This window comes from Zalophus californianus, chromosome 14 (genome assembly GCF_009762305.2).
Source record: "Zalophus californianus isolate mZalCal1 chromosome 14, mZalCal1.pri.v2, whole genome shotgun sequence".
NCBI classification, from domain to species: Eukaryota; Metazoa; Chordata; class Mammalia; order Carnivora; family Otariidae; genus Zalophus; species Zalophus californianus.
Window position 1 is genome coordinate 5,316,365 of NC_045608.1, and position 140,915 is coordinate 5,457,279.

The window sequence follows — 140,915 nt, forward strand, 5'->3', positions numbered from 1 at the left end:
TCCCTTACTTCCTGGCCACTTTCTTTTCTCCATATGCTCCCTCCCATTTTCCACCTTTTTCTACTCAAGCTGCTCCCTCTTTTTAAAATACCACCACTCCCACCTTAACAAATCAAATCCTACCCAGCGTCAAGACCTAACTCAAAGGTTGCACTAACTAAGGTTCCTTGACTGTCCTGATTGGACATTATCTGCATTCTTGAAATCTCCTAGCTCTTCCTAATTTTTTTTTAAAGATTTTATTTATTTATTCGACAAAGAGAGACACAGCGAGAGAGGGAACACAAGCAGGGGGAGCGGGAGAGGGAGAAGCAGGCTTCCCGTGGAGCAGGGAGCCCAATGCGGGGCTCGATCCCAGGACCCTGGGATCGTGACCTGAGCTGAAGGCGGACGCTTAACGACCGAGCCACTCCGGCGTCCCTCTTCCTAATTTTTAAAAAAATATTTTATTTATTTATTTGTCAGAGAGAGAGCACAAGCAGGGGGAGTAGCAGGCAGAGGGAGAAGCAGACTCTCCAGCTGAGCAAGGAGCCCGCAGGACTCGATCCCAGGACCCTGGGATCATGACCTGAGCCGAAAGCAGACGCTTAACGACTGAGCCACCCAGGCACCCCTACTCTTCCTAATTTATTTTTATTTTTATTATTTTTTTAAAAAAGATTTTATTTATTTGACAGAGAGACAGTGAGAGAGGGAACACAAGCAGGGGGAGTGGGAGAGGGAGAAGCAGGGTTCCCGCGGAGCAGGGAGCCCTATGCGGGGCTCGATCCTAGGACCCTGGGATCATGACCTGAGCCTCCCAGGCGCTCCTGCTTTTCCTAATTTTGTATTAGAGTTCTTTATTCAGATGAGATAGCTCTGTTCCTTTATTTGATAATAAATAACTACACACAGTAGCAGAGATGATCAGATTGAATGGGAGAAGTTTGGGATCCTACTTATGATCAGATAGTTAGGAGAAGCTTTCTGGGAAGGGACTCTTTTTTTTTTTAAGATTTTATTTATTTATTTGACAGAGACACAGCGAGAGAGGGAACACAAGCAGGGGGAGTGGGAGAGGGAGAAGCAGGCCTCCCGCGGAGCAGGGAGCCCGATGCGGGGCTCCATGCGGGGCTCCATGCGGGGCTCCATGAGGGGCTCGATTCCAGGACCCTGGGATCATGACCCGAGCCGAAGGCAGACGCTTATCGACTGAGCCACCCACGCGCCCCTGGGAGGGGACTCTTTAAGTGGGGCCTGAAAGATGAGTGGAGGCAGCTTTGCAAAACATGGGGCAGCATACGGTAGTGCAGGAACCCTAGCAGTAGCAGGGTTTGGTGTATTTGAGCAACAGAGAGGAGACCAGCATGGCTGGAGGGCAATAAGCAAGTGCAGACAGAGAGGGGGCCGGGGTGGGGGGAGGGGGGGTGGCTTTCAACAGATACTAAATGCTTGGTCTGGAGGGGGGCCCGGACATCAGCATTTTTTAAAGATTGATTGATTGATTGATTTGATAGAGAGAGCCAGAGAGCACAAGCGGAGAGAATGGCAGAGGGAGAGGGAGAAGCAGGCTCTGCACTGAGCAGTGAGCCCGACACGGGGCTCGATCCCAGATCCCTGGGATCATGACCTGAGCCGAAGGCAGACGCTGAACCATCTGAGCCACCCAGGTGCCCCTGGGCATCAGCATTTAAAAAAAACTCTCCTAGTGGATCTTAAGTGTAGCCAGGGTTGGGAACCACTGTTTGAAAGTATTGCTATCATTCCATTGGTGAAATACTTTTTAATCAAACTGTTGTTATCAAAGAATTGTATTGAGGAAGTTCAAGTATAGTTTGAAAATAGTAAGTGACAGGCGCCTGGGTGGCTCAGTTGGTTAAGCGACTCCCTTCAGCTCAGGTCATGATCCTGGAGTCCCGGGATCGAGTCCCACATCAGGCTCCCTGCTCAGCGGGGAGTCTGCTTCTCCCTCTGACCCTCTTCCCTCTCGTGCTCTCTGTCTCTCATTCTCTCTCTCTCAAATAAATAAATAAAATCTTTAAAAAAAAAAAAGAAAATAGTAGGTGACTACCACTTATTAAGAAGTTACTATTGGGGATTCTATTTTTAGCAAATGTAGGTATCCACTTAATTAAAACTTTATCGAGCCCCTACTGTATCAGATTGTTTCCAGTAATAGAAAACCAGGGGGCCTAAACCATAGGGAAATACATTATCTTTATTATTTATTTGGTTAGTTAGTTTCACATTTTTATTTAAATTCTAGTTACTTAACATACAGTGCAATATTGGTTTCAGGGTAGAATTCAGTGATTCGTCACTTACGTACAACACCCAGTGCTCATCATAACATGTGCCCTCCTTAATGCCCATCCCCCACCCACCTCCCTCCATCAACCCTCAGTTTGTTCTCTGTCGTCAAGAGTCTTCTGGAGGGGCGCCTGGGTGGCTCAGTCGTTAAGCATCTGCCTTCTTCGGCTCAGGTCATGATCCCAGGGTCCTGGGATCGAGCCCCTCATCGGGCTCCCTGCTCCGTGGGAAGCCTGCTTCTCCCTCTCCCACTCCCCCTGCTTGTGTTCCCTCTCTCACTGTGTCTCTCTCTGTGTCTCTCTCTGTCAAATAAATAAATAAAATCTTTAAAAAAAGTCTCTTATGGTTTGCCTCCCTCTTTCTCTCTTTTTGTTTCCTTCCCATATGCTTATCTGTTTTGTTTCTTAAATTCCACCTATGAGTGAAATCGTATGGTATTTGTCTTTCTCTGACTGACTTATTTCACTTAGCACAATGTACTCTAGTTCCATCCATGCCGTTGCAAATGGCAAGATTTCATTCTTTTTGATAGCTGAGTAATATTCCATTGTATATACATACCACATCTTTTTTTTTTTTAAGATTTTAGTTATTTGAGAGAGAGTGCAAGTCGGGGGAGAAGCAGAGGGAGAGGGACAAGCAAACTCTGTGCTGAGTGCAGAGCTCAACTTGGGGCTCCATCTCACAACCCTGAGATCATGACCTGAGCCGAAATCAAGAGTTGGATGCCTCACCAACTGAGCCACTCAGGTGCCCGAGTACCACATCTTTATCAATTCATCAGTCAGTGGACATTTGGGCTCTTCCCATAGTTTGGCTATACATTACCTTTATAACAAGAGACTCAGAGCTAAGGGCTCTGGCCTCTTCTGTGTGGTCTTTTTTTGGGGGATCATCAGCAAGATGGCTGCACAGTTCCAGACATCACATACAGATCCGACAATGTCCAGAGGAAGAAAAAGTGACATCTCGTTCCTGTGACTCTTGTTAGGAGCAAAAAAAAAAAAAAAAATCTTTCCTGGAAGTCTCCACAGCAGACTTGCCATCATTGACCAGAAAAGGGCTACATGCTCATTCACTTTATTGTTGTTGAAACTGCTGAATCTATTTTTTAATTTTTTAGTTGTTCTTACTGCTTTTCTTCCTCTTATGGTTAGAATATAGGTTTTGACGGGAAACAATGATTAGGACACATTTATCTCTCAGAGATGGTTCTACTAAACAGGACATATTTACAAGCTGTCAAATGAATCTTAAAATGTGTTGAAAACTGAAGTTCTATGGAGTGGAAGGGTGAAGCCCATCAGGCTGAACTATGGCAGGGAGTGACCAATTGTAATGTAGGCAGGAGGGACCAGGGAGGTGGACCCCAGCGTCGGTGTGAGCCGGTGTGGAAGGGTTAGCATTTCCTTTAAGTCCCTATGACAATAGTCCATACTGCATGGGTGGGACTGCTTCTAAGAGGCCCCTCCCTAAGCCCCTAAGTGATGCTTACACTTCCCACAAATCTGTGCTCCTAGTCCCTTGTCACTCACACAGCCAGCCTACTGCTCTGGGGCATTCTGCCAGTGACTTCCTGCCATCTTCGATGTGGCTTTTCTCGGCTGTGACTTTCTCTGGGCTGCCTCAGAAACCCAGCTGTTTTCTTTCCTTATTATAGCTGAGTGTAGGCTGTTGCTTTTTCCCTTCCCTCCCCTTCCCTCCCCTCCCCTCCCCTCCCCTTCCCTTCCCTTCCTTTCCCTCCCTGTGAAAAGAAATCACAAAGTGAAGTCACAGTTGTGTGCTGCAGATATTAATGCTCCATGGGTGATTTCCCTCCCCTGAGAGGCCATCTCTCTCTTTGGTCCTGAACCGGCAGGCTTCTTTGGCCCTCTAGGGGTATTTTTGGCTGTCAAAACCCAAAGGTGGGGGTGAGTCAAACCCCACCTTCACTGGGGCCAGGTGTAAGGAGAAAAGAGACTTATCTTGCACTCCAATGACACTATCTAATGTCCACACACGTTGAAGATGCAGTCCCACCTACCTGAAGACAAAGCTGACATTAATTCGCAGGAAAATTAGGTTCTTGCTCTTCAAACTTCATCCAGAATAGCAGTTTGGCTTTTCCTTTGGATCGAAACACTCACAGAGGTGTTTTCTCAAAACAAGAATTGTTTGCCCCAAATGAAAAATCAGAAAAACATTGAAAACTTTAAAATAACAGCATTCCTGTGTTTCCAGACATCAAGCAAATGCCTGTTCTTTTTTTTTTATTATTAACATATAATGTATTATTTGTTTCAGGGGTACAGGTCTGTGATTCATCAGTCTTACACAATTCACAGCGCTCACCATAGCACATACCCTCCCCAATGTCTATCACCCAGCCACCCCATCCCTCCCACCCCCCTCCACTCCAGCAACCCTCAGTGTGTTTCCTAAGATTAAGAATCTTTCATGGTTTGTCTCCCTCTCTGGTTTCATCTTGTTTCATTTTCTCCTCTCTTCCCCTATGATCCTCTGTCTTGTTTCTCAAATTCCACATATCAGTGAGATCATATGGTAATTATCTTTCTCTGATTGATTTATTTCACTTAGCATAATACCCTCTAGTTCCATCCACACTGTTGCAAATGGCACGGTTTCATTTTCTGATGGCTGCATAATATTCCATTGTATATATATATACACACCACACCTTCTTTATCCATTCGTCTGTCGATGGACATCTGGGCTCTTTCCGTAGTTTGGCTACTGTGGACATTGCTGCACAAATGCATGTTCTTAAGTCATTTGCTAGCAAAGGGAATGGGGTGGCCAGTGATTGACCAAGCGTGGCTGGGATCTTCTCCTGGGGGTGAGATCGCCATCTCTAACTCGAGTGGACGTTGAGGTTCCATAAGGAGGAAGGGTAAGTTTGGCTGCTGGGTAGGCAACCAGCCACGCTTCCGAGCCCTCCTGCGTTCACTGATTCGTTACCCTAAGTACCTGATGTATTAGTTACCTATGCTGTCGAGCAAATGACCCCCTAAACGTGGCAGCTTAGTCATGTGAGATTCTGGGGGTCAGGAATTCGAGTGATGTGTAGCTAGTGGTTCTTGGGTCTCTCATGATGTTGCAGTCCTACCTGAAAGCTTGGCTGTGGCTGGAGGAGGTACTGCTGAGACGGTGCACTCAGATGACTGGCAAGATGATGCTGATGTTGGTACCTTTTAATAGGGCTGCATCAGCGACCTCCCAGCATGGCCGCTGGCTGCCCCCAGAGTGAGTCACTTGAGGAAACACACCGTGGAGGATGCAATGTCTTTTATGATCTAGCCTTGGAAGTCACACCCCTACATTTCTACAGTACCCTGTTGGTGACACAGGCCAGCCCTGCCCACTGTGGGAGGGGACGACACAGGGCATGGATCCCGGGAGGTGGGGGGCCACTGGAATCATCTTGGAGGTAGATACCATCCCCTCATCGAGTCCCTGTTCGATTCTTATTTGGCCTTGTTCAAATCAATGCAAGCAATTTCCTATCGTCTTGGTCTTTAGCATTTTGTTTTGCAGAGACATTATAAATTCCCAGCAGTCATTGCTTCTGTTTAAAAAAATCTTGTTTGATACCTAATGATTTTTAGTTGATGTATTTCATGTAGAATGTCATCAGAATTCATTTTTCTTTCTTTCCAGGGCCATATTGCCACTGAGATTCTACAGGCCCAGCTGCTGGGGTTTTCAAAGGCCTACTAAAATGCTTGAGACTGAAAAAAAGTACATTGTATCCAACATATGAAAATTACAAACTCGAATTTAAAAATTTTAGTATCTATACAACATACAAACTGACCCCCACCTCAGCTCTGATGTAGGGAATTGTATCTAATGTGGGTAACTTTTATTTTTTTTATTTTTAAAATTTTTATTTACTTATTTAAGATTTTATTTTTTAAGTAATCTCTACACCCAATGTGGGGCTCGAACTTACAACCCTGAGATCAAGAGTCTCACACTCCACCGACTGAGCCAGCTGGGTGCCCAAATGTGGGTACCTTTTAATGTAAGCTACGATATGAAATGTTTAATATTTGGTTGTGCTGTCCAAAGTAAAAATGTCTAGGGCCTACACAGGTCTTAAGAGGCCCTGTTCTTGTTTTTCTTTTATTAAAAAAATATTTGGGGGCGCCTGAGTGGCTCAGTTGGTTGGGCGACTGCCTTCGGCTCCGGTCATGATCCCAGAGTCCCGGGATCGAGTCCCGCATCGGGCTCCCTGCTCCACGGGAGTCTGCTTCTCCCTCTGACCCTCCCCCCTCTCATGCTCTCTCTCTCACTCTCTCTCATTCTCATTCTCTCAAATAAATAAATAAATCTTTAAAAAAAAACATATTTGAAAACAGATTAGACTTTTTTCCACCAAGTATATCCCTGCCACAAGAGAATCCTGAAAGTTTTGGAATAAATCATTTATGGCATCCACATGTTAAGTTTAGGCTGAAGGGAGGGGCGCCTGGGTGGCTCAGTTGGTTAAGCGACTGCCATCAGCTCAGGTCATGATCCTGGAGTCCCGGGATCGAGTCCCGCATCGCGCTCCCTGCTCAGTGAGGAGCCTGCTTCTCCCTCTGACCCTCCCCTCTCTCATGTGTTCTTGCTCTCTCAAATAAATAAATAAATCTTAAAAAAAAATTTTTAGGCTGAAGGGAAAAAAAGTAATTACTGGGCGGATCACTTCAGGCCCTGCTGTTTCCCTAGGACACTGACAGAGTCATTAGGGATGAGATGTAGTCTTTCATGGGCTCTTCATTAGTACTTCCCCAAAACAAGACAGCTCTAGAAGTGCTTAAATGACCCCTACTGGGTCTCCTAATTTGCTTGAAAAGAAAGCTGGATTAAGAACCAGGTTCTTGGGGCGCCTTTGTGGCTCAGTTGTTAAGCCTCTGCCTTCGGCTCAGGTCATGATCCTGGGGTCCTGGGATCGAGCCCCACGTTGGGCTCCCTGCTCAGCGGGGAGTCTGTTTCTCCCTCTCCCTCTGCCCCTCTCACTCATGCTCTCAAATAAATAAATAAATAAATAAAATCTTAAAAAAAAAAAAAAGAACCAGGTTCTTGTGTGAGGCATAGAACTAGCAGACAGAACCAAATATTACTTTCTGCCTTGAGACAAAGCTGTACAGATTTGAACAATTAGTAAAGTGGTGGGGTTTTATGATCAAAGGCCTTCAATGAGTAATTAATAAAGGATGCTTTTAAGAATACAAAATAAAGGACACCTGGGGGGCTCAGTCAGTTAAGCGTCTGCCTTCGCCTCGGGTCATGATCCCAGGGTCCTGGGATCATGCCCTACATCGGGCTCCCTGCTCAGCGGGAAGCCTGCTTCTCCCTCTGCCCCTCCCCCTACTTGTGCTCTCTCTCACTCTCCGTCAAATAAATAAATAAAATCTTTAAAAAAAATACAAAATAAAGAAAAATTTAAAAATTAAAATAATAAAAAAAAAAAGAATACAAAATAAATGGTAATACCTGACAGTAGTGAGCGACTAGCATCCAGCCCCACCTCCAAGGCTGGGAGGAATTGGTTTCTGTCTCATAGCAGGGTCAGGTCAGGACTTGGGGAGTCCTTGTTTCCCTATTTAAGCCATCAGCCCCTCCACTGGCTCCCGTGGAAGCACTTAACTATTTACTGTGCAGAAGAGAAGCATGGGGGGGCTCTAACCAGAGCCGAGATTACTGAAATCTTCTTGGTCTGCCAGCTAGAATCAGAATCAGACTCAACAGCAGCGCGTGAAGTGAGGAGTGTTTTTGGCTACAGGAAACAGAACAAATCGCAGAGGATTAAACAAAGGGCTGTTGATTTTCTCACTCAACAAGAAGTCTGGATGTGGGCAGCAAGGGCCTGCCCTGGGATTCTGTGAGCCTCCTTTGGCCACAGCTCCAGATATCCCATCTGTACAAAACAGGAAGGGGGAGGAGTGGACTCAGCGATATCTGCATCTTTTTTTCTTTTTAAGATTTATTTATTTATTTGAGAGAGAGAGATCATGAGTGGGGGGGAGGGCAGAGGGAGAAGCAGGGTCCCCGCTGAGCAGGGAGCCCAATGCAGGACTCGATCCCAGGACCCCGGGATCATGACCTGAGCCGAAGTCAGATACTTCACCAACTGAGCCCCCCAGGCGCCCCCATATCCGCATCTTTTTTTTTTTTAAAGATTTTATTTGGCAGAGAGATACAAAGAGAGAGCAAGTAGGCAGAGAGGCAGGCAGAGAGAGAGGGAGAAGCAGGCTCCCCGCCGAGCAGGGAGCCCGATGCGGGGCTCGATCCCAGGACCCTGGGATTATGACCCGAGCTGAAGGCAGCCGCTTAATCAACTGAGCCACCCAGGCGCCCATCTTTTATGAAGAAAATAAACGTCTTCAAGGACCTACCCTCAGGTCTCATTGATCAGAACAGGCCAGACTGGTAGTAGACCAGGGTTTCTCAAACTCAGTACTATGGATCTTTGGCCTCAGTAATTCTGTGGTGTGGGGGCCGTCCCGAGCACTGTAGGGTGCTCAGCAGCATCAGCCTCCCCTTGTGACAACCAAGAATGTCACCGGATTCCCAAAGTCCCACGCCCCTCTCCCACCCTTGAGAACCACTGGATTTGACCAATCGTGAGGCACTATTGATGCTGGCTATGTTACCGCCTTAAAAAAAAAAAAATCAAAATGAGCAAGGGAAGAAAGAATAATACGATAAGTATAATGAACCCTCCCCCTGGATTCAGTAACTTACATTTTGCTGTATTTGCCTTATCTATTTAGCTCAATCGTTTGAACGCAAATTGCAAACATGATATTTTGATCCCTAAAGAGTGATTCTTCTAGTCTTCCCTAAGAAGGGCACCCTCTTACACAACCACGATGCTATTATCATCCAGTACAATGAATAACCATAATTTTATCTATGATCCAGTCTACATTCAGATTGTTCTAATCGTCCCAAGAATGTCTGTATAGCCAATTTATTTTTTGAACCAGGATCCAATAAAGATTTATGCTGCATCTCCCTTCCGCTCCCTCCCCCTCTCCTCCCTTCCTCCCTACCACTCCCTCTCTCTCTCTCTCTCTCTGGCTGTCAAATGATCCTTTATTAAAACATTTTCCTTTCTAGTTCTTTTTTTTTTTAAGATTTATTCATTTATTTGAGAGCAAGCGTGAGGGGGGAGGGGCAGAGGGAGAGAGTCTCAAGCAGACTCCCCAATGAGCACGGAGCCTCATGTGGAACTCAATCCTAGGACCCCAAGACCATGACCTGAGCCGAAACCGAGAGTCGGATGTCCAACTGACTGAGGCACCCAGGCGCCCCTCCTTTCCAGTTCTGAAGTAGCTGGACACTCCACTGATATCATGGCGGTGGTGGCCATCAACATTGCAGCCCACAGGCTGGGCCAGTCCGTAGGGTCTCGCAATGGCTCCAGAGAGTTCTCTGGCCAAACACTAGCACTGCATCTGTCAGGTAACATTGACAATCTCACCAACAGGGATACTTCCACTGTGCCTAATGTGTTTTTTCTGCTTCTTTTTGTCTCTTGGATGTCCTTGAGGATTTTGATGACCCAGGTGGAGGCAGAAGTTACCACCTCAGTGTGGGCCTCTCTGGTTCTGGATGCTCAGTGACACCTGTCACTCTCAGACCCCTCCATCCATCAGTCTGTTGCATTGGCCATGTCGTCACCAACTTTTATTGGATGGGGGCTGCTCTTGGGGGCCGGGGAGACATGGCACCGACTTCCCTACCAGTGTACCTCAGAGATATGACTTTAGAAAAACCATCGTTAGGTGACCATGACTTAAGCCACCTCTGTACGCGTGTTGTCAGGCCAGAGGGCCTCTCCCTTTGTTGCCGAGGGCAATGCAAACTTCTCCGTTCACTCAACACTCCTTCCTCTCTCAGTCTAGGACAATGCTCTGCCTTATTTTATTTCCTAAATAGTGACATTGACTTTGGAGAAGCAGGCCCGCCGGATTCTGGATTCATCGGATTGTTTCCTCATGGATGTGCACCATTTTGAAAAATACAACACAAAGCAGAACAGATTTATTGTCTGGGATTTGCAGTCCCTTCTCCACCCACCCCTCCCTTAGTCTTTCTGGCCCAGCTCACATCTCCACCGTGTCCTTGTGTTCAGGCTGAAGAGTTTGCCTTCCTCTTCTCGAACCTCCAGCGGCGTCCATCAGCACCTACCATCGCTCAGCCTCCAAAACACAGCCAGACCCTGGTAGCTCTGCACCTCGGTCCAAGCCGCCGATTTCCCTCCTCTTAACCCCCTAGCTGGTCTCTCTGCTCCTACTGGGGCCCTGGACAAGCCACTCCTCCCAGCTGTGTGGGGCGCACAGATTTCTAGAATGATGATGGCTTGAGCCCGTGGCCCTCATTCCTCACCATTTCCAACTCTCTCTTAGGGCAAATGCAACAACCAGGAGGGGAAAGCACATGGGGTGTGAAGGGCATGAGGAAGGGGGTGAGCTCAGGGACCCCTGGAGGGTGACTGAGTCTTTCCTCGTGCTGGTTTGCCAGACCCAGTTAGATGTTGAAAACCAGAAGCCCTCCCCCACTTAAAACCGTCCAAGGACCACACGTCCCACTTAGAGCACCATGCCAGCCCTTGGCCTTGGCTCGCCTCCGCGGTCCTGTGGCCTCAAGGTTTTCTTCTGCCTCAGGCCCTTTACAGCCTCCTCTGCCTGGTCTCCCCTGACATCTCTCATCAGGGCCCAACTGCTCTTTCAGGCCTCCCTTTCCTGCCCACTGTTGGGGGCGACCCACTTCTGTCCCCTTCATAGCACGTATCAGTTTTAATTTTCTGACCAGTTGTGTTGAGGGCACTGTTGGCTCTCCGCCCCTGAAAATGAACAGCGGACACATACCCAGCACTCACTTTAACTTGACATTTCTTAACAACGCCGTGATTAAGGCTTGGTTATCTTCCAGATTTTACTGATGTGGAACGTGAGGTCACCAGGCAGCCTGGCTCCAGCACAATGCCCTTCACCACCGAGCTCGCAGAGCCCCCATTTAAGCACCATGAACACAGTGTGTGTGTGTGGGGGGGGCGGGATTCCCTTAGCTTCACTGCTCTGGCCACAGCATTCGCAGCTCAAGACCCAAAGCTTCTGAATCAGGCTCCGATTCTGAGAAGCAGCGTTTTACCTTCTTCTGGGCTGGGTGTTGAGCCTCTCCGGTGAGCCAAGGGCCCGGGAAGCACATTTAGGGGCAGCAGAACAAACAGCTTCAGGGACTTCTTAGGAGTCACTCCGTGGTGTGGAAAAATGAAAGACCACCAAGTGGTCCCAGGTTTGTAACTTGAGTCTAAAATGATGGCCACACGTGGTTACTTAAAGTTAAATTAAAATGACAGAAAATGGATTGCTCAGTTGCAGTGGTCATACTCCACTCCCCCCCCCCACACTGTGCTCAGGAGAAACATGTGGCTGGGGGCCACTGTACTGTAGGATGCAGATCTAGGATGTTCTTATCCCCTGTGCCTCACAGCTCTGCAAGCTGAAAGTCCAAGATCAAGGTGTGGCAGAGGGAGAAGCTCCTGCTGAGCAGGGAGCCCGATGTGGGGCTCCATCCCAGGACCCTGAGATCTTGACCTAAGCAGACACTTAACTGACTGAGCCACCCAGGCGCCCTGGGGGAGTCTCTTTTCCAGGGGCACTAATCCCCTCACAGTGGCTCCATCCTCAAGACCAATCACCTCCTGAAGGCCACACCTCCTAATACCATCACACTGGGGATTAGGATTTCTTTCCTTTTTTTTTTTTTAAGATTTTATTTTAGTTATTTATCAGAAAGAGAGAGTGAGAGAGGGGGAGCACAAGCAGGGGGAGTGGGAGAGGGAGAAGCAGGCTTCCCGCTGAGCGGGGAGCCCGATGTGGGGCTCGATCCCAGGACCCTGGGATCATGACCTGAGCCGAAGGCAGACGTTTAACAATTGAGCCACCCAGGCGCCCCAAAAAGATTTTATTTTTTTAAAATAATCTCTACCCCCAACATGGGGCTTGAAACCACAACCCCGAGATCAAGAGTCAGACACTCCACCTACTGAGCCAGCCACGTGCCCCAAAAGTACTTTTTTTTTTTTAATCTGTACATACAGATCCTCCTTTCTTGGTCCCAGCTGCAAAATACTCCATTGTGTAGGTTTGCACTAATATCACAGCCACTAATCACACATGGCTATTTACATCTAAATTAGTTTAAATTTAACAGAATTAGTTCCTCAGTTGTACTAGCCACATTTCAAGTGCTCAGTAGAAAGATTTGTTGGGGCTTACATCCTGGGCAGCGCAGAGACAAGTTCCATCATCACAGAAAGTTCTGCTGGTGTAGATGGGCCATAATTTAGTTAAGCAACCCCCTACTGTTGGGCATTCACGTGCCTTCCAATATTTTGCTTCTATGTAATCAGTATGACAAAGCTATTCTTACACAGAGCCCTTTGCCCACACGTGCATGCATATCTGAAAGACAAACTTTTCAAGGGAACTGCTGGGTCAAAGGGCACATGCATTTTAAATTTAGACAGGCTTTGCCAGATCCCCCTCCAAAGAGGTTATACAAATTTACACTTCTGCCAACAATAGCCAACAAAGCCTGGTCCCCGCAACCGAGCCAGCACAGGGCTTCGCAAACTTTGATCTTGGCCAGGCGAATCATGGGATCTTAGAGCAGTTTTAACTTAAGCATTATTTTAAGTTTCCTCCAACATAAGAAGGACCTCGTTCAGTATTCCACCCGACAAAATCCACTTTCAGGGTGAAAAACATCTCTTGAAGCCCTTTGTGTATCAGCTGGGGACTTTGTCCTTCAGGAGGGCGTCGGATGTTTATATTGATTGCCTCACCTTGTCATTAGGTGTTGAACTGTGTGCTAATTATTAGCTATGGTGGATGGGGAGGGAGGGAGAGGCAAAATCAGATACGGGATGCCCACAGCTATGACAAACTGTAAGGGTGCTTGGCTGTCATTTTTTTAAAAAATGTGTGATGTTTCTCATTGGAGACTTACTTATCGGGTACAGCCTTGTTCACTTACCTGAGCAAGTAAAGGGCTGTCTCCTGGTCCTTATCCTTAGGGACTGGTTGAGTGATTGGCTCTTGGGACCCAAGATTTATGCAGCCACAGTTACACAGGACCATTGACTTGGCTAAACTGTGTGACATTCCCCAGCAGAGAGCCCATGACCAAAAGCCCTCTTACGTGTTTGCAATGCCTGCGCAGGACTGTCCCCAGGACGCTCGCAGCAGCTCCAGCAGCCACAAGGGGGCGCAAGGAAGCGGCTGGACACCCCAGAAAGGGTGTGAGCAAGGCATGTCTCCCTCGCTTGCTCTCTCCCTCTCTTCCTCCCTCCTGGCATTTCCTTCTCATCCTCCTCTGCAATTTTTTTTAAAGATTTTATTTATTTATTAGAGAGCGAGCGAGAGAGAAACAGCATGAGAGGGGAGAGGGTCAGAGGGAGAAGCAGGCTCCTCGCTGAGCCGGGAGCCCGATGTGGGGCTCCATCCCAGGACTCCGGGATCATGACCTGAGCCTAAGGCAGTCGCTTAACCAACTGAGCCACCCAGGCACTCTCCTTTACAATTTTTTTAATAGACCTTATTTTTTAGAGCAGCTTCAGGTTCACAGCAAAACTGAGGGGAGGGGGATACGGAGAGTTCCCCTACACGCCTCGCCCTCCCCATGCACACAGCCTCCCCGTTATTAGCGTCCCTCACCAGCGTGGCATCCTTCCCTTCTTCAAACTGTGGTGACGTTCACATAACATAAAATGCACCGTTTTAAGGATTTTAGAGCGCACAATTCAGTGGCGTTTTGTGCGTTCGCAACATTGTGCAAGCGTCCCCTCTACCTGGCTCCAGGACATTTCATCACTCTGAAAGGAAACTTCGTACCAGCTAAGCGGTCGCCCCTCCTGTCCCTCCCCCAGCTCCTGGCAGCGCCAATTTGTGCTTTCTGTCGCTGCGGACGCACCTGTTCCAGACATTTCACGCACACGGAGTCACACACCGTGTGGCCTTCAGGGTCTGGCTCCCCTCACTCAGCATCCTCCCTTCAGGGTTCGTCCACCACGTAGCTGTGTGTGTCCTGCTTCTTCCTCTTTGTGCCTGAATCATATTCCATCATGTGGATGGACCACATTCTATGTATCCATGCATCTGGTGGGGGACATATGAGTTGTTTCTCCAATGGTTTAAAGTGGTAATTTTTTTAAAGATTTTATTTATTTATTTGAGAGAGAGAGAGAGAGAGTGCTCAAGAGTGTTGGGGGGAGGGAGGGAGAGGGAGAAGCAGACTCCCCACTGAGCAGGGACCTGAGATCATGACCTGAGCCAAAGGCAGACGCTTACCCCACTGAGCCACTCAGATGCCCCTAAAATGGTAAATTTTATGTTATGTGTATTTTTGTTCTTGTGAACAGTGCTGTGAGGAGATGCCCGTGTAAGCATCCGTTTGAGCACCTGCCTTCAATCCTCGGGAGTATATGTCTAGGAGAGGCACTGCTGGGTTGGATGGTGACCCTGTGTTGGAGCTGATAACCACCAGACTTCCCCCCCCCACTTTTATTTTTGATTTCGATGAGCAAACCTTCTCAACATAAAAGCCTTTTCAGGTCATTTCTGAAACCCCTCCACTCTCCACTGGATTCCTTTAAAAAGTATGCCTGATTCCTGGCCCTTCACAGCTTAAATAAAATTCACTGGCTTCCTCCCAGCACAGGCAAAAATAAAATTCAGTTTTCTCGCACGGCTGCTGAGGCTCTATAAGATCTGGCCCTTGCTGGTCCTTCCAACACCAACTCCCACCTCCCTCCTGCCAAGCTTTCAGGGCTTATATCCAAGTCATTTCTTCAGAGAGATCTCCAGGGCTTCTCCCACCCCTCACTCTCTTGTACATGACTTGATTTTGTTTCTTCACTATATTTATCAAATTGCCGTGTTCTTTACCATACTGAATTAGTTCAAACCTCCCAAGGACAGCACATCCTGTTCCCTCTGCCAGGAATGCTTTTCCCTGTCTTTGAGTGGCCGACTCCTCTTGTCATTCCAGGTGTAGGTTAACTGTTCGAGAGACCTTCTCTGGCCTCCCAACCAAAAGTGGCCATTGGGTCATGCCTGACTCCACCACCCTGTTTTATTTCTTTACTTTACTTTACTTAACACATTTTGCTATTTTCCTTTTTTTAAAAAAAAAAACATTTTATTCATTTATTTGAGAGAAAGAGAGAGCATGAGCAGCGTTAAGGGCAGAGGGAGAAGCAGACTCCTCGTTGAGCAGGGAGCCCGATATGGGGCTCGATCCCAGGACCCCAGGATCATGACCTGAGTCGAAGGCAGATGCTTCACCAACTGAGCCACCCAGGCGCCCCGAAGATCTTATTTTTAAGTAATCTCTGTACCCTATTTGGGGCTTGAACTTACAACCCCAAGATCAAGAGACACATGCTCCACCACCTGAGCCAGCCAGGTGCCCCAGCATTGCATTTCTTAAAAACCAGCAGAGGCATAAAGACCACATGTTTCATGATCCCATGTATATGAAATGTCCAGAATCAGCCAATCTAGAGAGATGGGAAATACATTGGTGGTTGCCAGGGGCTGGGTGGGGGGAGGAACGGCCAGTAATGTTAATGGGTCTGGGGTTTTATTTTGGGGTGATGAAAATGTTTTGGAACTTGACAGGGAGGGGGCCTGCACGTCATTGTGGGTAGACTGAATGCCGCTGCATTGTTCCCAGTACAAGGTTACTGTTCTTTCACCTCAATTAAAAAAAAAGAAAGAAGCCAGTCCCCCCAAAGCTAGACACTGTATGATTCCACTTATACAAAGTATCTAAAGTAGTCAAATTCACTGAAACAGAAAGTAGCATCCTGGTTCCCAGGGGCTGCGGGAGGGAGGAAGCTGGGGGGATGTTGTTTACTGTCACAGAGTTTTACTTTTGCAAAATGCAGAAGTTCTGGAGAGAAGATGGCAAATTTTATGTTATTATTATTTTTTTAACCCTCATCAAAATTGTTTTAAGTCTTTTCAAAAACCAAGCAGAAAAAAATATGTCATTCTATTACGATTTGTTCGAGCTGGATGCTGGGCACATGGTGTTCATGATATTATTCTCTAGACTTTCAGGATATTCCACAATCAGGAAAAAAGAATCTGAAAGTACTTCCTTGGGATACGTGGGCGAAAAACTGATCTAGAAATTTTTTTTAGCTTTTGGGCAAACTTTTAGGCTTCAAAAGCCGCAGTCGGGCTTTAATTATCTTTTAAATTATATTTCTAAAAGATGATCTTTTAATTATACTTATTAGGTATGAAAAGCCTACCTAACATATACAGACAATTAAAAGAATTCAACAGGATTGTTTAGTTACCTACCGCTGCTTCATAAACTATTCCAGACTCGGTGGTGGAAAACCACAAAGTATGAGGATTGTGTCGCCCTGGCTCTGGGGGTGACTGGGCTCAGCAAGGCGGTTCCAGGTGCAGCTCCGTCAGGTGCTTGGGTCAGAAATGGTTGGGGGAATCGAGAGGCTTCCTCACTCACTTGGGGGTTGTTGCTAGAGCACAACACAGAGCATCGTCACATGGTCTGGGCTGCAAGAGTGAGCAGCCCAGTGATGCTGAGAATCTTTTCATATAGTTGTTGGCCATTTGTATATCGTTTTTGGAGAAATTTCTATTCAAGCCCTTTGTTCATTTTTTAATTGGGTTATTTATTTATTTATTGTTTTATTTAAATTCGATTCGTTAACATAATGTATTACTGGTTTCAGAGGTAGAGGTCAGTGATTCATCAGGCTTATATAACACCCAGTGCTCATTACATCACGTGTCTTCCTTAATGCCCATCACCAAGTGACCCCATCGCCCCAGCCCTCACCCCTCCTGCAACCCTCAGTTTGTTTCCTTCTTTTTTTCCTCAGTTTGTTTCCTATGATTAAGAGCCTCTTATGGTTTTTCTCCCTTTCTGATTTTGTCATTTTTTCCCTCTCTTCCCCTATGATCCTCTGTTTTATTTCTTGAATTCCACATAGGAGTGAGATCATATGATAATTGTCTCTCTGACTTATTTCGCTTAGCATAATTACCTCTAGTTCCATCCATGTCGTTGCAAATGGCAAGATTTCGTTTTTTTGATGGCTGAGTAGTATTCCATTGTGTATATATACCACATCTTCTTTATCTATTCATCTGTTGATGGACATCTGGGCTCTTTCCATAATTTGACTACTGTGGACACTGCTGCTATAAACATCGGGGTGCAGGTGCCCCTTCGGATCACTACATTTGTATCTTTGGGGTAAATACCTAGTAGTGCAATTGCTGGGTCGTCAAGCAGCTCTATTTTCAATTTTTTAAGGAAGCTCCATACTGTTTTCCAGAGTAGCTGCACCAGCTTGCATTCCCACCAACAGTGTAGGAGGGTTCCCCTTTCTCTGCATCTGCGCCAACATCTGTCGTTTCCTGACTTGGTAATTTTAGCCATTCAAACGGGTGTGAGTTGATATCTCATTGTGGTTTTGATTTGTATTTCCCTGGTACCCTGTGATGTTGAGCATTTTTTTCATGTGTCTGTTGGCCATTTGGATGTCTTCTTTGCAGAAATGTCTGTTCATGTCTTCTGCCCATTTCCTGACTGGATTATTTGTTCTTTGGGTGTTGAGTTTGATAAGTTCTTTATAGATTTTGGATACTAGCCCTTTATCTGATATGTCATTTGCAAATATTTTCTCCCATTCTGTCGGTTGTCTTTTGGTTTTGTCGACTGTTTCCTTTGCTGTGCAAAAGCTTTTTATCTTGATGAAGTCCCAATAGTTCATTTTTGTAATTGGGTTATTTGATTTTGTTGTTGTTGCTGAGCTGTAGGAGTTTTTTGTATATTCTAGATATTAACCCCTTATCAGATATCTGACTTGCAGATATTTTCTTCCATTCTGTAGGTTGCCTTTTCACTCTGTCGACTGTGTCCTTTGATACATAATAGGCTTCGCTTTTTATGGAGAACTGTCAAAGAATTCACAGATATGTTTTAAGCCACACAAGTATGAAAGGGTTTTGGCAAAAAGTAAGTCTTGCTCTGCTTTGACTGCCCCCCACCTCCACCCCTCGGAGGCCACTTCTATTACCAGGTTCTTGTGCAGCTTTCCAAAGAGTTTCTCTGAGGCTTTTAGATGTACAGTTTCCATAGAAATTGTGCAGAGTTTGTCTTTATACAAAATGAACCGCATAGTGAGTCTTGGCTGTGGCAGGGCCCTGGGGACTTTGTGATCCACATTTATGACCTGAGGGAGTGGCAGTGGGTGATTTGGAAGGATCTTCCAGCCTCTCACTTTCCGGGGTGCCTCTCCCACCCCCACCTTTCTTCACAGGGTTTATGGAGCTTGTGTCTTGACTTGAAAGCTTGTGTCTTTCTTTCTTTCTTTCTTTCTTTCTTTCTTTCTTTCTTTCTTTCTTTCTTTCTTTCTTTCTTTCTTTCTTTCTTTCTTTCTTAGCTTTTATTTATTTATTTGAGAGAGAGAGAGCTAGAGCAGGGTTGGGGGCAGAGGGAGAGGGAGAAGCAGACTCCCCACTGAGTGGGGAGACCCACAAGGCAAGTAGGGAGCCCCATAAGGCAAGATCATGACCTGAGCCGAAGTCAGGCACCCCTTGAAAGGTGCTTTCTTAAAGGAGAAAGTGTTAGCTCCCAACAGTGTCTGAGCAGCTGCTGTTCTGCAGGAAGATAAGAGTTCCTGTTTTGTTTTATTTAAATAAGAACTCCGTTCCTATTGTCAGCTCTGTGCTGGGCCAAGCTCTGATTTCAGTTCTTTATTTTTCAGAAATTCCAGGGAACGTGAGATGTGGAAACAGGAAGAAAACAAAACTGGTGAGAGAGCAGCCAGTGGGGAAGGCGCAGCATAAGGGGAGAGCGTGGGGAGAGTTTGAGTAACCCCCCAGTTACCATGCACCCCCTTTCTGTGTTAGCATTGGAGACCCCGGCATTTCAGGGGGGCATCTGGCCATCCAGCTAGAGATGATGTTTCACAACAGAAATTATTCTCCCTCAGCTCTGGAGGCCAGAAGTGGGAAACCGAGGTGGGGACAGGGGTGCTCCCTTGGAAGCCTGTAGGAGGGAGTCCTCCTCGCCCTTCCAGCCCCTGGTGGCGCCCGTGTCCTTGGCTTGCAGACACATCATTCCCAGCTCTGCCTCCCTCTTCGTGTGGCCGGCTTCCGTTGGCGTGTCTCTGTGTCCCTCTTCTTACGAGGACATTCGCTATGGATTTAGGGCCCACCCTCGTGCAGTATAACCTCACCTGGGCACGATCACATTGGCAAAGACCCGATTCCCAAGTAACGTCACCCTCGCGGGTCCTGAGGGTAGGACTTGAACGTATCTTTTTAGGGGGACGTGATTCTGAAACACTCCAGATGGAGAGAAGTGAAAGAATTCAAGAACTATCAGAACAAAGGAGGGCGCCTGGGTGGCTCAGTTGGTTAAGCGACTGCCTTCAGCTCAGGTCAGGATCCTGAGTCCCGGGATCGAGTCCCGCATCGGGCTCCCTGCTCGGCAGGACCCTCTGCCCCTCCCCCCTCTCATGCTCCTCTCTCTCTCTCTCTCTCTCAAATAAATAAATAATCTTAAAAAAAAAAGAACAAAGGAACAGATTAGATGGGGGGGAGTGGAAGTAGAGGGACAAGGGAAAGACAACCCCCCCCGCAGCCCCAGCCCTGTGTGGCTATTACCTGACCTGCACGACAAATTGCACAGTGCCCAGGTGGCTCAGGTGTCCGGTTCCTCGGGAGCAGGTTTCCGAGGATCGTGTTTCAGGAACTTGGAGCCCACAGACACGTTGCTGAAATAAACACCTTCTGCCCTGACAACTTTTCTCCCTTGCCGGTGGAGCAGGACTGGGCCAGAGGAGCATGCAGGGAAGAGCCCTTCTCCCACGGAGCCCGTGGATTGCACTAACTCCAGTCCGGGTAGCAGCACGAGAGCCAACATGAAGCACAAGATCAGGTGAGGCCGCCCCGGGATCTCAGCCTCCTCAAGGAAAGGGTGGAATGGGGCACAGCCTGGGGCCTTTCTCAGGGAGAGGGAGCTAGAAAAGAGGTCAGTGTGGGAGTCCCTCCCTCCCATCGCAGGCATGGGTACAGCATTTGGCTGTCTGGGCTCCCTCCTCCCATGGCCTATCTTGAGTGAATATCAATCCTCTGGAAGGCATGTGAAAACACAGATCCTTGGACCTCACCTGATTCAGCAGCTCTGGGATCCAAACCACGAATTTGCATTTCTTTTTTTTTTTTTTAGAGATTTTATTTATTTATTTGAGAGAGAGAATGAGAGAGAGCATGAGAGGGGGGAAGGTCAGAGGGAGAAGCAGACTCCCCACTGAGCAGGGAGCCTGATGCGGGACTCGATCCCGGGACTCCAGGACCATGACCCGAGCCGAAGGCAGTCGCTCAACCAACTGAGCCACGCAGGCGCCCAAGAATTTGCATTTCTGTCACTTTCCCAGGTGCTGGGGCCACGGCCCGAGCTGAGCGGCTCTCCACCCACACTGTGTGCGAAGGGCGCACGGGGAGGCAGAAACGACATCAGGCGTTGTGCTGGACCCACACCAGAGAATCTCCGAGGTTGGGACCTGAGCTCGGCATGCGGTATAGCCCCCAGGATCCTGGTGGTCAGCCAGATTTGAGGTGAATAGCCCAGTTCCTCCTTGTCCATCAGATGGCAACTCAGAAAGCCTTCCCTGACTTCCCCCAGTGGGACCAGTCCTCTATTCATTCATTCATTCATTCATTCATTCCACAAGCCCTCATGCCCCTCGCATGCTGTGGGCCCTACTGTGACAAAAGGTAAGGTCTTTGTCCTCGTGCTGCTTTCATTGCCAGTGGAGGAGACAAACAGTAACAATCAGGCTAGATGATATCAGGGAGTCATGGAAATAAAACAGGACAACATGATGAGGAATGCGATGGCCAGGGGAGGCCTCTCTGGGGAGGTGACTTTGAAGCTGGACCTCGAGGGAGCTGCCGGGGGGGAGGGGCAGCTGAAAGCAGTGAGCACAGCACATGCCAAGGTCCTGCGGTGGGCACAAGCTGAGCACATCAGAAGATCCACGAGAGGCTAGGATGGCTGCAGCTCAGGGAGGGAAAGGGGGGAAAGAAGTAGGGGAGGGGAGGTGGCCCAGGGCCTTGTGGCTTTATGCCTGTGCAATGGGAAGCCAGTGCAGGGTTTAGACAGGAAGTAACTCGATACTGTTTGCTTTGAAAGAGGGCCCCTCTGCGACCTCGGTAATACACCCTCACTGGAGCAGATTTCTTTCCCTGAGAGCATTTCTCCTAAGTGTTAGTATAGACTCAGTGGTGTGAGAGTAATATCTTTGTCCCTACGGGTCTTTAACCTGTATGAGGCTGTGGCTGATGCACCCCTCATGCCCACAGGAGGCATGCTTAAACCAACAGCGCTGTGAGTGTCCGGGGGTCCCCCTTGGCACCACCCTGTCTCTGGCAACAAGCCATTTCAGCTGTTGGCCACTGTGTCTAGAATGGTGTCGGCATCCATCGCTTGCCAGATAATGTTTTTGGAAGCTGCTTCTGCCTAGGTTTCAGCCACCTCCACCACACACCTCAGTCTGGTGGCCAGAATAACTCCCTGCTCAGGAAAGCAAAGGCAACTTTGCTGTTCTACAGTTGAGTGAATTTTTAAAACAGGCAAGGGCCTTTCTCTATCTATCCTCAAGGATCCTTTGTACTGACATTGGCATGCTCCTGGCCAGCTGCACCGTGGCCATCTTCTTGCCCTGATGCTGTAGACCGTGTCCCCATGCCTCAGTGGGCCCCAGGCGGAGGAGATGGGTACTGGCTGAGGAGGGGCCCCCGACAGGAGCTGCAGTTTTCTGGGCAGGACAGAAAAGGGTACTCCAGCCGGACAAACAGCGAAACAGACAGGGACTCGCTGCAAATGAACTGTTTAGTCAAGCTGAAGCACAAAAACTTGGCTTTCATTTGAAAAGCCGGTGTGGTGTCAGGCCCACACATGGTGAGAGGTTAAGTGGTCCTCTTGAATTAAAAAGAGGAACCTGAAAACTCAGCCCAGATTTCAACAAACCAGTGATCATACACTTTAGACCTGGGAACAAAAGCCCTGAGAGAGAGAGAGAGAGAGAGAGAGAGAGAGAGAGAGAGAGAGAGAGAGAGAGAGAAAGAATGAGAGAGGAGGGAAGGAGAGAAGAAGGGAGGAGAGAAATTTGGACTGTGAGCCTTTTGTGCCCTTCCAGATACTTCCCCAAAAGCTGCTGCCATAACCATGCCACGCTCACACTCTGCATTTCAGTTCCTTGACCACACAAAGTTCGCTCTCACCTCAGGGCCTTTGCACTTGCTGTGCCCTCTGCCTGGAATGCCTTTCCCAGGTCCTCACATGGCTGGCTCTTCTTCATTCAGTGCTTAGCTCAAATACCACCTTCTCAGAGAAGCCCTACCCTCACTCTCTCTCTCCAACTGCTCCATTTTGTTTCTTTCTCAGCAGTTAGCATTATCTGAAATTATTTTGTTTGCTTATTTATGGACTTGCTTTTGTGTTTGGCCCCACCCACTGGAATGCACCTCTACAAGAGAATGGACCTCTCCCATGATCTCCAGGGCCGAGGATTGTCCCGATACATAGAAGACACTCGGTCAACATACCCTGAATGAATCAGTCAATAAAGCTGTTGAGTGTGGTTGCTGGTTGCTGGCCAGAGGGTTTCATATCTGTATTCACTGAGATGCTTTTGGCTGAAAGGACTAGAAAGCACCAACCCAAACAGTTTAGCCATGAAGACATTTATTGTTCCCACACTGGGGAAGTCCTGCGACGGGGCTGCTTTGGGGCTCTCGGTTTCAGTGGTCAAGGATAGCTATACTGAGGGCCCAGGTTCTTCCCATCCCACTTCTCCAGCATTTTCTGCAGAGCAGGATGGCTGCCTCCCACCCAGGCATCTCATCCAGATGGGATAACATCCCGAAGGAAGAGGTGCAGGAAGCGTCTCCTCCCCGAGCCCTTCTGAGACCATTTTTCTCCGAAGTCCCCCTGCACACCACCCTCCTGTCTTATTGGCCAGAATTTGGTCACGTATCCACCCCCCGCCCAAGCCAATCAGAGTGAGGCGGATGGTATTACCAAGACTGGCTTAGCATCTTCAGCATCCCTTCCTGAGGAGGGCACAGGGTCCTCCTTTTGCAGCATCTTGTGGCCTCTTGGAGGAAGGTGGGCCCTTTGCCATCAGTAGAGAAGGGGGTGGGAGAGAATGAGTTTTGGGAAGGTGGCCCATGGTGTCTATTACACACGGAATTTAGTGTTGAATTTCATTGTCACAATAATTCGGTCAGCAATTGACCCTTGAGTGGATCATTTTTTTAACACACTATTTTATTTTATTTTTTAAAAGGTTTTATTTATCTGAGCTAGAGAGCATGAGTGGGGGGGAGGGGCAGAGGCGGAGGGAGAAGCAGGCTCCCCGCCGAGCAGGGACCCCGATGGAGGGCTCGATGCAGGGCTCGATCCCAGGACCCTGAGATCATGACCTGAGCCCAAGGCAGACGCTTAACGATTGAGCCACCCAGGCGCCCTTTTCTTTAGTTATTTTATTTTATTTTAAGATTTTATTTATTTTTTAAGCAATCTCTACACACAACGTGAGGCTTGAGCTCACAACCCGGAGATCAAGAGTTGCATGCTCTGCCAACTGAGCCAGTCAGCTGCCCCTCCTTCTTTAGTTTTAAACAAGCAAAAAGAGGAATACATTTCTATTTTGAAAGATATTTATTAAAATATTTCATGTGTGTGAATGGGTGTGTGTGTGTGAGACATCTGGAATTCTGCGAACTAAATTTCCTGTAGGATACAGTATTAAAGGGTAAGTGATCCAAACGTGCTAATTCGAAGCTTATGTATATATTATTAAAATGCAACAGTAACACAGCAATCGTTTAGTACAGGGATTGGCAAGCTTTTTTCTGTAAAGAGTCAGATAAGTGGGTCTCTGTCACAACTCCTCACCTCTGCCATGGAAGCAAGAAAGCAGCTGTAAATGATATGTAGTGAATGGGCTTGGCTGTGTTCCAATAAAACTTTATTTGTGAAAACAGGCTGGGGGCCAGATTTGGCTTGTGGGCTGTAGCTTGATAACTCCTGGTTTAGAAAACTTAGGCCAATAAAAGATTTTTTTCATGGGGAATATTTCATCACTGACTCTTTTTTAGAGTGACTGCTGCATGGTGATAATAAGAAGCAGACTGAGTTTGAGTGGGTTTTATTATTGTTTTATTTTTATTTTTATTTTAAAGATTTTATTTATTTATGTGACAGAGACACAGCGAGAGAGGGAACACAAGCAGGGGGAGTGGGAGAGGGAGAAGCAGGCTTCCCACCGAGCAGGGAGCCCGATGCGGGGCTCCACCCCAGGACCCTGGGATCACGACCTGAGCCGAAGGCAGACGCTTAACGACTGAGCCGCCCAGGCGCCCCTTATTATTGTTTTAAAATTATCTAGAGGCAATGCATTGTAGGGGGCTGCGTCCGCTGTCTCAGCCTTGGTACACCTCCGACTTTCGTTTTATAGAGAGGGCATGCGGGTCTCAGCAGGGGCGCCCAGGGCTCAGAGGGGATGCCTGGGAAGCAGCGAGCCCGCATCACTGGCCTGTGTCCCCTTCCTGCCCCTCTGCATGGCGGGGTCCTCCTTCTGGGACAGACCCTGTGTGGGTGTGTGTCGCTCCGGGAAGCCAGCGGGTTGCCCCCCTCACGCCCCGTGGCACTTCTCCCTCTGGCCCAGGACGGGCCCAGGAAGGAAGAGGTCCCCCCAGAGTGGGCTTAGGCACAGTTTGGAGGCCCCCCAGCCCCTCACTTCCCTCTTCTGGAGGCTGCAGAGAACTCTCCAGGGGTCCACCAGACCTGCTTTTCCTCCCCAAGCCCTCCCCACCCATATCTTATCTGCCGCCTCCCTCCCCAGTTCTTGATCAAAGATCGACTGACTCTCTCGGGTCTGCTTCCTTATAGCTCAGCTTCCAGCCAGCCTCCTGAGAGGTTTCTCAAAGCTCTAACCACACAGCCTGCGCTTCGTGGGGGTTCCTCTTCTATCCTTGTACAGCTCAGACTTCTATCATTGTGTGGATATCAGCCCTTTGAAAGTGTGCCGTCTGTGGCCATCACCGCCATCCATCCTCCCAACGGAGACTCTGTCCCCAGGAAGCACCAGTGCCCCGGCCCCCTTCCCTGGCCCCTGGTGCCCCCATCCTGGGTCCTGTCTCTATGACCGGAGACTCCTCCAGCTGCCTCGTCTGAGTGGAATCTTGCGGTATGTGTGCCCCAATGGTTTGTGACATTGGGCTTCAGCTTTTCTTCTCCTTTCTTTTCTTTTTCCTTTCCTTTCCTTTCCTTTTCTTTCTTTTCTTTTCTTCTTTCTTTCTTTCTTTCTTTCTTTCTTTCTTTCTTTCTTTCTTTCTTTCTTTCTTTCTTTCTTTCTTCCTTCCTTCCTTCCTTCCTTCCTTCCTTCCTTCCTTCCTTCCTTCCTTCCTTCCTTCCTTCTCTCTTTCTTTCTTAGTAGGCTCCACGCCCAATGTGAAGCTTGAACTCCCAACCCCGAGATCAAGAGTCGCACGCCCCATGCCTCAGCTTTTGAAGTCTTGTCCTGGTCAGGAGCCATCGTCCTGTGTCCAGGAGGCAGCAAGCTATGGGAATAAATAGAAGCTTCCATCCTCTTGTGAGGTGGCAGAAATGGAGCAGAGTTCTTAGCTCACGGCTGCCGGCCGAGTTCTTCTGACACACTTCCACCTTTGTCCTGGAAAGTGATTTTTGTGTTGGAGGCTTAGCCCTTGTCAGAGAGGCACTATCTCGAGTATTGAGAGCCAGTGGCAAAGGTAATGTTCGGTTGCCAGCTCTTAGAGAAGGAAGGTGGCTGGAGGCTCACAAGGTATCGGATGATTCTGCAGAAAGCTGGGATTTCTTGGGGCCAGGCTGAGTGTCCAGGGAGATGACTGGGGGCTCTGGAGACCTCCATTAACAGTCGCAGTATTGTAGGGGTATTTTTGCCCATTGAAGAAAAACAGCTCCTAAGACGTCATTTGCATCAGTACCAGAAATTGGAATCTTCGGATGCCTGGGTGGCTCAGTTGGTTAAGCATATGACTTCAGCTCAGGTCATGATCTCAGGGTCCTGGGATTGACTCCCACATTGGGCTCCCTGCTCAGCAGGAAGCCTGCTTCTCCCTCTGCCTGCTGCTACCCCCTGCTTGTGCTCTCTATCTCTCTGACTAATAAATAATAAAATATTTAAAAAAAAAAAAGAAATCGGCATCTTCATTAAAATCTATCCAGGGACACTTCTGCCTCAGGGCCTTTGCATTGGGTCTTCCCTCTGCCTGGGAAGCTCTTCCTTAGAAATCTGTGTGGCTCCTTTCTGCTCTCCCTTTAAGTCTTCAATCAGATGTCACCTTCTCACGGAGGCCCTCCCAACCACCCCCTTTAAACTGCATGCCCCGTCCCCACTGGTGGCACTTACCCTGCTCTCTTATTTCCTCTGCTAAAAGCACGGATCATTTTTTTCCCCCCTCATGGCCCCTCCCTGGTCTGGATCATTCTTTAATACAGTGCTGTTCAAAAGAAATGCAATAGGAACCACATCTGCAATGAAAAAGTTTTTAGTAGCTGCATTTCCCCCCCAAAGACTTATTTATTTGAAAGAGAGAGCGCAAGCAGGAGGCAGGGCAGAGGGAGAGGGAGAGAGAATCTCAAGCTGACTCCCTGCTGAGGGGGGAGCCCCATGCGGGGCTTGATCCCAGGACCCCAAGATCATGAACTGAGCTGAAATCAAGAGCAGGCCACTCATCTGACTGAGCCACCCAGGCACCCCTGCACTTTAAAAAGAAAAAAGATTTTGGGCGCCTGGGTGGCTCAGTTGGTTAAGCGACTGCCTTCAGCTCAGGTCATGATCCTGGAGTCCCGGGATCGAGTCCCGCATCGGGCTCCCTGCTCAGCAAGGGAGTCTGCTTCTCCCTCTGACCCTCCCCCCTCTCGTGTGCTCTCTCTCTCTCTCTCATTCTCACTCTTTCAAAATAAATAAATAAATCTTTAAAGAAAAAAGATTTTATTTTTAAATAATCTCTACACCCAATGTGGGGCATGAACTCAGAACCCCAAGATGGAGAGTTGCACGCTCTACTGACTGAGCCAGCCAGGCACCCTTGCATTTTTAAAAAGTAAAAAGAAACAGGTGAAATTCATTTTTTAAAACATTTTATTTATTCATTTGATACAGAGAGAGAGAGCACAAGCAGAGGGAGTGGCAGGCAGAGGGAGGGGGAGAAGCAGGTTCCCCACTGAGCAGGGAGCCGGATGCGGGACTCGATCCCAGGGCCCCGGGATCCTGACCTGAGCCGAAGGCAGATGCTTCACCGACTGAGCCCTCCAGGCAGCCCTGAAATTAATTTTTATTTTTATTTTTATTTTTATTTTTTTAAAAGATTTTATTTATTTATTTGAGAGAGAGAGAATGAGAGACAGAGAGCACGAGAGGGAGGAGGGTCAGAGGGAGAAGCAGACTCCCCGCTGAGCAGGGAGCCCGATGCGGGACTCGATCCCGGGACTCCAGGATCGTGACCTGAGCCGAAGGCAGTCGCCCAACCAGCTGAGCCACCCAGGCGCCCTGAAATTAATTTTTAAATAGTGTATTTTATTTAACCCATCATATCTGAACGTTGTCATTTCACCATGTAATCAACATAAAGATACTGAGATCTTTTGTTCTTTCTTTCATACCAAGTCTTTGAAACCTGGCGTGTGTATGACTCAGCCCCTCTCACTTGGGATGTGCCATGTGTGGCCGGCGGATACTTGCTAGACATCACAGCTCTGACATGTCATGAGATTTACCAATGCTTAGGTTTATCGCTCATTGATCTTGCGTGCCTGCTGGAGCGTCAGCTCCGCAAGGCCAGGGAGCTTTGTCAGGTCCCCCGGCGGGTCCCTGGCATCTCGCGGGGCGCCTGGCACACAGCAGGTGCTCGGTCAACACTGGACGAATGAAACACACACTCAGATGGGAGCTTTGGCTCTGCCCTTGCCCGAGCAGCATCCAATGTGGCGGACGTGGCCATCACGACTGTCTCCTCTTCCTCCGGCTCCTTTCCTTTTCTTCCCGTGCTTTCTCTCACCTCTGTCTCCCCTCTCCTCTACTACCGCTTTCCCTTTCTCCACTTCCCCTTTTCCTCCGCAAGGAGCGTCCTTATGCATGGCCGGGCTCCGGAGGCAAGCGACTTTGGTTCAGTCCCTGCTCTCCCACTCACCCTCTGTGACTCTTGTTAATCACGGTGTTTCTTTACATGCAGGGATCTGGCTCGGCGTCCCTGAGGATAACACTGAGGCTTCCTGGGCTGGGGTGGGGCCCACAGCATGTGGCTACCTGTACAGAGCAATGATTCCATCTAACGTTGGCACCTTGCTAAGTGTGTAATCAGCATTAACTCGTTTAATCCCCATGACTACCCCCCCCCCCCCCCGCCGAGGTGGGCACAGTTGAGATCATCCCTGTTACACAGGGAGGGAGGCCAGAGCACGGAGAGTGTAAACGACTTGCCAGAGGCCACCCCAGCTAATGCAGCCTGGTTGCAAAGGCAGATTTTTTAACCACTGGGCTCCAATAGCTATGGTTCCTCAGTACCTATCGATGAAGGACCTACTGTGTGTGTGTGCCAGGCACTGTTCTAGGAGCTGGGGACACAGTCATGGGCAAAACAGACAGATTCCTGCCCCTTATGGAGCTTTTCCATTCTAGATGGAGAGCATTATGTAGTGTGCTGGGGGTGATAAGTGCCATATAGAGAAAGTGAAGCAGGGAAGGGAGATAGGGGGTATTGTGGGGTGTGGTTTGTAATTTAAAAAGAGTGGATAGGAAGGAAGTTCTCGCTGAGATGATGTTAGGGCAAGAATGTGAAGAAGGGAGGGAGGGTGAGCTCCGTGGGGGTTTGAGAGAAGAGTAAAGGGACTGGTAAGTGCAAAGGCCCTGAGGTGGGAGCAAGGTGGTGGGTTTGAGGAACACCCAGGAGGTAAAGCAGGTGGCACAGACGGGAGACAGGAACACAAGGTCAGGGGATGATGGTGACCTTGCGGGTCATGGTGAGGACTTCGGCTTTTAGTCTGAGTGAGGTGGGGGCCGGAGGAACGTTCTGATTTTTTCAATGACAGCTTTATTGACAGGTAGTTCATAGAGCATACAATGGACTCATTTAATGGGTACAAGTCACTGGATTTTAGTGTATTCACAGCGTTGTGTAAGCACAACCAGGACATTTTCATCGTCCCAAAGAGAAGCCTTGTACACCTTAGCTCCTGACTCTCCCCTTCACTCCCCTGCCCCACCCCAAGCCAGGCAACCTCTAATCTGCTTTTGGTCTCATGGATTTGCCTCTTCTGGATATTTCCTATAAATGGAATCATACACTGTGTGATCTTTTCTTTTTTAAAATTTTATTTAATTTTAGAGGGGGGATGGGCGGACAGAGAGAATCTATAAGCAGACTCCCTGCTGAGCACGGAGCCTGGCACAGGGCTCGATCCCACGACCCCCAAGATCATGTCCTGAGCCGAAATCACCACTCGGACGCTCAACCAAGTGAGCCACCCAGGTGTCCTTATGTGGTCTTTTCTAAGTGGCTTCTTTCACTCAGGGTAACGTTTTCAAAGTTCAACCACACTGTGGTATGTATCAGTACTTTTTTCCTTCTCATGCCAAATAATGTTCCATTGTGTGATAGTCCGTAATTTATTTATTACTCGATTTTATTCATCAGCTGAGGGACATTTGGGCTGTCTCCACCTTTCAGCTACTGTGCACAGGGCTGTAGTGACCCATGGTGCACGAGTTTTTGTGTGGACACAGTTTTCATTTCTCTCCGATGTGCCCCGGGCTCAGACGGCTGGGTCTCGTGTTAAGTCTGTGCTTGGCCTTTTGAGGAATGTTTTCCACAGCGGCCGCCCCATTTTACAACCCCACCGGCAGTGTCTGAGGGTTCCGGTGTCCCCATGTCTTTGTCCACACTCACCATCTGTCTTTTGATCAGGGGAGATGTCTGCGCTGAGAAGGAACGTCATCTGACTTGGTTCGCACAGGAACCCTCCGGTACCCACGTTGAAAATATCTTACTCTGATTCATCTTTCTTTTCCTTCTGCATTTTTGTTGGCTCTCCCTATCCCGGCAAGGCCTCTCTCTAAAGCATGACAAAGCCTTTTCTCCTGCTTCTTAGGCCACCCCCCCACATCCTTGCCCCCCTCCCCCCCATCGGAAGTGACTCCCCTCAGTGAGATCAGGGCTGGTCACGTGTCTCAGACAGCCTTTCATCTCTGCCTGTGTCTCTTGTCGGATGACAGCCCCAGCCTGATGCGAGGGCCCTCTTGCCACGTCCTTGAGGCTCTCTTGGGTAAGCACCACGCACATTCGGACCTTGAAGAGTTCGTAATAAATAAAAGTTACATTGGGTGAGAGGGTCAAGGCGAATGAGCCTCTTTGAGGGAGGACGGGTGTCAAGGAAGGGGGGGTGGGCATCAGGCCAGGGCAGACCCCAGGTTTTAGTTCATTGGTTAGTGCCCAAGAACTGCAAAGTCAATGGGAATAAGAGAATCCCATCGCTGATGGCTGTCGAAGACCTTGAAGAATTCAATGAACTGTGTTAATTCCTCCATGAATGACTTGATTGATTCATGCCTCGGTGAGCTAATTGATCACTTCAGGTCTTTAGTGCATATGGAACAGGTGTGAGGCATTATCCCAGGTGTTGGGGATACATCCGTTAGCAAAACCAGACCGGCTTCTTGGTCAGGAGCTGGGGGAGACAAAAGTAAAGAAACCAATAAGACAGTTTCAGATAAGATGGGGGCGATTCGGTACAGTGACTGGTGGGTTGGGGTTCCCATTTTGGATACGGAACAGTGAAGGCCTCTCCGAGGAGTGGACTTAGAGCTGGAGTCTGGAGCAGAAGTGAGTCCTGGAAGGATCTGGGGGAAGAGTGTTCTAAGCACAAGGTACAGCAAATGCAAAGGCCCTGTGGCAGGAGAAAGCTGGGGCTGTTCAAGGAATAGAAAGAAAGCCTGGGAGGCTGGGAATACAGTGAGCAAGGGGAGAGGCAGGCTGGGAGATGGGGCAGAAAGGTGGGTAAGAGCCAGGTTGAGCAGGCCTTGGGACAACACAGGACTCAGCTGTGCTCCCACGTTGTGGGAACCGATCTGAGTAAGCCCTACCACAGTTTCCCAACGCAGTTAATCCTCACGACAGCTCTTGGAGAGAGGCTCTTATTGTCCTCACCTGACAAGTGAGAAAACGGAGGCCAAGAGCGGGCCAAGCGGCTTGTCCCAGGACTCTGCCGCGGGAAACCCAGAGCACAGTTTCCCCGGACTTGTTCCCCTCTGATGCCACAGCCCTGCCCTGGCACCCCAATCTAGGTCAGGGGTTGGGCCTCTCCTGCATGCACCCCGGGCAAGGTCAGGTCTCCTGAGCGGAATAGTGCCAGGCAAGGCTCTCTGGCCAGTATGTGGTGGGTGCTCAATAAATCCGGACTCAGGCCAGGCCCTGCTGCTTTCTTCCAGGGCTGAATGAGAGTTTCCAAAGGCCTCTTTCTAAGCCTTAGCCAGGTGTTGAGGACATCGTGTCCCACTCCGTGTAAACCCCAACCAGTCCCTTGTCTTCTCAGTAGTCCGGTCTAGAGAATGAGGGGCTTGGCCTACATCGGGGCTGCAGAACTCCATGTCAGGTGCTGGGTGGGGGGGTCTACAGGGGAACACATGCCCACCTGTTGTATCTTCTGGGAGCACTTGTTACCTGCAATTATCCATCGCTCATTTGCTCACTTGCTCATCATCTGTCTCGCTCTTCATTAGAAAGCAGACACTGAGGTCTGTTCACCTCACCTTCCTGTGCCTACTTCCTTACCCATAAAATGGAGCCATTCTGCGCAAGGGCCCAGCATCTAAAAGGCTCTGCATCTGTTCATTCTGAAGTGCTTATTGTGAGCAAGCATTACCTGCCAGGCAGTGTTCTAGCTGCCCGGGGACAGGGCAGGGGCCCAGAGAGACGAAGCGTCTGCCCGCAGCATTCCAGCTGGGGGGTGGGGGGTGGTCAGAATGCAAAAGACAAATGACTGGGTAACCTACCAGGTGGTGCTCAGCGATAAGGGTGAGGGGTGGACGGGGTGAGGGGTGGACGGGGAGAGTTGGCCCTGTTTTGTTTTACACAAGGTGGCGGGGGAAGGCCTTTCTGATAAGGTGGCGGAGCAGTCATGAAGGAAGAAGCCAGGCAGATATCTGGGGGAGCAGAATGCCAGGGGGGGCGCGTGTATCAGGCACTGAGGCGGGAGTCTGCAAGGCCGGTTCCGGGGAGAGCCAGGCTAGAACAGAACGTGTGTGTGGTTGGAGACTTGGGGGATGGCAACGAGGCCCCCGGGCTGGGGATGGGGGCTCTGGTGTTTCTGATGAGTTGGGAAACTCCTACAGAGCGTGACCATGACGCTGGTCCTGACAGAGGAAGTGGGAGAGGAGGAGGGGCGGGGAGGAGGAGGGTCAGGGCGGCTGCGGGAGAGGGGGAGACGGAAGAGGAGAGGGAGCAGGTGATGGGAGGAGGAGTAGGGAAGGGGAGAAGCGAGGAGCAGGGGGGTAAGAGGAGGCAGAGGGGGCGCCCCACCGCGCTCGGCGCACGAGGATGCCCGCGCCGCCTCCCGCGGAAACGGAAGCGAGGGCGTGGGGCCCAAGACTACCCCCGTGGGGCGTGTCCTCCGGACCGTCCGATCCGCGCCCCGCCCCCGCCCCGCCCCAAACCCCGCCCCCGCCGCGCGCAGCCCCCACCCCCCGCCCCCGCCCGGCCGCTCCCGCCCGAATCCTGGTGCCCAGGGCGTCCCGGGGGCGGTCCGGGCCGGCGATGGCGCATAAAACCGCCGGCCACCTGCCCGGCCGCTCCTCCGTGCGCCGCGGTCCGGGCCCCGCCGTGCCGCTGAGGCCCGCGTCCCCAGAGTCGCCGCCTGTGTCGCCTGTGTCCCGGTCCCCGTCCCCCCGCAGGCGCGGAGCCGCGCGAGCGCCGGGCGGGAGCCAGGGCGCGCAGACATGGGCAGCCGCGCCAGAGCGCGCCGGGCGGCCGCCGTGCTGGGCTTCACTGGGCTGCTGTGCGCGGTGCTGGGAGCCGTCATGATCGTGGTGGTGCCCACGCTCATCAAGCAGCAGGTCCTCAAGGTGGGTGAGGGGCGCCGGCCGGGGCCCGCGCGCGGCTGGTGCTGGAGGGCGCCGGGCGCCGAGGAGGGCGCGCAGCCAGAGGGCGGGCCAGCCGGAGCCGGGATCGGCGCCCTGGGTCAGGGTCCCGGAGCACCCGGAGTCCAGAGCGCATCGCGAGGGGCAGCTGGCCGCCTCCGCAGTACCCTCCCCGACCCAGGCCGAGGTTGGGGGCGAAGGGGGCATCTAAGGGCTTCCCTGGAGCGGCAGGCCCAGGGTTGGGGAGGCCTGAATGAGAGACCTCACCGTCAGGAGTCTGGCGCCGAGGGTGAGCACGTTATGGTGCTACTCTCGCGCCTCTTGACTACAGCAGCCTGAGGCCGTATCTACTAAAATTAGGGCTGCACTTTGCCTGTTTCCTGTGAGCCCAGGACGACAGGAACCTTCCATTCATGTGCTTCTGTGAGACTCACATGGGTGCCCGAGCCTCGGTAGTAGGGTGCTCAGCAGAGCACTCTGCTGTCGAGAATCTCCCCGTAGAAGGCCCTTCGCTGAGGCCCAGGGCTCCGTCCTCCCCCCAACATTGCCTTCCTGATGCAGATTGGAAATGATAAGCCGCTTTCTCCTTAGATTCACGCAGAGGCAGGCACAAGCCCAAGGCTGCCCAAGCAGAGGGCTTTCCTCCAGTCGTAACCTTACGCATGATTGCCCTTTCACCGTGGAGACGAATTAGCTGGCCTCAGACCATCAGACTCTGCCCTGGGTGTCTGGACAGCCTGTTTAAATGAGCTGGAGTTAAGGAAGGTCGGAGACACTGCAGAGGGTCACACCCTTTCAGAGCTTGGAAGCCAGAGACGCACCAGCAGTGTGGGGAGGGGAAACTGAGGCTTGCCTTGCCCAGACACTGAACAAGCACTGATAAAGATGGGGATAATGTCACTTGCCCGTTGACTTCTCTTTTCCCCTTAGCCTGCTTCTTTAGGTGGGTTTCTTAAGAATGGGACTTGTCCACGTTTCATGTCTGTGCCCTGGCCCGGTACAGGATGCCTGGGAATGAATGAATCACTGGAGGAATGAAGGCTACAATCTGCTTACACCTCTCGCTGCCCCTTCTTGGGACCTGGCTGTCTTTAAACATGGTGCAACGGCTGGCTTTTCTCAAGGTCTCTGGGAGTTATATTGGCCACACTCTTTTTGTTTGTTTGTTTTCAAATCTTGTCCCAGTAAGTCCTGTAGTCTGATTCCAAGGAGGTTCTGGCTGATGGTGACCCTGAGCGCTGAATTCCTCTTGGTGGTTTTTTTTTTTTGGCCTCTGGGGATGGCAGGAAAAACTTGTGTGGGGTCACCTCAGAGCCTTCGAACTGCTTTGTTCTCTCCCACGGTGGCCGAGGGGTCACACTTTTCAGAATAGCTGTGAGAGCTTTATCTCAGTGAGAGCCCACGATGTTGTGGTTTCTGTGAGGTGTGCCTCCTGCAGACACTGTCATCCACGTGGTATAAACATGGGGCGCCATCATGACCCTGTGCAAAGAGCCTCTTGCTTTGGAGGTGTGAGGGTGGGTGGGGTTTATAGTTGAAGAATCTCAGCCCCATCATTCTTGGACCAACTTCAGGGTGGTTTCTTTTTTTTTTTTTTTTAAGATTTTATTTATTTATTAGAGAGAGAGAGAGAGAGAGAGAGCATGAGCAGGGCTAAGGAAGGAGAAGCAGACTCTCCCGCTGAGCAGGGAGCCCGATGCGGGGCTCGATCCCAGGACCTACGGATCATGACCTGAGCCGAAGGCAGACGCTTAACTGACTGAGCCACCCAGGTGCCCCCAGGGTGATTTCTTTCTGGGGATGTTGGTCAGTTCCGTGCATATCGGTTCATGCGTGGGCACCTCTTAATTCCCCACTCTGACTCCGGGCTTCCAGAGCGGAGAGTGCCGTCACCCTCAGTTGTCCTGGAGCTAGAATTTCCAGGCTTCGAGTTGAGCAAGAGCCACCTAGCATCCCCTGTGAATCTCCCAAAGATGATTGGTTTGGGTCCTAGTGGCGTGAAGGCAGGAAGGCAAGCCCGGCCCACGACAGCCGCTTCTTGGGCAGCCCAGGCTGAGCCCCGGCCAAGTCCCTTCCCGTGGAAGAAGGATGTCTGTGTTCAGGGGACCAAGTGGGTGGGACGCCAAGAGGGGGAGGGCCTGCCTGCCGGTGTTTTCTTTGGCTGCACGTGTCCATGTGCAACTTGAATGGGAAGCCTTGTGCTTTGCTTTCTATTTTTTTATGCTTTTTGGTTAACTAAAGAGTCTGCCTATAAAAGACATGAATTCTTGCTTGCAAAAAAAAAAAAAAATTCAAACGGAGGGAAAAAAGTTCCCTCCATTTTATTCCCTTCCTCAGATAATAGCACCATTGTTGGCATGTATGTATCTTTCTAGAGCTTTATCGGTGCATACATCGTGAGCACGTGTTTATACACATTACTACACATTTTTTGCATATACTGAACTATACTACGTATAAATATTCTGCAGTTTGCTTTTCAATTCACAGATAGCTCTTGAAAATGTTTCCATGTCACAACAAATAAAGAGATGATTATTTTTTTTTCACCGCTGCCTGGTATTCCTTTAAATGTCTACCCCCTTAATTATTTCCCGGTTTCTCTACTGACTGGTAATTTTCTCTGTCTCAAGCCACCGAACTGTGAGTGCCCTGGTACATACATACCCCTCCGCGTACATGTTTGTTTGTTTTTTTTTTTTTTTAAGATTTTATTTTTTTTGACAGAGAGAGACACAGCGAGAGCGGGAACACAAGCAGGGGGAGCGGGAGAGGGAGAAGCAGGCTTCCCGCTGAGCAGGGAGCCCGACGCGGGGCTCGATCCCAGGACCCTGGGACCATGACCTGAGCTGAAGGCGGACGCTTAACGACTGAGCCACCCAGGCGCCCCTCTCCGCGTACATGTTATGAATACTCGCACAGGGTAGATTTCCAGACTAGAAATATCTAGACCACAAAGCATGTTTAGTTTGAATTTTGACAGTTACCGCCAAATTGCCTTTCTGAAAATCTCTAGCACTTATACCTCTGCCAAGAGTATGAAAGTGCCACTTCCCCCACTTGTCTGCATCATTGGAGATTATGTTTTCTTATGAGCATTTTGTTGTTGTTGTTAATCTGATGGGTTTGATTTACATTTCTCAGGCTGCTGAGGGGGTTGAGTAGGGATGTGATGCATTTTGAAACCTGTGTCAGCTTCCGGAGCCCAGGGCTGCAGAGCTGGCTCTGCCCTTTGCTAGGTGGGGACCTCACGCCACTCACTTCACCTCTGAGGCAGGCTTTCTTTCTGCAGCTCTGAGACGGGTCAGATGTAGTTTGCCTGCCGGCAAGATTATAAAGTACAAAGGCGATTACATGTGTGTGCAAATACTTTGGACATGCCTCGTTTCTTGTGTGACTCTGACCACAGCCTTGAGAAATAGGTTGAGGTGGTGCTTTTGTTCCCTCCTACAAGTAAGGAAACTGAGGCATAGCAAAGGTCCGCAGCTTGCTGGGGGGAGGTTACACAGCTTGAGGCAGTGGTGGGTCAGAGCCACAATCCTGAGTCGGGGTCTACGCGGCAGTAGGGGCGTAGGAAATAAAGTGGGAGCCCTTCATCCAATGGATTTCTAGGCAAAGGTTAGAAAGAAGGGACTCAATGTGTATGTTTTAGCACAGATAGTTGGCAAAATATAGAAGTCATTGGAAAAAAGCTCAGGTCACAAAACAATAACCTGTATTTTCAATGGGCGACTATTCGTGCGCGTAAAATCAGAAAAGTGCCGGGAAGGCTACACGGAGTGACGAGCGCTCACTCTCGGGGGGGGGAGGGCGGGGATCGGGCTGTGGCCGAGGGGAACATACTTTACCTGTAATGCTGCTGCTTTTTTTGGTATGTACGTACGTACGTATGTATTTATTTACTTATTTGCGAGAGAGACAGAGCACAAGCAGGGGGAGCCGCCGAGGGAGAGGGAGAAGCAGGCTCCAGGACTCGATCGTTCTCCCCCAGGACCCAGGGATCGGGACCTGAGCCGAAGGCAGACGCTTCACCGACGGAGCCACCCAGGCGCCCCTACTTTTTTTTTTTTTTAAGCAAAGAGAATATTCATGCGTTATGTGTTTCATTAAAAATTAGTAACGAATCGGTAGCTTTCCCCAGAGAATGGCCCGTTGCCCTAGACGCACCAGCCGTGGGAGGTGCACAGTGGAGGAACCCTGTGGACTGACTGAGGTTGCTGGGAGAGGCCCAGGGAAAGAAGTGAGACTCGTTCCCTCTACTTTCCCCTAGTGGGTGGGAGTGGACAAGAGGCTGCAGCCGGAATGCGCTAAGGAGTGCGATCGTGACTTACCGTGGGCCAGGCGGTGTCAGAGCATCTTTGTGAATGCCACCTTGTTTAGTCCTGGGAGAATTCTGTGACACTTCTCATTATCGTCATCAACCATTAGGGAAACAGAAGCTTTGGAGAGTAATTTGCCCCAGGTAACCTTCCTGGGGTGTGTGTGTGTGTGTGTGTGTGTGTGTGTGTGAGAGAGAGAGCGAGCGAGAGAGAGAGAGAGAGAGAGAGAGAGAATATCCTGGAAGAGAATGCCAGGAGAATGGGGACTCTTGTATCTAACTGTCTAGAACCGAGCCTGGCACGCATGGCCCTCTATGTTTGAATGGATAAGGAATGCTCGGTCCAGGTCCCTGGCGGTACATTTCCAAGTTACCAGGTGTTTCTGGTCCAACAGGGAAGGCCCGGCGGTAGGAGGGGCCCCTGGCTGCAGCCTGGCCACAGGGAAGGGGCTCGTCTGCTGGGCCACCATGGGTTGATGGGCCTCTAAGCCTCCTCCGCACCCAGGAGGAGGGCTGAGTCCCTTCTGCTGTCTCTAAGTTGGTTTTCTGGTTGGAATCAGCCTCAGTTGCTTTATCCACTAATTTTCTCAGCTGCTGAAGTCTTCCCTAACTTGTGTTTCCATCTCAATAAATGACACCTCGATTTGCTCCCCCAAGTGTAGCGGTGAAGATCTTGGGTCATCCTTGATATGGTCTATCAGCAAGTCCTATCGGCTTTATCTTCAAAGCACATCCAGATTTCAGCCCCTTCTCAACATCATGATGGCCTTCTCCATCTACTGCTTGGACTGGTGCAGTAGTCTCATCTCTGGTCTCCATAGACAGCCAGAGGGATCCTGATAAAACACTCATCAGATCTTGTGCCCCCTCAGCTGACAACCCTTCGAGATTCCCTGTGTTACTGTTGAGTGAATATCGAGGTCCTTTCAGTGGCCTGAAGGCCCCCACAATCTGGCCCTCCTTCCCTTTCTTACATCACCATCTCTTGGCCTCCCTGCTTACCTGCCACACTATCTCCTGATGTCCTTGAGCCTGCCTAGCCTGGTCCTACCACAGAGTCTCTGGCTTGCATTCCCCTCTGTCTGGAAGGCTCACCCCCAGATATCTGTGTAGCTTGCCCGTCATGTCCCTAAAAGTAGTCTCTGTCAGGTTATATGTTTATTTGTGCGGCCTCTTTCTCCCTCCTGAGCCTGGATGTCTGCTGGGGCAGGGGCTGCATTGTCCCTCTCACTACAGTGTCCCCAAGGTCCAGAACGGCTCTTGCATTCGTGGTCGGATGTCGGAACAGACAGGTGGTCAGGGTTTTGAGGTCGGGCTGTTTCCTTACCCTCTCTCCCCCAACAAGACCCGGACTCAGACTCTGTTTTGCTCCCTCTCCCCCACCCCCCGCCCTCTCCCCCTCCCTCCCCCGCCCTCTCCCCCTCCGCCGTGCCCCCCCTCCCTTCAAGACCCCCCCAGAGAGCCTCAGGAATGTCCTGCCCTACCCCTGGGTGGCTTTGTGCCCTCTGGCAAATCTCCTTGGGCCCATCAGTTAAAAGGTGGGGGTTGATGACAGATAAACGTTAATGAGCACTTCTTATTGGCCAGACACCATTCTAAGTGTCTTACATGTATTAAGTCATATCGTTTAGCATCCAAATAGCTCCTGTTGCCTCTCTTTTACCCAGGGACCCAAAGCGCAGTGCCTTGAAGTCACTCGCCTCAGGTCACACGGCTGCCAAGGCAGGACCAGGATTTCCATCCAGGGAGCCTGCCGCCCTGCCCTCCCTGCTCTCTGGGTTTCTGAGTGGCTCGGGTTAATATTTGGCAGCAGGGCAGGCCCTTCCTGTATTCTCTGTTTGGGTTGACCTCCCCTTCTGCTTTCCCTGCATGACCAGCGGGCAGCGGGCTCCACAGGGCTTTCTCCTCATAATCACCTCCCCCAAACTGCTAGTCCAGAGCGCCTCCTGGATACGTCCCTTCCAGGGCCACCTGGCCGACCCGGGGGGTGTTCTAGAATCATAGATGCCGAGGGAAGCGGCTAAGGGCGGCCTCTCTCCAGCCTGTAGTCTCAGCAGCCTCCGGGGTGGGCCCTTGCCTCTTCCGCAGGGTCAGCTTGGCCAGCCCTGCTCCCGAAGTTCTGGGGAGCCCCGGGGTCACAGCCTGACCTCTCCTGAGCCCCAGACAGTGGTGGGGGGGGTGTCTCCTGCAGGCCTCCTGCATCTGGCCGCGTGGGGCAAGGCTGTGGAACTGATCAGCGCTGGCGGGTGGGAGGCGCTCGGTCCTGGGGGGGGGGTTGGGATCGCAGGTGCGCGCCCGCTCTGTGTTGTTTTGCTTCCTCTTTCCCGCAGGAGAACCTCCTAGTCCCCCCTGCACCCGGGAGGCCGCTTCATCTCACTCCATGGTGACAGCTGGAAACCACGGGCTATTTTTAGTGTCCCTGAGTCGCGTTTAGTTTTGTTTTCCTCTCTGGTTTCATGAGGGTGCGTGTGTGCACATGCGAATGTTGATGCGTGCACGCGTGTGCCGATTACGCACACGCCACTGGCAACACACGAACTCATGTTGGCATGTGCACATGCATGCGTGCGGCTGCGTGCCGGAGCACATGCACGCGTGTGTCGATGTGTGTTAACGGGGAGCACGGGGCCCTGTGTTGGCATACACATGGACATGTGTTGGCATGTGTGCACGTGGGTTGATCTGCACCCACATGTGGCATGGTACATGTGGTCCTCACGTGTTGGCACACATGCGTATATCTGGGGGCTCACACGCACAAGTGCTGATGTGTGCACACATGTTGGCACACACAGGCACACATGGTGTGCATGGTCACATATGTGGGCATGCGTGTGCACCCATGCTAGTGCATGCCTCTGCGTGTCGGGGTGCGTTAGTACGTGACATGCTCCATCACCATCTGGCCTTTGCTGGCCTGGCACCAGGGGTGTATTCCATGTGCCCGGCTCTTCCCGTTCCGCGAAGCGTGCCCGGTCCCTTCCTGGAATGACTAATGCTTGCCGTGCCTCTGCTCAGTGATTCAACATGATTAGCTAGAACTCGATTAAGCTCAATTACCTGGAATCACCTTGTGCCGGCCTTCCTCTAGCAGCAAATGATACGAAGTAAGTCACGCACTGGTGTCAAACACTCGGGGAAGTTTCCCGTGGACATGGCCTGGCCGCAGTGGAGACCCGGCACAGGCCCATGTGCTCCTTTGTCATCTGCGGGTCATGCTGGTTGCTGGCGCCCAGAAGGGTGATCCTGTGTCCTTGGTCGGCAGCAGAGAGGTTCCTGGCTCATCAGCCACCCCACACCCCCCAGGGCTGGTTTCCGCCATGACGTGATGCAGGCAGACTCCTGGTTCGCGAGCTGAGAGCCAGAGGACTTGGTGGAGGAGCGTTGGGCCCCTGCCCTTCTCCATGAAGAAAGATCTAGTAACTTCGACCCCATAAACACATTTACTATGCAGAGAACTCGATTGTGAGCCTCGGCCAAAAATAAGAAAACAAAAGGAGACATTCTTTTATGTACCTCATTTCCCTCCCCCTTGTCAAAGGTGACCTTGGCCTCCACTGGCCCTCGGAGTGACTGGCAGGAGCAGAAATGCAAAGAGAAGCAAAACAGCACAAAACAGTCTATTCTTGGCTTTGGAGCTTCATAGTGCTCAGCAGCTGCGATCGCAGGGCGTCCGGGGTGATTCTGATCCTGATTTGAAGCTGCTTGGTCTGCCCAGAACGTCCCAGAACCCAAGCCCGAGGCCCTGGCTGTCGGTTTCTTGCCTCCTTCTCCCTCCCCCCACCGCACCGAGTCTTCCTGTTCACCGACAGCCTCATGCTGGGGATGGGGAAGGAACAGGAGTGGCCTGACCCTTGTTTGCTTCCTGGCATTTTGGGTGAAGTTCCTTCCACCTTTTCTGGAAGCTCCTAGAAGGACTCTTGAGACATTTTAAATGTCTGTTCTCTTGGTTTTCCTCCTACCTCCCTGGCTGGCTGCTCTTTGTCTCCTGTGTTGGTGCCCCCTTATCTCCCTGACCCCTTGCCTATTGGCGAGTCCCGGGGCTCAGGCCTTGGACATCCTTTCTGGGTCACGCATTCCCTGGGTGGGCTCAGCCAGCCTCCAGCAGTAAGTGGCGTCTTTGTCCTGGCTACTCCCAAATTGATATCCCAGGCCCAGACCTTTCTCCTGAATTCCAGCTTCCGGTGTCCAGGGGCCAGCTCCGTATCTCAGTTTGGGTAGTGGAAGGCTGCTTGCACGACCCTGGCCCGTGCCCGCCTCCTCTCGCCACCCCCGGACCCCATTCCCTCTGGCCGTATTCCTGTCTCTTGCGTCCAGCTGCCCAGGCAGAAAGGCCTGGACCCGGCCTTGGTTCTCGTCTCTCTTTCTCACTTCCCACACTGGACCATCAGGATGTTTCTGGCTCCCTCTTCACAGTATATCCAGAATCCTACCGCTTCCGGCCACACCTGTGGCTACCACCCGGGTCCACGGGGCCGTCGGCTCTCACCCGGCTTCCCGAGGGCCTCCCTGCGTCCACCTTGGCTCCCTGGCTGGGTTTTCTCCACGCAGCAGCCAAAGGGGCGACCTGTGACATTTGCGGTCAGATCACCATCCTCCTCTGTTCAAAAGCCCCGCGGTGGGCCTGCCCCAGCCCCTCCTCAGAGTCAAAGCTGCATCCTGTGTTGGCTCTGGAGGCTTGCACCATCTGCCCCTCACCCCTTTCTGCCCTCCCCTTCACCTTGACCTTGCACACCAGCCTTCTGGCCGTTCCTGAGACATGCCGGCACCCTCCAGCTTAGCTCTTCCCTCTGCCTGCAACTCTTCCCCTGGTGTGCGTGACATGCTCTCCCCCCTTCTTTAGGGCTTGGTTCAGATCTCAGGTGCTCTTGGAGGCCTGCCCTGACCTCCCTTGTTTGAATTTGCCAGCCCCCTCCCCATCCCCCCTGGGCTCCGACCCCTCCTTACCCTGCTGTTTCTTCGGTAGCCCTGTCTCCCTGTGAGATACTATGTAATACACCTGTGCACTGTGTTTATTGTTTGTCGTCTCTTTCTCCCCGTGAGGATGTGGGGCCCATGAGGGCAGGGACCTTGGTTTTGTTTGTTGCTGTGTCCCAAGCACCTGGAATGATGCCTAGCACATAATCGTGGGTTCTCAAATATTTATTGAACGGATGTTTAGAAGACAAGGGTGGCTTCATGGGGAGGTTTGTGACTAGTGATGTGTTGTGGTCCTGCGCGGGGACGAGGGGCTGGCTTCCCTCCCCTGCATGGGTCCCCACTGCGGACCTCCTTCCAGCTTCCTCACCGTCCTGTGTGCTCCTGTGCCCTCTTGCTTGCCACCCTTCTGGCACTTCTCTCTGCCGCAGCCGGAATGCTCTTTAGAAAATGCAAGTTGGATCGTTTCACTACCCTGATGAAAAGCTTCTTGCATGAGGTAGGAAGCCTGCCTGCCCCCACAGCCTGTAAGTCCCTTCTTCACGGGCCCCTGCCTGCTTCCATTCTCAGAGCTCTTACCCTGTTCCAGCCCCACAGGCCTTCCTTTTCCTGCAGTGCACCGGGGTTCTTTCCGGTTCTGGCCTTTGCATGTGCTGTTCCTGCTCCGCAGAAGGCTTTTCCCCCTCTGGCTCTTATGCTTGGTTCCTCCTCTTTTATGTTTTAGTTCTAATGTGACCTCTTGAAGAAGCTACCCCCTGACCACCAACCCTCCCCCTGAACCCCACTCCTACTGTCTACCCCATCTGTGTTATAACCACCCCATTTTACTCCCTCCCAGTGACTGGGTGTGTCCCCCAGCTAGGCGTTGCTGTCTCTGGATGGACCCCTTTTCCATCCTGACATGACTTACAAAGATGTCATCAGGGCTGTCTGTAAGCGGTGGGTAAAGAAACAGTGCCTGTCCTGGCGGAGGGGGGCCAGGGGAGGCGTGGAGGCTGGTCTGGAGTCCCTTCCTTCTGCCTCATGGAGGGAGCAGGGATCCTCACAGCAGGTATGGGGCCCCAGCCGGCAGGCCGCTTGCATGGGGGAGGGGTGTGTTTCCCTTCTTGCTGCATTTAGGCCGAGGTTCAGCATTAAAGTGGAGTCGCTTATGTGCCATCTCTTGTCTCTACCAGCAGAGACTTAGTGAGGCTGGTGGGGGAGACTGCGGTCCACTCTGCCTGTGGTTTTACTCTGTAAGGGTCGTGGAGGTGACTCACCCATGTAAAATCATTTCCCTGCACCCAGTGAACCACCTGTCGCCTGGGTCCCCGTCAGCCTGGAGAGTGGTGGTGGTGGTGGTGGTGGTGGTGGTGGTGATTTTTCGTGGCCCTGCTTTTCTTCCTGTGGGTCCTGAATGCAATCTTGGAATTAAAGATTCATTTTTTAGGTATGTAGGCTTCCATATCATTCACTGGCATCTCTGTCTGGGGCTCAGAAAACAAACGGTCATCTGCACTCTGTGGGGGAGAGACTGGTTGCTTTGAAGTTCCCCGGAGGTCTCCAAAGGGAACCTTGTGGAGGGACCTTTAAGGGTAATTGGAGAATTTTCCTAGTGGCTGGGAAAAGTTGTGCTGGGAATGTTCATTGGCTCTGATTGGCTGGGCTTGTGTTACATGCTCCTCCCTGAGCCAATCACCGAACTTGAGAAATGGACTGCTGTGATTGGTCAAAGTTGGATCACATGCCCATCCCTGGAGCTCGGGAAGGAGTTTGGTTTTTCCCAAACCGCAGGGAGTTAGGTGGGTGGGGTGGTGCCCTAAATGAGAAGGAGGTGGGGTAGGGGGTAGGGGGGAATGAGGGTGTTAGCAGAAAGAGGAAAAGGTGACAGGCAGCAAAAATGGTGGAAGGGCCCTTTGCCCCAGAAGAGCTTCCCCTCTTCATCTCATTGCCTCAGTGACTGGCAATTCCAGTGTTAGAGATTATTTTGTTTGGCTTCATCAAAGATCTCTTGAGGAGGTGGTAGCTTTGAGCTAATTGTTTTTAACAGGGAAGGTTTCACAATCTCTCAGATCGTTAGATCTGGAACTTGGGTTTTCCTCAGTCCCTTTTTTAATTTTTCCTATGGGGAAAACAAAACCCAGAGGGAGCAGAGATTTACATGAGGGCCCAGAGCAAATTAGCAGTGAGTGCTGGAAGAGCAGATTGTCCCAGGTGAGTAGAGGAAGTGGAGTGCTGGGTGGAGGCCAGATGGGCCAGGGGAGCAGGGCTTGGAAGAGGCTGAACAGTTCCAAGAGCAAGTCGTTAACTAGTGTCCTCTATCCCGGTCTGCTCCACATCCTGGCAGCAGGATTGGGAGGAGGTGTTTTTTAATAAACTGGGAAAGATGTCAGAGCTGGAGTGTGCCAGAGTTCAGGCTTTGTCTGCCCCTGGTGGGAGGCTCCCCTGGGTGTGTGCTGGAGGGGAGGCGAGGGAGGGAGGGACGAGCCGGAGACCCTGTGGCCTTTATCACAGTCTGCCCAGGTACAGAGGGGAGAATTGGTCTGGAACCCTTGGAGCCAGCAGGGGTATTCTGCAGTGTGGCTCAGCACACCTGTAAGCAGGAGTCCCCGGAGGAATGACTACCAGCCTGCTGGCCCTTGCCCCAAACCTTGGGACATTTCCTTTTTAAGCTAGGACAGTGCAGAGGTGTGTGTGGAAGGGGCCTGCCTAGAGAGCCAGGCCCTCGGGGCCCCTGGGAACATCCCTGACGGAGTGCCCTGCGCGCCTACATGGTCGCCTTCCGTCTGGGAGACAGGCATGGGGCAGAGTGGGATGTCGGGAGCTGGGAGGTGGTACCGAATGAGGGGGCGCAGCGTGTCGCCGTCAAGATTAGTCGTGAGTTCTCGAATTGCCAGGGTTCTCTCCAGCCCTTGGCCAGGGTCTTGGCATCCAGGAGATTAGGTGGACCCAAGAACATGGGCTTTGGAGCCAGACAGTCCGGGTTCAAATCCTGACTCTGCCACTTGCCAGCTGTGTGCCTTTGGGCCAGCGACTTAACCACTCTGTGCCGGACTCCTCGCTCTGGAAAATGGAATGTCGTCTCTAGGGCTCTTAAAACGTGGAGGAGTTGGCATACGTAAACCACTTAGGATAACAGCTCAGCAAGTGTCATGTAAGTGTTTGCTCTTGCCATCGTCTTAGCCTTATGGACACGGGCAGATAGAAGGATTGGCCTGCCTCAGTTTCCCCTAAGCGGGACCGTACTGGGCCCCCTTTCCTGCGTCTGGCTGTTCTCACTGCATTGTCCCTCTCTTCTCTAAGTCTTCCCAGCTCACATGTGGTGGCCTCACTAGTCTGTCCGGAGGCCTGGGAGGGCTCCACCGTGTGCATGTCCCAGCCGTTCCCACGAGGGACCATTCAGCCCCGGAAAACAACTGGACAGCAACCTCTGCGTTCTTTTCCCACCTGAGGTTTCTAGTTTGAAAAATTTTAGTTTGGAGAAATTGCCAGAACCGTGTGAGGGACTGGTGGGAGCCCTGTGCTCAGCGACGCTGACTGTTTGCGAGGGGACCGGGCCAGTTTCCTTGGCAGGCTGCCCCTCGATTTGGATCTGTCCCGTTCTTTCCTCGTGAGTGCACGTTTTCTTCTAACAGATTCCCACACAAAAGCCTCCTTGTGTGAATCGGATGGGAGTAGAGCTTTTGTGGCTCAGTTGGGGTGGGTAGTCTGGACTCCCCCAGCTTGGCAGCCCCACCCGCAGCAGGCCGGGACCCCAGGGGGGGTCTGCACACACACCCCCCCCCCCCGGGACTGCAGGAGCCAGTGATTCCTTCCGTCCTTGCCCCTCTCGATCCTTCCTCCACCTGCGTCGCGTTCTCCTCGCTCTGATTCCTCGCCCTCATGCGAGGCGCCAACCAAGGCCTGTGGATCCTTCCAGCCGCCTCTGCGCGCCTGGATTCCCCCTTCCCCTCCCTGCCGGAGCAGGACTGCCTGTGGGCTAGGCTGGGCCAGACACCCGCCTCCTGCTCTGGGCTGGAGAGCCCAGGGGGGGAGGGGCGGCCCTGGGAAGCCCGAGCGGCGGGTGGGGGCTCCCCTCTGTTCTGGGGCCTCCCGCCCATCCCCCTGAGGCCTGCAGCATCAGCCTGGCCCCTTCTGGCCTCTGGGCTGGCCGTGGAGGTCATGCTGGCCCTCCTCGGCCCTGAGCCCACTGCAGCCGGAATCCCCTGGCAGCGGCCGGAGACTCTCCAGCCCCGGGACTCTCTTCAACCGCCTGTTCCCAGGCTTCCTGGATTCCACCCACTGCAGCTTCCCGCTTCCTTGTTGCAACTCCGGAGTCTTTAATTTCTCTCTGGGGTGAAATAGGATGCGCTTCAAGGGAAGTGCCTAAGACACGGCGGTGAAGTAGAGACCTCACACGAACACCTGTGTGATCACCCCCCGGAAGAAAAGCAGGACCCCGTGCTTTTGCAGGCAGAAGCCCCCGCAGAGGAGACGAGGCTCGTTCCCAGCTTGCCTGGCTTTCTGTTGCGTCCCCGATGCCCTGATGCCGAACTTTACTCGAATGCAGTCAGACTGCTGTGGTCTGAATGTCCGTTTTCCCAAAATTCATCTATTGGCAAACTGAATGCCCAGGGTGATGGTATGAGGAGGCAGGGACTTTGGGAGGGGACTGGGTCAGGAGGGTGGGGCCCTTATAAAAGCATTCGAGCCCTCTTATTTAAGATTTTATTTATTTATTTGAGAGAGAGGGAGAGACAAGCAGACTCCGTGTGGAGTGCAGAGCCCGTCATGGGGCTTGATCCCACAACCCTGAGAGATCATGAGCTGAGCTGAAATCACGAGTCGGAGGCTTAACTGACTGAGCCACCCAGGCGCCCCCCCCCCCATGAGTGCCCTTTTCAAAGAGTCCCCAGAGAGTCCCTTTTCGCCATGTGAGGACACAGCAGAAAACCTATGACGACCCAGAAGAGAGCTCTCGCCTGACCGTGCGGGCACCTTGATCTCAGACTTCCAGCCTCCAGACAGTGAGAAATAAAGGCCTATTGTTTATAAGCCGCCCTATCTTACTGATGGCATTTTGATCTCGCAGCCCTGATGGACTAGAACAGGAATTGTTCCCCGGGGTGGGGTGCTGCTTTAACCACACCTACACCTGGGGAAGCGGCTTTGCACCTGGGTCATTGGCAGAGGCTGGGAGAGTGTGGGGTGCGAGCTGGAAGGAGCCCACGTTGCCCCGAGTGGACCATTAAAATCAATCCTGGCGAGGGCTCAGAAGGAGGAGAGGGGGGCTGGCGAGAGCCCCCGTCTTCTTAGAGGACACCCTGGTGGTCGGGAGCAGGGTGTGGTGGCCCGCGGATGTGAGGACCTGCTTGGAAACTGGAGAGGCCATCCTTGAGAGAACGTGCCCGAACTGTGTTTGCAATCCGGGGTCTTGTGGCAGGTGGAGCTTGCAGGTGATGAAGTTGGACACCTGAGCCCGGGATGGAAGGTGTGGCTTGGCTTCTTCCTGTGCTCATAGTAAAATGCCAACGGAGAGAGGCGACGTACAGATTGTTCATCACGGGGAGGCAGAACTGAAACATTGGAAACCTCCCAGCCTATCCAGCAATGGAGACAACGAGGAAGCCTGTTCAGAAGAGAAGGCCAAGGGTGTGGCCGATGACCGTTTGATAAAAGGATCTGTGTGGGTGTGAGCCAGACTTCATTCACCTCTGCAGGAAGACAGCCAGTTGGAACCGAAGAGGAAGGACAGGGAAGGAGTGAGGGAAGGTGGCTGGAAATGTTCGATTTTATGGGACGGACCGTGGGGCCGTTCGGCCACCTGTGTGCTGTTCTTCACGACAAGGGCAGGACCCCAGGAATGATTCAGAGGCCATCGGGGGGATTATTTTCCAGCCCCGGGGTTTAGTGTGGTTTGCCCCGTTGGGTTTTGACCCGTTCCTCCCTCCTTTCTCCTTTTGGGAAGGGAGTGTCGAACCTGGGCCAGTCCCACTGTGGTGTTCCCGAAGCCCGTAACATTTTCGATCTCACAGGCTCCAGGCTGGGGCCTTGCTGGTACCCGATGTCGATATCTAGATGAGGCTTTGGACTGGGACTTTCGGGTTAAGGACACGTGAGAAGGGTTTAGTGGGATTAGTGTCCCTTATAAAAGAGACCCCAGGGGGTCCCCATCGAGGGCACACTGAGAAGCCTGCCACCAGAAGGAGGGCTCTCCCCCGACCCCTCCAGCACCCCTTGTAAGGAATAAATGTTTGCCGGGACTAAGCCACTCTGTCCGTGGTACTTTGTTCCAGCAGCTCAGCCCAGACGGACTGGGGGACCCACGTATTCTCTGGTCTGTTTTCGCTTCTCGTTACATTTGTGAGATCCGGCCTTGGGGTTGCAAGAAGCCACACCCGGTTTTCACGATTGTGCAGTATTCCATGAGGCCATCTGGGTGTCTCCGGTGCACGATGGCTGGGGGTGTACACGCCCACGTTCCCCGGGGGCCCACAGCCAGGGTAGGGCCGCTGGTGCCCATGTGCATCTCCAGCCCTGCCCGGACGTGTCAGGCTCATTCCCAGAGTGGTTGCGCCAGCGCTCACGCCCCTCATTAAGTTTTTTATGTAATAATTTATGGAGGTGAAATTCGCATAGTGTACAATTAGTCATTTTAAAGTGATCAATTCAGTGCCCTTTCGTGCCTTCACAGTGTGGTGCCGCTGTTGCTTCCACGGGCTGCGGGGACAGTCCTGCCCCCCACAGTGAAACCTGCTCCCCCTTAGCAGTCACTCCCCCCTCTGCCTTCCAGCCCCCGGCCCCCGCTGAGCGGCAGTCTGCTTTCCATGTCTGTGCGCCTCCTCCAGACGCTTCACACAAGTGGGGTCTTATGGTCTGTGTCCTCTTGTGTCTGGCAGCTTCCCCTCGGCACCGTTTTCGAGGTCCATCCATCCGCCTTGTGGCAGGTGTCCGCTGTGGATAGAGCTGTGGAGAGCGCGGGTGTCCGCGTGCCTCTGCGGGCCTGGGCGCACACGTGCGTGTGCAAGAGCGTGGGCACACGCGGGCACACGCGTACGATCCCGCATCGCGCTGGGACTCTGCACCCGGAACAGAGGTTCTGGATCCAGGCAGGAGGCGCTGGCTCCCCGCTCCTGGCTCTGCCTCCCGCTTGCTGTGTGACCCGCGGCAAGTTCCTCCCGTCTCTGCGCTTTGTGAGGCTCCCGTAAACGGGGACAAACCGCGCTTTCCCCGCAGGCTCCCGGTGTCAGCGGGGTGCGACCCGGTTGGGTCACCGTGGGGACGGCTCCCCCTGGCTCCGGGCTCAGGACTCCGGTCTCCTTTTCCGGAGTCGTGCGCCGCTCCTCCAGGCCTGCCCGTGTCGCCGCTTGTCCGGCGGGCTCCGGGCCTCCTGCGCCGCCCGGATCTCTTCACGGGTCGTTCGTTCCCTTTGTGCGGGTGCCGGTACCGTGGGCTCCGGCCTCCGCGCGCGGCACACGTCCCGGCCCCCCACCTTCCAGTTTTCGGGGACTTCTGGGTCGTGGCGTGCCGGGGGAGCCTCCTCACTAACCATTCCTCCCGCATCCACGCCGGCGCGGGAGACCTTCAGGCCTTCTCGAGCCTCTCTGGTGGCGATGGGTGGGGTTTTGATGTGCGTTTCTGAGTTTTGAGACATTTTTCTTTTTTCTTTTTTTTAAGATTTTATTTATTCATGAGAGACAGAGGAGGAGAGAGAGAGAGGAGAGAGAGAGAGAGAAGCGGAGGGAGAAGCAGGCTCCCAAGGAGCAGGGAGCCCGAAGCGGGACTCGATCCCAGGACCCCGGGATCATGACCTGAGCCGAAGGCAGACGCTTAACCATCTGAGCCACCCAGGCGCCCGAGACATTTTTCTTTTGTATGTCAGTGGGGGTACAGGGTCCCAGGCTCAGAGAGTTTGAGGGGCCTGCTGGGGGGTCACACAAAGTGGGGGTAGACCCCAGGCCTCGGGCTTGGTTTAATCAGAAGTCTCAGGCTCCTGATGGCGGAGGTCAGCTAAGCCTGGAGTGGCAGAGGACGTGAGGTTCTCCAGGGAAAGTTCGGAGCAGGAGGCCGGTTGTGTCCAGGACCGGGAGAGAATGTGGCTGTCCCCCCCACCCCGTTCCTGCTGTCTCAGCTTGGGCGTCCCCGCCCGCTAATAATGGGGTGCAGCTGTGCACGCGTGTACTAATTTCCCAGGTCTCTGTTCTCACGTGGCCGTCCCCTGCGTGTGTCCCCGTGGCCTCCTCTCTTCTTATGTGGGCATCTGTCATTGGATTTAGGATTAACTCATCTCCAGATCCATAATTTGATTCCCTCTACAAAGATGCTGTTTCCAAATAGGGTCACATTCCGAGGTTCCAGCTGGACAGGAATTCTGGGGGACACTATTCAACCCACCCCCACTTGGTGTGTGCCCGATCCTCAGACCTGCAGAATGCCAGGTTCAGATCCAGCTCCTAGTTCCTGGTTCTCTGGGAACTCGGTTTTCTTCTGGGAGCCACCCTGGACCTGTGCAGTGGGGCTGGTTTCCTCGGCTCACACGGCCTCAGCTGGTCCTGTTTCTCATGACAGTGGGACTGGACGTGCTCCCAGGGCCAGCGCGTGCCCAGAAAGCTCCTGCTGACATCAGAAATGAGATAAAGAAAGAAAAGCCAGGGCATGATTTTTAAAAATTGAAAGCATACAAGAAACTAGTACAAGCTCCGAAGAAGGCACAGCATGAAAAGTCACCGCTCCCTGTCCTGACGATGGGTCCCGGCTCCAGGGGGGCTGCCTGGTGACTTGGTTTACTAGTCCCTTCCTGAAAACAGTGTGTGTGTCCACAGGGATTGGTACATGCTTCCTTCCCAGGCACACACGGTGCATGCCCCGCGTGCCTTTCTCCGCCTTGGGTTTGGCACCTGGGGGTGGATCTTGGAGATCCCTGCTCTGGCACGTATGTCACCTTGGAGGGGCCCCGCCGGAGGCCCTCCCTCCACCCTATGGGCTTGGGAAACAGAACGTTGCGAAGGCAGAGCTGTGGTTCCCTAGTTCCTGCCAGAGCCTTGCAGACGTGACCCAGGAAGCCACAGGTTGGGATCCATGTTAGAAAAGGCTTCTTGCTGGAAACACCTGTGTGTCTTCCGGAACTTTCTCGGGGAGCATATTGGTTGCCTGGGACTGCCGTAGCAAACCGTCACAGACTCGGTGGTTCAAAAGCAATGGAAGTCCGCCCTGTCAGAGCTCTGGAGACCAGAAGTGTGAAATCAAGGTGTTGGCAGGGCTGCGCTCCCCGCAGAGGCTCTGGGGAAGCCTTGCTCTTCTGGTGGCTCCAGGTGGCCCTTGGCTAGAGGCCACATCCCTCCGATCTTTGCCTTCCTTTCCACATGGCCCTTCTTTGAATCTTCTCTTCTGCTATAAGGACACCCGCCTTTGGATTTGGGGCCTACCCGCGTGATCCAGGATAATCTCATTTTAAGATCCTTAACTGGATCGGCAAAGACCTTTCTTCCACACAAGGTCACTTTAAGGTTCTAGGTAGACACGTCTTTGGGGGGGCCACCGTTCCTCTCCCTACAAGAAGGATGATGCTGACAACAGCAGTGAGCAATGACTGAGTGCTTGCTGTATGCCAGGCACCAAGCCGCACGGGGAACAGCTTATTAGATCCTCACAGTGCCCCCATAGTGCGATTATGCATGTTTTTCAAGTGGAGGCACAGAGGTTCAGAGGGGTCAAGAGACTGCCAGAGGTCACACAGCTGGTGGCCGAAGGGCAGCCCGGACCAGCACCTGTGCTCTTCACTTTTGTTCCCAGGGATGTAGCCCAGATCTGGTTGGAGGGGTGTTTTGTGTGGCCCCACACAGCAATTAAAAAATTTATTTAAGTAAATGGGTAGCCAGCATTTAAAGATGGGCAGATTTATATGCAAATCTAGATTTCTAGGTGTTCATGACACAGTTCGTTGGGGTCTGTTCTTTGGTGAGCTGAGGTCTGCTCACCTCCGCAGGACGATGCTCTCCTGCTATGTGGCCGTGGGCAAGTAACACTTTTCCTGGCCTTGGCTTCCTCATCTGTAAAATGGGGACAGTCCTAGCCCTGGCCACGCAGCTGTTGCTGCGAGGGACACACAGGTTGGTAAATGGGGTGTGAGCAGGCCCCGCCTGGTGCGTATTCAGCTGTGTGTTGGCTGTGTCAGGCCGGCCCTGTCGCCATCAATTTCCAGTCTGTTTCTGGAGTAAATTCAGAGTTTGTTCACAGAGACCGTCCAGGGTCCTGGGTGATGGAAGAGTTCCCAGGGGAAATCTGGGCCGTTGGGAGCCCCTGGGGGTTCTGACGGCGCTGAAAGCCTTAAGCCCACCACAAGCATCCCGCCTCAGTTTACCCATCTGTCAGGTGAGGTGCTGTGAGCGTCTACATGGCCGAGGGCTGGGTGAGCATGGTGCTTTGGACGCTGCCTGCTCCTGGCGAGAGCCTGGGGATGGTGACGGTGGGGGCGGTGAGGCAGGCCGTGTCCTGGGCACCTGGAACAGGAGGGTGGCAGACCAGTGTGGCCCAGGGAGGTGGCAAGGAGGGGCTGTAGCGGGGGACAGGGGGGTGGGGAGGCCGTCCTTGGCGGGCAGCCTGGCCCTCACCATCCTCTCCCACAAGACGCAAGGACTGACGTCACTGACCTCCAGGCTCCCTTGTGGCAGGGAGGGGGTAAGTGTGGGGGAGCTGTCAGCAGTCATGGCGACCTGTGTCCTTGGTGGGGAGGGAAGGAAGGCCGGGCGCTGGGACAGAGTCCAGCTGAGGTTTGAGATACACTTCAACCCTGGGGGACAGTGTCGGGAGGGGCTTCTCGAACCCTCTTCATGGGTTTGGACGTACTAACAAGCAGCCTTGCATTTCTGCAGCATCTTTGACTTTTCGGGAGCTTTCACACCTGTGGTCTGGTGGACCTGCCGCGGGGGAGCCTGGGCGGGCTCCAGGAGACTGCGAGGTGGATAGAAGCAGCGCTAACAGGGGGCCCCCTCCTCCAGCCACGGGGGATGCTTTGCATTCATCATCATCTGCCTCCTTAGCCACTCCAAAGGGTTCAGGGGATTTCAGTCCCCGTGGATGGATGGGACGAGATGGGTGGAGAATCAGCTCTGTGCAGCGCTGCTGTGAACCAGCCGAGGGAGTGATGCAGACAGGGTGGGTGGGGGGAGCAAAAGGAGGCCGCGTGCTGTGAGAAGGAGGGGTGCTCATGCCCTTGGCATGTTTGCTGAGCACCTACTGTGTGCTGGGCCCTGAGCAGTGCGGGGGCTGCCGTGTAGACGGAGCTGACCGGGCTCCGCTCTCAGCTGCTGACATCGTAGCGGGAGGGACGGCCCGTGCACAAGCAAATCGAGATGCTCACAAACAGTGTCTGAAGGGAGCAAGGCGGGTGAGTTGACCTCAGGGTCTGGTGGGGTGGTTGGGCGGGCCTTTCCGAGGAGGAGTCAGGCATGGGCGCGGCTCGCCGGGCAGAGGGCACAGCACGTGCAAAGGCCTGGAGACAGGAAGTTGCTTACCAAGTGGTGGAGGAGGAAGCGGGCCAGTAGGGCTGCGGAGGGGGGAGGCAGGCTGGGGCCTTGCAGGACGTGGTGAGGGGCTTAGATTTGGTATCAGTTTGTCGGGACGCCTTTGGGTGCCAGGAATGGATTTGAGATTTCTTCTGCAGGGAGAGCCACTGGGTTGTGCCAATGGACTGTTCTTGGTGTGTGAGGGAAGGAAAGCAAGGACAGCTCTCAGACTTCTGTTTGAGGCGTGTGAGGCTGTCTTCCAAGACAAAAAGACCAGGTAGGGGGGTGATCAAGAACAGATGGACAGTGTGGCCTTAAATTTGGCCTTAAATTCCTGGTGGGACAACTCAGCAGAAGAAAAACAAAAAAACAAAAAAACAGGCCAAGGACTTTTAATAGAGACCTCTCCGGAAAAGATGCACAAATGAATGCAAATGAAAACCATGGCGATCCCACCGCACACCCGTCGGGGTGCCTACTACCCGAAACTGGAAGAATCACCAGTGTGGGCGGGGCGTGGAGAGCCTGGAGCCCTTGCGCGCTGCTGGTGGGGGTGTGGCGTGGTGCGGCGTCTGCGGAAAACCGGGCGCAGCTTCCTGGAAAACTTAAACACGAAATTACCGTGGGACACAGCAATTTTCCCTCTGGCCGTACGCCCCCAAAGAACTGAAAGCTGGGACACGAGCGGATCTGCACACCAGTATTCGTAGCTGTGTGGCCCCAGCAACTCAGGGGTCCACGGACAGAGGAGCAGGGAAAGGGAGGCCCCTCCATCCACCGGAATGTGAATCAGCTTCGAGACAAGGCCGTTCTGCCCCCTGCAGCCCCCGTGGAGGAGCTCAGAAGACATGGTGCTGAGTGAGGACAGCAGCCGGCCACGAGAGCACACACACCACAGGATTCCACTCCCGCAAGACAGCCAGAGGAGTCCTGGTCACAGAGACAGGACGTGGGATGGGGGCGCCAGGGGCCGGGGGAGGGGGCCAGGGTGCTGGGGTTTCCTGGGGACAGAGCCTCCGTTTGGGCAGATGAGAAAGTTCTGGAGACGGATGGTGACCCCGGTCGCACAGCGACGTGAATTTGCTTCATGCCACCGAAGCGTGCACGTAAAAACAGTGAAGATGGTAAATTTTATGCTATTTAAAAAAAATCATGATGGGGTTTCACCTGAGGGGGCGTTGGGTTCGGCGCTGTGGTCAGATTACAACATGCTGAGCCTCTTGCAAAAGAGCGAGCCTTTGAAGGAGGCAGCCCTGAGCTCCTGATTCCTACCAGCTCAAACCACGGTTGCCCCATTTTATGAGGCCTTGGCAGGCTCCCCGGCGCATTCTTGAACGGGGGCCAAGGCGAGCGAAAGAAGGCTCATTTAGTAATAGTTCTGGTGGCTCATTGACACTGAGGTGCCTCCTTGAGAGCGGGTCCCGGGTCCCTCCCGGCTCTCTGCACGGCCGCCGGGGCGGGAGGAGAGGACACCCTGCGGCCGAGCGGGGGGCCGGGGCGGCGAGTACAGGGGCCGGGGGACTTTGTCTGGAAAGGGACACTTCGTAAATATGTTGGGCTCTGCAGGCCAGACAGGTCCGGCGTCAGCCGCTGGGGTGCAGAGGATACACCACTGGGGGGGGTGAGGCTGTGTGCGTGACGGCGTTCTTCACGGGCACTGAAATGTGATTTTTCTGGAATTTTCACGTGTCATGAAATAGTGTCCTTCCTCCCCCAACATTAAGAAATGTACAAGCAGGGGCACCCGGGGGGCTCCGTCGGTTGGGTGTCTGACTTCGGCTCGGGTCATGATCCCAGAGTCCTGGGATTGAGCCCCCCGTTGGGCTCCCTGCTCGGCGGGGAGCCTGCTTCTCCTTCTGCCTCAGCCCCTCCCCCCGCTCATGCTCGCTCGCTCGCTCTCTCTCTCTCTCTCTCATGAATAAAAAATCGTAAAAAAAAAAAAAAGTAAAACCATTGTTAGCTTCAGGGATGAATGGAAGCAGGCATCAGGACAGAATTGGCCTGGGGGCTGCAGTTTGCTGGACCCTTCCTTGCTTGAAAACACCCCGCCTTGTTATTGGAGTGGAGTGAAGGAATCGAAGGGGTGCTTGTTCCCTGCCTGATGCGCATGGAAAAGTGGGGCCCTAGGGTGGACTGGGCCTGCCAGAAAGAGTGTGGACGGGTGGACTGCCGGATTTCATCACGGCAGTGGAATTAGGGGGTCCAGGTGAGGCCCTGATTTGAGAGGTGGAGGGTAGGATTGGGCTTGATCCGCCTGGGGACAGGGGTCTCCCCACTCATCTGTGATCCTTACTCTGCCATACCTGTGGGGAGCCTGTCCTGAGACAGAAGGTAGGGTGGTTAGAGCGCAGGATTTGGGGCCGACTGGGGTTCATGACCCTCTGCCTCTGCGGGGTTTGTACCCTTGGGCAAGTGAGTGGTTTAAATCTCATTGTGCCTTAGTTTCCTCATCTATAAAACAGAACAAATAATGGTACCTGCCTCACAGACTAATTGTCAGGATTAAATGAAAGAAAACATTGCTTCAGATGGGATGTTTTGGGCTACAAGCAACATAAAAACCTGCTTCCAGGTGGCTGGTACAATACAGATGTTTGTTATCATGCTTCATAAGAGACTGGAGATGGTAGGTATTTCCAGATTTGTTCAGCAGTTCAATAATGTCAGGGCACTGGGTCAGTGTGTGGGCGCTTTCTTAGTCTTGTCCTCATGGTCTCATGATGGCTGCCACAGTGCCAGACATCACACTGTCCCATACATCATTCACAGCCACAAGGATGAAATTTAGGGCTCTCTACCCAATACTGGAAGCAAGTCAGGGTTCTCTTAGTTAAGGGATGGGATAGAGGTGGGCTTTGGGTGAGCAGCAACACACTCTGCATGTGTGCCAAACATTCAGCACGTAGCCTGGTGCCCAGAAAATGCTGGCCATCCCCGTCGACATTAGCCTACTATGTATTGGGCGCACAGGTTCTTCACAGCTGAACATACCCAGATCAAGAAACAGCAGTGCCCAGAATCCCCTGTGCTCCCCCCTAGTCACTACCTGCCCCAGGGGTAAGCACTACCCTGACTTTTTACAGCGTAGATTGGTTTCAGCAGGGCTTGTCCTCGATCCGCATGGCATCACACAGCGGGTACTCCCGCAGGCTGGCTACTTCCGCTCAACATTGGCTGTTCCTTCTCACAGTTGTGTGAGTATACCACCGTGTGCGTGCTGGTTCACCTTCTGGTCGTTTCCAGTTCGGGGCCCCCAGGAATAAAGCTCTAGGAACATTCGTGTGCACGTCTTTGTGTGGCCATGTGTTCTCATTTCTCTCGGGCAATACCCAGGAAGGGGATTAGCAGGTTGTGGGGGGGGGAGGTGTGTGTGTTCTGCTTTGGTGGATATTGCCTGACGGCACTCCAACGTGGTTGTACTGGTTGACCGTCCTGCCAGTGGTATACGGGTGTCCGGGTGCACCCTAGCGCACGTCTGCAGATCCGTCCGATGCCCCCGAGCTCCTCCGATGGCGTATCTGAGTCATGTCAGATCGACAGATCTGCTCTCTCACTTGGCGCTCGGCTCCCGTCTCATGGACTTTCCCCCCATAAGTAGGCGCCAGCTTGGAGCATCATAGGTGCTCAGGCAGGGTTGGAATGAGTGAAGGAGGGACTGCTGTGTTCTCCTCTCGAGTGGCTGGGCTGCAGGGGCTGCGTGCAGACTCCGGCCCCTGTGAGGGCCGACAGGCGGCAGAGGTGACCGGGACAGCCTGGTGTGAAGGGACCGGGAGCCGTGGGGCCTGTGGTGGCCGAAGAGCAGGCCCGCCAGCCAGCTCGGTTCCTGAAGCCTGGGGCCGTGTGGCGATGCACATCTCCCCGGTTTTCAAAAGTTGCTGGAAATACGGCCTTTATCTTGCCATTTAAAAAATATTGTCAGGAGATTGAAATGTTTTGGAATACCGTGTGATCCCAAACTCTTCCCCTGGCCGGATCTGGCCCATGGGTGGACAGTCGGCTTCAGGGAGGCGGGGGGTCCAGACCCTCCTGGTTCTGACGCCATCCCAGGACAGGGGTTTTTGTTTTTGTTTTGGAGGGGAGGATGGTGGGAGAGGGCATTTAAGACATTTTGGGTGATTTTTAAAAACCTAGAAAACATTTCAGACATACGTACAGGTAGAACATGTCATGACTGCCATGTGCCCCTCACCTGCTTCCACAGACATCGAGTCGTGTGTCCTGAGATTTGTCTGTCCCCCCCCCAAACCGTTTCCCCTTTCCCGAGTTATTCTGAAGCATATGTTTGGCATTGTTTCCTCTGTGTCCCTCACATGGTGGTTCTCTAACTTTATCCACCAGTGAGTCCCTGGGGGGGGCTTGCTGACACACAGATGGCTGGGCCCCACCCCCGGAGTCTGAGATGGGGCCAGAGAACCAGCATGTCTAACAGGTTTGCAGGGGATGCTGATGCTGCTGGTCCAGGGACCCCACTTGGAGAACCTCTGCTTGATCAGGTACAGAGTAAATGATGACACAAAGCAGCAGAATCCGCCCCCACACCCCGACACTGCCATGATACTGTTAGCACCCCCAAACTGATTTGAGGTAGAGAGGTGAGGTTGCTCAGCTCCTTAGAAATCCCCTGGGCCATCCACCCCTTGTGCTTGGGTCCCTTTTGGGAAGTGAGGGACTGGGGCTCAGTGGTGGCCAGTCCCTGCCCAGCCAGGAACTTCCTGGGTCCTCTAGGAACCCCATGTTGCTCTGACCTCCGCTCTTCCCCATCTGTTCCCCCGGGGAACCCGCTGGCTTTTTGAGGTGGGCTTTGGCGGGACCCTCCTGGTTCTGCCGCCATCCCAGGACAGGGGAGGCTGGCCCTCCAGGGCTCCTCAACCCCCCTGATGTTCCTGGCTAGGGGTGTAGCTGGGTGAGCTCTTTTTGGGGTGTGCCTCAGTTGATGTTCTGACACCCTTGTGTCACTGTCAAGTGAGGCTGCCCTTGTGGTCGCTGAAGTCAGGAGGCAGTGGGGGGTCTGCAGCCGGAAGGCGCTTGTCATCCAGATTCCTTTGTGAGAACAAAGCCCCCCCAACCCCCAACTGCACAACTTGAAAGAAGCCGCCCAGAGTGCGTCCTGCCTTGGGTTTCTTTTAAGGCAGTTCAGGCTGCAAGTCAAGGAGGGGGTCCTACGGGGGGTGGGGGGTGGGGTGGCCCGGGCATGCTAGAGCATACGAGGCACGGGGCCTCACTTTGAGAAGACAGTGGGCCTCCCCTGGTGGGATCTGGTCCACCTTGTCTGGCCTGGGTCTTGCCTGCTGGCTGCAGACAAGAATGTTCCAGAAAGGAAGAGGCACCTGGGCGGCAAATGTCACTCTGCCCTGGTGCAGGGGTGTTGCCAGGTGTGGAGGGGGCTCCGGGGGAGGAAGCCCCACAGCTCTGAGTAGGTGTGGAAAGCAGGACATTGGTCCCCCAAAGGTGTCTACGTCCTAATTCTGGAATCTGTGAACCCGTTCGCTCACGTGGCAAAGGGGACTGGGCCGATGCCATGAGATCACGAGTCTCGAGGCCGAAGGTGCTCCTGGGTTGTCTGGGTGGACCTGTAACTTTCTCAGCCTTGTCCTCATGGTCTCGTGATGGCTGCCACAGCACCAGACATCACACTGTCCCATACATCATTCACAGCCAGCAGGAAGGAGGATACAGTGGGAGGGCCCTGTTCTTTTATTGTCACAAGGGTCCTTGGAAGAGGGAGGGAGGGACGTCAGAGAGGATGTGATGATGAGGGCAGGGTTTGGGGCGACGGGCCAGGAGCCAAGGGGCACGGTGGCTTCTGGAATCTGGAACAGGCAGGGAAGTGGATTCTCTCTGAGAGCCTCCAGAAGGAACCAGCCCTGCTGACCCTTTGATTTTAGCTCCGTTTTGGGGTGAGACCCACTTTGGATATCCGACCTTCAAGTTGCAAGAGGCTAAATTTGTGATGTTGTAGACACGTAAGTTTTTGATAACTTGTTAGAGCAGCACCAGGAAATTGACCCAATGAGTTTGCTTCCACTGATGCCAGAGAAATAAAATGACAATGAATTCTGGTTTGGGTTTAAGCAAAATATTTAAATTTAAAATAATATTGTGGGTTTTAATATATTTACTTGTGAGCATTTCAGTATTTTTTTCAACGACTTTAGTGTTTGGGAAAAACATGTATGGGCACAGTTTTACTTTTGCTTCGAGCTCTGATGTGAGCTGGTGAGGCACTGACCCACAGCCTCGTGAGGGGGTCCGATTTGCAGTGAAATAACTTTCTATTTTAGAAGAGCTTTGGACGTATTGGAGAACTGGGGAGAGAATACGGAGTTTCCACGTCCCGCACACCCCGTTTTCCCCGCTCACACCTGTCGTTAGGGTGGCCTGTTTGTTACGGTAAGTGGACGGGCAGTGACGCACTGGTGTTAAGTACGGTCCGCACTCTGTGCGGCTTTCCTTAGTTTTTACTTAATACTCTTTTTCTGCTCCGGGAGTCCACCCAGGAGACCACGTCACATCTGGTCAAAGCGTCTCCTTAGGCTCCTCAGGGCTGTGATGGTTTCTCAGACTTTCCCTGGCTTTTGGTGACCTGGATAGTTCAGGGATTTTGTGGGATGTCCCTCTGTTGGGATTTGTCTATGTTTTTCTCAGGATTAGACTGGAGTTCTGGGTTTTTGGGAGGAAGACACAGAGGCGACGTGCGCCTCTCACCACATTATGTCAACATGGTGTCGCTGTTGGGGTAGGTCCTGTCTCTAGTCTCTTTTGCACAGATGAGAAACTGAGGCGCAGGAAGTTCTGTCGGGCTCCTGCTGGGAGGTGGCGAAGGGCGGGGTGAGGAGGAGGCAGGGAGGCAGGTGTGGCCGTCGGGCTGGGGCCTCTTTGCTTGTAGGGACGGCCCCACGCCTCTCCTCTCTCTCCTGGGTCGCCGGCAGCGTCCTCGCTGGTCTCCCAGAAATCAGATTTGGGAGGACACCAGCACCTTGCTGGGCTTCTGTGGGCTGAGGCTGTGTTTACCATCTTACAAGCGCTCACCTCCGCCTTACACATTTTTTTGCTTTAATTTTTTTCTTTTTAAAAATCAGAATTTAACATCCGTATGGGGAAGTACACAGTGTCGGGTGCAGACGTCAGTGAATTTTCATGTAGGTTGCCATGCTTGCCAAGCTCATCTGAATCACCTACAGAAGACTGTCCTCCACCCTCCCTGTCAGCGCCCACGCTGGGATACAGCTGCCCCCCCACCTCTGTCACCAGAGATCAGCTTTGCCTGCTCGCCGGATCATCTCGGGATTAGAGTCCTGCGGCATGTTCTCCTAGGTGTCCAGCTACTGTTGGTTGATTCTGTGCTTGGTTCGTCGTGTCCTTGAGGGCATCCAGGGTCCACTCCTTTTCTCTGTTGGGTGGCATCCCTTTGTGTGAATGTCACCCCTGTTATCCTTTCCCTTGTCTGTGGACATGCGTGTTTCCAGTTTGGGGCTGCTGTGAGCACTCGTGGACACAGCACTTGTATGTGGATGGACATATCTTTTCATCTCTGTGGGGAAAACCCAGAAGTGGGCTTGCTCGCTCATGGGGTAAAAGTCTGTTCCACTTTAGCAGATAATGTCAAACGTTTTCCAGTGACTGTACTACCTCTTAGACTTGCACAGTGCAGTGTGTGAGTGTTCTGGTTGCTCCATTCCGGCCGGCATTGCTGTTGCCAGTGTTTTTTGTGTTAGCTATTCAGGTGTAGGCTGGAGGATCTCACTGTGAGTTTTATGGACATTTCTCTGATGACTAGGCTGCCCGGGATGGGTGGGGTGGCTCCATTAGGTAGTCCTATCTTCCTGCTCCACCATCCTTTGTTTGTGGCTTCTGTTCTCAAGGCTGCCTCATGATCCAAAGCGGCTGCTCTAGCTCCATCCATCAGGACGGCAGTCCAGGTAGCAGGGCAGGGGGATTTGTCAACAAATATATAGGAATTCCTGGCGTCGATAATGCCAGGAAGACAAAACAGCGTGATGGATAGAATGTCACTGCGGAAGGGCTATCTTGGAAAGGATGGTCTTCTTTTCCTTTTCGTTCACTGCTGTGTCCCCAGACTTAGAGCCTGACATGTAGTGGGAACTCAGTAAATATTGTTGAGGGGATGAAGAGTGTTCAGGGAAGGTCTCACTGAGAAGGTGGCTTTAGACTTAAGAAGTGAGGGGGTCACCCGTGAAGACGTGGGAGGGAAGATTGCCCCGGAGGAGCAAGCAGTCGGTGCAAAGGCCTTGTGGCAGAAGCTTGCCTGGTGGGCTCCGGAGCAGCGAGGCCAGTGTGGCTGGAGCAGTGTGAGCGAGGTGGTTGGTAAAGGGAGGGGTGATTGCAGTGGTTATAGGGAGCCTTGTAAATCACTGTCAGGGACTTGGATTTTATTCTGAGGTAAATAGGGAGCTATGGGAGGTGTTTGAGCAGGGGGATGACATGAGCTGACTCAACTTTGAAAAGTATAACTCTGTTCCTGGGGAGGGGGGGGGGAAGGGCAAGTGGGGTCCACTCAGACCAGGGGCCAGAGGAGAAGCAGGAGAACCAGTGATGAAGTTAGCGTGTAGGTCCAAGCAAGCAGTGCTGGGTGCGGCATGGTGTTGGAGAGAAGTGGACGGACTCCAGGCGTGTCTTGGAGAGAGAGCAGCCAAGACATGCTGATGGAAGGGTGTTGGGTGGGAGGGAAGTTGAGGAGTCAGGGATGGCTCAACTTCCTAACTGAAGAAACTCACCCCGTTGTCTTAGCAAACTATTCGGGTGTCCTATAAAAAGCTTTTCTTTTATTTGTCTTACCTTCAAAATCAAGAGGTTGGAACAGTCGTCAAGGGTGTGGTTGTTCCCAGGTTTCAGACTGACTCAGCCCACGCTGCGGTCCGCCCTGAGCTCACGGGCAGCCCAGGGCAGGGCGTGCTTCCGAGCCAGGGGATGCAGGAGGTAGGAAGTGCCTTGCTGGTCAATCCAGCACGGGCGGGGGCTGGTCCTGTCTCCGAACTGGGCCGTGTATGCCAAGTGGCCTCTTGGCTCCGCAGCTCGGAGGTGTGTTTCCTAGGGAGCCTGTTTCTTCTTATCACCAGGGGAGGGATTCGGTTTTGCAATTCAATGGCCAGGTCAAGTTAATGATTATTCTGTGAAGCTGTGTGGGGGAGCAGTGTGAGGATGCAGCGGGTGTGTGGGTACAGAACCCGCGGGCTGGTCTCTCCCTCGCCCTGTGACCTTGGGGAGACACTTGGCCTTTAAGCCTCGGTGTCTTTATCTGTTAAATGAGCCTTAGCAAATTCAGTGAGGTGAAGTAGGCAGAAGTGTGTTGTTACCTGAACAGCATATACAGAGATGGTTGATATGACTCGCCGGCTCCCCGCGTGTCCCCCAGCTTCTCAGGGGCAGAGGCCCCATGTTGTTCATCTTTGTGTCTTTAAATTCCTAGCGTCGCCTCTAGCACGGCGTGGGTGATTGTGCACAGGATGAGTGGGGTCCTGATTAGATCAGGCAGGCTTGTTTCAGAGAGTTCCGGAAGACTTCTTGGAGGAAGTGGCTCCTGGTGAGCGGGGTTTTGGATTTGGGTGTCAGGGGCATCCTGGGCACGGGGGCAAGGGCTGTGGGAGGCAGTGAGCTGAGCCTCCTTTCCAGAGTGGACTCGTGTGGGAGAACGAGGTGAGGCCTTGAATGCCAAGCACAGGAATTCATACTGGAAGGTGGGCGGGAGCCCAGTGATAATCACAGCTGCCTCATATTGAGCACCTACTGCATGCACTTGCTGTGCACTGACCCTAAATCTCATCCATGGCTCTGCCAAGTAGGGGCTGTGACTATTGCCGTTTTACAGACGAGAAAGCTGAGGCACCAAGATGTTTCTGGAGGCTTCACAGCTAGGAAGGTGGAGGTGGGGTCCACTCGGGTTTGTCCACACTGGCGCCGCCTCAAAGAAGATAGTGCAAACCCCGAATGTGAGTGCTGTGTGTGATTTGAAATTTTCTAGGGGCCCCATTAAAAAAGAGCCACATAAAAAAAGGAGTAAGAACAGGTGAAATTAGTATTTACCCAGTACGTCCAAAATATCCACTCAGCGTGTGATCAAAATAAAAACAATCATTGACGAGATAAATGTATTTTCTTTCTTTTTTTTTAAAAAGATTTTATTTATTCATTTCAGACACAGAGATACAGAGAGACAGAGAGAGAGGGAGAGAGAGCATGAGCAGGGGGAGAGGCAGAGGGAGAGGGAGAAGCGGGCTCCACGCTGAGCCAGGAGCCCGATGCGGGGCTCGATCCCAGGACTCCGGGACCATGACCTGAGCCAAAGGCAGACGCTTAACCATCTGAGCCACCCAGGCACCCCTTCTTTTTTTTTTTTTAAAGATTTTATTTATTTATCTGAGAGAGAGCATGGGAGAGAGCCCGCTCAGGAGCAGGGGGGAGGGGTAGAGGGAGAAGCAGGCTTCCCGCTGAGCAGAGAGCCCGATGTGGGACTCGATCCCAGGACCCCGGGATCATGACCTGAGCCGAAGGCAGATGCTTAACGACTGAGCCACCCAGGTGCCCTGATACATGTATATTCTTTCGCTTTTTATTTTTGGGACGAAGCTGGTCTGTAGCTTACAGCTGGGCCCATCTCCTCGGGACTGGCCGCATTTCGGATGCTCAGGAGCGGCACGTGGCTGGCGCCTGCTGGACTCGGTGGGAAGGTCCACCCCGACGCCCGGCGCGGCCCTCCCGGTGCACCACCAGCCCCTCCTGCGGATGGGGAATTTCTGGGTAACCAAGGGTGTGTGCCTTGGGAATTTCTATGCTGGGCTTCTTGAAATGGAGAAAAGCCCACGTGTGTGTTGGTTAAATGAAAAATAAGAGACCCCACTACTGAAGATGGCACATTCCTCTGGAATAACTGAAGTATTACATTAAAAAAAAATTTTTTTTTTTTCTTAACATGCCAGTTGCTTCTGGAGGCTGTGGCTTCTCCTTCAGCCTCAGTTGGAATGTTGCCTCCTCGGAGAGGCCCTCCTGGACTGCCCTGTTGGACATATGGACCCCATCCCCCTCCTTCTGGCTTTATTTTTTCCCAGTCTGCATCAGGGCGGGAAGTTCTGTCCTGCAAGGATCTGGTGCTGTTGCCTCCACCCCGGCAGGGGCCTTGCTGGTTTCTTCTCTGGGGCATCCCCTGTGCTCAGGATGCTGCTGGGCCCCCAGCACGTGCCCAGTGAGTCTTTAGGGTGCCGGGGAATGGTTGGGGTACGTGGTGCATCTTCCCACGATTGTCCGGGAGCCCAGAGGTCGTCCTGATCTTTCTGCCTTTTGCCGCGAGCTGGAGGAACCTCGTGGGGTTCCGGCGGGTGTGCCGAGGAGCACTGAGGTGGGCCTGCACACTGCCGAATGCTTCCCTCTTCGCCCTGGCATCAGGGCAGTGCGGACGGGCCCTGTGAGCTTTGGGCCAGGATGCCAACCCGGCTGGGTGTGGGTTCAAGTGACACTCTGGTCGCTTAGCTTCACCTTGGCCTTAGCCCCTGTACTGGGCTCAGTAGTGTCCCCCTCCAAAAAGGTACGTCCCGAGTTCTAACTCCTGGTACCTGTGAATGTGACCTTATTTGAAAATAGGGTTTTTGCCGATGAAATTAAGGTAAGGAAACCCCCCTCACCCCAGCCCCAGGTGTGACTGTTAGAGCAGCCCGGGGGGATCTCGGAGGCTTCCCTGACAGCGAGGTGGGCCGGGTGAGGGTTCCTGAGTGTGGTTTTAGCAGAGGTCTCGGACTTCCTGGCTCTTGGGATCTGGCAAGAGATGCTTTTCTGATCTCTGAACTGAGGTCCCGTGTTTTTGCCACTGGGGGCCAAGGGACAATGAAGTCCCTGGGAGTCATGGGGCCCCCTCAGTCTCTGCCTGGTCCCGGGCTCACAGCTTATCCTGCGTGCTTGAGGTCTGGCTGAAGGTCTGAATTCCCTGGAGGCACGTGAGTCCCCGGCCAATTCCTGCCTTCCCTGGGCCTCTTGTGAAGTTAAGGGTTGGCCCAGGATCCCCCCCACCCCCACCCCCCCACCCCCCAGCCCACCAGGCCTCTCTGTGAAGGGCAGGGCTGACCCAGGATGCCCCCCAGGCCTGTCTCTGAAGCTCAGGGCTGACCCAGGATCCACCCCTCTAGGCCTCTCTGTGAAGCACAGGGCTGACCCAGGATCCACCCCTCTAGGCCTCTCTGTGAAGCGCAGGGCTGACCCAGGATCCACCCCCCTAGGCCTCTGTGAAGGGCAGGGTTGACCCAGGATCCGCCCCCCTAGGCCTCTGTGAAGGGCAGGGCTGACCCAGGATCCGCCCCCCTAGGCCTCTGTGAAGGGCAGGGCTGACCCAGGATCCGCCCCCCTAGGCCTCTGTGAAGGGCAGGGCTGACCCAGGATCTGCTCCCCTAGGCCTCTGTGAAGGGCAGGGCTGACCCAGGATCCGCCCCCCTAGGCCTCTCTGTGAAGGGCAGGGCTGACCCAGGATCCGCCCCCCTAGGCCTCTGTGAAGCGTAGGGCTGATCCAGGATCCCCCCAGGCCTCTCTGTGAAGCGTAGGGCTGACCCAGGATCCCCCCAGGCCTCTCTGTGAAGCGTAGGGCTGACTCAGGATCCCCCCAGGCCTCTCTGTGAAGTGCAGGGCTGACCCACACTACTCCCCACCTCCCCCTTGGGACTGGTGTTCTGCCTCTCCCTGGGCGGTGTCTGGAGTTCCTCCCTGCCCAGCCTGGAGAGGAGATGGGGGCTGATGGAGGAGCCTATGAAGATCACCCTCAGATGGAGGGTGGCCTGGCCTGTGCGGTTGCAGCTCATGAAGCCAGAGAATTTTGCCACAATTGTAATTGTAAAGATTGACTTAACTGAAACATAGACTAATAGCTAAAAGTTAATGTATGTGACATTGTCATTTTTGCCATCCTGTGTCCCCTGAGCTGCTGCTCTGGCCCAGCCTGGGCCCCAAATAGGCCATGCTCTTTATGTATTAAAAAAAGAAAAAAAAAATTCTCCCTTAAGTAGAAGCTGTTTAAAACACATACAAAGGAGGCAGCAGATAACCACTCTGGACATTTCTATTCGGTATTAGTGTTCTAGAGCTCACACTGCCTGTTGACTCAGCAAAAATTTGCTGAGTGTCTTCTGGGTACCAAGCCCTGTTCTGGGCCCCGTGAATCAGTGAACTAAGCAGATGAAGATCCTGTCCGTGTGAGGCTCTGACCTAGTAGGGGAGACGGAGAAAGAACAGTAGACATAATTATAGGCGACAAGGACCATGGGAAACACAGCAGGTTAAGGGAGTTTAGGAATTTTGGGGTGGATCCGGTGAGAGATTTGACTGTGTGGCCACCCTGGGGAGAACATTAGAGACAGCAAGAACAGCTAGTGCAAAGGCCCTGGGGCAGAAGTTTGCCTGCCTATATAAGGGACAGCAGGGAGGCCAGCATGACTGCGCTGAGTAAATGACAGGGCCAGGACAGGGCGCGAGGCCCAGAGGCCACAGGGACCAGACCAGGCCGAGGTTCTTGCGGGCCGGTGTTAAGATGGCAGCTTTTATGTTCATTTTATTTTCAAGACATCAGCGGTTGCCCATTATTTTGTATATTGGACAAATTCCTATAAAAAGGCCCATTCCAACTGTGTCTTTCTGCGGCTTGTCTGCTTTCACTCAGGTCTTTTGAGCCTTCCCCCAGTAGGTCTGGTCCGTTTGTCCTGCCCGCTGTAGTGTGCGCAGAAGCCAGCTCCGCTCGTGAGCGCCGAGAGGGGGCTATGGAGTGATTGGGATGGGTGGGGGCCAGCGTCTTGCCGGCGGATCAGAGGAGGATGGGCGTTTCACGCCTCCAGGGACGTCCTCTAAGTGGACTCGCGGTGTCTGTCCCGTGGCTGGCCCCAGTCACTCGGCCTGCTGTCCTCCAGGTTCATCCGTGGTGCGGACCCGCCTTCCTCGTTAAGATGGAGTCACGTCCCCCGGAATGCAGTGAACAAAGGTGTGCTCACACACATGCCTTTTAACAGGTGTGATGAAGGTGTTGCATCTCTTGAGTTTGCTTGTCGTACAAGGGAGGTGTAGACCTTTGACAAAACTCAGCAAAGTGCTCTTGAAAAGCAGGCACGTTAGGGATGCGCCTTGCAAACATGGTGCTAGGGGAAGAAGCCTCGTGTGGCCTTGGTCGCACGTCTGCTTGTTTTTAAGAAATGGGGTGTTATGGACGTAAATTGACGACTCGTATTGTAGGATTCTGTTTATTGGGAAAAAGGCAAATCCGTGGAGACAGAAAGTAGATGCGGGGGTGCCAGGGGCGGGGGGAGCGTACTGCTAACGGGTACAGGGTTTTGTTTTGGGGTGATGAATATGTTCTGGCCTTAGACTGTGGTGGTGTCTGCACCATTCTGTGCGCACATCCACACCATTGAATTAGACGCTTGAAGTGGGTGACTTGTATGGTATGTGAATCCTAAGTCATTAAACGGTCAAGAAACGCTAGCATCATGTTTTCACGGTGCCTCCAGAGCGTTCATCCTTTTTAGGTGTGCAGCCTGATGGGTTTTATTCATCTGACCTGTGTGGCGCCCGAAATCAAGAGATGGGATGTTTTCATGACCCTAAATAGTCTCTTGATGCTGTTTTGCAGTCGGTCCCCTCCCTCTACGCGAGCCCTGTGACAACCCCTGATCTGGTTTCTGCCCTTATGGTTTTCCTTTTCCCAGATGTCCTATTATAAATGGACTCATGCAGTACGTCGCTGTTTGCATCGGGCTTTGTTACTTAGCATGTGCTGTGGAGCTTCATGCATGTGCTGGACTGACCAGTAGTCGGTTCCTGTTTGCGATCGAGTAGTGGTAGTGCCCCGTTGTTTAGTTACGTGGCGGTTTGTTTATCTGTTGAGGGACGTTGGAGTTATTTTAAAATACGTTTTGAGAACATTTTTGTTACTGATGGGCCTTTAGGTAGCCATGTTCCTAAAGGCTTCCTAGCCTGGGCACAGGCTGCAGACCCTGCCAGGAAGGCCCTCCCCGTCTTTTATTGCCGGCCAAGTCCAACTCCCTTCGTCAGTGCTTGGCTCACGTGTTTCCTCTTCCGGGCAGCGCTGCTGACTGTCCAGGAATGGGCTCGGAGGGTCCGGTTGGATGAGAGGCAGTGGTGTCCTGCAAGGGCTCACGTTGGCCCTCTCTTCCAGTCTTTGTGTTCTGGGCCGTGGTCTTTGACCTTGGGGGAGGGGGTGAGGATAGAATGAGCCATATCAGGTGAAAGGCAGAGAGTGTGGCCAGCAGTGCTGTCTAATCAGCTGCTTGGTCTCGTTGCCTCTGCTCAGACTCCGATCAAAACCAATGCAAAGGGGGCGCCTGGGTGGCTCAGTTGGTTAAGCGACTGCCTTCGGCTCAGGTCATGATCCTGGAGTCCCGGGATCGAGTCCCACATCGGGCTCCCAGCTCAGCGGGGAGTCTGCTTCCTCCCTCTCTGACCCTCCCCCCTCTCATGTACTCTCTCTCTCTCTCAAATAAATAAATAAAATCTTTATAAAAAAAAAAAAAAACAGTGCAAAGTCTCTCCCCACCTGCGGGTGCCGGTGGGGCAGTGTCAGTGACAGGGAGGAAGAGGAGTTGGTTACTTCAAGCCAGGTGGCTACCTGGCTGGCCTTCCAGATGCCTGGGGCTCTGCGGTATCCTGTTCTGGCACTTTACCGATACAAACTCATTTCAGCCTCACACCAGCTCTATCACTGGGCTCATTTTATGGATGAGGAGATTGAGGTTCACAGAGGAGTGGTGACTTATCCACTGTCCCCCAGCCAGAAGGCAGCGCTGGGTCATCGAATACTCCCCGTGAGCGAGTGCCCAGGGAGTGGGGTGGACCCCCAGAGCCTGGAAGCCCCTTCTGTTGGAGAGAGAGAGGGACACATGGCTTTATCTGGTGACTCATTTCTTTGGCTGTGATTTGTCCCCAAAGCAGAGTGTGCTGGAGAGTGGATGAGGGATTCTGGAGTTCTGAAGATTTCTCCGGGTCCAGCTGAGAAACAGAGCTGGGGAGCGAGGCAGGACCTGGAAACTTTTTATTTTATTTCATTTTATTTAGGTTGAGAGAGAGAAGGAGAGCGTGAGAGCGAGCATGCATGCACGCAGGGGGAGAGGGAGAGAGAGAATCCTAAGCAGGCTCCATACTGAGCTCGGAGCCCGACAAGGGGCCCCATCTCATGACCCGGAGATCACGACTTGAGCCGAAATCAAGAGTTGGGCGCTCATCCGACTGAGCCACCCAGGCGCCCCAGGAAACTCTTTTTAAAAACCACTTAGTTGAGGTATGATAGACATTTTAAAAAAACTGTACATATTTAATGTATACAACTTGATGAGTTTGCAGATAAGTATACACCCTCAAAACCATCACCGCAATCTATGTGTAAAGATATCCATCACTTCCAAAACTTTCCATATGATGGCTTTTATTGTTTTAGTTACGCAGGATGAGTAAGCCTAGAGATCTACTGTATGCCATAATGTCGCCACTTAACAGGATTGCATCCTACACAAATATTTGCTAAGAGGGTAGATCTTATGTGTTTTTATCACACACACACACGCACGCACACACACACACACACACACACAGGAACTGGGACTGAGATCACGTTCTTTCCTGGTGCAGTTGCTGGCAGAAGCCAGGACAGGCAGGGGACTCCTAGTTACTAGCCCTGTGTGTATCTTTTCTGTGGGGAGGGGATGGTGGAAAGGCGTGATGGGACCATCTCCCTCTGTCACTCCTCCCTGTTGAAGATTTGAGGATTTCCATCCTGAATGGACCCCCCTCCCGCCCAGCAGCCTCTGGCCTAAGGTTGAATTCCATTTGCCAAGCCTGTGCCCACGCCTCTGGTGTTGGACCTGCTGCGTGGGGCCTGGGGAAAGCCCCCCAACTGCGCCGGGCCTCGGTTTCCCCCTTAGAAACATGGGGAGGTCACCCTCCATCATCTAGGAGATGATGCTGGTCAAGTGCGCCAGCAGGTGTGGCAAAGGGGCGGCCCATGAGCCAGGTGTGGCCCCAAGGTGTGCGTTCGATCGGCTTCCGGGTGTGCTTGATTTTGAAAAATAACTTGTTGGTATTAAACAATACGGAGATCCCACAGAGTCTTTGTTGCTTTGTTCAAATCACATTTATCAGTTGCCTTTATCTGCCTGTATTAGATGCTCAGGTTATAAGAATGATCGTGTGGCTTCCATGGCTGGTAGGAAGATGTGTTTATCAATAAATGATTATTATTATACCCTGAAATACAGATTTTATGTGACATCATCCAGTTTTTTATTCTTGGCAATGAATTTAACTTTTCTTCATTTAAATGTCATGTTGGTGAAATGAGAAACGGCCGAGGCTGCTGGCCCCCCCATTGTACAGATGGGGAAACTGAGGCTCAAGAGGTTATTGTCTTGCCCATGTGGCCCTGAGGTCTGGCTGCTTCTGTATCGTCTCCTTCCCAGAGTCTGCTGTTTGGGGACATGGGGCCGGGCCGGACCAGTGAGCTCCTGCCTTCTGCCTCCCCTGGAGCCTCTGCCCATTGGTTTTGGCTGTCTGGGGACAGAAAAGGTGGCTGGCCTTGTTCTGGAAGGCCATGTTCGAAGGAACATGGAAGGTGGTGCAAGCCACGCTGTACACCTCGCTTTGTGGTATCGGGTCTCTCTCTGATGGGCTGGGTCACTCTGCCTCACCCAGGCTTGGAGCCTTGTGGGGCCCGTGATGTGGCCGGCCCCAGTTGCTGGGGGGGGGGCGGGTTGGGTTGTACCGGGGGGACCTCCCTGTGACACAGGGACTTGCAGAGCTGAGGAGCCAGACGGGGATGAGAGGCCAGTGTATCTGATAGGCTGCAAACCTGTTTTCTTCAGCTCTGTCTCAGCACCGCCCTGCCTCAGGGCCTTTGTACGGGCCTTGCTTCTATGTGGAATTACCCCCCGACCACCAAATCCACGTGTCCCCCTCACTGCCTTTTGTTTTTATTTATTTATTAATTTTTGTTCTGTTTTTGCTTGTGTCTCACCTGTGTGACTACTCTGTTTAAAGTTGCAATGCCCTTCCCCATCCCTGCCTCTCACACAAGCACATGTTGTACCTTTGTGTTTAACACCTGCCTCTCCCTTGCTAGATTAAAGACCCCACAGAATTGGGGAATGGGGTCTGTCTTGTTCACTCTTTTATCCCCAGCCCTTGGAAGAGTGCCTTGGCATATAGCAGGTGCCCAGTAAAAGTTTGTTGAATGAATGAATGATACATTTGGCCAGGTGGAGCGGCTGCTTCCTGGTGTCTGATCAGGCTACCGTTACTAAAACACGGTACAAAAGTAGCAACAAGAATGTGTTGCCTGTGAACTGATGCTCTGGAGCAGCGTGTGTGGGGAGCTTCCTCACTGCTGGTGGGACCCTGGAGGGACCCGGCTCTGGACACCTGTTCTCGCTGCGTGGAGGGGGGCCCCCACTCACCCTCCTCACGGGTGTGTTCGTTTTGCCCCCCGCAGAATGTGCGCATCGACCCCAGTAGCCTGTCCTTCAACATGTGGAAGGAGATCCCCGTCCCCTTCTACCTGTCCATCTACTTCTTCGACATTGTCAACCCCGACGCCATCCTCCTGGGGGAGAAGCCGCAGGTGCAGGAGCGCGGGCCCTACGTGTACAGGTGAGGACAGAGGGGGCTGGACTGGGTCTCCCAGGCGGGCCGTCTTAGTGGGGTCGGACCCCATTTTACAGATGAGGAAACCGAGGCCCCGAGTAGTGGAGGGGCTTGCTCAGGGTCAGTCTGCTTTCCCCAGTCCGGTGTTCTCGTGGTTGAGACCGTGCACTCTGCAGAGTGACCTCCTGGGTTTAAACTGTGGCTTTCTGATTGCAGGCAAGGGGCGTTCCTTCCCCATGCCTCAGTTTCCCCATCTGTAAAATGTGGATGACAGTCTCCGCCTTGGGGTGGTTGTGAGGACTGGATGAGATAGCGGGAAGCCCTTAGCACAGTGCCTGGCACGCAGGGAGCGGCCCATGAACACTTGTTACCAGCGTGTTATTACCACTGCTGCTACGGCCTCTTCGCTGGATCGTGGTCTTTGGGAGAGTGCGGCTTGTTGACTCTGCCAGAGCAGGTTTCCGAGATATGAGGGAGGACAGTTCTGGTCGAAGGCCCTATTCCCGGCTCCTGCCCGTTCTGCTCTCGGGCATGGACCCTGTTATAAAACTGCCGTCCCTGCCAAGCTCGTCCGGGGAAGGCTTCTGTGTCAGAGCTGAGCCTGGCTTGCCAAAGTTTATATTTATTTCTTCATTCTGGAAGCGTTTACTGAACACCTCCTGTGGACTAGGCACCGTGCCAGTCACTGTTAAAGGCAGACCCGAGCCCCTGCCCCACAGAGCTGACGTCTGATGAGAGAGAGTAAACTCTTAGACACATCGGGTGGCCATAAGTGTGGTGAGAACAAGGAGGGTGAAGCATGGAGGGTGCTGGAGGGAGGGGCGAGGGCAGGGTTGGTCTAACTGGAGGGTCAGGGAGGACCTCTGCCAAGGGGACACCCCCCTAAACATGGGTGGTGAGAAGGGGGTGCCACTGTGTGAAGATGTGGGGGGAAGAGGGCCCCAGGCAGAGGTGGCAGCTGGTGCAAAGGCCCTGAGGCAGGCAGAGTCTGGGAGTCCAGGAAGGAGAAGGCCTAAGTGGCTGGCGTGATATGAGTGAGGGGGAGAGTGGCAGAGACGAGGCCCGAGCGTTGGACGGGGTTGGGTGGTGAGGATCTCGGAGGCCACATTAGGAGCTTGATTTTATCCTGTATGCAGAGGAGGGTTGTCGGGGAGAGGAGGACATGATCTCATTTCTACTTTTCAAAGATTCTCTGGCTACGTTGTGGAGAATGGATTGCAGACAAGAGGGAGTAACTGTAGCAGCCACGAAAAGCCGCTGGTACTCGTGTGCTGTCTTCCGTGCCTCGGGCCGCTCTTTGGTAGCTTGACGTGCACTGACCCACTCAGGGCTCACCACAGCCCTACGAAGTGGCTCTTGTTATCACCCCCATTTTATAGATGGGAGAACGGAGGCCCTGGTAGTAAGTGATGGAGACAGGATGGGAGCCCGGGCCCTCCGTCTCCAGAGTGCACATTCCAAACCACTGTGCTGCGCTGTCTCCCTAAGCAGGCACATGCGCGGGGGAGGCTGCTGTGAAAGACGGCGGCGCCTGGCCAGGGGGAGGGAGTGTGTCGGGATTTGGGTGCTCTTTGGGGTAGCTCTGATAAACCTCACAGGGTCCCGCCATGGCCTGAGGGAAGGCGGCCAAGGGCCCCACAGCTCCCGGCGGGCGTCCCGTCCCTGTGTGGCCGGGCCCCACTGACCACCGGCTTCCCACCCACAGGGAGTTCAGGCACAAGAGCAACATCACCTTCAATGACAATGACACGGTGTCATTCCTCGAGTATCGCAGCTTCCAGTTCCAGCCCGACAAGTCCCATGGCCTGGAGAGCGACTATATTGTCATGCCCAACATCCTGGTCTTGGTAAGGCTGCCCCTGGCCGCACCCCTTGTCCCAGCCCTCACCCTTGCCTCTGCCTGCCCCCCGCATGGGCTGCCCCGCGGTGGGGGGGCACGGGGGGCAGCCTGCAGCTCATGGGACCCGACGCGCAGCCCCCATCGAGTTTCCCAGGTGCATCCCCCTGTCTCTGGTTTGGGGTACCGGCCAAAGTTCTTGTCTTTCCCATCTCAGTCTACAAATCTAGAATCTCCACAGGGAGGTTCTAGTGGGGGGCTGCACGGGGCTCCCCCAGGCCACGTCCTCATCTGCCCCATCTGCAGGCTGGGCCTCCGTGCTCTGTAGGTGGGGGTCATAGTTGTAGCTGGATTTACCGACTGTTGGCCTTGTGTGCCAGGGTCCCCAAGACCACCTCCAGGCTTGCTGACTCACTGGGAAGGCTCGCAGACGGCGTATTGTCCCACTCTTGGCTCTGATTTGTTATAGCAGAAGGGTGCAGAACCAAAAGCAGCAGAGGGAGAAAGCGCATGGGGTGGAGGCCAGCCTCCAGCCTCCAGCGTCCTCTCCCAGGGGAGCCGCACAGGGCCCCCCCCCCCCAATTCCCCCAGCAACAAGTCATGACAGCACCTGGGAAGGTTAGTCACCCCAGAAACCACTAGAGACTCCATGCCCAGGGTTCTTTATTGGGGGCTGGTCACAGAGGCACCTTCTGCCTGGCATGTACCAAAATCTACATCCCCAGAAGGAAGGCAGGTGGTCAGCATAAAGCGTACTGTTTGTACACGCAGTCCAGACACCGTGAGCCCCCCCTTATCGGTCAGGGAGTGGTGGGAGCTCCCTCGAAACCCAAGCTCCCAGACGCAGGCTGAAGGTCAACCTTGCTGGCAGGCCTTTCTAAAGAGAGTGGCCTCAGGCCTGTTGTGTTAACTTTTTGCAAACACTGTGTGTCAGCACTTCGGGCCTATGGGCCTTACACATATTACCTTGTTTACTTGTTAGTGACCCTGGGGCTGGCGTTGGGCTGGGCTCTGGATCCGAGGCGAACTCGCCTGCTGAGTCCATTGGATGGACAGGACGGAAGAATAAATATGCCCCGAAGCCTTACAGCTGCACCACCCTGCCCCTGCGCGCCCCCCACCCCCACCCCAGTTACACCCTTAAGTTTTGGCAGTGAAGGCACTTGCCCCCACTGACCAGATTGGCAAAGACCGCGTGATGATGCCCCAGGGGTCAGGAGCATTTGTGGAAACAGACGCTCTCAGGTACCGTCGTGAGGAACAGAACTGGTATGAGCTGTTGGAAGGGGGTGACTTTAAATAGAAATTGCACACGCCTTTGACCTCAGAAATTTCATTTGTAGGAATGTGTCCTCTTGATAGAATCACATACGTAAAAGATGCTTGCACTCAAGGATATTCATTGTCAGAGCAAACTTCTAGAAACAACCTAAATCTTGTTCCATCATGTTTCATGGTGGTAATTTATGACAGCCAGGCATGGCACGGGGCAGTCCCTAAGGTCTAAGTGAGCGAAAGGCAAGGTGCGGAACGCACGTACAGTGCCACACCTTATTACTTAAAAAGGAGAAATACTTGCTGATGCAGAAGCAGCCGAAGGCAACATAAAGGAGGAGGCATGGAGATGTTCCAATGAAACTTTATTTCATATAGTTTTCATATTTTTTCAAATATTCCCCCCCAACTATTTGAAAAGATTAAAAAAAAAAATGCTTAGCTCTCAGACTGTACAAAAATGGGTGGTGGGCTGGCTTTGGCCCAGGGCCCATAGTTTGCTGGTCTCTGGTGTGGATGTCTCTGGAGGAATACCCAAGAACCCATAGCATTGGGTGGCCTTGAGGGAGAAGATTGGGAAGGAGACGGTCAGGGGTTGGAGACGGGTGTTTCTTCAATGTCCTTTTGTGATTTTTTAAAAAATCGTGTGTTTATTACCTTTCAAAAGTGATTATAATGGCAAGGAGATGCTGGGGAGTTCCCAAGGAACCAGACCTCTTTGGCCTAGGTTTTAGGAAATGCTGGCTGTGTTCACTTTTCCACTTTTGGATGAGGTGCCTTTAAAAAATAAACCAAGTGCCAAGACAGTATCTCCAGAGGAGAGCAGAAATCAGAAAATAAATTCACCTGCATTCTCAGCACCCAGGTATTGGGGAGAACAGATCTTTGGGACTCTTGGTGATTGGGAGGGAGATATCAGGAAGTGGAGTCGAGTCTTCATGAAGATTCTTTTGGATGCAAGGTGACAATAAAAGGTACTCCAAACTGGCATCAGCAAAAAGGGAACTTATGGGCTCACATTACTGAAAGGGCAGAGGTTGGCTCCTTTCAGGTGTGGCTTGATCTAGGGTGCAAATCAGGTTCCCTAGATCCTTGTGGGTGCCCTGCTCTGGCGGACCTCAGGGTGGCTACAGCTTTCAAGCATGGCAGCAGGAAGCTCTTCTTTCTATCTGACAGCCCCAGGGGAATGTTTCCCATTTCTTGGGGCTCTGATTGGGCCACATTACACATTCTGGAACCAATCACTGTAGCTGGAGGGAAGAACGTTTGTCATTGGCCGGGCCCCTGCCATGTGCCTGCCTCTGGGACTGGGGATGGAGTTAATTTCACCTGAAATCCACTAACACAGGTGATCCTGTTACTGAAGGATTAGGGACTGGTTCTGGATGCCCCAGACACCCTACATGTCGGTGCAGGGACTTTCCTGGGCCCGAAGTTCATGTCCCCTGATGAACTCTACCTCGGGCCTGCTTGAAGTCCAGGATGCATGGACCCGTTGGTGTCTAGCCTGTAACATGTAGTGTCCCCTCACTCTGCAGGCTGCAGCGATGATGATGGAAAATAAGCCCATGAGCCTGAAGCTGATCATGACCTTGGCGTTCAGCACACTCGGGGAGCGTGCCTTCATGAACCGCACTGTAGGCGAGATCATGTGGGGTTACGAGGACCCCCTCATACACCTCATCAACAAGTACCTCCCAAACATGTTCCCATTCAAGGGCAAGTTTGGGCTATTTGCAGAGGTAAGCGTGGCCCACAACAAGTTCGGGGCCTGTGTCTTGTTCTCCATCGATACAGCCTGGAAATGGGTTAGCAGCCTGGCTGGGGATCTGGGGGCCGTGGGTTGGAAATGGCAGAAAACCCAACTCAAACTGGCTTAAGAGAAATAGAGAATTTATTGGCTCATATACCTGAAAACCCTAGGCAGAGATGAAGGTGCAGCTTGATCCAGGCTCTGAGAATGTGATTGGGCTGAGCGCGGGCAGTTGGGGGCTGCTGGGAGAAGGGGGAGAGGCTGCTGGGGAGGCAAGTCACAGATGTTGACTATGACATTGCTCTGAGCTGCCTACTTTTTTCTTTCTTTAAAGATTTTATTTATTTATTTGAGAGAGAGAATGAGAGAGCACGAGCAGGGGGAGCAGCAGAGGGAGAGGGAGAGGCCGACTCCCCGCTGAGCAGGGAGCCCGATGCGGGGCTCGATCCCAGGACCCCGGGATCACGACCTGAGCCGAAGGCAGATGCTTAACAACTGAGCCACCCAGGCACCCCTGCCTGCTTTTTTCTTGATCTTGACCCTTGGTCACCTGGCAGTAACTGGGCTCCTGAGCTTCGATCTGATGCAGAGTCTGACCCCTGACTGTGGCTTCCTCCACCAAAGGTTTTGACGAGCCCTCTGGGTTGCTCCAGCCTCGGCCTCCCCTTTGGGCTCTGCTGATCTGTCCTGGGGGGAGGGGGAGAAAGACATTATGTTTCTGTAGTTGGCACATGATAGACACTCAATACATTTTTAACCGGAATGACAGGTTCTGAGTGTGTGGGAAAGTTGGCAAGTTTGGAGCAACACGATTCCTTTGAAAGCATCTTGTAAACTTGTAAACAAATGAATATTATTACAAAGTGAGTAGCATACCTATAATATATGTTTGTGTATAATGGAAACCCTGAAATAACATTCCAGCAGTGGCTGTTCAGTGTTGATGGGGTGTCTTCCTATCCTTCAGGGATCTAGAATTCTTCTGCTACCCTGGTCTGCCATCCTTATGGTGTGGTTTTCAAACTCCAGATTACCACATGGCTCAAGATGGCTGCTAGAGCACCAGCTACCACATCCACATTCCAGGAGGCACAAGCGAAGGAAGAGTGTTTAGGGATGGAGAGGCAGGCAGGGGGGTTGAGGACAAAACAGCATGTCCCAGGTGTCTCCCTCCTTGGGAGGGAGAAAACCAATTTCTACTTTCCTTTGGCCAAAACTTAGTCAAGTGGCCCCACGTAGCTGCAAGGGAAGCTGGGAAATGTAGCCTTTTAGCGGCTGTGCTGATGCCCCAAATAAGGTTTGGGTTTTGTTACGAAGGAGGAAGGGGAGGATACTTTGGCCGTCTCTGATATACTTCGTCTGTAATGTATGTAATGTCTGTAATGTAATGTAATGTAATAATAATCATTACATCATGTCAAAGGACATCTGGTGTCCTTTTGGGGGAGCCTTTATTAATAGTAATAATAATGATAAGGATAATAAAGACTAGCATTTGGAGTTCCTACTGTTTTTCAGGCACCGCTTAACAGTGTTGACACATTCGCTTTTTCATACCCCCAGTGTCTCCGGGCTCCTGTTACTCTCTCCTCATCATGGTTGAGGTCCCAGCTCATGAGGCTCAGAATGGACAGGTGACATGACACAGATATTAGGAGGCCAGAGCAGGGCTTTGGACTGGGCCCTGCTCTGGAGCCTGTTTGCCTAACTAGTCAGTCATCAGTTTAGCCATCCAGCTGGGACACAACCCTATCGAGTTCTCAGCGTGTTTTTCATTACTCAGCCTCCTCAGGGGGAACACGGTACTTCTAGATTTTGCCCCGCAGTTCGTATGCTTTGCGTGTCTTTGCTGTGAATTGGGCGTCTGTCTCTAGGAAAGAACCTCAGAGTGCCAAAGCCTAGGGCTTCCGATCCAGAAAATGCTCAGGAAGCGCTGGGTCCTGTATGGGTTAGGATAGACCGGGTCATGCTTTGTAACAAGCAGCCCCGGAATGTCTGGCTTGAAACAGCGAGTTGATTCCTTGTTTGTATGCCACGTCAGTGTGGGTGACCAGTGGGCCCTCTGCTCTTTTTGGTCACTCAGGGACCCAGGCTGAGGGAGGCAGCAGCTTGATACACACTTCCACGACCCCTACGGAGCGGCAGAAAGCACGGTGACTTGTGCATGCACTAGCTCCTAAAGCTTCCATCCGGAAGTGGCATGCCCCATCTGCTTCTTTTTCGTTGATTGGAGAGGTCACATGAGCATACTTCATTTTCAGTTGGGGCGAGGGGGTCATTCTGCTATTCATCTGGGAGGAGAAGCCAACTCTCCTTGAGTGAGGAAGGGAAGGTGGGACCCTTTCTAGGAGGGACGCTGTCATCAGGGGAGTGCCCCTTCTAGAAAGCCCCCCTCCTCTTGGTCCCCAGGCACTGGGCATGCAGTGGTGAACAAGGTATCGAGGCCCCTGTCCTCCGGGTGAAGTGGGGAGTGGCCTCTAAGTAAACGGGTGGGCCTTTGCCCCTGTCCTGAGGCTTAAAGGTGCTGGTCTCTGTTGTTGTCCACAGCTGAACAACTCCGATTCTGGGCTCTTCACCGTGTTCACGGGGGTCAAAGACTTCAGCAGGATCCACCTCGTGGACAAGTGGAACGGACTCAGCAAGGTGAGGGCAAGGGCGGTGGCCCTCCTGCACGGGGGCCGGGGGGGGCACCCGGGCTGCGCACCTTGTCTCTCTTGCAACTCAGGAGGGTGGTCACGTCTGTGATGGAGAAGCTCTTGGAATCGGGGGGTTCTACCTGTGGTCAAGGCTCAACTGGCTCTTGGTTCCTGTTCGGTGGGTGGGGAATGGAAACTCTACTTATTTAGCACCTAGTGTATACCAGGAAGTGAGTGATTTCTTTCCTTTTGTTCTTAATTTACGAAAACACTTCAAAAATACTACGCTGATGATATAACCATCCACTGCATTAAAAGATATTACTGAGTAAAAACAAAACAAAACAAAACCACCCTAGAAACACAGGAAGACATTCACATAAAAAAACAATAGAGACAGATCTCAAGTGCCCTTTGCACCACCTCCCGCGCCAGCCCCCCCGGTCCCTGGAGCACAGAGGGCACTCACGGTGGGCAGTGTCGCTATGGCCTTCCTGTCCACTTCTGTCCACTCCACGCCCGTGTGTGTGCGTAGAAACATGGTGGGTTTGCTGCTGCTTTGAACACGATGAAATCGTATTACGTGCATGGTTCTGCAGGCTGCTTTTTTCCACCTTAGTTGCTTTTTCTCATTGTGCTTGCACCGGAGTGAGCCATGCATGGGGCTGCTCACACCTCCCCCAGTGCTCACCATGGTGACCGCTGCCAAGACCTAGGCTCTGGGGCCCAGTGACACCCCCATCCGTGCTCAGGGTGGCCACATCCCCATTTGCAGCCGGCAGTAACCATTCCCAGTGGAGACTCTGAGACTTCACTGGCTTGTTCTTTAACTGCACAAATACACTTATGCAGGGAGCCTGGGTGGCTCAGTTGGTTAAGCGACTGCCTTCGGCTCAGGCCATGATCCTGGAGTCCCGGGATCGAGTCCCACATCGGGCTCCCTGCTGAGCGGGGGTCTGCTTCTCCCTCTGACCCTCTTCCCTCTCGTGCTCTCTATCTTTCATTCTCTCTCTCTCAAATAAATAAATACAATCTTTAAAAAAAAAAACAAAAACAAAAAACAAATACACTTATGCACATAACAGAACTCGCTCTGATGGCCCGGCGGGGGGGTGGGGGGGAGGGGTGGCACAGAAAGGGAGAAGTCCGTGTTTTTTTATGATTTTAAATAGTTTATTTCCTATGCTGCCTCTCCCTTTAACTGTTTTTAGGAAGTGTCTGCTGACTTCCTGTCTGAGAGATAAGGATGCTAGTACCCCACCTCCCTCCTCCCCTGCTCACAGTGTCCCTTGGTGATGGGGGTGATTTTGCAGACGAAGTCAGTGAGTGCCCGGCAAACCTGCACACTCAGGGATCCTCGTCAGCGAGTGGGCAGCTGTCATTGAGGCTCTCTGGCTGTCCAGGTGCCCTGCCGGGCCATCTCTCCGAGGGGACTGGCTTCTGGAACTGAGTAGTGGCATTCAGCCCGGGGGCCCCGGCCTGTGCAGTCGTCACCCCAAGCCGGGTGTGCAGCACTCGAGAGGGCGTTTCTGAGAGCCGTTGCTGAACTAAACGGCCGGGTCTGAATGCTTCCCCGCAGGTCAACTTTTGGCATTCTGATCAGTGCAACATGATCAATGGGACCTCGGGACAGATGTGGGCGCCGTTCATGACTCCTGAGACCTCGCTGGAATTCTACAGTCCTGAGGCGTGCCGGTAATGGCTGGGACGTTCTGGGGCCTTTTGGGCCTCTCGGGCAGCGGAAATCAGCTTCGTGGACACTCACAGCCTAATCGAGTGGCTTTCGGCCTGCGCTTGGGAAGCAGTTTGGCTCTTTGTGTCTTTGTTGGCCCTCGGCACTGTCCTGAATTCTCCTCAGTTACACCACGAAGAGCCAAACTCCTCCTGCTGCTTTGGCAGGGCCCAGAGAGGCCCCTGGCAGCACAGTGCTTGGCGTGCTGGTGGCGGGCAGGAAACCATCGGGTCGTGGGGGGCTGGGAATCAGGCAAGCCTGGGCTCCCTGGGGCATCTGTCCGGCTGCCCTCATGTCCACTTGGATGCTGAGACCTCTAGATGCCTCTCCTGTGACCCCTGCAGGCTCCAGAGCATGGCCTCAGAGGCTTGCTTGGGGTTGACGGATTCCAGGGGCCCCAGCGCAGGTGAGACTAGACCGCGGACCCTAGAGCCTGCCTCTGGGTGCTGCCGGCACTCGGCTCCATTCCAGCCATTCTGGAAAAGTCCTTTAGTTGGGGATTCACTGATGTGAACTCCAGCTCATCTGCTTTCCCAGCAGACCTCTGTGGCGGTCGGCTGTGTCAGGTGCTGCGGACACAGCAGGGAGGGCATGGGTGTAGTCCCGGTCACCTGGAGCCTCTGTCCTGCCGTGGGGACTCACGCAGACCCACCTGCAGGGCAGTGTCGGAGGGCCCGAAGTGCCCGTGCTGTGTGTGCGTTCACTTTTTTAAAAATTAGACACTTGAACCCAGAGCAGAGTAGCAAGAGGGCACCATTTCACTCAGGTTTGGGAACGGTTTCTCTTTGGCCCCACGGCCCTGTTCCCGGACCGCCTGAGAGTAAGTTGGCCGTCTCCATGCTTCAGTGGGTGTTTTCTGAAAACAAGGATGTTCTCTTGCGCAACCATGTTACCATCACCAGCCACGTAACACTATTGTCTGGGCTATTGTCTGGGCCGGTGCTGTCTACTCCCAACGCGGTGCCCGTCCCCATTTGCAATCTTTCAAGTGGCCGCGTTAAAAAAAGCAACAAGAAGTAGGTGACTTTAATTGTAATGATAGGTTTTACTTGACTCCCCATATCCAAAATATTACCGTTTCGGTGTGTACACAGGGTCCCATGTTACTGAGATGTTTCACATTTTTTTGGTATCCAGTTGTAGGAATCTGGAATGTATTTTGCACTGACAGCGTGTCCCGCCCACACGCGCCCCGTCCAAGGGCTCTGGAGCTGTGTGCGACAGCGTGGGGCGGCACGGTTGTAGTCCAAAGTCCAAGTTTGAGTTTAGAAGGGCCTTTGAGAAATAGAGCAGGATGAATCGGGTGGGGGCTGCGCTGCTGCAGCCTGTGGAGAGGTGACTGCCGAGTCACCACCGTTGTGAAGAACTGCAGTCTGATGTGTGAACATCGAGGGAAGGGCAGATGGGGCAGCAGATACAAAGGCCCAGGGGCAGGAGGGAGCGCGTCTGAGCAGTTGCCGGGAGGCCCGTGGGGTGCAATAAAGGGCAAGCAGGGGCTGGACCTCATAGAAGCTGTCGGGCCATGATGAGGATGACAATCTTGTTATAGATGAGACTGGAAGCAATTGCAGTTTTAAGTGGGCACATGATATACTCCGTTCTGGTTTTAGAGCGCTGTCTGCTTGCAGAGAACAGATGGGCGTGGGCAGGGACGCAGGGAGAGCAATTAGCAGGCTCTTGCCGTTCCCGGGGAGAGAGAGACGGTGGCTGCTGGGCCCCGGGGGCTGGTAGTGCCCGTGGAGAGAAGCGGCTCAGCTGGAGTTACCTTCGGCAGGACCGGTCTAGCCGCCACGTTCTGGGTGTCACCCTCCCCGCCCCTGTCTGTCCCCCGCAGGTCCATGACCCTCATCTACAAGGAGTCGGGGACGTTCGAAGGGATTCCCACCTATCGCTTCGTGGCCCCCAGCACCTTATTTGCCAACGGCTCTGTCTACCCGCCCAACCAGGGCTTCTGCCCGTGCCTGGATTCTGGAATTCAGAACATCAGCACCTGCAGATTCAGTACGTGCCGTCTCCGGTGGGAGGGCGGGCGTGGGGACCACGGCTCTGTGCCTCCGCGGTCGGCCTCATCTCTGGCCTCTTTACTCCTCATAATCCCATCAGGCCGGAGAGAAGGAGGGCAGCAGGAAGAATTTGAAAAGGAAAAAAAATGCTGTGTAGATGACTTGCCGTTGTCGTGAATTCCCACAACCTTAGTGGCTTAGAGCGGCATAAATGTCTATTATCTTAAACAGTTCAGAAGGCCCACACAGGCCCAGGGGCCAGGCGACGGCAGGCTGTGTTCCTCTCTGGAGGCTCGAGGGGAGGTCTGTGTGTTTGCCTTCCTGCGGCGATCAGAGGTCTGTGGCTCCTGGCCTCACCGCCAGCAACACCCCATCTCTCTGATCCCACCTCCGTGGCCTCATCTCTCCCGGTTCCCTCTTCTAGTTTAAAGACCCCGGAGACTACAGCCCCTCCCCTCTGCCTGCACCCCCCCCCCCCAGGATAATCCAGGCCACGCTCCCTATTTTAAAGCCAGCTGATGAGCAGCCTTGATTCCACCTGCAGCCTTCCTGCCCCGTTGCCGTGGGACCAGATGTTTTCACAGGCCCTGCAGACTGGGGAGGGCCCCGTTCTGCCTGCCGCACCAGGATATGTACCGTGAGGATGCAGCTTCGTAGGAAGGGCCTGTTCCCCGTTGGGAGGGAGGGAAGCGGCCAACAGTCCAGCCGTTCCATAAAGTCTGGTTGGGCAGTGTGCGGTTGCGGGGTAGGGTGTGAGCCGTGGTGCTGGCGGTGGCCTCTGGCTTCGTGGCTTGAAGCTGTGTGCCTGTCCCCAGGACGTCCTCCTCGGTTGCTCGATTTGGGCGCTCGGCTGTCACCCGCAGTGCCCCCCCCCCCCCCGGCCCTCAATCCAGCGTCTCAGCAAGCCCACCGGCTCTGCCTGCAAAGGAAGGCAGTCCTTCCTCCCTCCCGTGACCCCACCTCCTGGTGGTCCCGGCCCTTCCCTTTGGTCCCCCGTGACACTGCCGTCACCCTCCACACCAGCTGTTCCCCAGACTGTCCAGGGCGGTCACCACTGGCCCCGGGGGACCATGTAAATTAAAACTGTTTTGAACGCAATCCAATTAAAAGGCAGTGTCTTAGTCACACTGGCCATATTTCAAATGACCAGCGCCCACACGTGCCTAGTGACTTCTGTATGGGATGCCCAGTGCAGAAGGAGAACATCTTCATCAGGGTGGAAAGGCCTTTGCTTCAAAGGTCTCACGGCCCTCCCATGCACATAGAGTGAAGCCCTCATTGTGGTCTCAGTGCTCTGCAGGATCTGGCCTGTGCTGGCCTTGCCAATATCATTTCTTTCTGTACTTCCCCCACTAACTAGTTTTCAGCCCCACGACCTTCTCCCTGTTTCTAGAGTATATCAAGTTTGGTCCCACCTCAGGGCCTTTGCATCCGCTGTTCACCCTGCCTTGAGAGTTCTTTCCCCAGATATCCATGTGGATCTGTGTGGCTCATCCCCTCCCCACCTTTTGATCTATTCGGAGGCCACCCCCTCCAGGAGGCCTGCTCCGATTTCCCATACTAAAGTTGTCCCTCCTTACTCCCCCTCTTCTGCCCCTGCCAGCTTCTCTCATTTCCCTCTTTATTGTGTTCTTGGTGCCCATCACTCCCCGAAATCACTGACTGTGTATTTTGTTTTACTTACTTATTGTCTGTGTCCTCTCCCAGACTGTAAATGCTGTTGGCAGGGCTCTGTCCTCAGCTGCTAGAATTGTGCCCAGTATGTAGTATTGGAATGTATGGGTGTGTGGGTGTATCCTGCACTTAGGAAATTGAGGCTCAAGGCTGGGACGTGCCCGAGGTCACATGGTGGGTAGGACGAGAAGCCACTGTTCAGTCGACTGGGTCTTGCCTTCTGGGGGCCTGTCTGGCTGAAGCCATATGTCCAGCTGGAGATGGGGATCCAAGATGGGTAGTTCGCAGCGGGGCTGGGGGGACAGACTGTCAGGCTGGACGACTCCCCAAGTTCAGGCAGAATGGGGTGCTTTGTAGGTGAAGGGTTTGGAGCTGGGGCCTGGAAGTGCCCTCCCTGTCACGTCTTTGTATGACCCACCTGTCCTTGCCCTCTGTTTAATTCTCCCCTCCCTGGGGTCTCTGGGAATTTCTGCTTGCGGGTTGGGATGACGGTGCAGAGACCTGCCTGGCTGTGTGCTTCTGTTGCTGGGCCAGGGGAGAGAGCTGCCGCAGCCTAAGTCCTGAAGGGCATGTCCTGGTTTGCGTGATGCAAAGTTCCGGAGTAGATTCTTGTATTAGGCACGGCTCCAGAGCTCAGCTGTTGTGGGAAGCTGCTTCTCAGTCCGGGTGCCAGCTCAGTTTTCTTCCAGGCAGGCTCTTCCCTCTGGCTCCAAGGCTCCCCTCTTCCCCTCCTGGGGTTCCTGCCGGAAGGGCCCACCTGGGACCTCCTCACTCCAGCAGGTGCCCCACGGTGCACACATTGGTCTGCCTTGCATCCCATGGCCACCTGTGGACCAATCACCGTGGCCCAGGGTGATGCTGATTGGCCAGGCCGTGTCACACGCTCCACCCCTGATTCCATGGGTGGGGCCAGCCCTGGCATGGCAGGTTCCAGAGTTGGGGTGTGGGTTCCAGAGGAAAGAGTGGGTGCCAGGCAGGCGCAAGCTCCATGTCCATCCACTTCAGAGGGCCAGGGATGAGGTTTGCACTGCCTCATCTTAGCACATCTGCCAAAACAACCTCAAAAGTGAGGGGGAATTTTATTTTTATTTATTTTCTAAAGATTTATTTATCTATTTTCGAGTGAGCATGGAGGGGAGGGGCAGTGGGAGGGGGAGAGAGAGTTACAAGCCGACTCTGTGCTGGGTGCAGAGCCCAACGCAGTCTCAATCCCGCAACCCTGAGATCATGACCTGAGCGGAGACCAAGAGTCCGTTGCTCGACCAACTGCCCCACCCAGGAGCCCCAAAAAGTGCGGAGGAATTTTCAAATATTTATGTAAAAAATATTTTTTCTTTTACGTGGAACTAAACACATGTACGGAGGGGGGCCCAAAGGACACGTGCGGTTTGAATTCCACAAGGGGCCCACGTCCCTGTCACCAGCACCCAGATAGAGAACCGGGGTAGGAGTGGCCCCGGACACCCCCAGGGCCCCTCCCAGGCCCTGGCCTGATGTCCAGCAGCACAGCTTTGCCTGCTTTTGGTCTTTATGTGAAAAGAATCATACGGCGTGCGCTCCTTTTTTTCTCTCTTTCTGGTCTCTTCCACCCTTTATTGCATTGGTGAGGTCCGTCCGCCCTGGGGCTGTTGTTTGCTGTATACTGTGCCTCTGTGGGAACACACCTTAGTCTCCTTACCTCTTTGCCATTCACGGGCAGCCAAGTTCCTGTCTTTTGACCATTATCGTAGTGCTGCTGGGAATCGTCCTTCAGTGCACCTGTGTCTGCATGTCTGTGACCTTGTGTCTGAAGATAAGGAATACCATACATTTCCCTTTTAGGGCCTTGAAGATTTCTTGGACCTGGAGGACTCTTGGTCCTCAAACTTTGTGCTGCTCAAGGCCCTCAGATTTGCTCAACCGACCTCTTCATCATAATCTGTGGTGACCCTGGGCAGTTAGAACTGGTTGGGTGTGCCATAAAGCTATAAATTAATGACCACTTATTACCCATGCTGTTTGGAAATAAAATAGAGAGGAATGCGTGCACCTGTGCTTGCTGTTAAAAGAACAAGCGACAAGCGTGCTTACTCTCTGAAGCAAGGGTCAGGTGATGGACATTGGTCTGACCCACTTCAGGTGCCTCCGGCCTGGGAGGCACACTGGGGCTCCTTGGAGATTTGCCACCTTTGAGGGCCTGATGTGGTGACCACTGCCCTTACTGAGGGTCTCAGTAAACACGGGGGTCCTCATGTTCGCTCTGGTAGTCTCCTTTCACAGCAGAAATGGGAGGATGGGAAAGGAGGTTTTCCAAATTGTAGGGCATCGTCCCTGGGGGTGCTCAAGGTAACTTCAGAGGTCTAGGAGGTGGCTTTAAGTGACATTGACTGACTTGGGAGAGAGGGCTTCTGTTTTCCCATTCCATTGCCCTCCTTCCAGTTAACCCCAGGAGAGAGTCTCTGTTGGTGCTAAGAGATCTTTCCAGCACCCATCCAGCTTTCTTTTTAAAAGATTTTTATTTTTTTATTTATATTTTTGAAAGATTTTATTTATTTATTTATTATTTATTTATTTATCCATCCCTCTCTCAGAGAGAGAGAGAGGGAACACAAGCAGGGGGAGGGGAAGAGGGAGAAGCGATGCGGGGCTCGATCCCAGGACCCTGGGATCATGACCTGAGCCGAAGGCAGACGCCCAACGACTGAGCCACCCAGGTGTCTCAAAAGATTTTTATTTTTAAATAATCTCTACACCCAACACGGGGCTCAAACCTACAACTCTGAGATCAAGAGCCACACGCCCCACCGACTGAGCCAGCCAGGCGCCCCTATCTTTCCTTTTAACTGAAAAGAGCGGGTTTGGGACCCAAAGCTCTGTGCGGGCAATGGTATCTAGTTAGAACGTTCAACTTTTGTGGTTTCCATTGTATTTATTTCTACATTCACTGTCTTGTGGCAAGTGTGTGCCAGTTATAGCTCAGCTAGAAAGCTCCACTTTAAAATATAGCTATTTAAATAAAGCAATGGCATTTGGGTCAGAGAAGCACATTATATAATCGTGCAGGGGGACCCAGGTATGCCAAAATTGAAGCGGTACTTGGCTGAATGAATCAATGTCAAGACAAATGAAGGCAATGTAAAAGTACTCCAGGAAAGATGAAATCAGGCAGCAATGAGATCCCAGCTTTTATTTCAAACCAGTGCTTGGTTTTGCTAAGTGGAAAGAATCTAGATTTGAGGCTGCCAGACATACATAACACGGATGTCTGTCACCTGGCAGGTGGTGGATGGGCTGTTGGTTTTAGGGAAGGAAGCCTTGTGTGTTTTGTTGTCATTTTTCTTTCTTTTTTTTTGTTTTGAGGTACAGTTCACATGACATAGAATTAAGCATTTAAAAATATACAGTTCAGTGGCATTAAGTACATTGACAATATTGTGTACCCACCGACTCTGTCTAGTTCCAGAACATTCTGATCCTTTCAGAAGGAGACCCCATACCTGTTAGCAGTCACTCCCTGTTAGCATCTCCCGTCCCCTAGCCCCTGGCTAGCACAATGTGCAGTGTTTGGTCTCTAGGATTTGCCTGTTCTGGATCCTTATGGATTTTTGAGAGAGGCTCATTCTTTTCCTTGTTAACTCATTGTCCATCAGGCCTGTTGGTCGTGGTCCTGAGCACATGAGGATGCGCTGGCATTTGCCTTGCTCGGTCAGTTGATGGAGAGGTTCGGCCTCATGTTTCTGGGTGTGAATTTCTCACACAGAGGGGCCTGAGTCAGCCCCTGTTCACACTCGCTGGCATCCATCCTGCAGAGCGGCTGCTGGGAGAAAAGGAGCAAAGCAGGCGTGTCTTCTCCCTTCCCGTGGACGACAGGGAGACCTGGCCGCAGGTGTGCACACCTCAGCGTCTCTGACAGCTGCCGCACTGCCTGCAGAAGACAGTCCAGACTGCTTGGCTTGGCCATCAAGACGCCCCTCACCCGCCCAAGTTCAGATCTGACCTCGACTTACCTTTGTATCCTCAACTCCCATAATTCACCTCCACGTACTGTCTGCTCCACGTGCACTGTGCATTTCCCCATCTCCCTGCCTTTGCTTCTGCCAAACCTTCCACCTGGAATGCCGTTCCCTGGCCTTCCCTGCCTGGCGTAGTTTAACCATCTTCCCTTCCTTCCTGTGATCTCCCCCACCCGAATCAGCAGCTCCCACATGACCATTCCTGCCGGCACAGAGCTTGTCCCTTCCCAGTGCCTGGTGTCTCTTGGGCACTTGGTAAACATTTACAGACTGGATGAAGGAATTCTTTCTTTCTAGGTATTGTTGTTTGCATCTTGTCATCATTTGGGCGCTCTGCAGGCTGTGGTCCTGCTCCGTCATCTGTGCATCGCCCTGGGCCTGGCACGACGCAGGCTTCTGGATGCGCCAGTGCTCTCCCTTGTCTGACGACCCCCTCTCCCCCCCGCCCTGCCTTCTAGATGCGCCCTTGTTTCTCTCCCACCCTCACTTCTACAACGCCGACCCGATGCTAGCAGAAGCGGTGCTTGGCCTTCACCCCAACCAAGAGGAGCATTCCTTATTCCTGGACGTCCACCCGGTGAGCCCCTGCCTGTTAACCTGTGGGGGGTAGTATGGCATTTCCCATTGGTGCCTCCTTGGCCCCCTTCTCTCTGCTCCCCGCTCCTGCCCCTGTCAGGCACTGAGCTATTCCCGGGCAGGGGTAATAGGAAGCCTGGCTTTCCTTGGCATCGATAGCTTCTAGAGTAGCAAGTCATCAGAGGTCCCTACTTTGCCCTGACGCCATAGTTGAAGGAGTTCATAATCTCTTTACAAGGGAATTGTCTTTATAAAAGGACCATAAGACAGTAAATTAATTAGAATTATCAGTCTGCAAATTAGCCAGAGGAGCCCTCTGGCTGTGCCAATGTATCATAAAGATCTGTAGGTCCCAACAAGAGCCTGTGATGTCTTGCAAATAAATTGGGTTCTGGGGAATTTTCCTCTCTGACATTCTGTCTGCAGGTGGCAAATAAGAAGGTGGCAGACCCACGCATGTGGTCCTCCCACGGGCCTGTCTTCATCTGGTTGTCTCATCTCTTCGTATCTCTGCCACTGTAAAATGTGCCCGTTTGGACTCGGTGGCCTTTGCTGTTGATTAAAAAATCCTCCGGGTTTTTGTTGCCTGAGTGGACGCTCATGGTCTTGCCCGCAGGCCTTTTTCAGAGCTCTTCAATGTTCCATGTCGTTTTTCTGTGTACTCAGATTTTCTGAGCTCCTGACTTGACCCCACCGGCCCCTGGCACTCCACCATCCCCTCCTCTCTCTTTTCACTAAAAACCCAGGCTAGTTAGTTGACAGTGATGGCACACACTTCACATCCAGCAGATATTGGTCGCACACTCATGGTGCCGGCATGAGCTCGATACTTTCACACACGGTAACGCAGTACACACTCACAGTGATCTGGGGGGTGAGCACTGCTACTCCCATTGTACAGATGGGGAAGCTGTGGTCCAGATAGGTCACATGATACAACTCATAAATGGGATTGTCGACTGCACAGAGGAAAGGTCCCTTCTGTCTTGTTCGTTGCTTGGATTCCAGCATTTAGCCCAGAGACGCTAGCATCTCAGTAGGTATGGGCTTGACAAATGACCGAGAGTAAGTAAGGAACAAAGCTGAATTCAAACACGGGCTAAGATCAGTTAATTTTAATGAGGTTGATACTAATTAATTAAATTGAGAGCAATTAATATTAATATATTGTGTGTTCCACATTAAGTTCATTTTTTATTGCTAGAAGTGTTAAGGTTTTTCCATGTTGTCTTAACATTTTAACCAGTTTTTAAGAGTTTCTTTTTTGTTTTAAAGCTAACAGGGTTGTCCACCTTCTTCTTTTTTAGTTCATTTATTATTTATTTATTAAAGATTTATTTATTTATCTGAGAGAGAACGGGGTGGGAGGGGCAGAGGGAAAGGATCTCCAGCAGACTCTCCACTGAGCAGGGTGCCCGGCGTGGGGACCCCACGACCCTGAGATCATGACCTGAGCCGAAATCAACACGCAACCGACTGAGCCACCCAGGCGCCCCTCGTTTGTTTGTTTGTTTGTTTGTTTGTTTGTTTTTACTGCCTCTCTCTCTCTCTGCTGCTTCTGGGGAATCTGGCAAGGACATGATCTCTGTTCTCACAGGGGACTTTCATTCGCGTGCACGGCTCCGCCCCCACCCCCCCATGCTGAGGAACAAGTGGCCAAGATTGGGGGACCAGACAGATGTCAGCAGGTGTCTTGTAGTGGCCACAGTAGGAACTGGCTTCTACATCTGTTGTTTCGGGTCAGCTGGAGGCATGCAGGGAAGGGAAGTAGCCTTTTGGTTTTTGGTTGCTGATTCGAGTACTTTTGGGGAGGAAGAGCCTGGGACCCGTTTGCTGCCTGGGCCGCGTTAGCCCCGAGAACAGAATACCTGTGGAGACTGCTTTCATGGTGGCTACTCCTCTGGCCCTGAAAGCAGGAAGGGTGTGGGAAAAGGAGTGTGCTCACGGGTCCATGTTTTTGTTCTGTGGGGTGCTGGGAACGGGTGGGGTTTTGCCCACGGAGAAGAGGCCTGACAGCCCTGGAGGAGCGGGCCAAGGAGGGAAGGAAATAAATTTCCTGGGGAAGGAAGTGGCCCGGGTGGAGACCCCAGACTAGAGAGGCTGTTCTAGAAAGCAGGGGTGGGGGTGGCAGGTTATGTCGGTTTCTGAGGCCACCCCCAAGTTTGATGATTTGCTAGGAGGACTCCCAGGGTTCCGCATATGATGGAAATCCCGGCTGGGATGGATTACAAAGGACACAAAGCACCATCCACAAAGGGAAGAGGCCCAGGGGGTGAAGCCGAAGGGAGCCAGGCACAGGGCCCTCTCCCAGGGAGGCCACACAGGACACACTGAATTCCCCCAGCAATGAGCTGTGTCATCTTCCAGGGAAGCCCATTAGAGACTCAGCACCCTGGGTGTTCACTGGGGGCCACTCATACCGGCACCCTCTGCCTGGTACCTACCAAACTTCCAGACTTCCCGCAGGAAAGCGGGTGGTCAGCATAAATCACGTTGTTTGTACAAACAATCCAGGCGCAGTGAGCCCCGCTTATCAGTTCGGGAGTCGGGGGGGGGGCCCTCCCGAAATCCAGGTTCCCAGATGCCAGCCACAGGCCAGCCTGGCCAACAGGCCTCTCTGAGGAGGACAGCCTCGGGCCTGCTGTGTTATCACTTTTCCGCACACGGGTGGACTCTCTCCCATCCCGCCGGCTTCTCGGGTTCAAGCTCTCCCCCATGTCAGAAGCCCGGCCTTTGCCCTGTCCCTCTGGGCCACCGGGGCCCGCAAGGCCTGCTTATCACGGAAGATAACACTCTTTGTGTTATCAGAAGATAACACTGATGTACGTGATAATCACACAAGCGTTGAGTGGCCCCGAGTGTGGCTGTCTCGCTTGCCTCGTTTTGTGCTGCAGAAGCTCCGGGACGTGGGGGGAACCAGCCCCTTTTGCAGATGAGGAAACAGGCCTCGGTGGAGAGGCAGTGGCTGAGGCCCCCTGACCTCAAGCCCGGTTCCTTTCCGCTTCTGGAGCTCCCTCCCTGGGTTTGGTCATGCACGTGTGTCCCCTCTCCTGTGATTTACTTACTACTTAAAAAAAATGATCTCATCCAAAAAAAAAAGAGGTGGTTTTCTGCAACAAAGGAAGTTTCCTGTCACTACCTCATATTTGGAAATTAAAAAGTTCTCGAGAAAAAGAAAATTAAACACGAGGGAAAACTATCATTAGGTTTGAGACAAGAAAAGTGTGAGGAGTGACTTTTTCCACATGCAAATCTATTTTGTTTAGCTTGGAGGATGGGGGAGGCATGATGAATACAGAATGTACTGTGTCTGGGGACACGTGGTGTTTGCCCGGAAGGGCTCAGAGCCCGTGGCAGGGGAGCCCCCCGCGCCCACCCTCTGGGGCAGGACCAGGGGCTCCAGCGAGCCCAGGTCCCTCTCTGTGCTTCGTTCCCCAGGTCACCGGGATCCCCATGAACTGCTCCGTGAAATTGCAGCTGAGCCTGTATATCAAGGCCATCAAAGGCATCGGGTGAGTGGCTCTGGGAGCCGGGGCCCGGATCCCGGGGGTGGGGGGACTGCAGTGACCTCCCCAGGGATCAGCAGGTGGGGAGGGAGCCAGTCCTACCGGATGTGGAGTCTGTTCCCTGCCCCGGAATCCTGGTGTTGTCTCTCAACATCTGTCCCCCAAATTCGCCAGACTCTTCCATCCAAGCAGTTTCCCACTCGACAGAAAATTGGAAAAAAAAAAAATTAAATCCTGGCAAGAGCAAGGATTGGACCATGGAAACGTACCAAACAGCATTTTAAAGTGTGACTCCTCGCTTTATGGAAGACATTTTTTTTAAGCCCTGATTCTCTTGTTGTTGTTGTTTGTTTTGAATAATGGCCTTATCGAGATGTAATTCACGTACCGTAAAACTCCCCCTTTTAAAAGGTACAATTCGGTGATTTGTATTCACAGAGTTATGCAGCTATCACTACCGTCAAGTCTAGAACGTTTCCATCACCCCCAAAGACACCGTGTCCCCGTTAGCAGTCACTCCCCATCTCCCTCCCCTAGCTCCTGGCGCCCCCACATCTATTTGCTGTCTCTATGGATTTGCCTGTTCTGGACCCTTCCTATAAAGAGGATCGTGCACGGTGTGGCCTTTTGTGTCCAGCTTCTCTGACTCGGCATCATGTTTGCAAGGCTCACCCACATTGTGGCAGATGTCACTGCTTCTTCCTCTTCAGGGCCGAATCGCAGTCCATTGTGGGCACTGGGCAGGTTTTATTTATCCATTGATGGACATTTGGGTTTTTCTCGGTTTTGGCCATCCTTGAGTAATGCTGCCATCACCACGCGTAGATTAGTGCATCTAATCCAGATCAGATATAGACCTAATCTAGATGTACAGTATAGATTTCTGTGTGGATGCGTGCTTTCATTTCTTTGGGGTAGATACCCTGGAGCATAATTGCTGGCTCAGACAGCAAGTCCACGTTTGGGCGTTAGAGGGACCACCGTCCGGAGTGTTTTGTCCAGCAACTGCCTCGTTGACCTTCCCGCCAGCAGTGTGGGAACGTTCCAGCCGCCACGTCCTCACCAGCTCTTGTCAGAACGTGGTGTCGTGATGGAGCTTGGCGAGAGGATGCCAAGAGGACACAAAGCACCATCCACAAAGGGAAGAGGCACGGGGTGAAGCCTAGGGGAGCCAGGCACAGGGCCCTCTCCCAGGGTCGTTAGGGTAGCGTCTGGGTTCTCGGATTTTTTTAGCATATTTGAAATAGTTTCATTAAAAAAAAATCCCCTAGGAAGAGTTCTGGGCTGCAGGAATGTGAGCATCTCTTCAGCTTTGTAACATGCCTTTCAGCCGGAAAGAACACGCTCCCTCCCTCGCTCCCACCCTGGCTTTTTATCTGTGCATTGTGAGGCTGTCAGAGGGTTTGCTCTGGGAGGATCTGGGGGTGGTGAAACAGGCCTGCCGCCCACCAGCCTCGGGCTCTGGGGCCCACATCACTTCATGGGGGGCAGGGGGGGGGGCCGGGAGGTGACTAGGCAAAGCTGGGCAGGCTGGGTGGGGGTGGGGGCTGAGGACCAGCCCCCGCCCCGCCCCAGGGAGCTCATGCCTGCTGTGGCCCCATCTGATGCGTTTTCAAATGCATTTTTTCAAAATCTGGATTTTAGCAGGGGCTCTCTTAATTTTCACTTGTTGGAAGTGATTTTGGATTCTTGGCAAATGCTGCTCAAGCCAGGAGTACACTTGGGCTGTCGGACTCTGCCTGTTGGTGACCCTGGGCCTCTACCCTGACCTCTCTGGGCCTCTGTCCCCGTCTCTTCAGAACGGGGCTTCGCAGCTGTCTGACCTCCCCTTCGGGCTGGAGCAGTGGCCTCGAGGGAGCTGGTCGAACAGCAGTGCTTCCTGCTATCCCTGAGGGCCAGTGGGCAGTGGGTGAGGGAAAAGGCCAGGGACAAGGCTGCCTGCGGGCAGAGCTGTTTAACTGTGGCTTGTCTGGGGAACTTCTGTGCTGTTTGCCCACAAGATAAAGGCAGCAGAGTTGCATGCTATTTGCATTCCATTTACATCCGTTCTTACAAACTCAGATAAAAGAGGCCAACGTGGACCTTCTATTGTATTTCTGTAGTGTTTTCTCTGTCTCCCCTCTGTAGGTAATGCTGTGTAAATTCATTTCCCTGCACAATACTCTACTTAGCGAGTGGCCCGAGAGATTGTTAAGACCGGTGACTGAGGGATTTGGGCCTTTTGTGCTGACTTTGGTTCCGTCCCCCCAGTGCGTTCCATTTCTCTGTCCGGCTGTGCCTTCTTTAAGCAGACCCAAGCCTCCCCCCACTTCCACAGATAGCTGCAGAATGTTTTCATCCATTTGTTTGCTAGGATTTAACAATGACAATAGTAACAGACCCGGAGCTTTTTGTATGTGGTGGGTGTTCCTCTAAGCACCTTGCTCAATGTTATTGCATTTAAAGCAGTAGAGCCCCATGAGGAGTGCCTGTGTGATCCCCACTTTACAGAGGAGACACAGAGAGGGTAGGTGGCGTGCCCGAGGTCACACAGTTAGCTAGTGAGGGGTCCCCAAGACCACTCTTAGGTTCCATGATTCAGCGGGAAGACTCACAGGACCCAGCACGTAGTCATACTTGTGCCTGTGATTTATTACAGAGGGAGGGTTCAGATAAAGTCAGCAAAGGAAAAGGCACATGGGGTAAAGGCTGGGGGAGGCAGGCAGAAGCTTCCAGAGCCCTCTCCCCAGAGAGGCCCTCAGGATGCCCTTAATTCCTCCAGCAATGAGTTGTGACAATGCGTGTGAAGTGTTTTCTACCAGGGAAGCCCATTAGAGCTTCAGCGCCCAGCGTTGTTTATTGGGGCCCGGTCACGTAGGCAGCCTCTGTCTGGCATGGACCCAGATTCCAGACTCTCCAAAGGAAAGCAGGAGGTGAGCATAAAACCTATTGTTAGTTAGCCGGGTGCATTGCCATCCCGAATAAATTTGGGGTTTTGTTTCTAAAAGGAACAGATGAACATCAGCCAGGTCACTGGCAGCCCCCACCTTCTAGGAGATGTGAGTTTTTAGTTCAAAAAGATAGGATCAGATCGTCCGGTCGCTCCCCACCAGGAAATACCCATTACTCAAGGCGGCACCAGTCCGGTTGTTGCAACATCAAATCCCGACCCTGGAGCCTAGGGTCACATGTCCAAAGCGGCTTCACATAAAACACCCGGACAGAAACTTCTCACGTGCTTTGTCTCGCTTATTTCCAGGCAAACGGCGAAGATCCAGCCCGTGGTCCTGCCGTTGGTGTGGTTTGAAGAGGTGAGGCTGCCTCGCGGGAGCGCGGCGTCTGGGACTCCGGGCAGGAGCCAGCGGGGGCTCTGGAGGCAGGGGGCTGTTTGTGGAGGGGGGGGGGCGGGCTGGTGGCTGGAACGTGGGATGTAGAGCAGTGTGCGAGGAGCTTCGCAAGGCCCAAGCACTTCCTGTCAATTACCCACCGCGATGGCAGGATCCCTCGAGGTGAGGAAGGCAGAGGCCGCCTGAAGCCATACGGCCCCGGCCCGGGGTGTAATTTTCTAAACGCGCTTGACCACTTCTCGGGAGGGAAGGGAAGTTGCTTCTCAGGGTGTCAGCTTTTCACTTGGACTTTCTTTTCTCCTGGCGTTTCGGGGTTCCTTCTGGCCAGGGCGTTTTCAGTCACGCAGAGCTAGCATCCGAAGCGACAGCCGGCTCCCATCACCGTCCGGGCGGCTCTGCTCCACGCGGTCATTCAGGGACACCCAGGCTCCTGCTGTCCCGTAGTCCCGCCCGCCCTCCTCCAGATCCCCAGAACCCTTCCCGTTCCGGGAATTGGGACCCATGTGGAGAGAATCGGGGGGCAGGTGTCTATGGGCCAGGCAGGAAGTTGTAGCATCCTGGGCCCACATCCCATTGGCCAGATGGGATCACGTGGCCTTGCCCAGCTGCAAGGGAGTCTGGGAAATGTAGTCCCGTCGTGTGTGCGCCTCCCCCGCCCCCCCCCCCCGCCCCGCCCAGGCGCCATCACAAGCTCTGTCCTGCGGTCTTGAGATGAGCACGGGGTGGGGGACGGGGATGTGGCATGGGGCAACATCCGCACCTCAAGCCTGCCGAGTGTGGCGCCAGCCCATTCGTTTGTCGTTCTCTATCCCCAGAGCGGGGCGATGGAAGGTGAGCCCCTGCAGACCTTCTACACCCAGCTGGTGTTGATGCCCAGTGTGTTGCACTACGCCCAGTACGTCCTCCTCGCGCTGGGCTGCGTCCTGCTGCTCATCCCCATCATCCACCAGATCCGGAGCCAAGTAGGTGGTGGCCAGAGCGAGGCCTGGTCTGAACAGTGCATTGCTTGCCTGCCGGGGGAAGGTGGGGCATGGGGTCCCCTGGGCGTCCCTCCAGTCGCCTCTGCGGACACCCTCAGCCTGGAGCCCACCTTGGGCAGCGGTCCCGCATCTCTCCCTGGGGCAGGGAGCTGTCACTGCGTGCTTCTCTCTCTTGCGTCTCACATTGCCACTCCTCTGCCGCTCCTGGGTGACCTGGGGACCCTCCCTGGGGGGGGCTGCCTGTGGGCTTTGGGTAATGAGACGTGGTACTTGAATGGTTTGTTCATCAAGTCAGCACCTGCTGGGTGCCAGGCTCTGTCAGGTGCAGGGCAGATAGCTGTGAACATGACAGACACGTGCCCTGCTCTGGGGGACCATGGCATTCTAATTGGAGAGATGGACGAAAACTGAGTAAACTGAAAACGTAATTTAGCTGAGGATAAAGATGATAGAAAATGTGACAGACGAGGTTAGTGCTGTCCAGTAGAAGTACGTGAGCCGTGGGTGTGATTTTAAATTTACATTTCCTAATAGCCACATTAAGGGGAAAAAAAATCAATTTTAATCATATATTTTGTTTCACCCAGATGGGTCCAAAATACGACCACATCAACATGTAATCAATATAAAAATATAAATACAACTGTATTTGCCATTATTTTTTCACGTTAAGTCTTTGAAATCCAGTGTGTATTTTATACTTACAGCAGGTCTGGATTCAGGCTCACCCCATTTTAAAGGCTTAACAGCCAGATGTGGCTCCTGGACTGGACATCATAGCATTTAAGAGGGTTGGGGACCCTTCAGGGAAAGGCTTCTCTGAAGAGGTAGGATTTAGGCTTCCAGGTGAGTGCTGATGAGACACTCAGCACAGACTCACAGAAGGAGCGCTCCAGGAGAAGGAATGGCCAGTACAAAGGCCCCGAGGCAGGGATGGGCGAGGCATGTCGGAGGGCCCTTGGGCCCCCACGGTGCCTGATTTCTTGCTTCAGTGTTGACAAACGGCTCTTCTGCTTTCTCCTCTTTCCTGGGGGCAGCTTGCGTGCCTGCTTGCTTGCTTGCTGGGGCGGCAACAATAAACCTTCCCGGGCTCTTAACTTGAATTTCAGCCACTTAACCGGATTTGCCTTCCAAATTCCCTATCCTGTAGGGGGGAAGGTTTGCCCTGGTGAGACGGTGCCAGGGCTCGTGAGCTCTCACCACTCCACCACTCTGGTGTTTGAGCTTCTGGTGATCGATGGGTGTAACCAGCCTGTTGGACTGAGCGGGACTGGCTCTCCAGGGAGCACAAGGGAACTCCCTATAGTTCTTTGACTGATTTATGCTGGGAGGGCGGAAGGGACTAGAAGCCAAGGCTCCCAGCCTGAGGATCCCTCCTTGGGCGTTTCCATCGCCACAGGCGGGAGATCCTGGGGACTGGCTGGTGAGGGGCTGGCCCAGGGGAGGAGGCCAGGGCAGCCTCCCCATCTTCTGTCTCCTCTGTCTCTCTCCTGAGTGTCCATCAGGAGCAGGAGGGGGAAGGAGAGTGAGGAAAGCCATGTGAAATGGCTGGCTAGGACCCCCTCCCTCCAGGCCTCACCCCCAGGTCAGTGTGCGGTCCCCAGACCCAACAAGGATGCCTGTTTCCACTGAGGACGCAGCTGAGATTCCCTCCCCACAGGTGGCACTGGAGGCCACGTGGTGGAAATTTATTCCGTTACTTTTTTTTTTTTTTTTTTTTTTTTTGCAGGGGGAGCTTAGCAGGGGTTAGGCCTCGCATATTTTTATGTTATTTGTCCTGATTTAAGAAAAAAATCGTATGCTGATGAACTCAACATATTTTAATTTCCCAGAAATATTTCTTCTTAAGTCATTCCTTTCAAATAGCAAGCCTTTTCAACAGAAACGTCTGTTTCTGGCCCATTTTAAAAATGCCACCTGCTCGGCCCGCGGGTTCTTGGCCCAGTGCCCTTGCCCACGGTGGCCCGTCTCCCCACTTTGGTTCCCGTCCAAAGCCTAGATGTTCCGGTGGGCAGACCCTTTCCCGCGTGGCTCGTCTGGCAGACCGAGCGTGTTTCCCGAAGGCATTTCTGTCTGGTGAAGGGCACCCACTCCCCAGATCTCCCGATCTCCAGGTGTTAACGGCTGTTGGACTTACCACCCTGCTCTTTGCTTTCCGAACCTTGAAGAAGCGTGTCAACCTTTTGTCTTTGGCTGCAGTGTCAACTATAAATTAGCTTGGTTATCTTCTAGGAGAAATGCTATTTATTTTGGAATAGTAGTAAAAAGGGCTCAAAGAATAAGGAGGCCATTCAGGCCTATTCTGAATCCCTGATGACATCAGCTCCCAAGGGCACTGTGCTGCAAGAAGCAAGACTGTAGGTGGGTACCAGGTAACGCGGCGCGCCCCCCTCCCCTCTCCGTCCCTTGAAACTCTTTGGATCTTACACGTGTCTTCAGCCTAAACTTTACCTGGAGTGTCTACAGACTGAGAATTCAGGCTTGTGTATTTTGGCATTCAGAGCCAATGGCGGTTTCTTTGTCCCCAGGCGTGGCAGGAGATGGAGGGCGATGGCGCCGTGTGGACTTCGGTCTCACTTGCCAGGTTTTCTTAGAAAAGTGAGGCTCAGGTTCAAGGCAGCTGCTTCTCATACCTCTGGTGCAGGAGACTCCAAGTGGCTCCAAGTGCGGGCCCCTGGACATCCTTCTGGACCCTCTGGAGTAGAATCATGGATGGAGCCCAGGAATCCTTATTTTAATGGACACCCCCAAGGGGATTCTAATGTAGATGATCCAGTGTTTGAGAAACAGGAGTCTAAATAAATCTGGGACGAGGGTGCCTGGGGGGCTCAGTCGGATGAGCGTCCAATTCTTGATTTTGGCTTAGGTCATCGTCTCAGGGTCCTGAGATCGAGCCCCATGTCAGACTCCGTGCTGGGCATGGAGCCTGCTTAGGATTCTCTCTCTCCCTCTGCCCCTTCCCCCCCCCATTCCATCACCCATCCCTGCTCATGCGTGCTCTCTCCAAAAAAAACAAACCAAACCAAAACAAAAAAACCCTGCAGACCCAAATTAAATAAATAAATCAATAAATCTGGGATGGCTGACCAGGAAAAAGAGAATTTAAGCATCAAGTGAGCACCAGCTGAATACCAGGATTCAGCCTGAGGGTAGGTTTGCCAGATAGAGCAAAGAAACACAGATCAACAACGCCCCCCCCCCCCCCCCGCCCCCGAGAAACAACAACAAAATGATGCCCAGTTAAATTTGAATGTCAGGTAAACAATGAATAAATTTAGGGTAGGTGTGTTCGTGCAGTTACTGGGACGTGCGTATACTGAAAACTCAGTTATTTACCTGACGTTCAGATTTAACTGGATGCCCCGATTTTATCTGGCAACGTACCTTCAGGAGAAGCAGGCTTGTGCCTTGTGCCTGTGGGAGTTCACCTTCTTGGCCGGGTCCCATTAGGTCTGAGGTCTTAGGAGAGCCGAGTCCTGCTCGGAGATGTGGCCGGCGGAGTCCTGGGCCCTAGAGTTTGGGGTCAGGCAGGGGTGAGTCACTCTGTGGTTGTACCTCTGATAAATAGCTGTTACCTTGGTTTCTCAAAAATGTGCCACCCCCTCGAGCTTCTGGGGCCGAGCCTGCTTGGCTTTAAGTAGCTTTCTTGAGAGCCACAGAGCGAGGGCGAGGCAGCAGCCCTGCTTTTTGGGGCTAGTTGGCTGCCTCCACTTTTCTTCGATTGCCAGGGCTGGAGGCGGAAATAAAGTAGAAAATGCAAAGTCGTGGGCACGGGAGCTGCCAGCCCTGCAAGGAGGGAGGGACAGCTGTGTCCGTAGCCAGGCTTTGGGGGGGTGGCTCCTCCGGCCAACTGGGGAGTAGGAAGGTGGGGGCATGAGCACATCAGGGCTGAGCGTGTACGGGATCCCCTCCTTGAGGACACAGTCCCCGGGCTCGGGAACAGGGCATCCAAGCTGGAGACTCGTCTCCCTTTCCTTCCGTGTCTCCCCAGAATTCCTCTGGGATGCCTTATTGCCCCCTTCTAGCCATGATTCCCTTCTGTGGAAACTTGCTTGGCATTCTCAGGGAGCAGCGGTGGGGTCCTCAGGAATAGAGAAGGGCGTTATTCCCTTTTAGCACAGATAGGGGTGGTGGTTGTGAGGTCAGAGCCCTGGGCTGCCAGGGACACAGCCAGCATGTCATTCCACCCCCCCCAATAAGACAAAAACAAAGCTGGGGTCTCCTCTTTATTTTACCCACAGAATCCAACTTTCAAGTTACTAGGGAAGTTTTTCACTTAGAGATTCTACTGCCCTGCCTTCTGGAAGGCAGCTCAGCCTCCACACCCAATGACACTGCCCCTTCCCCCACTCATGTGTGCTTGGGGAACGCAGTGTCCTGTAATGTCCTATAGGCTTTGGTTTCGGGGGCAGGCACCTGGGAAGTGACCAGTGGTCCTGGAGACCTAGAATCCCTGCCTGTGCTGGGGCCTCAGTGTGGGTCCCTGGGGGAGGCCCCGCATCTTGCCTTGCATCTGGGCAGGGGAGTAGTCTTGAGGGGCTGTCTTGCTTGGGAGAAAGCAGGAAACGGGGCCTGCACTAGCCCAGAAGAGTATTTTTGGGTCGATAAGAAAGACAGCCACTCTGTGCAGACCTGGCCAGCTCGAGGGCAGAGGGTTTGGCAAATGGAACGTGACAGCCCATTCGCGGCCCCCTTGGCTAGGTGTCCTTGTGCAGTGAACATCTTGGACAACTGTACACAGAAGCCCTTCAGGGAAATGTTCCAGGACCTTTCCTACCTTCTCATTAATTTCTCTACCATTCTAAGTCCTCATTTCTCAGCTAAACAAAAGTGGACGGGGGACAGGAAGAGGAAGAATCTGGTTCATGCTCTGGTTCCTTGGGGATTTGTTACCTGTGTCTTCCTTGGGATAGACCAGGGGGTCTTTTCAGTCTGGGACTAGTTTCCCTTTTTACTTCTGAGCAAGTTTTTCTTAAGTCGTGGCTCTTTGGGTCACGTTGCTGGGGTTCTGGCCACCCCTAGGTGTCCCATGCTGCTTCTCTGTGGTGGTGGTGGGGGGGGCTGGCCTCACTCTGGCCTGGCCTCTCCGCACCCCCCACACCCCCTGCCCCTGGCTTGAATGGGCTCAATCCTGGAAGCCTTAGACCTGTCTCAGAGGGATTGGGGCCAGAGTCCAACCCTTCCCTTCCCTCTGTGCTGCCTAGAGTGGGGGTTTTGATTCTCTTCACCGCCTGGAGAAGCAAGCCCTTGGGGTTGCAAGTGGGCACCTTCTTCAGGGGAAGGAAAGCAGAGGGCTCAGAGGGGTAAAGAGCACCCCGCCCCATCAGTCCTTATCATCCATCCTGTCTTTTTTTTTTTTTACTTTAAATTTTTTATTGTTATGTGAATCACCATACGTTACATCGTTAGTTTTGGATGTAGTGTTCCATGATTCATTGTTCGTGCATAACACCCAGTGCTCCACGCAGAACATGCCCTCTTTAATACCCATCACCAGGCTAACCCATCCTCCCACCCCCCTCCCCTCTAGAACCCTCAGTTTGTTTCTCAGAGTCCATCGTCTCTCATGGTTCGTCTCATCCATCCTATCTTTAACAGCTTGGTTGAGAAACTTAAAAAAAAAAAAAAAAGTAAAAGTAGATAAATTCCAGCATCTGCTGTTCCCTGTCACCCAGACTCAACAACATTAATTTCGAACATTCTGTTCTCTTTCACCTTTTCCCCCAGAGGCAGGTCATTGCCAGGAATTTGGTGTGTGGGCTTTCCCCCTCCAAGTCCGTATAAATATATCCAGGAACAATAGATAATTAAAACAATTCTCATGGGTCACTCCGCAGCTGGCTTTTCCCCTCCACAGCTCCGGGTTTGTGAAAGCCGTCCAGGTTCAATGCCATCTTGTGATGCTATTTTAAAAATGCATTCTCCTGTTGGTGGACATTTAGGTGGTTTCCAGTTTCGGTGTTCACAGTATTGCAGATAAGGCCTGGGTTCCTTCTCACTGTATTAGGCAAGTCCCTTTGGGCCTCGGTTTTCCCACCTCTGAAATGGGGTGAGGGCAGGGCAAGATGGTGGGTAGTGAGAGAGGAGGCCCTCGTGATTGCATTTCGGGGGTCTGTACGTCACTCCAGCTTTTTCTCATCTCGACTTTGGCAAATGGGTGTTGCTGATGGGGGATGTGGAGGGGGCTGTCTCTCGCTGGAGGAAGTGGGTGCAAGGCCGAGGGCGGGGCCGGGGACGTGGGTGGGGCTCCCTGACAGGGCTCAGTGATCCAGCCCCTGTCTTCCTCCACAGGGTCCCGGAGACGCCACGAGCCAGCCCGGCACGGCCACTCAGCCAGACCTGCTCCCCGGCCCCTACACCCCGCTTCTTCAGGACTCTACTCAGCGGACAGCCCACCAGTCCTAAAGTCTGAGCCCCCCAGTTGCCACACGCGCGTCCACACACTGCACACCCCCCAGCACGTGTACACGCACGAGTGCACAGGCGTGTGCAGGCACACTCAGGGATGGAGCTGCTGCTGAGGAGACTCAGGGAGAGCCTCATCAACAAGGACTGTCTGGAGCCTTCTGTCCAAGTGACCCTCCGTGCTGTGGGCACTGGGTCCCCTCCCTTGAGTGAGCCTGGCCTGACCCGTTCAGCCAGGGGGCCCGGGCTCCGGACACCACCTCCTCCCCAGGGCCCTCTCCACCCGTCACGAAATCCTGCAGTCCCTGACTGGTGGCTCGGTCATGTAGGACAGGCCTTTTACTCCGAGGGGCCGGCTACTGTCCCAAAACCCAGCCCGGGAACACAGACTTCTCGTGCCAAAGCCGTGTGGGCAGGGGGCTGCCCTGTCCAGCCCAGACCCGGAGCTTTGGCCCTGTACGTCCATCTGGGCTGGGGACGAGGCACCTTCACACAGGCCACAGCTCCAGATGCATCTTGAGCCTGCTCCGACTGTCTCCTCATTCCCCAAGCAGACGTTGATCTCCCTGAAGTCTGCGTGGGGACCAGGCTTGGATGCCTGGGGCCCCTTTCCTCCAGCCTAAACTGACATCATCCTGTATACTGAGCCGGCCACTCCCTGGTGGGGGTGGTGGGAGGCTCCGCCCCAGGCTGCCCACCATGAGGGCCCTCAGCTTTTAGGTGCCGCGGCAGAGGTGCGGAAGCCCAGCCCCATCAGTCTGGGGTCTGGTCTGGTCAGGTGGGAGACCCACCCACCTGCGACTCCCGCTCTGGGGCAAGCCTCTGCCTCTTTTCTACTGCAAGAGAAGTGAAGTTTATCATCTTTTAAAAATAATTCACTATTGAAGTAATAAACCTTTTTTAAAAGTTAAGGCTCGAGTCTGACAGCCTGTTTGTGGGGGAGTGGGGGGCTTCCTGGGAAATTCTGGGCTCTTAGTCAATAGCTCCCTTCTGGTAAATGCCAGGAGTGGCTGGGCCGCTGACTTGCCTTTCTATTGTTTTAAAATTTCAACCTTGTTTATATTTAACATTTTATATAAATACTGCATGAATGCAGTTCTTGTTTAGAAAGAGTAGGACCCAAGGCTGCTTTGACCGGTATCCCAAGGTAGCTTGCCACTTTGACATGGAGCCTGGCTAGGCTTTTTTCTGCGCATTTATATACAAATCGAGGTGCCTGTAGGAAATGCTCAGTATATTGTTCTGGGCTTTTGCTTTTTCTTGTTATGTAAGAAGCAGAAAAGAGCAGTGATTAAGACAAGGTGTGGGAGCCAGGTGGCCTGGGTTTGAATCTGAGCTCTGCCTCTTACTAATGTCGTGACTTCAGACAAGTCATTTGACAGCTCTGTGTCTCAGCTTGTCTACTCTGTGGAGTGGAGAAAGTAATAGTACCCGCCTCTGCCGGAGAGTGGCATTGTGAGGATGCAGGGAGTTGTACACGGAATGCTCTTAGGACATAGTTGGCCCACGGAGAGGGCTATAGAAACTTGCCATCGTTACATTTCCTGTGATGATCTGTTATTCTTGTTTTTTTCCCACCCAAGCTGACCCTTCAGCTGTTCCTGTCTTGGACACTGTTCCCTGCTCCTCATTCTTGTAAATATCGAGCTACCTCATTCTTGTAAATGACAGCACAGTCCCTCTTGATGGTCATCTAAGCTGTTTCCAGTTTTCTCCTACTGCAAACACACTTAACATTCTGAAGTTCCGTCCTTCGCGGAATATCGAGCACCCGCGCTACACGGGGCACCGCCCCAGGAGCTGGGATGTGTCGTGGCCGCACCACCCCCGCCGCGGACTTTCTCTGGGCTCGGTGCGGAGGGGGAGCCGCCGCGTCCCTGGGCATGCCACTCCAGCCTTCCGCCACTCCGGGGTGGCCCCCAGCGGGGATCAGCAGAAGCCAGGGTCACGCAGGCACAGGGCAGAGCAGGCACCGAGCCTCCGCCCCACAGTGCTGTCAGGGCCCCACAAAAGCTGTAGCATGTCTCTGACAATCAGGAGAAACCCAAAATTTTAGGTCGGAAAGGCGTTTTTAAACGGCACGTGACTATATTCGTCTTTTAGGAGTGCTGTTGCAAAATGCAATTTTTTAAAAATATTTTTTGTTTGGTTTTGGTTTAGTTTGGGTTTTTTTTTTTGCAATCTTAAATATTCCTAATGCTGGAAGGGACTTGGGGAGGTCGTCTGCAGCCCCGCCCCGGGCCGCGGGGGCCCCTTCTGGCCGGAGGCAGCGTCCTTCACGCGACAAGCGCTGTGCGCCGCTTCGGCTCCAGAAGGACGTGCGTCCCCGTTCACAGGGCGCCGGTGACGTCAGAAGGGCCGTGATGACGTAGGCGGCGCCCGGTGATGACGCAGAGGTGCTGTGCTAAGGCGGAGAGGCCTGTGATGGCGCTGGAGGCGCCGTAGTTGCGTCAAGGTGCTGTGAGAAGTCAGAGGCGGCGTGATGACGTCAGAGGCGGCGTGATGACGCGAGCCTTGGGCCGGAAGCCTTGCCTTCTGACTTCTGTGCTGTGAGCGGCCGGCCCAGCGGAGGCAGAGCCGGGGTTTGGGCCCCGGGGGTCCTCGCCACCTCCGCCCTCTTGTGCCGCCCGCCCTCCCCGAGGCTTCCTGTAGAACTATCCACCTGTTTGCCCTGACGTGGACGTCGAAAAGCTTAGCCACCCAGGATGAGCTTTACCCTACACAGTGGTCATGGACGTTTGGAAAATAAAACCACGTCAGGGGGCGCCTGGGGGGCTCAGTCGTTAAGCGTCTGCCTTCGGCTCAGGTCATGATCCCAGGGTCCTGGGGTCGAGCCCCACAGCGGGATCCCCGCTCAGCGGGGAGCCTGCTTCTCCCTCTGCTCGCCGGCTCCGGCTCTGTCGCTATCTCTGTCTCTCTCCCAAATAAATAAAATCGTAAAAAATAAGATAAAACCACGTCATCACTCTTTAAATGATCCGATGGGACCTAAATATGACACCACCACTGGAAAAAAACCACACAAACAGGCTCTCCATTAGTTCACATCCCCTGTCTTGAAAGTGTTATTTCCTTCTCCCTTAGAAGTTAAGCGAAATGTTATAGAATTTATGCCATTAAATATTGCTAATCATTCTGCCGCACTTCGCAACACGAGTATCTATAGAAGGTCAAACGAGTGCTTTAATTTCTTCTTGTGACCACCAAGGTTAACATTCTGTTGGTCTGGACTGCCGTTCTCTGTAGGTACACAATTGACCAGCAACATCAATGTTTCACGTTTGTTATCTGTCACACAAAGAAGTAAAACTCTTTTGGGGCGCCTGGGTGGCTCAGTTGGTTAAGCGACTGCCTTCGGCTCAGGTCATGATCCCGGAGTCCCGAGATCGAGTCCCACATCGGGCTCCCTGCTCAGTGAAGAGCCTGCTTCTCCCTCTAACCCTCCCCCCTCTCATGTGCTCTCTCTCATTCTCACTCTCTCAAAATAAATAAATCTTTAAAAAGAAGAAGTAAAACTCTATTGGAATGCATCCCTTTTTTTTATTTATTTGACAGAGAGAGACACAGCGAGAGAGGGAACACAAGCTCGGAGAGTGAGAGAGGGAGAAGCAGGCTTCCCGCGGAGCAGGGAGCCCGATGAGGGGCTCCAACCCAGGACCCTGGGATCATGACCTGAGCCGAAGGCAGACGCTTAACGACTGAGCCACCCAGGCACCCCTCCTTTTTTTTATACCTTATAAATTATATTTTAAATTTTCCTAAATGTAGAGAGTGGAATAGAAGTGTGTCTGTACAGTTCTAGGAATTGTAACACATACACATCCGAGTAACCACCACCAGCCAAGTTACAGAACAATATTATGTTCCCTCCAGATTTCCTCCTGCTTCTCCTTTGCAGGAAAACCTTCCCCTGAGGCCTAACCTCTGGCAACCGGATCGTTTTGCCTTTTTGAGAAGGTCCTATGAAAGGAATCACACAGTATATGGACTTTTAACACTGCTTCTTGCACTTGGCATCACGTCTTGAGATTCACACAAGGCCTTGAGTGTGTCAACGGTTTGTTTCTCACAAAACAAAGCAGGTTGTTTCTCTTTCTTGCAGAGTAGAATGCCATTGTGTGTGTATACCTTGGGTTTGTAGCCATCAGGAGTTGCAAGACATTTAAAAGTGTTTCCGGTTTTGGGCAATTACGACTGACACCTTGCTGTGGGATTGGTGGGCCATATGGTAAGTCTGTGTTTAACCTTTTGAGGTACCGGCGGAAGCGTCCGTAACAGGTAGTATTCTGCGGTCCCACCAGCAAGGTATGCGGGCTTCCCGTGTTGTGCGTAATGGCCAGCACCATGGGTATTTTAAAAAATTTTAGTCATTCGTAGTGGAATCTCATGTTGTTGTTGTTGTTGTTTTTAATTTATTTCTTTTAGTGAGAGGGAGAGAGAGCGTGCACGAAAGTGGTGGGGAGCTAGAGGCAGGGGGAGAGAGAATCCTCAAGCAGACTCCCCACTGAGCGCAGAGCCTGACGCTGGCCAGATCCCACGACCGCAAGCTCATGACCTGAGCCGAAGTCAGATGCTTACCCGGCTGAGCCACCCAGGCGCCCCTCACTGTGGTTTTTACTTGCCTGGAAATACATCACCTAATGAGCTGAATGAGGCTTCCACTTCATCCCCAATTGATTCATGTATCCTTGAATGGCAAAACTTTTTTTTTTTGAATGACAAAACTTTTTACTAGAAAGAGACCAAATTTGTCATCATGTCCATTCTTATTTTCATAGATGTAAGATAGAAAAGCCTTGTTGACATAAATAAACAACAGGGAGTGGCAGGAACGTCCTGATAGCTGTGTCACTCAATTCTTACACCCTTGAGTCACGGGCAAAAATCAGATGGCCATCTGTCATCAAAAAGTATTTTTGCTGATCTGTCAGCTGACAAATCCATTTGACCTCTCTGCACGTTTGTAGAAAGCAGCGAAGGGGAAAGCATCCATTTGCATCAGGATTGCAAAAGGATTACTCAATCGTGAGAGTAGTTCTGGAAACCAGTATTTGGGAGTGTCCCTCAGTGGGAACGGGACACCGGGGCAGGGGCTGGGAGAATGGTCTCCGCTGCCTGGGACTGCTCTTGGGTAGACCTGCTGGTGAAGAGCTCAGGGGTCCATGCCTCCAAGACGGTTCCCTTAAAACCCCCATTCGTCCTCCTCCGAAAGCTGAACCCAGCATGCCCCAACTTGAGTTGGTAACCACTGAGGACTGTAGACTTCCCTGTACCTGAGCCTCAACACAGACACTTTTTTTTTTTTTAACTCTTGCATGTACCTCTACCTGCTCCTAAAAAGGAAAAAAAAGGGCAATGATCCGTAAAGCACTTGGCTGTGTGTGTGTCCGTCCCAAAGGCACACGGGAAGGAAGAAGTGAATTTGCCCTTCACGTGTCTCACCTTGTGAACATCTTGCTTCTGAATATTTTTGTAAGGTTTAAGTTGATTTGTGTTTTGGTACAACCTTGGTCCCTACACACATCCAATGACTTCATTCAGGGCTCAGTGAGGAAAGTGGCCCAGGGCTGGGAGGACCGGCTGTGCCGACACCTCAAGGGACAATCTGTCAGCCTTCGACATGGCATCGGTCTAGGGAATTCTCAGGAGAGTCTCTGACTCGGAGACTTTCCCCCATCCACTTCACACCCTAACCCTCACCTACCACGTGCTTCTGTTAACTTAATATTTTTTTAAATATTTGACTCATTTTTTTTAAAAAAAGAATTGTCTTTTGAAAAAAAGGCCGTTGTATCTCAACTTGCGGATCCAATGGGCAAGTGACATGTTTTTCAGTATCCATTAACACAAACACGTAACTGTTGAAGTTTACAGAGGTTCACGCAGGTACCACTAGACCTGCCCTATTTGAGAACTCTGCACGGTTCCTTGTTGTCACCTGCACTCCCCCATCTTCCCCCTCTGCCTGTGGAGTAAATATTACTCCTGTATGAAAGGTTTCCCTCTCTGTCTCACTCAGTCCTGGCCACCATCAAAGGCTCAATTCCAGCCATGTCCTCTCCTCCAGGAAGCCTTCCTGATTACTTCTGCTCACACAGATTTCCCCCATTTTGGAATTCCCAGGACACTGTGTCTGTACCCTAGATAATACTAGAATGTTCTGGAATACCAGAAGTCCTAACTCTAGTTGCTGTAGCCCCCGCACGCCAACAGGCTGTAATGTAACCCCTGGTACTTCCGATTGTGCAGAAACTGGAATATGCTTACCCAAGATGGTTACTCACATTCCTCTGCATTCCTTTGTCCCTTTGTTCACTCAGATGGTCATTCTTTCAACATTGGTTGAGTGCTCGCTATGCACTGTGAATAAAACCCCTAAGGTGGCTTTCCTCCTCTCAAAAAAATGGGGATAATATAATTCCTGCTTTGCGGTGTGGAGCTCAAAAGAGTTGGTGGCCCCACGTGAGGGGTTCAGGGCTGGGGACACTGCGTTCAAGCCCACTGTTTTGGTGCTGCCCTGACTGACGCCGCAGGGGTCCCTGACCTGGAGGTTCTGCCACCCGGCCCACAGCTCCGGCTCTCTGCTTGTCCCGTGCGGTCCGTTCTCCGTGTGGTGGCCCGAGAGGTCTTTCTGAAGTGTGAACGATCACAAGGCTCATCCCCTGCCCAAGCCTGCGCGGCTTTGCCCCACCTTGATGATCAAGGCCCCCTCTTGGGGGCTTCAAGGAACATCCCTCCCCTCCTTCTGCCGCCGAGAGCGACTTCTGGGCGATTCCAGGCTGGGCCACTGGAGGGCGAGCTGTGCACACAGGTTGTTCGGAGGCCTTGGGGAGCTGCGGATCCGCCCTGAGGGTGTTCCTTAAATTGGGGGACTGTTACCTGGGGTCACAGTCTGCCTTCAGAAACTTGTAATTTCATGAAATTGCATTTTATAAAAACGGGCATTTTTTTCTAGGAAGCGTTTCCTTAGTATTCTTCAGATTTTCAAAGGGGCCTTGACGCTTTCTAGGGGTACTACAGGCAAGAGTGACACCCCAAAAATGAAAACCAGAGTCATGTGATGTTTGCTTTCTCTTTGCACGCAGCGGAAAAGGCTCTGGCCTTGGAGGCAGGCTACCTGTGTGCTGTTCCCTGTTCCGCTCCTGTTGCTGGCCAGCCTCGGAGAAATCTGTAACCTCTCTGAGCCTTGGGTTTCCCACCTGTGAAATGGGAGTAAAGATTGCTGCTCCGTGACTGTCCGAGAACCCCCGGGGGTGGGGAATCGAAATGGACGTGTGAGCATTCTCTACAGGGTCGGGGCCGCCAGTAAGCATTTATTAGGTATCTACCGTGCTGGGCACTTGTTGGGTACGGAGGGAGAGTCAAGCTGAGAGGGCTGTGTCTGGGCACGCATGCATTCGTTCCTTCAACAAATGTTTTCTGGGAGCCCACAATATGTCGGGCACTCATGTATACACTGGGAGTTGTCTTTGGTTGGGTCCCTGGGTCCCTCAGTTGGAGAGGCTGAGACAAAGGGCTGTCCTGAGCCGAGGGGTGTCCCAGGAGGACAGAGGGGGCTCTCAGAGCTCAAGGGTAGTTTTCCAAGGGTTTTGGGTGTAGAAGTACATTGAAGCCGGGGGTACACAAAAGCAGTCAAAAGGGGGTCTATTTGGATCTGTTAGGGCACCAATGCTCTTCACCTCAGAAATGTGGTGGTGGATAAAGCAGGAGAGGACCCTGCCCTCACAGGCTTGCATTCTAATTGGGGAGGACAGCAAACAAGTAAAGGAAAAAGTAAGACACCCCCAGGGAGTGAGGAAAGTCAAGAAAGCGATAAAAGCAAGGCGGCAGGATGAGAGGGGCATGCTAGGAGTGTTTCTAGAAGTGTCCTCTGAGGGTGCCACTGATGCTGATTCCTGAGGGATTTGAAAGCATCAGGAAAAGAGCACTTTAGGAACTGGGACTGCATGTGCAAAGGCCCTGAGGTAGCAAGATGCAGGCCAGAAATGAGTGGGCTGTGGCTGGCGTGTAGTAAGCCGAGAGGGTGGGGGATTGGGAGGGAGATGAGGTGGAGTGTCAGGCAGGGACTCAATCCCTGTAGTTTGGATTTTCAGCATCATGGAAACCGCTGGAGGGTTTTAAGTTGGGGAGCAAGATGATGGCTGTTCTGCTGTGTGGGGGGTTGCAGTGGGGACAGGTGTGGTGCAGAGGGATCTAGCAAGAGGCACTCTAGGCTATAAAACCCCTCCCGCCCCCTGCCCCTTGCCCCAGGACCCTCAAAGCACCGCTGCAATGGCTGGGGCAGGACAATCAGGCCATTTTTTATAGGTGAGGAAACTGAGGCACGTTCTATGCCTCTCCCGCCCTCTTGCTTCCTAAGTGACCTCCTTAGGGGAGGGTGCATCCCAGCCATCTTCCCTCTCAAGGTCCCGGAGGACCCGCCCTTTGCAGTTAGATCTCTGTGTGTAAGCATTTGGTCCCGCTGGGCCTCCTCCCACGCTCCTGAGGGCGGGCACCGGGTGTGTGGGAGTCCCCGCTGCGCCCCCAGCACCTGGTCATGTGTGTGTGCCAGTGAGTCTTTGTTGAATAAAGAAAGGAATGACGGAGGGGTAGCAGAGCTGGGGGTGTGACCCGGCGGAGGAGAGCGCGAGTGCAGGCCGAGGCCACCAGGGGGCGCTGCGGGACCGAGCCACGACTGTACTTTGAGACTGGCTAAACTATACGTAAAAAATGAAAATTTGACAGAGCGGGACTGCACAATCTGTGCTCCCTTGTATGTTTGCGTTAAAGGAGCTGACAGTTTGCACACATAAAGATGCCCTGCAATATACCTGTGTGAAGTTAAGGGGGCCGTGATAAATGGGAATCAGCGATGTCCGCCGAAGGCAGGATTTGCTAACGGGAAATGATTGTGATTCTTTCAGTCTGGGTGGCGGGACCTCGCCTCCAGAGGGGCTCCTGAGTCTGACCGTGGAATTCCCATGAGCGCAGGGCCCAGGCCGCACGGCAGCCCTTGGTCCCCCTGTCCTGATCAAACTTTGGATTCCCAGCAGATATAAAATGTCAGACCAGAGCTGGGCCCTGGCGTGCGGCTTCCTCTCCTAAAACAGGTTGTTGCTAACGTTGGTTGAGCACCTACTGTGTGCCCTGCATTATTTTAAACCCTCGGTGTGAGCTTGCTTCAGTCTCCTCAGCACGCAGGTGAATGCCCTTGTCATCACCATCTGGTTTCACAGATGAAGAAACAGAGGCACAGAGCGAGCGGGGAGTAAATGTCCGAGGTCTTATGGCCAGTCAGAGTCTGAGCCCAGATCTGAGCCTGGGCAGCTGGGTCCAAGGCATGTGTGCCCCACCACTGCTCTCTGCAGCCCCTTGTCCCGTTAACCAGGACGATCGCTGGTGCTGGCGACTAGGGACTCTTGCTTTCTCTTATCCCTCCGGGAATCCCACGGGGGAAACCCGCTTCGAGGAATGTCCTTTCCAACCAAAGGGACAGGCAGGTCCTGGTTCTGGAGAGCCTGCGAAGGTGGGGAGGTGAACGGGGATGGCAAGGCTTCGTTTCCCCCAGACACAACCCCGAGTACATCTAGAAGGAGGCCCTGCACACCAGGGATGTGTCCGGCCACCGTGGAAAGGCTCCCAGCAGGGGAACATTCAGGCTCATTCCAGAGAGGTTGAGAATGGAAGGGAAGAAGAGTAAGAATAAACATTTCTAAAAATAGTACTTGGCTCTCCAAACCCCACCACGAAACTTGAAAGAGAGGGCAGCCGATGGGGGGTGGGGTGGGAAGCAGCCCAGGACTTTTGCCTAGGGTCCACTGCTTTGCTTTGGGGAGGGGGTGTCCTGCTTCTCAGATCTTCCTCTCCGTGGCTCAAGAGCCAGCTCCCGGGGTGGGGGTGGGGGGCTGGGCTGGCTGTTTCTTCCTGGGGGTGAAGGCCAAATGGCAAGATCTTGGAGTCTGGAGTCATGAGTGCCTCCAGATTTCATGGCACACTTGCCACAAAACCTTCACCACAGCCAACTTGACAACATCCTGAAGTGCTTGGCTGGGGAAAAGGCGGACCTTCAAGACAGAGCCGTTTGCATTCCGCGTTAAGCAACAGATGTGAGCAACATTGGCCGTGATGCACATTTCTGCAAACGAGGTCTCATTTACCTCCTCAACTTCCATGACGGAATGGGACTTCCTCTCCCCCGGGAAAACATTTCAGCAGATGGGTTGGAACGACGTGCGGTGGAGGCCATGAGAGCGGAGGCTGGGCCTGCGGCACTTTTCCAGAACTGTGGAACATTCTTCTGGTCTTTGGGATCTTCTGTCTCTTTCCATGACCCACCCCATCTGCTCATCCCGGGGCTGCAAGATTTCTTCCATTTTAGGGGACGGAGTCTCCCTGATGAGACACTAGCATCTCTGGGCCCTGTTTCATGGTGCGCTCTGCTCTGTGGTCTTTGGCCTTGGCCACAACAGCTGTTTGAGGGAAGGACATGATTTCTCCCATGATATCAGCCTTGGAGATCAGGCAGGCGGCAGGGTTTGGAGGCTAGAGCTGTTTGCCGAACAGGCCTGGATTCACTGTGTCCCTCAGGCGAGTCACTTTGACGCCTGTGTGTCCCAGCCAACAGGAATTAGAATTCCCGCCCCGTTCATTTCCCAGGTCCTCATGAGGATTGTGAAGGAGGACTTTTTATGCACTTCAGGCTGGAAATAGTTTGAGAAGTCTTTGAAATACGTTGGCAAAGTAGTCTTGGAATAAACCCTAACATCAAGGATGCAGTTTATTTAAGCCAAGACAAGGTCTAGTGGAGCTGAGCTGTAATACCAGCTATCACCAGGAGGTGTCACTGTCAAACACGTTGCCGGCATCCTCTTGCAGGTGAGTTCACGTGGCTTTTCTCCAAGTGTAAGACCAACTTCTTTAACTGATATATGTAGATCAGTGCAGGTGAGTTCAAATGCCCACAGAACCAGGCAGCAGTGTTAATAAGCCTGGACGGCCAGGTGTTTGGTCGGGTAGCTTGAGTGCTAGCCAGAGGGTAGAGGTATGTCTACCTTGGCTTGGCTGGATGGCCAGTGGGTGTGGGAGGGGCAGCTGATGCTTTGCCTTCCCCAAAGCAACCCTTTGTCAACACTTTTAAAGGTACACAATGGATACCATTATGGCTAAGACTGATGAAAATATGCAAAATTGTGAAAGTATATTGTCCGTCCCGTGCTTAAAGAGAGCGGCATTTTGTGTGTTGTGTTCTGGGTGAGTGACCCCCCCCTCCACTCGCCAGCCAGGGCTGCCTTTCTGTCACCGAGAACCTGGTGTTGCCTTCAGTCACGCCAACGGCCGCCTTATCAGGTTGCAGGCTATTGTTGCCAAGTCTTCCTTTTTTTTTTTTTTAATTTTCAAAAGAAGATGGTTTTGGGCGCCTGGGTGGCTCAGATGGTTAAGCGTCTGCCTTCGGCTCAGGTCGTGATCCCGGGGTCCTGGGATCGAGCCCCGCATCGGGCTCCCTGCTCCGCGGGAAGCCTGCTTCTCCCTCTGCCTCTCTCTCTCTCTCTCTCTCTCCCCCTCTGTCTCTCATGAATAAATAAATAAAACCTTAAAAAAAAAAGAAGATGGTTTTTAAAAATGTAAAATTTCCTGATTTTTAATTATTGGCAACAAATACCAATTAAATAAAATACTATGTGGGCCAAATGAAATGCATCTTGGACAAGACTTAGTCTGTCATTTTTTTGAGCAGTACTTGCCTTTGCTTGTGAGTTGTATGATCTAAGCACGCATATATGTGGCTAGAAACCCCTTCCTGGTGGTGTCTAGGTGGGTGTCTTTCATTAGCCGAATTCATGGTATGTGTTTATCTTGTATACAAACCGGTAAAATAGATCCTACTTTGGGGTTTATAAATGGTAACAGCGAAGACAGGTTTTTAGAGTCAGAACTGGGTGTGAATTCTGGATCTGCTATTTGCTAGCTGTGTGACCTTGGACAAGTCACTTAACCTCTCGGAACCTCAACATCCTCCTCTATACAAATGGGGCTGATATAAATACACGGGTAGTGTGTACACTATTTCTAACTTTCACCTTCCAGGCCCATGGGGGGGGGTGATGCTTTCCTGGCCCCCTTGTGGCTGGATGGGGTCCTGTGACTCCTAAGAGAGCGGAGTGTTATTTGTCACGTTTTGTGGGCTGCAGCATTTAATTGCTGGTGTGAGAACCTTTAGAACTCCTTTTCCCTCTGCTCCATCAGCGTGGGTCCCAGAATGAGGACTGCGCAGAGCACAGCCCGAAGCTGACTTCTGTAGAATGAGCAAGAAATCAACCTTTGTTGTTTTAAGCTGCGAAGATCCAGGGGATTGTTTATTCCTGCAGCATGCATAACCCGGACCATCCCAACCGATACAACCCGCTTCCAGGAACGTAGGGGAGGGTTCAGTGAAATGATGCACCGAGGGGGCTTAGCGCACTATCTGGCACATGACAAGCACGCAATAAATGGTAGAGTCTTCTCCGTTCGTTCAACCAGTATTTGTTGAGTGCCTACGTCTTGCCAGGCCCTATTCTAGGCACTGGGGATAGAGTAGTGAACAAAACCGACCCAGATTCCTGACCCCCTGAGCTTCCATTCTGCTGGCGTCTCCTCCCTCAGCTGCGTGCACGGGGAAAATAGGGCTATTCGCTTTGTTCTGGGCCCACGGGGGATTGAAAGCAAGATACCGTCAGTGGCAGGCAAACGGGGATTGGGGGAGCTCCTCCCTTTCAAGGAGGCTGCGGGCAGACTGTGATGGTTTCCAGCCAGGTCACCCCGGGCTGCCCACGGTGACGTCAGTAACGGAGCCAGGCCTTGGGCAGAGGCCAGTACCGACTTTGCTTGGGGAGCAGGCGGACTGGCTGGTACGAGGCATATCGGCTCCTAACCAAGAAACCGGTAAAAGGGGGACATCAGGCATTTCTAAAAGGGCACTAACATGTTTCAAACGCCTTTGTATGTGCTTAAGGCTTGCCTTATGCCCTTTAGTCCCACCAGATTCCTCCTACAAGGAGGAATTCCCCACATTTTACAGATGAGGAAGTTGAGGCTCAGAGAGGTCGAGGGAGCTGCCAAACGCTGCACAGCAAGGTAGCGCGGCAGCTGGGATTCAAGCCCAGCTCTTCCTCCAAATCGTATGGCTGTCCCTGTGCTGATCTCTCATGATAGTCTTGGGAACAGAGGAAAATGCAGATACTACAGTCCTGGGCTCCCTTCCCTTCTCAAGGTGATTCCCAGCCAAGGCAATCTTTGTGCTTTGTGGTTTTGATTATTTTTACCCTGTTGACTGAGAACCTCCTGAGTGCCTGGCCCCACATCCCCTCATTCCATGCTCACAATGACCCACGGCAGTCCCGTCCATATCCCCATTGTACAGAAGAGGCCACTGAGGCTTGTAGATAGGACCTGTCTAGCCGGGGGGCCAGCTGTGGAGCTGATGCGGCCCAGAGCTCTGGAGGCAGAGAGAGGGGTCAGAGGGAGGCAAAGGGTCATCGAGCTTCAGGTGCATGTCCCCTGGGGGCCAGTTGGTAGGGACCAGCTGTGGCTTGTTGTCTCTGGCCGTGACCCCAGTGCAGTGAAAATTCTAGGGTAACTCCAGGTCATGTCCCAGGGGAAAGGAATGGCCTTGGACCAGACCAGAGGGTGCAAGCTAGTGGCCTATAGACATGTTGACTTTGGCTTATAGAGTGTTTAAAGGGGGGAAACAAAAGCTAAATTAGTGGCCAATACTTAAAACTCAAGGGATTGTGTATAAAATCTGCATTTCAGAAATCACAAGATCTGGCTACACAGGGCCCGCCTGCCTGGCCGCTGTTCCCTGGGTGATAGCTGGTCAGATTCTGTTTCTTTGCTGGGGCCAGTCTCGCTCCTAAATGCTGCCACGCCCTGGTGGCCTCGGAGCCCGCGACCCAGCACCGAGCCTGACCTCGGCGAACAGACTTCTAGAAGCTAGCGGAGGGCTGTCCCGGACGCGGGAACACATCAGCAGAACCCGAGATTGTGTGACCTTACATGGCTAAGGGGCTTTGCGCGTGTGGTTCAGTTAAGGATCACGAAGTGGAGCACATATCCTACCCCGGGGTATTTGTGTGGCAGCCTTAGCAAATGAGCACAGTGAGGGGACCCCACGGCTGGCGGCGGCCACCTGACAGTCCGGCCCCCGCCCCGTGTATGCGCCTCTCTCTGTGAAGTCATTTCATCTCAGTAACCCTATGAGAAAGTGAGGCCCCGAGAGGGCGAGCCACTTGACCCGGGTCACACAGCCCGCGGGGGCTCAGTGTGCCCTTGCACCTGGGCCGTGGGGCTCCCCGTCTGCCTTCATGGCTCTCGCTGCTTCTTATAACCAAAGGTCAGAAGCGCTCTGTTTTCTCCATGCCTCCGCTGTGGGCTGCACTGTGCTCGGTCTTGGCCATTCGGCCCCGGCTCCCAGCCCCTCCTTCTCCAGCTTGCCCCTTGTCCCGCAGGGTGAGCCTGTGGCCTGCCCCTCCTCGGGCTTCTGATGGGGTTCACTGACAGGCAGCATTGGCAGGAGGAGGGCGGAGGAAGGGGAGAAGGGGGAGAAGGTGGGAGGAGGTGGGAGGAAGTGGGGGAAGGAGGGGGGAGGATGTGGGGGGAGGGGGAGGATGTGGGGGGAGGTGGGGGAGGAGGGGGAGGAGGGGGAGGATGTGGGGGAGGGGTTGAGGAGGGGGGAGGGGGAGGAGTTGGGAGGAGGGGGAGGGGTGGGGGGGGAGGGGGGAGGGGTGGGGGGAGGAGGGGGGAGGGGGTGGGGGGGGTGGGGGGAGGAGGGGGGAGGGGGTGGGGGGAGGAGGGGGGAGGTGTGCAGCCTCCAGAGCCCTCCCCTCTCCCGTGGCCTGTGGCTGGCCCTCGAACTGCGGCCAGCTTCTGCCCGGCCCCCTCTGCAGCCCCGCATCCCCGGCTGAGCATCGTGTCGTGTCCTCTCCCCGGCCACGCCCCCCCTCCCCGCGGCTGCTGGCCCTTGGGTGCCTCCCTGCCCCTGTCCGGCTTTGCCCACGTCTCTGTTGATGGTTCCCTTGATGAAAACCTCTCGAACCACGGGCCCTGGATTCCATTTCCTGCTTGATATTCAGGGGCCATCGCGGGTGGTCCCCGCTGCCACCTCATGGGGTGGGTTTATGAGCCCATTTTATAGCGGAGGCAACACAGGCCCAGAGAGGTTGAGTTACGCCCCCAAGGTGACCAGCTGGCTAGTGATAGGGCCGGGATCTGAGCCCCAGCCGGCCTCCGCCCTGCACCCCATCTCCCTAACTGCGGCGGTGACAGGGCGTGCCCCCTGCCCCCAGCCTTGGGCTTCCTCCTCTGTAAAATAAAGAGGAAACATAGTAACTACCCCGAAGTGTTGGTCTGTAGACATAGTCGGTCTTTGTACTTACCACCCCCCCTTTCCTCTGCCCATCTAGAAACTGTGGGTTGTGCTCCCTCTGTTTGGAGATTGACCCTAGATGGTTAAGCTATATGTGTGTCTGTTTTCTTCACAAAGTTGACCCCTGTACGGTCTTCTCGCACCTTCTCACACACATCCAGGCTCGTCACGTCCTTCGGCTGCCCATCAAGCCTTCACTCGGGCGGTCAGACCTGCGGGTCTCAGCCCTGCCGCTGTTGGCCTCCGGGCTGTCCTAGCTGCTGTCAGACGCTTAGCGGCATTCCTGGCCTCAGCCCACGAGATGACAGTAGCCCCCAGCCCTTGGTTGTGACGACCCAAAGAACCGGTTCCAGACAGCGCCCCGATGTCCCCTGGGGTAGAATCACCCCTGCCTGAGAACCACCGGTTTGGAGTCTGACCTCTCACTGTGTTTGGAGCAAAGAGGCTTTTCAAAGTGTGATTTCACGGGGCCCTCCTTGCCCCAAAGTGTCCCCAGAAATGTTCGTCGTGTGAGCCCGACTTTTGGTTGCCCCTCGAATCTCCGAAAGCCCTTTCTGTCATTGTCTCTCTCTTTCTCCGCCCATCCAAAGCCTATGTTTGCCCGGTCCCCGAGGAACCCCTCCCAGAACCCTGTTCCCTCTGAACTTTGGCAAATGTTTCTTCCGCTCCTAAGGACCCAGAGGAGTTGCAAAATGGGATTTCCTCCAGACGCTCTTCCCTCTACCTCCCTGCCCCTGGAGGGAATTAATTTCCTGGAAAAAAAAAAAAAAATCACTGCTTGTCTCCTCTGTGCTACTAGCCCACCATGTTGCAGGACTGGAGTTGGTGGGCTGTTCCTCAGTGCCCCCTGATTTGGGGGATGGGGATGAAGAGGAGGGTGCGGGGGGGGGGGCATGCGGGGGGGGGAGGGCAGAAGCCCAGCTGCTGCCCTGAAATCCCCCCCCTTGCCACCTCCTGCCACCCTGTGAGCTTTGTCATTGAAGAGGCAGGACACACACAGGGCCCCAAGATATCCATTTGTCTCCCTCATTTGCAAGCACTGAATGAAATCGTTCAGCATTTCCCGACAGGGCAGAATGCAGCAACTCCAAATGAGCTATTTATGGGCCATTTTTTTCAGCATTACTTGCATATTATAATTAAGAGATAATGTCAGTGGAATAGAACATTGTCACCGGGTAATGGTCTCCCGCTGCTTCCGAAATGTCAAGGCAAAGTCACAGCATTTATCAAAAATAAATGTTGGCGGGAAGACGCGACGTTTGTTTTCACAGCAGGGACATTAATCCTGGGACAACGATATGGCAATGTCTTTATTTCTCTTTTCCGGAGTGATGGATGCCAGCGATGATCCTATCTGATGGATGTAGGGTCTGGCCGGTTGTTTGGGGGGGGGTGGGCAGTTGGAGCAGAGGTGCCGGCTGCCCGGCCCGGTGGCCACGTTTGGGTGGGGTTGGCTGTCCTCAGCCGCAAATTCGCTCTGCACCGATGTGCTGGCGGTGGCCTGTGGGGGTGTCCTGGCTCCCGATTGGGCAGGGCGTCTTCTGCAGCTGGAGGCGGCCTGCTGATTGGGTGGGCAGAGGGCGGACATTTGGCAGAGGTCCTCCTTCCTGCCACGGCGCTGGTCCCTGGGGAGTGGGCACGATGATGGAGAAGCGTACCCTGGGGCAACCCCAGTTTCTGCATCGCTGCCCAAGAGGGGGCCAGCCCGGGACAGGGCCGCCAAGACACTCGGCCGCCGGCCGCTCCCAGTGATCAGGGACCCACTGCTCTGCACTTTGGCACAGGGACCTCTAGCTCTGCAGGCGGCCTTCACGGCCGTGCTGGGTGGCCTGCCAAGCTGACATCTCCTCGGCACTGCTGCCCTGAGTGATCTTTCTCAAGTGCACAGCTGATCCTGCCCCTGATCCCGAAATCCCCCTGGGCCCTTGGGACAAAGTCCCACCTTCTCGAGGGTTCCAACACAGCTTTCCCAAAGTCCTTGCAATTCCTCCAAGGGATCTGCTCCGTTGCCCCCCAGCAGAGGCCTCTACCCTTTCCTTCTGCCTGGGACACCCTTCTCTTCTCCTGCCTACACACAACCCCTAACCTGGCTGTCTCCCACTTCTTCAGGCCTCCATTCCATCTGCTCCTCCTCCAGGAAGCCCTCCCTGACTCCCAAGCCTTGGATATGTGTTTCCCCCGCGACCCCTACATTTTGGCCCTTTTCTGAATCACACTAACGTGACTGCTCGGGTCTTGGCATGTGTCCCCCTCTCGGCTCTGGGTGGCATGAGGGCAGCACTGTTCCTGGATGCACACTTGATGTTGAATACGTGTGTGTTGCAACAGGTGATGCATGAATGAATGGAGGGAGGCCTTTTATGTGAGTTTCGTATGAGTTACCTACTGGTAGAATAATGCTGCATAACAAATTGCCCCAAATATCAGTGACCTCACACAAGAGGCCGTTCTTTGACTCGTGAGTTTGCAGGCCAGCAGTTGAGGCTGGGTGCGGCTGGCAGTCTTCTGTCTCAACGGGGCCCGGGCACTCGTCTGGGGTGGCTGACGGGTGGCTGATGGAGGGCAGGCGGCCTCAGCAGCGCTGCTTTCCCATCCCCCATCTCTCCTCCAGCGAGCCCGTCTGGGTGTGATCCCTGGTGACGGCAGATGCACGGGAGGGCAGGCAGGAGCGTGGCAGGCCTGGCGTGGCCTCGCGGGGAGCCGGCACCCCCGTACTTCCATTGGTGGGAGCCAGTCTCCAGGCCGACTCCGATTCAAGGGCCAGGGAAATAAACTTTCCCTCCTTAGTGTGAGGAACTGAAAGCCCCGTGGCAAAGGGCGTGGAGACGGGGTGGGGCGTTGAATTGGGATCCTCAAGGCGATCTGTCACGGTTTGAGTCAAGTTCTTACAACACACAGCAGACGCCTAGAAAGAGCTGCTCACCTATAGTGATTCTTCTGGTGGTGCGAAGTCAGCGGGGTGCACGCGTGCGTGTGTTTATTGTGGTGACATAAAATGGATCATCTTTCCTGTTTTTAGTGCAGGCCAGTAGGGTTAGATATATCCACAGGGTTGTCAAACCTCTGGAACCCTTTTCATCTGTCAAAGTGACACTCTGTCCCCAGCGAACACCAGCGCCCCCAGCCCCCGCGCCCCCACCCCCTGTCCTGTCTCTAGGACCGGACTCCTCTGCCTGCCTCATGTGAGTGGAATCTGGCAGTATCTGCCCTTTCTCGACTGGCTTCTTTCACGGAGCACAATGTCCTTGAGGTTTGTCCATGCTGTAGCAGGTGTCAGCATGGCTTTCCTGTTTAAGGCTGAATCACAGTCGGCTGCGAGGATGGAGCACATTAGCACATTTTGCTCGTCCGTTCATCCGTGGATGGGCACTCGGACTGCTTCTGTGTTTTTTAGCTGTGGTGGCTAGTGCTGTGGTGCACGTGGGCGTGCGGATGCCCCTTCGAGATCCTGCTTCAGCCCTCTCGGGAGTATGCCCACGAGCGGGATTGCTGGATTAGAGGTGCTGTGGTTGAGCCTCGGGGGCGGGGGGGGGCCTTCGGGACACAAACAGGGCCCCGCACACTTGATGGGGCAGCAGAGGTACACTGGGCGAGCTCCGGGGTCAGATGGCCTTGTTTAGAGCCCAGCTCTGCTGCTTCCTCATTGTGTTTTCTCACATGGGTCACTTGCTCGGATGCTGTTTTGTCTTTTGTGAAACGGGGATACTAACAGTATTGATTCATGGAAAAGATGAGCCCAGAGCACGTACTCAGTGAATAATACCCATGTGTTGTTTTAGGCAACGTTCTTGCCTTTGACCCCTCTCCACCACCCCCCCCCCCCCCCCCGCCCGACCTCAGGGGTGGAATGTGTTGTAGCTGACAGGTGGCTGGGGGAGATGCCTTCAGTCTCTATCAGAACACACCCAGAGTTGATCGGTGCGGGGAAGCCCCAGGGAGGGCTGGGCTGGAGCTTGGGGACCAGCCTGGGCCTCGGGGGAGGGGGGAGGGGGGAGGGCTGCCGCCGGTGTGGCCCTGTGGCCGTGGGCAGGGCAGGGGGGAGGTTTCCTGCCTCCGCAGATGCTCAGCGCCCTGATTCAGAGGCCTCCCTGGCCAAACCTCCTCTTCCCCTGCGCAGATTGCAATTTGGGCCCGGCAGGAAGAGAGAAATGAGCTTGCATAATAGAGGAACATTTGGTTCTTTCGGCTGGGCCTGGAGAGGGGGGAGGTTTTTGTGCCGAAGTGCGCAGCGTGGGGGGTAGACTGGAGAGGTTTCTTGCTGCTGGGCAGAGGGGGGAGCCCAGTCCACCCGGAGGGGGTCCCCCTCGTGCTGAGGGCCAGATGGATGGGGGGGAGGCCGCTTCCCCCCTCCCTGGGGGGAAGGGCAGACAGGGAGGGGGCAGGGGGCTCTCTGACTTCGTTATTTTCAGAGACAGGAGAGACCGTTCAAGAGAAACCACACAGGGCAGCGCTGTGGCCTCAGGGAGGCTGGGCCAAGCACGCAGCCTCAGCCGGCTGTCCGTCTGTCCCCGGGGCCATTCAGGACACTTCCTTCTCAGCCCAGAGAGACCTGTGACCTCAGCACAGAGTTGATCCTGAACTTCCTGACCCAAGGGGATGGGTTTGAGCCGCCATGGTGGGCCCTCCCTAGGACCACGGGGCCGGACGAGAGAGAGAGAGACAGACGGACAGACAGACAACTGAGTGCAGAGTGGCCAAGGTCAGTAGATCAGTCCCCAGATGTGACAGCCCCACCTCTAACTGGACCCCTGCTCTGCTGTTTATCAGGGGATTGAGATGGGACAATCACCACCTGCCACCCAGGGGTGGGGTTCAAGGCCAAGATGGGGACACAGTCGTGACTCTTGAAGGGCTTTTGTAATTCTTGATGTGTTGTTCGCGTCCCTGCCCTTGTTTAGGCCTCGTGACAGTGCAGGGAGCGTGGGGGCAACGTCTCCGTCTTTGGACAGCTATTTGCTGGGTACGTCCTCCGTCCCAGGCCCTGTGCTAGGGGCTGGAGGTGCCACAGGGAGCAGAGCAGATGAAGAGCCATGCTCCAGGTGGAGGTTACGTTTTAGGGGAAAAGGCAGGTGCAGAGCAAGGACCCACATAAGAAAGACCGTCACATCTGCGTATGACTTGGCGCTTCTCCCCACCAACCGGGTACGGTGTGTTTCCCCACCCCTTGACTTTGGGTGTGGCCGAGTGATTTGCTTCAACTTGCTTTGTCCGAATGAATGAAGTGGAAGTGATTCTACCCCAGTTCTGTCCCTAGCCCTCAAGGGACCTTGTACGTTTCTGCATCTTTGCTGTCATAAGAGACAACACATCCTGGATTGGTGCCCACTGATCCAAGGAGGTGGAAAGACCAAGCCCAGCCTAGATCAGCCGATTGGCAGAAGTATAAATCATAATGCGTGATTGTTCTCTTGTTTTTTAAAAGATTTTATTTTTGAGTCATCTCTACATCCAACGTGGGGCTCGAACTTACAACCCCGAGATCAAGACTGGCATGCTCCGGACGCCTGGGTGGCTCGGTCGGTTAAGCGTCTGCCTTCGGTTCAGGTCATGGTCCCAGGGTCCTGGGATCAAGTCCCGCATCGGGCTCCCTGCTCAGTGGGGAGTCTGCTTCTCCCTCTGCCTGCCACTCCCCCTGCTTGTGTTCGCTCTCTCTCTCTCTCCCTCTCTCTTCCTAAAGCCAGCCAGGCACCCCATGTGATTGTTGTTTTAAGCCACTGAGTTGAGGAGTTGTTATGCAGCATATTGGTGGCAATAGCTTATTGGTAAAGCCAGCTATTGGTAAGTGTTATTATTAACCTCATTCTATAGACAGGGACACTGAGGCCCAAAGAGCTTGGTGAGCAGAGCTCACTCAAAGGTGAGCAGAGCTTCTTAGTATTATGGAGTGAACGTGTCCAAGCCCAGACGAGAACCTGGCTCTCTTGACCCCACCTGGCTTTATTCATTCAGCATGTTTTTTTTATCGAGCAACTACTGTGAGCTTGTAATTGTACTGGAAGCTGGAGATCGCACATTCCTTCTGCAAGCAACCTTTGTTTAAAAAGGACTCGGCTTTTCTTAGAGTTTCCACCAAAGTCGAGACTTGAGTTGCATCCCCCCATGTGTATACCCACGTCCCCTGGAACCATTCATGGCTGTGACAAGATGGGGAGGGGCCTCCAATTGGCCAAGCTGGATCATGTGACCAACCCCTGTTGCTGGGAGGATGGCCTGATGTGAACCAGACGGACTGACAGCAAGGGGGAGACGGTTTTCCCAAAGAAGACGTGGGTGCTGTTAAATCTTAAGAAGTGGGCAGAGGAAAAAAAAAAAAGCAGTGCTCTCCCCAGACATCTGGGGTCCTGAATGAGACCCCCCGGCAGCTCTGTGGTCCTCAGGGAAGGCCCCCTGGACCCACAGCTGCTGCAGGCCTCCCCTACCTCCGACGTCCTCACGGGAGCTCTGCCCGACTCTCGGAAGATCAGATGTGATTTATTCCTGGCATCTGTGTTGCTACTTGCTGCGAGGTGCTTTGCAGTAGAACAATAAGTTACGGGGCCATTTATCTTGTTGGCGGCTTCTGATAAAATGAGCAGCCTGAGCAGACAGGGCCTTTAACGAACACAATCAGGGCTGTTCATTTAGAAACCAGGAGACCTTGAAATTGGCTTTAATTGAAGGGGTGAGCAGAGAGGGGTTTGGCTGGGTTGGCTCAGATTGGAGACACCTTGTCTCTGGAAAGGTCTCAGCAATGGGCCGACCTGGCTTTGAGTCTGGGCCGGGCCTCTACGTTTGACTTTGGGCAGGCTCTGTGACCTCTCCCAGACTCGGTTTTCTCACCTGTGAAATAGGCATGTATCGATCAGCACCAGCTCAGTTATGTTGTAGTAACAAACAACACCCAAATCTCTTGGCTTGAAACAGGCAACGTTCATTTCTCATTTATGCTACATGTTTCCCAGGGGTCGGCTGTGGGCTCTGCTCTGCACGTCCTCACTCGGGCAGCCAGACAGATGGAGCATCCTGTCTGCAGTGGGGAGCATTCCTGGGCATGGGGCAAATTGTGCACCGGTTCTTACAGTGTCTTCACATGAGCAGCTTACATCACCCTGGCTCACGTCCCATTGGTCCAGGCAAATCACAGGGCCGAGCTGAACTTCTGGGAGTGGGGGTAGGAGTAGAGAAAATTCCTACTGTGTGACTGTTAGCACGAAAGCCAGAAGCTTTATTATTTATCAGAGGACAATTCTGCTGGGCCATCCTAGAAGTCAGGGTTTGTCTTCTCCCTCCTGGAGATGCTAATTATCTGCGGCTAATCCATGCCTTACTTCCAGGCCAGATTGGTCACCCTCCCTCACGTCACTCCTTCTGCTGCAAACCAGTGAACAGCAGTTCCTCTCTCTGCTACTAAATATTAAAGCAGGTCAGACTCGCATTTAAAGTATACCTATGGTGACCTCTCTCAAGGCCCCCAGATCTGGCCCAGAGAGGGCTGGGACCACGTATTTACCTCTCACTGTATCCCCACATTCTAGAACAGTGCCTGGTACACAGTGAATGCTCAGTAATTACTTGTCACAATGGCTAAATGATGCACCCTACATCACAAGCCCTGGAAAATGTCAGAGGCAGGCTTATGAGTGCTCGCTGCTGCTGTCTCCAGGGGTCAGTGCTTAGTGCTGGGCACTCACCCTGTGCGGGCCTCCTGAGCCAACTGCCCTGCATGCCTTAAACCCTTAATCCTCCAAACAACCCCCGCCCCACCATCGTGGCCACTACCAGGGCAGGATTCTTTTTAAAAAATCTTTAAATTTCCCCCGGTTTTATTAAGATACAATTGACATAGAACATTGTTGTAGTTTTGGGTATACAACTTGATGATATGATATATGTGTATATTACAAAATGATCACCATAATAAGTTTAGTTACCATCCATCACCACACGTAGTTATAATTTTTTTTTTCCTTAGGATGAAAACTTTAAAGATTTACTCTCTTAGCAACTTTCAAATATATGATACAGTATTGTTAACTTCAGGGAGGAATCTTAACTGAGATAGTCATTCATGTTTATTAACCCTGTAACTTTTCCTCCTCTGATTCCAAGACAGTATCTAGTCCTTCGTCTTTTCTTGATTTTTTAAAAAGATTTTATTTATTTATTTGAGAGAGAGAAAGAGAGCATGAGCACGAGCAGAGGGGAGGAGGCAGAGGGAGATGGAGAAGCAGACTCCCTGCTGAGCAGGGAGCCCGATGCGGGGCTCGATCCCAGGACCCCGAGATCATGACCCGAGCCAAAGGCAGACGCTTAACTGACTGAAGTATCCAGGCGCCCTGATTTTTGTTTTTGCCAAGCAGAGGGTAGAAGCTTCAGGAAGATAGTCTATCTGCTTTGTATTAATCTGGACTCTCTAGAGACACAGACCAACAGGATCTCTCTCTCTCTCTCACTCTCTCTCTTTCTGTAGATTTACTATAAGGAATTGGCTTATATGGTTATGGGGGCTGAGAAGTTTCAGTCTGCTATCTGCAAACTGAAGACCCAGGAGAGCCAATGGTGTAAGCTTCAGTCCAAATCTGATTCCAAAGCCAGGGGAAGACCAATGTCCCAGCCTGAAGACAGGCAGAGAGAGCAGATTCTCCCTTATTCACCTTTTTTGGTCCATTCAGACCTTCAACTGATTGGACGAGGCCCACCCACACTAGGGAGAGCAATCTGCTTTACTCAGTCTCCCAATTCAAATGTTAATCTCATCCAAACACCCTCATGGACACACCTGGGATAATGTTTAGCTAAATATCTGGGCAGCCCACATTCCAGTCAGGTTGATACATAAAATTAACCATCACATACCTTTTATGAAAAAACCATGCTTTAAGGTAGAGGTTCAGATGCTGTAACAGAACCCCTCCCCACAAAACACATTGGTTGAGACAAGAGAGAAGCTTGTTTCTCTTTAATGGAAGCATGTCAAGGGAGGTGTGGACCCAGGGAGCTGGGAGTTCAGCTCTGCAGTCCTGGGGGAGGGGGGAGGGGGCTGGTCCTTCCATCCCATTCCAGCAACCCTAGGACATGGTCCTTCGTGGCATGGGTGGAGTGGAGTCAAAGCCAGATCCACAGCCAGCTCTCAGAAAGGGGGTGGGAAGGGGGCGGGCAGGCATTTCCTGGTAAGCAGGTGATGGGGAAACTGTGTACACCCCTTCTGCTCACATTCCAACGGGAGTAAGGGGGTGCTGGTAGGGGTGTCCCTGGCTCAGCAGCCATGGTCCAGGGGAAGTTTCCTCACAGTGGGACAGGAAGCATCCTGAGCTCTTGGAGAAGCTGCTGTTGGTTCTGGAGGGGGAGTCAGAGAGGGAGCGAGACTTTCACAGGCTGGGGTCAGCAGGAAGGAGACAGTTCTGGTGACCTCATTCCATGGAGGTGCCCTGAGGGAGGTGACAGGATCTAGAAGCTGCATCAGGCACCAGGAAGGGGGTGCTCTAAGCAAAGAGGCCACACTGGGGTGTGGACTGACCCCTTCCTCCCACACAACACGGATGCTGAAGAGTTTCACACCAGACAGGGCTGCATGGTCCCGGATCCCAAGCATCTCAGGGTCCTCAGTAGGGTGCAGTGGCCAGAGGGACCTCTCAGACACTTGGTCTCTGATGCAACCCAGCATGGAGGAGTCCTCATCCTGAGATGGAGACTGAATTTCCTATCATCTTGGAAGGATGAGGGTTTGGGATTGGCTCTATGTTGATTGGAAAGAGATAAAAATTCGTGTATCTTGCAGACATGGATTTGTGGCCTGGGCTGTATGCCCATTGCATTGATGTCCCTGTTTTACCGGGTGAGGAGATGTGCTCAGAGACATCAAGTCACTGAGCCCTGGTCACACAGCAAGTTCCTGATAACAGTGGGATTTGGAACAAGGGCTGTAGTGTGCAGACCTTACCCGTGCCTTCCTTGGGGTACAGGCATCATGTGGGTTTGAGTGCAGGGCAGGGAGGAGGAATTGGGGTGGGGGCAGATTCTGGGGGCCTGAGTAGGTGGCTGTGATATGTGAGGTAGGTTTGCCAGGCATTCTAGAAAGTTCAGCAGGCTGCACCCTGGGAAGCTCCCAGAGGCTCTTAATATGTATGTCTCAGAAACAAAGGCTGTTTTCTCAACTAGTTGTCCCCCACTGTCAGCCCCCCACCGCAGGCTGGGCTGGAAGAGGCTGTGAATTATTCAAAGCTGCTCCTGGACCAGGCTCCTCCCTCGCTGAGCACCTGCTTGGAGAAACGAAGCCGACTCTCAGGCTTGAAAGGGAGTTAGGGGTAGGATGCGTGGCTAAGAGCTCAGTCTGGTCTGCCACTTCCGGGCCAGGCCAGTTAATTCACCTCTCTGAGCCTCAGTGTCCTCATCTCTGAAATGGACCCAGTAACAGCAGTGCAGGTACAGTTCAATGAGAAAACAGGTGGATATTTTAGCCCCGTGCCTGGCGCAAGTAGAAAGAGCTCAGTGTAACGTTGGCATTTTCTTCTTATAAAGTTTTCCTGTCTCGGGCAACTCAGCAGTTTTTCTCTGAGGTACATGCCAAAGTGAAACTCTTGCATGTGCCCCAGGCAGCAATGTGTCCAGCAGCTGTTCACTGTAGCAAAACCTGCAGCCAACCAAAGTACTCCCGGGAAGGAAAATGGATAAACTGTGGCACGTTCACAGGGTGGAATATTACACAGCAGTGGAAACCAATGCACATCACCTCCAGGCCAACGCATGATGCATCTTAATGATGCAGTGCACAGCAGAGTTTCCCGACTTCGCTGCTCTTGTATTTTCTCATTATTATTTTTCAACAGCAGCTTTATTGAGGCATAATTCACATATAATAAATCATGCGACTCAATGAATCTTAGTCTCTTCACAGACTTGTGCAAACATCACCACAATCAATTTTCGAACATTTTCCTCACCCTGAAAGGAAACCCCATCCGGCTTAGCGGCCACACCCTGTGGTCCACCGCCCAGCCCCTGGCAACCACCAGTCTACTTTCTGTCTCCGTGGATTGGCCCTTTCTGGACACTTCCTAGTGGAATCACACAGCCTGTGATTTTGGTTTCCCGCTCCTATCACTTAGCGTGCTGCCTCCGAAGTTCACCTGTGTTTGTAGCAGGTGCGAAATCTTCACTCTTTTTCTACGGTTGAATCATAGTCCATTGGATGGAGGGGCCACGTTTTGTTTATATAAATTTGAAGGACATTTGGGTGGTTCCCATTTCTGGGCTATTGTGAATAGTGCTGATGTGAACATCTGTGTACAGATGTTTGTGCGGACCTCTGTTTTCGTCTCTCCTGGGACTGCTTACATTTGGGCCAGGATTATTCTCAGTGGCAGGGAGCCATCCCAGACACTGTGGAGGCTCAGCAGCGCCCTATGCCCACCCACTGGCTGCCGGTAGCACGTCACCCCCCAGCCACTGTGACAATCAGAGATGGCTCCAGACACTGCCCGATGTTCCCTGGAGGCAAAATCGCCCCTGGTTGAGAATTACTGGGGTAGAAGGAGGACATCAGTCACAGAAGGCTCCATACAACGGGACACTCTGGGCGGGAAGTTTGAGAACAACTACGGCTCAGTCCTGCGTTATTTAGGGCAATGGTTCTCCAAGTGTGGCCCCAGAGCAGCAGCATCCTCTCGGGACGTGTTAGAAATGCAAATTCTTAGGCCTGACTCCAGATCTTGGGGATCAGACACTCTGGGGGGTGGGGCCTCGAATCTCTTTTCACAAGCTTCGGGGTGATCCGGAGCACACTCGTGTGAGAACCACGTTAGGCACGCACACACGTACACCAATAATGTGTACGAAGAAAAGCAAGGGAATGATGAACGCACATTCAGGATCGTGCGCCTGGCCCCGGGTGAGGACAATACGGACGTGCATGAAATCGGGGAATGGTGCTCACTTCTCGGGAGAGCTGTGGGGCACGTGGGTCCCTGCATGAGTCCTACGCTTGTTCCCGCACAGAGGGGGAGGGCCAGGAGTGTCCATGATGTTATGGAACAAGAAATTTAAAAGTGCAAACAGAAATGAAGAAATTGGGGCGCCTGTGTGGCTCAGTCCATTAAGTGTCTGCCTTCGGCTCACATCATGATCCCAGGGTCCTGGGATCGAGTCCAGCATCGGGCTCCCTGCTCAGCAGGGAGCCTGCTTTTCCCTCTCCCTCTGCCTCTCCCCCTGCTCATGCCTTCTCTCTCGCTCTCTCTCAAATAAATAAAATCTTAAAAAAAAAAAAAAAGAAATGAAGAAACAGGCAAACCTATAAAATAAGAACAAGCACCCATCAATACTGGGAGTGAGTCATGAGATTAGGATGAACCCAATTTTGTGGGCCCTACTGCTACGTCCAAGTTTATTTGTTGAAAGGGGAGTAGGGGTCTTGAACGGCCCCCACGAATCAGACCTGACCTCTGCTGTCTGGCTGGTCACCATGAGTTTTTCACACACCCCTTGGCTCTAGAAATTAGTAGTTGCTACGGTTTATTGAGCAGTTGCCGTGTGCCAAATCTATTCTAGCTAAAGCACACACAATCACACTGGTTCATGGTGTCCCATTTTACAGATGGGGAAACTGAGTCTCAGAGATTAATTGACTTGCCTGACTGTCCAGTGGCTTGGGATTGGAGTCTCAGTGCAGGTCTGTCTATCGCTAGACCTGCAGGGGCTTGGGCAGGGTCACTCTGAACATCCAGGTCAAGGTCTCACTGGGATTTCCTCCAACAAAAGCCAAGTTCAGGATGTCTTGGTTTCTCTATGAATGGCCCTAATCCTCTTCGTTATAGGCCTGGCTGGCTGGGGCTGAGGTCACGAGGCCCAGAGAGGTGAAGACACCCCCCCAAAATCCCCAGCAGAGGCAGGATTCATACCTAGTTTACCTCCTCCAGGAAGCACCCCCATGCCTGCTGCATTCCCTCATCTCCCACAGAACTTGGGGGCTTAGGGACACATCCCCAGAGCCCGTTTGTCTTTCAGCACAGCTCAGTTGGTTGTCAGCCCCTCCCAGGCCGAGCCCGAACCTTCATGTCTCTTCCCTCCCCTCCCTGCTTCTCCCCTCTCAACACAAGATGGGCACACACCAGACCTTCAGTAGGTGCTCTGGATGTGGGTGGCCAGAGCAGAGACAGCCCTGGGGCTCATGCAGAAGGCTCCCCTGAGCATTTGCTCCTTTGTCCCCCACCTCAAAGTGGTCTGGGGCAGAGACACCCAACTCTGCAAAGTACGCTGAGACCAAGAAGCTCCAGCTCCCTGAACAAGGCCTCCAGTGACTAGTTGCCAAGCACTACATGCCCAGAGCCCTGCCTGGATGACATCCTAGACCGCCCACGGCCTTTCTCATAGTATTGTCATCTCCATTTTACAGGTGGGGAAGCAGGCACAGAGAGGTTGACCGACTGGCCCAAGGTCACACAGGTACAGAGGGGCCTGGATGTGGGTGGAGAGACTCCAGTTAGGGCCATATTTATGGCTCCCATAGGGGAGGATATGGACCAAGGCCATGAGGCCCATTAGACTGTTTTTAGGTTTCTCCCAGGTTAGATAGCCTGGGTGGGCAGCTCTAATCCCTGCCAAGGAATGTCACAGCAGCTCAGCAGGGCCGGGGTGGGGGCACTTGGTGGCTGTAACAAATAGAAAGCAGATTGTGTTTCCCTTTGCTTCCGCCCCCAGCAGGGGGAGGGGATACACGGAACCCAATTACCCACTTACAAAGGATGCTCTATTGTGGGATGAGGCAAGGTCAGGGGCAGGCGGGCTGGGGTGGGGCGGGGCGGGGCGGGGCGCAGCCCTGCCCGGGGCTCAGTGTCCCTGGCACAGCCCGTTGGCTGGGCCCCGGCTGACCTGGCTTCCTCCTGCCGGCCCCACCTCCCCCTCTGCTGGCTCACAAAGACTCAGCGTCTCTTTTCCAAAGCTGCGTGTTGCTCTCCAAGTAACCCTGATGCTCTCACTGTCTAGGACCTTCCGCAAGAACCAAGGACCCTCCCCTGAGCACTCCAGGCTCATTCATTCATCCCTCCCCCACCCCCATCTCTGTCTCCACCTATCTGGTTAATGATCTCGAAATGTTGATCAGTCAGACAGCTTGGCTTCCACTGAGATTCATTTATGTCTTCACCAACCATCTGTTAAGCACCTACTCTGCGTGGACACTAAGGATATGTTCATTGACCAACTATTTGTGGAGCCCTCTACCGTGTGTGGTCACTAGAGATGCTTTCGTTCATTTACCAAGTGTCTGTGGAGCATCCACAGGGATACACGTGTTTATCAAATATTTGTGGAGCACCTACTATGTGCCAAATGCTAGGGCTATGTGCATTTGTTTGCCAAGTGTCTGTGGAGCACCTATGTGTCAGGTGTTTGGGATGCTGCAGCGAACAAGACAGACATGGTCTCAGGCATCCTGTAGTCCACTGGGGGACAGACACTCAACAACAATTTGATTTGATGGACATTGGACATTTCCTGCACACCGAATACATGCAGGGCTGTTAGGCTCTTGGAAGACAGGATTGGAGATGCGTGATGGTCAGTGTGGGAAGCAGGAGGGTGACTCAAAATTCAGATTAAGATGGGAATCTTGCCTCCATCACGAACTAAGTTTATAACTTTGAGAGACTGGTTTTACCTCCAGGATCTCAGTTTACTCGCCTGTGAAATGGGTAGTAATGAAACTTAGCAACGGGGCCTGAGAAATATCAGTTGGCTTCCGTGGGGACAGCGGTTGCCTTTGATGGCTTAGCATCTGCTCCTCCTTCTGCTAGTGGCCCCCTGACCTTGTTGGTTCTCTCCTTTCCCTTCAGCACCTGCACTTCAGGTGAGGCCGAGCCTCGCAACGGGCTCTGGGCATGTGACCAAACGTGGCCAATCAGATCATTTCATCCCCATTTCATCATTGGTTAGAGAGGAAGTCAGTGATCCCGTCAGGGTTCAATGGGATTCAGTTTGGGAACCATCAAGGACAGCATCTTGGTGCTGGGGTTGGCAAGCGGAGGGGGTCTGGGCCCCTGGCGCCATCTTGCCTCATGAGTGGAGGGCCTCCCTGTGATCGAAGCCAAGGCAGAAGAAACAGAGGGAATGAGTCCTGATAGTGCTATTTTTGAGCCCCTGGATCCAGCTATGCCTGAAGCTTGTATATATTCTGGACTTTTCAGTAACACAAGCCAATAAATTCTCTTTGTTTCTGTAGTCAACTTGAATTGGGATTTTGTCACTTGAAACCAAGAGCCCTGACTCATAAGTAGGCCTTTGCTCCCCCTTATTTCATAACAGAAATCCCACTAACCTTGGTGTACATGAACAGGGAAAATTAATTCCCTGGCTTTCTAAAAAGCTGATGAGAAATGGATAGTGGGAGAGGCTGCATGACCACTCCTTTCTTTTCGATGTGTGAGGACATCCATTCTCCTGTGGCCCCCCGACTTCGCCTCACTGAGCCAGAGCAGGGATCACTTAACCTTCTGGGCCTTGGCTTTGAAAGGTTTATGATGGATGGCGCTCAGCCTCGTGGGCAGAAATGGAAAATTCTTGGCTGTCTGATCTATGCCTTCATTCTGCATTTCCCAGCTGGCCCGGGCCAGGAGAGCTGTCGGTGAGCAAAACCTGGGAAGAATCTGAGGAGGCTGACTTTTCCTGTAAAGAACCAAATAGAAAATGTTTCGGGCTCCATGGGCCCTAAGGTCTCAGTTGCACATTCTTCTCTGTTTTTTGTTTATTTGTTTTGCTTTTTACAATCCTTTACACATGTAAGAAATAAAAAAAAAAATGTAAAGGGGCGCCTGGGTGGCTCAGTCAGTTAAGTGTCTGCCTTCGGCTCAGATCATGATCCTGGGGTCCTGGGATTGAGCCTCAGAGCCTCACGGGCTCCCTGCTCAGCGGGGAGCCTGCTTCTCCCTCTCCCTCTGCCCCTCCCCCTGCTCCAAACTCTCGCTCTCTCTCAAATAAATAAATAAAAATCTTTTTTTTTTTTTTTTTAATGTAAGAAATCATACTTAGGCTGCACAGAAATAGGCCACGGGCTGGGTATGGCTCATGCTGATGGTTCGCTGACTCCTGGATTAGATTATAGTTGTGGATACTGATGGTCCCTTTCCCCTCTTCTTCCCTCCCTTTCTTTCTTTCTTTTTCTTTTGACAAAACCTCGTTCCCCCAAGCCTAGGAAGTATCCTGGAAATTCTAATATTTTGGTGTAAAACCTCAGATTTACAAGTTGGCCCTGTCTCCTTTGCCTGCCATGTCTCTCTGGGGCGCTTACCACGATTTGCAGCTATAGGGTTTATTTCTTTGATTATTTTCAGGTTTCTGCTCCTTGTTCTAGAACATAAGCTTCATGAGGAAGGAAAGCTACGGGAGGCCCAGGGTCTGGGTTCCTGGCAACTGGAGACTGATTTCAGTGGCTGTGGGGCCAGCCCAGAAGGTGTGGGAAACCTGACAAGCGGAGAGATGCTAGCTCTCCCCTGTGTGAGCAGAGCTGGGTGAGTGGGTGGCTGCCGGGGAGCCCTCTCTGCAGAGGCAAACTCGATCCACTGTCCCGAATCATGCACTTGGGGAGGAGTGAGCTCCCCGTCCCTGGAGGTAAGTGGAAGCCAGCTGCCTGCCAGGGCCAGCTTGCAGATGGGATTCCTATCCCCAAAGGCAGGCCCTCCTCTGCCAAAGGACGCCCACAGCTCCTTGGCCTGCTTGAGAAGTCCTGGCTATGATTTGCTGGGATCCAGATTTGGCTTCTTAGGATCAGGTTGCTGCCAGGAGTCACCCGGTGATCTCACACTTGTCAAGCTGAACCAGAGAGACATGTGGGTTCGGAAGTTCTTTCTGAGCCCAGCTCTCTGGGGGGCCTCGGCTCAGGAAATTCTAGCAGCCGGACTTGTAAAATCCCGAGCCGTCCACTTGCCACTCACACAGCCGCTGCCCAAGTCAGGGGAGAAGCCAGAGCACAGCGGGGACCGGGGCCTGGCAGGCCTCAGAGTGTCCCCTAGGTGTGGGGAGTCTGACCTGGGTGGGGAGTCAAGGGTGCTCCCTTCTGTTGTTTCCAGGCTTGGCGGCTGCCCCCCAAATCTGCAAATAGTTCCGGGGACTCACTCACCCTGGGCATCCTCCTTGCCCCTGACCCTCTGGCTGCCCCCTGGCTGGTGTTGCCTGGTGGCAGGACTATGCCCCAGCAGGTGCCCCGGGGGCATATTCACCTGCTTCCCCGCCCATCCCAGGTCTTTGCCGCAGGGTTCCTTCTGATGGCTGGGCTCCCGGGCTGTGGAGCTTGTTAAATATTTATAGCATCACCCCTATAGCCTCTTTGGGGCAGTGTGACCTTAATCACTGACTTGCAGATTGAGACCCCCCCATCTCTTATTTGAATTCCTCATGAAAGCCCCCCCCCAAGAGGTGGGGCTCAGGTACACCCTTGTCAAGGTAGATGCCATTATTATCCCCATTTCACAAAGGAGAAACTGAGGCACAAAAAGTTTAAGTGCCCAAGGTCACATGGCTTGCTTGCCTATTCATTTATTTATGTGTTTATGCATCCACTGAATGATGGTGCAGGGGGTCAGAGGTGAATGAGGCAGCCTTGTCCTCAGAGAGCACAGCAGCTGCCAGGGGCTCGGGGCAGGGCACTGCCGGAACTTGGTTACAATCCAGGGGTCCAGGAAGTCTGCCCTGAGGACCGTAAGTCACCAGCCTGGTACAGCTCCGGGGTTAAGCAACCAGCCCAGTGCCGGCGGTCTCATATCTTAGACTTTGGGGCAAGATTGGGTAATTTATGTGTATCTATAATAGATGGAACAGAGCCTGGTACATACTAAGCGCTATGTACATATTGTTAATTGTTTTTATTAATGTCAGTTGACTACATAAACAAACAGCGACATTTCTACTCAGTCCTTGAACATCAGTGGGAGAGAGGAGGCAATCAGAAGTGTGGACCGCGTGGGGCAGTGCTCCAGGCAGAAGGGATAGGATGGGCGAAGCCCTGTATCATCGCTGCTCCTCGGTGCATGAAGAGCTGAGCACAGGGCTCAGCACGGATGTGGCAAAGGCTGAGCCCTGCCCTTTGGGGTTCACAGAGGATAAGCCAGCCCCTTTAATGTGAGAGGTGGGAAAGGACAAGGTAGATGTGTCTGGGGTGGGGTGCAGAAGAGAGGCGAGGAGCCCTCTCTGGGGTCTCATTTTTCAGATGTGGCCAACAATTGCAGGGATCCTGCTGATTGAAATGGTAGCTCAGTTCTGGGGACCAAGACATGCAGGGGTTCCTGGGAGAGTTTTCTTCGGTTCCTCTCCTCACTCTGTGAAAAGCTTCCTGGCGAGGTGGCTGCCTGCCTTGCAGCGGTGGAAAATGAGGCATCTGTCTTTTCCGGGTGTGCACAGGGACCCACTGTGACTCTCGTCTAAGAGCGAGGTGCTTCCTGACCAGAAATGACTCAGATAGATTTGTTGGCGGAGGGCTGCCGCTGCCATCCTGGGATTAATTTGGAAGTGCTGGCTCAGGACGGCGGCGCTCCTGGCTGCCCGCGGAGGTCAGGCTGAGCCTTCTCTGAGCCTTCTGTCTGGGTCACTCTCGGGGCCTCTCTCTGAGGAAGCTGCCACCTCCAGAGAGGAAATGACTGGCCTGCAATTCACCCCTGGAAAATTCTGCTAAGCCTCCTCTCTGCCCTCTTGTTCTAGTGATGGCCGCCGAGGGAGGGTTAAGTGGGAGGGTGTTTATTCCATTGTCCAATCAGCAAATTGTTATTCAATCAACAAACGTTTGTGGAGCACCTCGGATGGGCCAGGCCCTGTGCTGGGTCTGATAACATACAGTTAAATAAGGTATTGGCTCTGCCCTCAAAGGATTTCAGCCTTGGGGTACCTCAGGGGCGCAGTCAGGTTAAACAACCGACTTTGGGTTTTGGTTCAGCTTATGATCTTAGGGTCATGAGATTGAGCCCCGTGTGGGGCTTTGTGCTCAGCATGGTGTCTGCTTGAGATTCTCTCTCTCAGAGAATTCTCTCTGAGAATCTCTCAGAGATTACCTCTGTCCCTTCCCCCAAAATAAACAAATAAATCTTAAAAAAAAGGATTTCAGCCTCACACGACAGAGACATGCAAGCTGGTAATTACTCATTGTGACATTCTTACATGTGGAGACTTGTATCAGTCAGGCCCTCTGTTTGCAAGTGATAAAACAAAACAAAATCTCAAAGTACCGTAGGCAAAAAAAGGTAACATAATGATCATCATGTCACTGAAAAGTTAAACATACAGCTTCAGGTACGGTTTGACTCAGGGGCTCAAAACATTTACCAGGACTTACTTTCTTTCCACCTCAGGACTTGCTTTCCATGGTTTTGATCTCTGTGGTTGGCTAATGGCCCCAAAGATGCCTATGTTCCAATCCCAGCAAACCCGTGAATCTGTGACAAAAGGGACTTTGCAGATATGATTCAGTTAAGGATCTTGAGATGGGGTGAGTGTCCTGGGTCATCATAAGGGTAATTTAACACAGTGGTCCCCATCAGTGAGAGAGACAGAAGAATCCAAGTCAGAGAGAGATGTGAGCACAGAGGTAAGGACCGAGGGATGCCACAGCAGGAAGGGGACATGACCCACGGAATGGGGACAGACTCCAGAAGGGGCTGAGAACGACAAGGTGCGGATTTTTCCCTAGAACCGCCAGGAACAACACAACCCTGCTGACATCTCGATTTTAGCCCAGTCGAGGCCCATTTCAGACTTCTGAGCTCCAGAACTGGAAAAGATAATAAATTTGTGTTGTTTTAACTCATATCTCCCTTGGTACGAGTCTAGCAGAAAAGATGCGATGTTTTCTCCCTGGTAACTCTTAACGCAAGTCCTAGTCATGACTCTGATTGGCCAGGCTTGGGCCACAGACTCCGCCCCTTGAGGGGGGAGCCCCCACCTGAGTCTCCTTAACTGGGAGTCTTGGCAGGTGGAGGAAATCCAGAGAGAAGCTCCGTTAAAAAGGGGAATGAATGCATTGTAGCTAAAAATAGTCACGATGCTCTACAGCAGAGGAGGGAGAATTCTCACTCAGAGCGCTGGAGGGCATCAGGAGCTTGGGTTTTATTCCCAATTTCCTGTCTCATGAACTGTGTGACCTCAGGTAGGTGGTGCTGCCTCTCCGGTCCTCTGTTTCCTCACCTGTAAAATGGGACTGATGACCACGGCCTTGCGACTTCCTGGGGCCGTGATCTTCCTTGCGTGGCAGGCCAGCATTGAGCCACTCCTCAGTTACTGTCAAACTCACCCGGGGATCATGGAGGGTGGGTGGGCTCGAGCTTGGGGGCGGTGGGGGGGGTGCTCTTGAGTTTTTCTCGGTGGTTTTGCTTTACTGGGGCATTCAGTGGAATCTTCGTCTGGTGACTCAGACTTCAAAGGAGACTGCCCTCCTTGGTCTGTTGGTGGTGTGTGAGAAAGCGCTGTGGCTCCTTCCTTTGTGGTTTCGGGGCTCCTGACCTGTCTGCATGGATCTCTTGCTGGCAGGGTGCCTGCCTTCGTCTGTCAGGGGTTCCTGTCAGAGGAAGCCTGGGACTCTGGCCCACTTTTGAGAAGGAAGGGGCTTCTTGAGGGCCAGTTTGTCGCCTGGTTGACTCAGAGTGGGGGCAAACGGCCACATGACCTATTCGTCAGGACTTACTGGCTGCAGATGACAAAAGTCAAATCAAATGGGTTCAAATCTCAGCTCCACCTCTTACTAGCCAGCTGTGTGACCCTGGGCATGTCACTTAACCTCTCTGAAGGCCAGTTTCTTCATCTGTAAAATGGAGGTACCAGCCACTAGGAATCCCTGCGGATCCCCACCCTGCTCAGTAAGTGGATTTTCTATTACATGCAACCCAGTGGAATTCTAACTTCTGACTTTGCCCTTCCCTGGCCCTTTGTCCTCTGACCCATGAAAGGAGGCCTGCTGGCTGCCTCCCAGGCCCCTGCTGAGGCGCTGCACGTGAGTCTGGCCTTCCCCTTGTGTGCCCCTGCTTCCCTTCAGCTCTG

The 140,915-nt window shown here is 52.9% G+C and overlaps 1 protein-coding gene and 1 non-coding gene across 7 annotated transcripts; one reads left to right on the forward strand and one right to left on the reverse strand.

Moving 5' to 3' along the window:
• Window positions 1–10,040: 10,040 nt before the first annotated feature.
• Window positions 10,041–10,167, reverse strand: LOC113913420. Its single transcript, XR_003517204.1, has one exon. It is a non-coding gene; the product is annotated as a U6atac minor spliceosomal RNA (small nuclear RNA).
• Window positions 10,168–33,223: 23,056 nt separating this feature from the next.
• Window positions 33,224–105,459, forward strand: SCARB1 (scavenger receptor class B member 1). Of its 6 annotated transcripts, none has more exons than XM_027575264.2 (13): window positions 33,226–33,514; window positions 72,702–72,859; window positions 74,559–74,700; window positions 77,504–77,707; window positions 80,266–80,361; window positions 81,934–82,049; window positions 83,921–84,087; window positions 90,214–90,332; window positions 93,770–93,843; window positions 97,076–97,127; window positions 97,979–98,125; window positions 100,376–100,504; window positions 104,435–105,459. In XM_027575264.2, the coding sequence occupies exons 1-12, from the start codon at window positions 33,389–33,391 to the stop codon at window positions 100,502–100,504; spliced, it is 1,530 nt and encodes a 509-aa protein (XP_027431065.1). In that variant the 5' UTR covers window positions 33,226–33,388; the 3' UTR covers window positions 104,435–105,459. The 6 variants fall into 6 exon arrangements, with proteins under 6 accessions (XP_027431064.1, XP_027431066.1, XP_027431065.1 ...); XM_027575261.2 differs by lacking the exon at window positions 33,226–33,514 and adding an exon at window positions 55,261–55,350; XM_027575263.1 differs by lacking the exons at window positions 100,376–100,504; window positions 104,435–105,459 and adding an exon at window positions 100,138–100,369 and having other exon boundaries at window positions 33,224–33,514.
• Window positions 105,460–140,915: the final 35,456 nt, after the last annotated feature.

What these genes read in the sequence shown, in the direction of transcription:
- SCARB1 (XM_027575263.1), top strand. Translation starts at nt 33,389, where the DNA reads ATGGGCAGCCGCGCCAGAGCGCGCCGGGCGGCCGCCGTGCTGGGCTTC. An exon ending in TCAAGCAGCAGGTCCTCAAG is followed by an intron (nt 33,515 to 72,701) that starts GTGGGTGAGGGG and finishes TGCCCCCCGCAG; the next exon opens with AATGTGCGCATCGACCCCAG. An exon ending in TCCACCAGATCCGGAGCCAA is followed by an intron (nt 98,126 to 100,137) that starts GTAGGTGGTGGC and finishes TCCCGTCCAAAG; the next exon opens with CCTAGATGTTCCGGTGGGCA.